The following is a 136361-nucleotide window of genomic DNA, read 5'->3' on the forward strand; positions in this document are numbered from 1 at the left end:
AAAAGCCAAGTGGAAGCCATTAAAACTGTCCTTTCCTAGGAAAAGAGTAAACCAAAAGCAATACCACATTCCTGGAGGGATTGCAGAGATTACAGCCACCATCAACGACTTGAAGGATGCAGGGGTGGTTTTTCTCACCACACCCCCATTCAACTCACCCATCTGGTCGGTAAAAAAAACAGATGGATCTTGGGAATGGCAGTGGATTATCAAACACTTGACCAGGTGGTGACTCCAACTGCAGCTGCTGTTGCAGCTGCTGTTCCAGATGTAGTGTCATTGCTTGAGCAAATTAATCCATCTCCTGGTACCTGGTATGCGGCTATTGATCTGGCTAATGCCTTTTTCTCCATAGCTGTTTCCAAGGACAGAGCAGTTTGCCTTCATCTGGCAAGGCCAGCAATACATCTTCACTTGACTACTTCAGAGTTACATCAGCTCTCCAGTCCCATGTTGTAGTTTAATCTGCAGGGACCTCGATCGCCTTCCCCTTCCAGAAGATGTCACACTGGTCCATTACATTGATAACATTATGCTGATTGGACCCAGTAAGGAAGAAGTGTCAATGACTCCGGACTTATTGGTAAAACATTTGCATGCTAGATGGTGGGAAATTAATCTGACAAAAATTCAGGCACCTTGCACTTCAGTGAAATTTCTAGGGGTTCAGTGGTGTGGGGCATGTTGAGATATTCCTTCTAAAGTGAAGAATAAGTTATTGTATCTGGCCCCTCCCACAACTAAAAAGGAGGCACAACGCCTAGTGGGCTTCTTTGGATTTTGGAGGCAACATATCCCTCATTTGCGTGTGCTTTTCTGGCCTATTTATCAAGTGACTCAAAAAGGTGCTAGGTTTGAGTAGGGCCCAGGCCAAAAGAAGGCTCTGCAACAGGTTCAAGCTGCTGTGCAAGTGGTTCTGCCACCTGGGCCACATGATCCAGCTGATCCCATGGTGCTTGAAGTGTCAGTGGCAGATGGGGACGCTATTTAGAGCCTATCAGGCCCCTACTGATGAACTACAGTGCAGACCTTAGGATTGTGGAGCAAAGCCCTGCCATCCTTTGCAGATAACTACTCTGCTTTTGAGAAACAGCTTTTGGCTTGTTACTGGGCCTTAGTAGAGACTGAGTGCTAAACCATGGGCCACCAAGTCACCATGTGGCCTGAGCTGCCCAACATGAGTTAAGTGTTGTCTGACCCACAGAGCCACAATAAATGGAAGTGGTATATATGATATCAGGCCTGAGCAAGACTGAAGGCACAAGTAAGTTGCATGAGGAAGTGGTCTAAATGCCCGTGGTTTCCACTCCTGTTACATTATCTTCTCCCAGTCTACACCTATGGCCTCATGGGGAGTTCCTTTTGATGAGTTGACTGAGGAAGAAAAAACCCATGCTTGCTTTACAAATGGTTCTGCGTGATATGCAGGTACCGGTCAAAAGTGAACGACGGCAGCACTGCAGCCCCTTTCTGGCACCTCCCTGAAGGGGAGTGGTGAAAGGAACTCCTCCCAATAGGCAGAAATTTGAGCAGTGCATCTGGGTGTTCACTCTGCTTGGAAGGAGACATGGCCAGATGTGTGACTGTATACTGATTCATGGGCTGTGGCCAGTGGTTTGGATGGATGGTCAGTGGCTTGAGAGGAATATGATTGGAAAATCTTAGACAAGGAGGTATGGGGAAGATGTATGTGGATAGACCTCTCTGAATGGGCCAAAGAAGTGAAGATATTTGTGTCTCGTGTAAATGCTCACCAAAGGGTGACCTTGGCAGAATAGGATTTTAACAATCAAATGGATAGGATGACATGTTCTGTGGAAACCAGTCATCCTCTTCTCCCAAGCCACTCCTGTCATTGCCCAATGGGCTCATGAACAAAGTAGCAGCCATGGTGGCAGAGAAGGAAGTTATGCACGGGCTCAGCAACATGCACGTCCACTCACCAAGGCTGACTTGGCTATAGCACTGTCCAATCTGCCAGTGGCAGAGACCAACACTGAGTCCCCCATATGGCACCATTCCTCAAGGTGATCAGCCCGCAGGCTGGTGGCAGATTGATTACATTGGACTGCTCCCATCATGGAAGGTGCAGCATTTTGTTGTTCTGGAATATACACTTACCCTGGATACGAATTTTCCTTCACTGCATGCAATGCTTCTGCCAAAACTACCTTCTGTGAACCTACAGAATGCCTTATCCACCATCATGGTATCTGTGATCACTAAGGTTGTGTTTCAACATGGCTGGGCCGTGATTCTCAGTGGTTTGGCCGTTATGTTGTAGCTTAGCCGTCATATGATGATGTGATCACTTCCATGGTGAGATTTGATATAATTCCACCTCCATGATGGGACCTGCTGTGAGTAGCCTATTAGTCAAAAGGGAGTTTTCTTGGGAATATGGCCTGGATCCAATATAGGTGGACTCTCTGGCAAGGCTGGGTGCTTTTGCTTGCTCTGGATCCTGCAGCTGGCTCCTGTTCATCTGACCTCCAGTTCTTGGGACTTGAGCTAGCAGCTTACCTGCCATGTTGCGTGCTGACGTTGTGATCTATTGATCTTCACAGCCTGTGAGCAAGAGCTCACAGGGTTTGCCAGCCCCTGCAGTTAGGTGAATCAGGAGATGCCTCTATCCTGACCCACAGACTTGGGACATTTCTGCCCCTAAACCACATGAGTCACTTTCTTGACATAAATCTCTCTATACATACTTATTCCCCATGTGTCTGTCTGTTTGTCTTACTGTGGGGGCTTGAGTGTTGCTGTGATGCTTGAAGCTATGCCACCGGTATTCAGATACTAGCAGGGTCACCTATGGAGGACAGGTCTCAGCTGAGCTTCCAGACTAAGGAAGAAGGACCCAGCGGTCTACTTCTGAAAAGAATCGCCCAACGAAAATCTTATGAATAGCAGCAGAACGCTGATATCATGCCAAAAGATAAGCCCCCTGCAGGTTGGAAGGCACTCAAAAGACAACTGGGGAAGAGCTGCCTCCTCAAAGTAGAGTCAACCTTAATGACATGGCTGGAGTCAAGATTTTGGGACCTTCATTTGCTGATGTGGCACAAATCAAAATGAGAAACAGCTGCAAACATCCATTAATAATTGGAACATGGACTATACAAAGTATGAATCTAGTAAAACCGGAAATTGTCAAAAATGAAATGGAAAGCATAAACATCGATATCCTAGGCATTAGTGAGCTGACTTGGACTGGTACTGGCCATTTTGAATCAGATAGTCATATAGTCTGCTATGCCAGGAATGACAACTTGAAGAAGAATGGTGTTGCATTCATCGTCAAAAAGAACATTTCAAGATCTATCCTGATGTACCACATGGTCAGTGATAGGATAATATCCACATACCTACAAGGAAGACCAGTTAATACAACTATTATTCAAATTTACGCACCAACCACTGAGCCCAAAGACAAAGAAATTGAAGATTTTTACCAGTTTCTGCAGTCTGAAATTGATCAAACATGCAATCAGGATGCATTGATGATTACTGGTGATTGGAATGCAAAAGTTGGAAACAAAGAAGAAGGATCAGTAGTTGGAAAATATGGCCTTGGTGATAGAAACAATGCCGGAGACCCCATGATTGAATTTTGCAAGACCAACAACTTCCTCATTGCAAATACCTTTTTCATCAACATAAACGGCAACTATACATGTGGACCGTGCCAGATGGAATACACTGGAATCAAACTGACTACATCTGTGGAAAGAGACAATGGAAAAGCTCAATGCCATCAGTCAGAACGAGGCCAGGGGCCAACTGTGGAATGGGCCATCAATTGCTCATATGCAAGTTAAAGTTTATACTAAAGAAAATAAGAAAGAGTCCATGAGAGCCAAAATACAACCTTGAGTATATCCCACCTGAGTTTAGAGACCATCTCAAGAACATATTTGATGCGTTGAACACTAATGACCAAAGATCAGACAAGTTGTGGAATGGCATCAAGGACATCATACAAGAAGAAGGCAAGAGCCCATTGAAAAGACAGGAAAGAAAGAAAAGACCAAGATGGATGTCAGAGACATGATCTTATACACACAAAACCCTAAGGAATCCTCAGGAAAACTACTGAAACTAAGAGTTCAGCAGAGTATCGGGATACAAGATAAACATACAAAAATCACTTGGATTCCTCTACACCAACAAAAAGAACATTGAAGAGGAAATCACCAAATCAATACCATTTACAGTAGCCCCCAAGAAGATAAAATACTTAGGAATAAATCTTACCAGAGACGTAAAAGACCTATACAAAGAAAACGACAAGACACTACTGCAAGAAACCAAAAGAGACCTACATAAGTGGGAAAACATACCTTGCTCATGGATAGGAAGACTTAACATTATAAAAATGTCTATTCTACCAAAAGCTATCTATACATTTAATGCAATTCCAATCCAAATTCTAATGACATTCTTTAATGGAATGGAGAAACAAATCACCAATTTCATATGGAAGGGAAAGAGGCCCCGGATCAGTAAAACATTACTGAAAAAGAAGAACAAAGTGGGAGAACTCCCTCTACCTGATTTTAGAACCTATTATACTACCACAGTAGTCAGAACAGCCTGGTACTGGTACAACAACAGATACATAGACAAATGGAACAGAATTGAGAATCCAGACATAAATCCATCCACATATGGGCGGCTGATATTTGACAAAGGCCCCAAAACAGTTAAATGGGGAAAAAACAGTCTCTTTAACAAATGGTGCTGGCATAACTGGAAATCCATCTGCAAAAAAATGAAACAAGATCCATAGCTCACTCCATGAACAAAAACGAGCTCAAAATGGATCAAAGACCTAAATATAAAATCTAAAATGATAAATATCATGGAAGAAAAAATAGGGACAAGGTTAGGAGCCCTAATACATGGCATATAAACAGTATACAAAACATTACTAAGAATGCAGAAGAAAAACTAGATAACTGGGAGCTCCTAAAAATCAAACACCTATGCTCATCCAAAGACTTCACCAAGAGTAAAAAGACTATCTACAGACTGGGAAAAAGTTTTTAGCTATGACATTTCCAATCAGCACCTGATCTCTAAAATCTGCACGATACTGCAAACACTTAACTACAAAAAGACAAATCACCCTATTAAAAAATGGGCAAAAGATATGAACAGACACTTCACTAAAGAAGACATCCAGGTAGCTAACAGATACATGAGAAAATGCTCACAATCATTAGCCATTACAGAAATGCAAATCAAAACTACAATGAGATTTCATCTCACTCCAACAAGGCTGGCATTAATCCAAAAAACACAAAAGAATAAATGTTGGAGAGGCTGTGGAGAGTCTGGAACACTTCTACACTGCTGGTGGGAATGTCAAATGCTACAACCACTTTGGAAATTGATTTGGCACTTCCTTAAAAAGCTAGAAATAGAACTACCACACAATCCAGCAATCCCACTCCTCGGAATATATCCTAGAGAAATAAAAGCCTTTACACAAACAGATACATGCACACCTTTGTTTACTGAAGCACTGTTTACAATAGCAAAAAGATGGAAGCAACCAAGGTGCCGATCAACAGATGAATGGATAAATTATGGTATATTCACACAATGGAATACTGCGCATTGATAAAGAACAGTGAGGAATCTGTGAAACATTTCATAACATGGAGGAACCTGGAAGGCATTATGCTGAGTGAAATTAGTCCGTTGCAAAAGGACAAATATCGTATAAGACCACTATCATAAGAACTTGAGAAACTGTTTAAACTGAGGAGAAAACATTCTTTTGTGGTTACGAGAGGGAGGAGGGAGGGAGGGTGGGAGAGGGATATTCACTAATTAGATAGTACATAAGAACTACTTTTCAACCCACCTGGATCAAAGGAGAATGAAGAACATCAAGGACACAAGGTAATTATGAGCCCAAGACACAGAAAGGGGCACATGAACCAGAGACTACATCAGCCTGAGACCAGAAGAGCTAGATGGTACCTGGCTACAACCGATGACTGCCCTGACAGGGGACACAACAGAGAACCCCTGAGGGAGCAGGAGAGCAGTGGGATGCAGACCCCAAATTCTCATAAAAAGACCAGACTTAATGGTCTGACTGAGACTAGAAGGACCCCTGTGGTCATGGCCCCCAGACCTTCTGTTGGCCCAGGACAGGAACCATTCCCGAAGCCAACTCTTCAGGCATGGATTGGACTGGACAGTGGGTTGGAGAGGGATGCTGGCGGGGAGTGACCTTCTTGGATCAGGTGGACGCTACAGACTATGTTGGCATCTCCTGCCTGGAGGAGAGATGAGAGGGTAGAGGGGGTTAGAACCTGGTGAAATGGACACGAAAAGAGTGGAGGGAAGGAGTGGGCTGTCTCATTAGGGGGAGAGTAATTGGGAGTATGTAGCAAGGTGTATATGGGTTTTTGTGTGAGAGGCTGACTTGATTTGTAAACTTTCACTTAAAGCACAATAAAAATTATTTTTAAAAAAAAGATGGATGTCAGAGGAGACTCTGAAAATTGCTCTGGAACGTTGAGCAGCTAAAGCAAAAGGAAGAAATGATGAAGTAAAAGAACTGAACAGAAGATTTCAAAGGGTGGCTCGAGAAGACAAAGTATTATTAAGACGTGCAAAGAGCTGGAAATAGAAAACCAAAATGGAAGAACACGCTCAGCATTTCTCAAGCTGAATGAATTGAAGAAAAAATTCAAACCTTGAGTTGCAGCAGAGAAGGATTCTATGGGAAAAATATTAAACAACACAGGAAGCATCAAAAGAAGACGGAAGGAATACACACAGTCATTATACCAAAAAGAATTGATCGACGTTCATCCATTTCAAGAGGTAGCATATGATCAGGAACCAACCGTACTGAATGGAGAAATCCAAGCTGCACTGAAGGAACTGGCGAAAAAGAAGGCTCCAAGAATTGACGGAATATCAATTGAGATGTTTCAACAAATGGATACAGTGCTGGAAGTGCTCACTGGTCTATGCCAAGAAATTTGGAAGAGAGCTACCTGGCCAACTGACTAGAAGAGATCCATATTTATGGCTATTCCCAAGATAGCTGATCCAACTGAATGTGAAAATCATCAAACAGTATCATTAATATCACAAGCAAGGAAAATTTTCCTGTAGATCATTCAAAAGCAGCTACAGCTGTGTAATCGACAGGGAACTGCTGAAATTGAGACTGGATTCAGGAGAGGATATGGAACCAGGGATATCATTGCTGATGTCAGATGGATCTTGGTTGAAAGCAGAGAATACCAGGAAGATGTTTACCTGTGTTTTATTGACTGTGTGGATAACAAATTATGCATAATATTGTGAAGAATGGGGATTCCAGAACACTTAATTGTGCTCATGAGGAACCTATACACAGATCAAGAGACGGTTTTTCGGACAGATCAAGGGGATACTGAGTGGTTTAAAGTCAGGAAAGGTGTGCGCAAGGGTTGTATTCTTTCACCATACCTATTCAATCTGTATGCTGAGCAAATAATACGAGAAGCTGGACTATATTGTAGAAGAACGGGCACCAGGATTGGAGGAAGACTCATTAACAGCATGCATTATGCAGATAACACAACCTTGCTTACCAAAAGTGAACACGACTTCAAGTACTTACTGATGAAGACCAAAGACCACAGCCTTCAGTATGGATTACACTTCAACATAAAGAAAACAAAAATCCTCACAACTGGACCAATAAGCCACATCATAATAAATGGAGAAAAGACTGAAGTTGTCGAGGATTTCATTTTACTTGGATCCAAAATCAACATCCATGGAAGCAGCAGTCGAGAAATCAAAAGATGCATTGCATTGGGTAAATCTGCAGCAAAGGACCTCTTTAAAGTGTTAAGAAGCAAAGATGTCACCTTGAGGACTGAAGTGTGCCCGACCCAAGCCATGGTATTTTCAGTAGTATCATATGCACATGAAAGCTGGACAATGAATATGGAAGAATGAAGAAGAGCTGACGCCTTTGAATTGTGGTGTTGGCGAAGAATATTGGATATACCGTGGACTGCCAAAAGAACGAACAAATCTGTCTTGGAAAAAGTACAACCAGAATGCTCCTTAGATGCAAGGACGGTGAGACTGGGTCTTATATGCTTTGGACATGTTGTCAGGAGGGATCAGTCCCTGGAGAAGGGCATCATGTTTGGTGAAGTACCGGCTCAGCAGAAAAGACTAAGACCCTCAACAAGATGGATTGACACAGTGGCTGCAACAGTCGGCTCAAGTGTAACAATGACTGTAAGGATGGTACAGGACCAGGGAGTGCTTTGTTGTGTGGCACATAGGGTCGCTATGAGTAGGCAGCTAACAACAACAATACATATTTATACTCTTCACTGATTTTGCTTCTCTAGAAAACCCAACCTATCACGCAGCCCTAGGAATGCCATGGTCCGACAGGTACTGCCCCCGAGTCCTGCGGTTCAAGCCACCTGGCTGGGCGAGTCACGCACTTCCAGCGGGATGCTTCAGGGTAAGCTGAGCGCACGTGAAACCGCAGCAGCAGGCCACGGGGACAGGACGCAGCCCTAGGGAGGTCTTCTGCAGCGTCTGAGTCTTCTCTTCCGGGTTTGATTTTGTAATTTGATCCCTGTAGTGCGCTGGGATCTAACTCTGGCTCTAGGTCTGGAGACAATGAGGGTGGTGCAGGGGGAATGAAGGCAACGTCTTCCAGCCCAAGGGCACGCCACTGCCAGCTGCAGAGCTGCCCACCTACTGCGAAGGGAAGCTCCAGGCGATAAGTCGGAAGCGACTCGAGGGCCCTGGGGAGTCACCCGAACCGTCCCGAGCGCACCCAGCCCATCTCAGACTCGCAACCCTGCATTCACTCATTCAACAAACGTGAGCTGAGCACCGCCCCCCAGATAAGGGACAGGCTGCGCGTACACGCCCTCCTCCCGCACGGGCACACGCACCCAGGCCTCAGCCACACCCCCTTCATGAGAACAGGAAGGGACCACGCACGTCACGCGCCTGCGAGGACCCTCGTCCCCGGACCTCAGCCGCCCGAGGCCGCCCTCCTGGCGCGGGGCAAAGGCATGCGCCCCCCCCCCACACGTCCACGCGCCACGCCGCACGGCCCCGCGGCCAATCGCGCACGACGCTTCCGATTGGCCTACGTCGGTCTCTCATTTCCGCGCTGCCGTCCAAACAGAAGCCTGTCTTTTGCGCAGCCACGCCCCAAGGGCGGGTCCGGGCGCTCCCGTACAGAGAGTGAGGCCATTGGCCTTCGCTCCGAGCGGGGGCGGGGCACGGTGGAGACGCGGGGAACTTGGCCTTCGGGGAGCGCGCCCACATCAGGGTCACGGAGAGAGCCGAGCGGTGCCGGAAAGAGCCGAGCACAGCCGGAGAGATCGGCGTAGGGGTGGAGAAGCCCAAGCTGGCCGGAAGCAGGGCCGAGCGTGGCCGGAAGGAGCCGAGCCCGGCCGAAGGGGGCGGGGCGTAGCCGTTTGGTGGGCGGGGCTGAGCCCGAGCCATGGCGGCGGAGGGGGCAGCTGTGGCCAGAGGCGGGGCCGTCGGGGGCCGCGCCGCCAGCAGCAGCTCGAAGCTGTCGGAGTGCCCGGACGCGGCCCCGATCCGGCGGCGCGCTTCTTCGCTGTCACAGGACGCCGAGCGCCGAGCCTACCAGTGGTGCCGGGAGTACTTGGGCGGGGCCTGGCGCCGGGTGCGCCCCGAGGAGCTGAGGGTGAACCCCGTGAGGTGGGAGGTCAGGGGTCAGCCCTCTGCTGCGCGGGCGGGGGCCAGGGGTTAGATTCGGGCCCCCCATACCCAGTGCGTGTGCCCGATCCCGGGGCGGGGCAGTGGCGGGGCTGCCAGGGGCCTGGCCGGCAGGGGACCGCGAAGGCCCTTGACCCGAGGAGGGGGGCCGTGACCCGTGACCCGAGGAGAGGGGCCGTGACCCGGGACCCGAGGAGGGGGGCCGTGACCCGTGACCCGAGGAGAGGGGCCGTGACCCGTGACCCGAGGAAGGGGGGCCGCACCCATGACCCGAGGGGAGGGGCCGTGACCCGTGACCGGAGGAAGGGGGCCGTGACCCGTGAGCCGAGGAGGGGGGGCCGTGACCCGGGACCCGAGGAGGGGGGCCGCGACCCAAGGAGGAGGGCCGTGAAGGGCAGGAGGAGACGGGGGCACCAGAGGTCCAGAGATAGCGGGGGCGGGCGGAGGAGAATGGAGGGGCTGGGGGAGATGAGGGGCCCAGGGAGCCCGAAGATGACCAAGGAGGACGAGGGACCTGGGGTGGAAGGGTGGGCTGAGCCAACCCAGGCTGAGCACCCCTTGTGGGTCTACAGCGGGGGCCTCAGTAACCTGCTCTTCCGCTGCTCGCTCCCGGACCACCTGCCCAGTCATGGCGAGGAGCCCAGGGAGGTGCTGCTTCGGTTGTACGGGGCCATCCTGCAGGTAAGGAGGGCATGAGGGCCACAGCGGCTAATGGCTCTAGGATCCTTCACTTACGAGTGGCAGGTAGGACCACCCCATTGCACAAATGGGGAAACCGAGGTTCAGACACTAAGTAACTAGTCCATTATTGCCCTGCTGCCCAGTGGCAGAGCCTGGCCTTCTAGACCCCAAGGCGTATGCCCCAGAGCCTCTGGGCAGTAGGACGAGGAACCCAGCTGTGGTAGAGGAAGAAACCATACCCTCCTCGCCCTGTGCCAGTGGCATTCTGCTCTGACTGCTCTCTTGACTCTGCCCTTTGCTGTCTACCTTCTTCCAGGGTGTGGACTCCTTGGTTCTTGAAAGCGTGATGTTTGCCATCCTCGCTGAGCGGTCACTGGGGCCCCAGCTCTATGGCGTCTTCCCAGAGGGCCGGCTGGAGCAGTACATCCCAGTACGAGCACAGCCCTGACTTCCCTGAGGCACCTCCTGCCCCCCAGACCTCTCCCCTCTCCCCCCAAGTCTGCCTTCACCTCCCTAAGCCCCAGGTAGGGAATTTTCCCCAAGACCCTGACCTCCCCCCATTGCCCCAGCCCTTCCCCCACCCGCCCCAGCCCCCTCACCACCCTGATAGGTTCCTGGGTGCAGAGTCGGCCCCTGAAAACTCAAGAGCTTCGAGAGCCAGTGCTGTCAGCAGCCATTGCCACCAAGATGGCCCGGTTCCACGGCATGGAGATGCCTTTCACCAAAGAGCCCCACTGGCTGTTCAGGACCATGGAGCGGTGAGTCCTGCTCCGTGGGGCTCCTGCACACCTAGCTGGCCCTCCTGCTGGCTGTGACTCCTCCCACAGAGCCTTCCACGTGTTTGTCAGACAAGTCAAACACTGACCAAAAAGCGAGCGGGTAGCCTGGCCTGAGGATTAAGTAGGTGAGGAGGGAGCAGGAGAGGCAGCAGAGTGAGGACATCCCATTCTTTGGGCTTCAGGTACCTAAAGCAGATCCAGGACCTGCCCCCTACGGGCCTCCCCCAAATGAACCTGCTGGAGGTGTACAGCCTAAAGGATGAGATGGGCAACCTCAGGTAAGGCCAAAGAGCAGGGGGAGGTGCCTCCTGCCTCACGGGTTCCCCCCAGGATTTGCTTAGGGCTGTGCTCTGGGCCTGGCCTATGAGGGTGCCTCTGGCCCTCTGGTCGCTGCTAGTCAGGACCCTTGCCCCCATTCCCCTTCAGGAAGTTGCTGGCCTCCACCCCATCACCAGTGGTCTTCTGCCACAATGACATCCAGGAAGGTAGGAAAAGGCATCTGACTCTGCCTGACCCTAAGGGGAGGGGCCAGAGGGTCCTGGGTGACCAGAACCCTACCGTGTTCCCACAGGGAACATCTTGTTGCTCTCAGCGCCAGAAAATGCTGACAGTCTCATGCTCGTGGACTTTGAGTACAGCAGTTACAACTACAGGTGAAGGGATATCTATTCCCACGGTCTTTCCCCATTTCTGCGTCCCTGCTGCAGACTGAGTATCCACCTTACTCCCCAGGGGCTTTGACATTGGGAACCATTTCTGTGAATGGGTATATGACTATACTCACGAGGAGTGGCCTTTCTATAAGGCGAGGCCAGCAGACTACCCCACCAGGGAACAGCAGGTATGTGGGCCAGAGCTGAATGTGGTCCAGAGGCAGGGAGCAGGAAGAGGTGAGGAGGGGGAGGGAGGTTAAGTCTGGAAGGAATGACACCAAAGGGAGTTGATAGAAAACGCTGACTCCCACTCTTGATTTCAGCTCCATTTTATTCGCCATTACCTGGCAGAGGTAAAAAAAGATGAGACTCTCTCCCAGGAGGAACAGAGGAAGCTGGAAGAAGACTTGCTGGTGGAGGTTGATCGGTGAGGAGGAGGGCAGGGGCACAGAGGAAATGGGGGCTGAGGAAGAGGGTGGGTGGTCAGACTCACCAGGTGACCCCTCAGGTGCATCACAGAGTGGAGGCAGGGAGTGAGGAGGAGGTCTGGGCAGTGGAGACAGGACAAGGGGGGCTAGGGTGGTAGGGGAGGGGTCAGAGCTGCAGGGGCTTGACCAGCCCAGGGGAGGGGCATGCCAACAGGGCCGCATGTGCTCTTGCCCACCCACCCAGGTATGCCTTGGCTTCTCATTTCTTCTGGGGTCTCTGGTCCATCCTCCAGGCATCTATGTCCACTATAGAATTTGGTTATTTGGTAAGTAAACCACAAAATGGGTGTATTAGGGGTGGTTTTTTAGAAGGCAGCAGGGCTATGCAGACTCCTGGGATGCAGGCCTGAGCCTTCTCACCGCTGGGGGGACGGATTTTCTTCCTAGGAGTATGCACAGTCTCGATTGCAGTTCTACTTCCAGCAGAAGAGGCAGCTGACCACTCTCCACCCCAAGTCCTGATCCCCCCATCCTGCAGTTTCCCCGGAGTCTCCAGGGCAGGACCTTGGAGGGAGGCCCTGGCACTGGGGCTGAGCCCCCCAAGTGAGACATGTTGAGGAGGCAGACATGTTCCCGTGCCTACAGGGGCGGGAGCCCTGGGCTGTGTACCTTCCGACAATAAACCTTTTCAGATAATAAACAGCTTCTTTCTTCCTTCTTTGAGCCGTGGTCTGACTCTGCCCTAAAGCAGCAGGAAGTGTCCAGCAAGGAATGGGAGCAGATTGACAGAGACCCTGCACTGAGCCTGTTTCCCGCCCTCTGTAGAGCCGGGCTGGACAGTGCGCCCTCGGCCAATTGGGGCCCCCACGCCCTGCTGCCTCCCTTCCTCAGCTCCAGGTCAGGAATGATGTGAGGCGGCCTTCGGGCGCAGTGGGGTGGAACAGGGCCCAGTGGGGCTGTCCGGGCAGCTCAGCTGATACATCCGCGACCTTTTCCCTACTTTTGGCTATTTTTAGCTCAAATGCACCACATTCACGTGAGACTCTGGGTACCCCCCCTCCCCGACCTTTGAGGCACCTTCAGCTTGAAGAAGCCCGCCCCCTACTCCCGAACCACACTGCGCTGGGGGAGGGGGTTCTGGTGCCCGTCCGCATCTGTTCTCCGACCCCAATTTGGGAGCGGGTGTCAGGTTCCCGGAGAGGGCGGGGCGGGGGTGGCCCGGACTGAAGGACACAGGGACACGGGCCAGAGCAGCCGGCCTTGCAGACCCAGCGAGCCCGAGCCGTGAGTAAGGGCTGCCCAGCTGGCGCGGGGGCGAGGAGGACGCCAGGGACCCCAGACCCCACCTGGTGCCGGGCCGGCTCCACCTCCCAGGCGTCTCCGGGCCCTGCCCGTTCCCCTCCCTGACGCCCCCGGCCCGAGGCCCCCTTCACTGCCCGAGGAGCTCCTGGAGCTTTCGCGGCCCGACCCCTTCCGGACCGGCCACCCATTGCGGCGGAGCCCGCCCAGAACGCCCGGCGCTTGGGTTCGGCTGCCGTTGGCCCGGGCTGGGGGCGGGCGGAAGGGGAGACGCGGAGGGGCGGGCGGACCCAGGGGCTGGGCCTCGCTCGGTGGGGCGGGGCCAGAGCCGGCCTGAGCCCGCCCACGCACCCCTGCCCCACGCACCCCCTGCCCCACGCACCCCCTGCCCCACGCACCCCCTGCCCCACGCACCCCCTGCCCCACGCACCCCCTGCCCCCGCACCCCCGCCCCCGCACCCCTGCCCCACGCCCACGCACCCCTGCCCCACGCCCACGCACCCCTGCCCCACGCCCAGGTGCCGGCCAAAGCCCAGGATGGCGGAAGCACACCAGGCCGTGGCCTTCCAGTTCACGGTGACCCCTGATGGGGTCGACTTCCGGCTCAGTAGGGAGGCTCTGAAACACATCTACCTGTCTGGCATCAACTCCTGGAAGAAACGCCTGATTCGGATCAAGGTGGGCGCGGTGGTTCTTTGGCCAGGCCTCTTCCTTCCAGCAGGTGCAGAACAATCCTTGGGGAAGAGGCAGCTGCCAGGTGTCCCTCCCCAGACCGTAGCTGGCAGCCAAGCCCAACTCCCTCCCCTCGGAGTTCTGCAGGGTGACAGGCCTGGCGGTGCCGTTCAGGGCAGGTTGAAAGTGGTCATGGTGGGACCCGGCCAGTGATCAGTGCCGAAGGTATGAGTGTATGGACAGGGAAAACCAGACTTGAAGAATGATGAGAACAGCAGGTGTTGGGGGGTGGGTTGTTGCAGGAAGACGAGAGCCTCCTTCACCTCCTAGATGTCTGCTCACCTTGACTCCCCATTCTGCAAGAGACCCAGGAGAGCTATGCCCTGTTTTTGTCCACAGAATGGCATCCTCAGGGGTGTGTATCCTGGTAGCCCCACCAGCTGGCTGGTTGTCGTCATGGCAACCGTGGGGTCATCCTACTGCAACGTGGACATTTCTATGGGGTTGGTCAGTCGTATCCAGAGATGCATCCCTGATGGGTGAGAAGCAGGGCTTGGAGTTGGGCACAGGTGTCATAAGGGGGCAGGGGCAACACTCCTAAGGCCAGGGTTGGGGAGCTGAGACCAGATGCAGGACAGCGGCCCCTCCCCAGGGCCATTGTCATCTCTGTTCTGTCTCTGATGGTTAGTATTTGATGCACTCAGAGGAGTGGGTACCAGGGAGGTTCTGCTCCCTCTGCACCTACCCTGAAACAGGCCACAACCACAAAGTGACGTTCAACTCAGGAGGCATCAGAGGCACAGTCATAATGGCCCCGAGGCTGGCCCCGAGTGGACCCCAGCACCCCTCCCTGCCCCGCACAGGTGCAGCTTCTACCAGACCCCGCAGACCAAGGCACTTCTCAGCATGGCCATTTTCTCCACGGGGGTCTGGGCCACTGGCATCTTCTTTTTCCGCCAAACCCTGAAGCTGCTGCTTTCCTACCATGGCTGGATGTTCGAGATGCATGGCCAGACCAGCCACGTCACCAGGATCTGGGCTGTGAGCAGGGCTGGGCAAGGGTGCAGGGCCCACTGGGGCTTCTGAGCTAGAGGGAGAGGCAGGCGGGGTGCCAGTGCCCGGCCGTGTGGGTGCATCCTGGGGAGGGGGGATGGGACTGGTACACCTAGGCCCCAGCTCCTCAGGCGTCCCCGGTTTGTGTTCACTCTTTCTTCTGGCTTCTACCCCACACGCTGCCTCCTGTACCCCAGATTTGTATTCGCCTTCTGTCCAGCCGGAGGCCCATGCTCTACAGCTTCCAGACATCCCTGCCCACCCTTCCTGTGCCCAGAGTGTCGGCCACAATCCGGAGAGTGAGTCCTCTGGTCAGGGGGCAGGGGGCTGGACTCAGAACTTGCCTAAACCCAAGGGACTGCTCCTGAAAAGAGCAGACTTGAGAGTGATAGGCTGAAGGAGGGGGGAGAAAGGGGGCCAAGAGGGTCTGAGGCAGACTTTGCTATCGGGCTTCTACTGTGATACCTTGGCTGGACAGTACCTGGAATCTGTGCGGCCCTTGTTGGGTGACGAGGAATATTACCGCACGGAGACGTTGGCCAAGGAATTCCAGGACAAGACTGCCCCCCGGCTGCAAAAGTACCTGGTGCTCAAGTCTTGGTGGGCGACAAACTACGTGAGTCCCCTCACCCCAGGCGCTCTCCTCCTCACCTGCTTGTGTGCCCCAGCTGCCCTAGCCCTGCACCCGGCCTGGCCCCTCTGATCGCCCACTCACCCCGGGCGCTCTCCTCCTCACCTGCTCGTGTGCCCCGGCTGCCCAGCCCTGCACCCCGCCTGGCCCCTCTGATCTCCCACTCACCCCGGGTGCTCTCCTCCTCACCTGCTTGTGTGCCCCAGCCGCCCAGCCCTGCACCCCGCCTGGCCCCTCTAATTGCCCACTCACCCACAGGTGAGTGACTGGTGGGAAGAGTACATCTACCTGCGAGGCAGGAGCCCTCTGCCGGTGAACAGCAACTATTACATCACGGTAAGACCTGGAGCTCCAGTGGCTCTGTCTGTCCCCAGCTCTGAGTCTTAGGGCACGGGGCCCCAAGCAGCAGCCCACCATCCTGGTGACATGTGAGGGCTTATGGAGTGAGGCTTGAAGAAAAAGGAAGTAGAGGAGAGACCCTGTCACTGTCTCTCAGACAGGCCACAGGATCCTGTCCATCCTGCACACCATCACCAGGTAAATCCCCTCACTTCACGGATCCAGAACCAGACTGGAGCCCAGGCTGTCCTCTTAGAACTCAGGGTGTTGCCGTTGGACCCTGCTCCATGGGCCCCAACACCATCTGTGCCCACCAGCCTGTTTCCCCCTGCCCTGGAACCTATGTGTCTCTTGTCCTCTGCTGGAGTTCCCTCCTTGGCAAAAGCATCCTCCTCTCTTTTTCCGAAACTCACACACAACTATTCTATACCACAGGCTTTAAGCTGTTTTCTTAGCAGTGGAACCCTTTCTTCAAAATAGTAAAACCTAAGCCAATAAAATGGAATGTGAAAAAGGAGGGACCTTGAGTCACTGGCTGGTGTGGTCTTGGTTGGCTAGAAGCACCCGCCAGGTACCCTGCCACCCGCTGCAGGCTCTGCTCTCTCCCCAGGACTTTGTGCTCATCAGGCCTACGGAGGTGCAGGCTGCCCGCCTGGGGAACATTGTCCATGCCATGATCTTGTATCGCCGTAAGCTGGACCGGGAAGAGATCAAGCCTGTGAGTGGGACAAGCTGGGGTGGGGCTGGTGGAAGGGAGGCCATGTCCAAGCCTCGGGCCTTCCTCACAGGTGATGGCACTGGGGATGGAGGGGCAGCCGTGTTCAAGCCTTGGACCTTCCCCACAGGTAATGGCACTGGGTATCGTGCCCATGTGCTCCTATCAGATGGAGAGGATGTTCAACACCACCCGGATCCCGGGCAAGGAGACAGGTGCCGCCCCACTGCCTGCTGTTACTGCTGGGATCTCCAGGGCTCGCCGGGCCTGGGCCTGGGGTCAAGGGAGTAAATGTAGGAGGTGGTAGAGGAAGGGGTGAGCTCAGGCCCAGGGTCTGGCAGGCCTGCAGCACTCTGTTTATAGGGCTTCATTTCTCAGGGCTTCAGTTCCCTCTACTCTGAAGCACCTGGCAGAATGAGGGGTATGAAGACATCTTGAGTGCCTGGCACGGTCTGTGTGCCAGTGGGTGAAGGAAGGCAGGTGGAGGCCAGGCCAGAGGAGGACCTGAGGGCCACATGGGGAGGGCATCTCCCCCGGGCCCCCCACCCTGCCTCAGCACCCACCCACCTCATCTGCCCTAGACCTGCTGCAGCACTTAGGGGACAGCAGGCACGTGGCTGTCTACCACAAGGGCCGCTTCTTCAAGGTGTGGCTCTATGAGGGCTCACAGCTGCTCAAGCCCCGAGACCTGGAGATGCAGTTCCAAAGGATACTGGACGACCCCTCCCCACCGCAGCCCGGGGAGGAGAAGCTGGCGGCCCTCACGGCCGGCGGGAGGTACGGGTGGAAGAGCACCACGAGGAGAGGCTGCCTGGCCTTGTTTGTCACCCAAACCAGGGCCCTTGGTGGTGAGAGGGCATCCCCTGGGCTGTTCTGCACCCCACACCGATGGGCAGCAGTTAGACCAGCTGCCTCCAGGCCAGCTCCCCGAAGGCACCATCCCCTGCACCCTCCCACCCAGCGCCGCCCCTGTGTCCTCAGGGTTGAGTGGGCTGAGGCTCGCCAGGCCTTCTTTAGCTGCGGCAAGAACAAGACTGCCTTGGAGACCATCGAGCGGGCTGCCTTCTTTGTGGCCCTGGACGAAGAGCCCCACTGCTATGACCCCGAGAATGAGGCCAGCCTCAGCCTCTACGGCAAGGCACTGCTTCATGGCAGCTGCTATGACAGGTGCACCCCCGTCCTTCTGCCCACCCACCCAGTCGTGTTCCCCCCAAGCTCTGCACCCCCATCCCTCTGCCCCCCCCGGCCCTGTAGCCCCCCTACCCGGTCGTGTTCCCCCCCAGGTCTGCTCCCCCGTCCCTCTGCTGCCCCCGGCCCTGTAGCCCCCCCAGCTCTGCACCCCCGTCCCTCTGCCCCCCTGGCCTGTAGCCCCCCACCCAGTTGTGTCCCCCCCAGCTCTGCTCCCCGTCCCTCTAGCCCCCCAACCTGTTCGTGTTCCCCTCAGCTCTGCACCCCCATCCCTCTGCCCTCCCCGGCCCTGTAGCCCCCGCCCCGGTCGTGTTCCCCCCAGCTCAGCTCCCCCAGCCCTGCCACCATTCCGACTTTGTCACTCCCACTTCTCAGCCCCCTCTCAGGCCTCTACATCTTTCTGCAGGTGGTTTGACAAGTCCTTCACTCTCATCTGCTTCAAGAATGGCCAGATGGGCCTCAACGCAGAACACGCGTGGGCAGACGCCCCCATCATAGGGCATCTCTGGGAGGTAGCAGCAGGGCAGGTCCTTGGGGGCAGGCTGGGAGGGGACATGGCCAACCCCTTAGCCTTACCCCTCTCTTTTCAGTTTGTATTGGCTACTGACGCCTTATACTTGGGCTACACGGAGACTGGGCATTGCCTGGGCAAAGTAAACCCCGTGCTGTCACGTCCTCAGCGGCTGCAGTGGGACATTCCAGAGCAGGTGGGTCAGGGCCCCACGCAGGTGCACAGGCCAAGAGGGGCCGGGAGCAGGGAGACCTCTGCTTCCTCCCTTCTGCCCGCTGGTGCTGAGGGGGAGGGCAGGACTCCTCAGGGAGCATGTGGGTCCCAGACTGACCAAAGGGAGGTCAGAGCCCCAGGGCCAGCAGGGGTAGCAAAGGTGTGAGGTCCACCTGCCCTGCCCCAGCCACAGCCGGCCCAGACCATCCTTCAAGTTTGCTTTCATCACCTCTCTGCTGACCTCAGGGTGCCCTGAGAGGCATACCAGCCCCTCCTCTCCCTCACCACACTTTTGGTTTCTTGGCAGTGCCAGGTGGCCATCGAGCGCTCCTACCAGGTGGCCAAGGCCCTGGCAGACGATGTGGAGCTGTACTGCTTCCAGTTCCTGCCCTTTGGCAAAGGTCTCATCAAGAAGTGCCGCACCAGCCCCGACGCCTTTGTGCAGATTGCCCTGCAGCTGGCACACTTCCGGGTGAGCACATGGCCCAGCCAGGCAGGCAGGCGAGGGGCAAGCCAGCCACCTGCTGGAACCACCCCTCTGTGTTCCTCAGGATAGGGGCAAGTTTTGCCTGACCTACGAGGCCTCAATGACCAGAATGTTCCGGGAGGGACGGACCGAGACGGTGCGGTCCTGTACCAGCGAGTCTTCAGCCTTCGTGCAGGCCATGGTGGAGGGCCACCACATGGTGAGGTCCCACCTATACCCACCCAATTCACGGGGTGGGGGCCACGTGGTGAGGACCCCACCTCCACCCACCCACCCAGGGTCAGGGCCATGTGGTGAGACACCCCACCTCCACCTGCACCCTGCAGAGGTCAGGGCCACGTGGTGAGATACTCCACGTATCTCTGGGTAAGGGTCACGTGGTGAGACACCTCACCTATCTTGTGGTAGGGCCATGTGGTAAGGTCCCCCACCACCACCTGTCCCCCACCACCACCTGTCCCCCACAGGGGTCAGGGCCAAGTGGTGAGGTACCCTTATCCCTGCTCGCCTTGGGGTGGGTGCCACATGGTGAAGACACCCACCCCCACCCACTCTGGGGATTAGGCCCACATGCTGAGACACCCCCACTCACTTCAGGGATCAGGACGATGTGGTGAGACACCCCCACCCTCACCCACCTCAGGGGTCAGGCCCTTGGGGTGGGGGCTACCTTCACCCTCCACTTCTCCCCAGAAAGCAGACCTCCAGGATCTCTTTCGGAAAGCATCTGAGAAGCACCAGCACATGTACCGCCTGGCCATGACAGGGGCTGGAATTGACAGGCATCTCTTCTGCCTCTACTTGGTCTCCAAGTATCTGGGGGTCACGTCTCCTTTCCTGGCCGAGGTCAGTGTCCTCTGTCTCTCTGCCCTTCCAGACCAGGGGCCACCCTGGCAGGCTGGTCTGATTCCATCCTAGCTCTCCAGTCGTGGTCTGCACAGAAATCACACGGACAGTCTGATCAGTGAGACAAACAGATAAAAGATGAGATCTGTCGGCAGGGATCCTGTTAGAGAGAATGGGGGGTGTCAGGGAAAGCCTCTTCCTAAGGTTGCCAGAAGTGAGGGGGAGAGCAGGAAATAACCAGTGCCTAGACTTCAAGACCAGGCGAGCTGGTGCTCTTGAGGGACAGGGAGCCTGGGATGCAGCATAATGGGAGGTGTAGGAGAGGGGAGGGCAGAGCAGAGTGGTGGGAGGGCAGAGGGCACAGGAGAGAGGCGGGGAGGGGGTGCAGGGCAGAGCAGGGGGCCATAGGACAGGAGGTGGGGGGAGGAACAGCGGGAGGGGTGCAGGAGGTAGGGCGGAGCAAGAGGGGGTAAGAGAGGAGGCTGGGGGGATGGAGCAGGGGGCTGTGTAGGAGAGGAGGTGGTGAGCAGAAAAGGAGGGAACATAGGCGAGGAGGCTGGTGCGGGGTGGAGGGTAGCATCAGGTGTAGGAGAGGAGGTGGTGGGCAGAAAAGGAGGGAGCACAGGCGAGGAGGCTGGTGCGGGGTGGAGGGTAGCATCAGGAAGCGTCTGCCCTCACATTCACTCAGGTGTGTGCTAAATGCGTGAGATCTGAGTGCTGTGGCCTCCCTGCTCAGGCACCACTTGTCACACAGGTGTTTAAGCAGGAGCTTGCGTGAGGTCTGACTGTGTGGCTTTTCCGTTGCAGGTGCTGGAAGAACCCTGGCGCCTCTCCACCAGCCAGACTGCCCAGTTCCAGATCCGCATGTTTGACCCAGAGCAGTACCCCCGTCACCTTGTCGCTGGAGGTGGCTTTGGCCCCGTGAGTGCACATGGCGGGGCAGGAGGGCAGAATGGGGCAAGGGACGGTGGGAAGCACCAGGATGCGAGGTGAGGTCAGATAGGGCAGGGAGCCCCAATTCCTGTGTGGAGATAGGCAGAAGGTGCCAGAGACCCCACCTGCGCTAACCCCTGCCCACTGAGCCATGCTTATCTGGGAGTCAGCACTCCCTCTAAAATGCCAAGGCTAATGAGATGCCAGAGATCCCCTTGGAGGAAGAAGATAAGACTGATCCTGAGGGAGGGAAGAGAACACGGGAAGTCTGGGTTCTTGGCAGTCAGGATGGCAAGGGAGAGTTCTTGAGTTTCCACCATGTTCCTGGGGGCAGTCCTGAGCTCATCTCAGGGGTGGAGCCCCTCCCTTCCAGTTCCTGTGGACAAAGCATTTATAGTATTATTCTGGCTCTCAAATGGTTTAGATTCAATTGTCACTTCTTCTCCCCATCCCTCCTGCTGCCCTCAGGTAGCGGATGATGGCTATGGGGTTTCTTACATGATCGCAGGGGAGAACACCATCTTCTTCCACGTCTCCAGCAAGTTCTCAAGCTCAGAAACGGTGAGTGTCCCTCTGCACCCAGGGCTGGGTGCGATGCTGCTGGGGGAAGCTAGGGACAAAGGCATGGGGCCAGCCAGCAGGCACACTGAGCTCTCTGCCCCACAGAATGCCCAGCGCTTTGGGAACCATATCCGCCAAGCCCTGATGGACATTGCAGATCTTTTCCAAGTGCCCAAGGCTGCCCGCTGAGGATTGGAGATGTGGCCAGCTGTCCTTTCATCCCCATGCCATGGAAGGAAGGGGCCCATGGCCAGCTCGTGGCATGTGTGAGTGGCCATGCAGGGGTCTCAGGCTCGGAAGAACAGTACTGGCAGCAGGGTCCTCCTGGCCAGATGCTGTTTCCGAGGACCAAGGTGCTGGAGGTGGGATTGGAGTCAGGATGGAATTTGACTTTTCTTGGTAGATGTTAATAAAAATAAGGCTGTAATTCTCTCTTAGCCCTTGGGTACCTGTGTCTGTGTGTTTTTTTTTTTTGGGGGGGGGAATAGGCAGCCCCCCCGCCCAGCTCAGCCCTAGAGGGGCAGGGGACAGGCTGGGACTGGGAGGTGATTGGGAAGGTCTGCGACGGCCTTGAGGTGTGGCTCTGCTGGTGACATGGGCTCCTGAGACAGGTGTCCACGCCCACTCTAAACCCAGTACCAAACCCAGTGCCGTCGTGTTGATGCCGACTCATAGCGACCCTATAGGACAGAGTAGAACTGCCCCATAGAGTTTCCAAGGAGAACCTGGTGGATTTGAACTGCCAACCCTTTGGTTAGCAGCCGTAGCACTTAACCACTACGTCACCAGGGTTTCCACGGCACCAGGGTTTCCACACCCACTCTAGCTGGAATAAATTCCTGCTTCGTAACCTTCACCCTTCCCGAGGCCACTTCTGTTTATTTGCCAGTCCTGCACGGGTCCCCGTGCCTGTCCTGGCCTTTGTTGAACAGAGTTTACAGAGCATCCCATGTGCCTGCGGACTGCCCCCCCCGCCCGCCCCCGCCAGTAGGTGAGGGAGGCACGGGTTGAGGTGGAGACGAGGCTTGGGAAGAATCAGTTTACGAGCATGTACTGAGTGCCTCCGTGCCCACTGGGGGCATCTGTGAACGAAACCAACCAAGGAAACCCCCCTGTCGAGCTGAGTCCAGTGGTGGAGACAGCAGTGACCCGATGAATGGGTGAAGTCTGCGGCGTATGCGCTGGCAGTGGGTGCTGCGGAGGAAAATAAATGGGGGAACACGGGGGGTGAGTGGCGATTTCAGACAGGGTGGCTGAAGGAGATGAGGGAGCAAGCCGTACAGACATCTAAAGGAAGACTATTCCCTTGGTGAGGGCACAGCACGAGCAAGTACCTTGAGGTGCCAGGAGCCTGCTGTAATGGACGGACAGCGAGGGGGCCTTGAAGGTAGGCAAATCCGAGGAGTCCGGAGGTATGGGGGTGAGGAGGGGGTCAGGGAGTCTGGAGATCTGCATTAAAGAAATTCTAGCACCTATAACAGATAAAGCCTGAAATCTCGGTGGTTTCACCAAATAGAAGCTTAATTCTTGCTAAAATCAAATCCAGTCAGGAGCAGTGGGGGACTCCCCATGCCTCCCCCATGCCTCCCCTTCCTGACTCCTCCCCAAGGAGGCAGGCTGACAGCCTCCAACATCCTGCCCTCAAGGGAGAAGACAGAGATGGTGGCTCCTGGAGGCTGTTATGGCCTGGCAGGGAAGTGATATATAGCACTTCCACCCATATTCCACTGGGGAGAACTCAAGTCATATGTGAATGGGATGTACAAGGGCACCCATGGGCAGAACAGACATCTCCAGGATTCCCAGAGAGCCCAGGCATATTGGTTGTCTTAGTTTCCTAGTGCTGCCATAACAAATATCACAAGTGAGTGACTCTGAAGAGAGGAAATTTGTTTTCTCAGTTCAGGAGGCTAGAAATCCAAATTCAGGGCATGTCTCTGTGGGGAGGGGAGGTCCTTCCTTGTCTCTTTCAGCTGCTAGTAGCTGCCAGCAATGCTTAGCATCCTTTTGCTTATACACGGGTCCTCACATGGCATTTGTCTCCCTGCTGTGTGTGTCTCTGTGTCTATTCAGGCCTTTTTATAACTCAGAAGTGATTAGGTTTAGGACACATCCTACACTTGTAAAACATTAACATAATAAAAGAAAACTCTATTTCTAAACAGAATCATCCACAGATGCAAGGGCCAGGGTTTCAGTACATATTGAGGAGGAAACAATTCAATTCATAACATTCCACCCTCTGATCCCCCAAAATTCAGGTCTTTCCCACATGCAAAATCCATTCACCTTATCACAATGGTTGACTGGCCTGCCTCTGCTAGGCGAGGCTGTCACATTGATCTTCTGCCCCTCCCCAAGAGCCCTGTGATCCAGTCACTCTCCCCTCCCCCAAATGAGGCATGCTCACTCCTACTTTTGCCTTTGTACTTGCTGGACCTTCTGCCCGGAATCCTTTGCCTTTTCTTAGCCTGGTAAACACCTACTCTTCCCCGGAGCTGTTCCATTACCCCATCAAAGTTTTCTGTGATTCATGTTTTTCTGGGGTGCTATATCCCCCAGAAATGGAGCCCTGGTGGCACAGTAGTTAAGCGTCTGGCTGCTAACCAAAAGGTCAGCAGTTTGAATCCATCAGCCGCTCCTTGGAAACCCTATTGGGACAGTTCTACTCTGTCCTATAGGGTCCTAATGAGCCGGAATAGACTCGATGGCAATGGTTTGGTTTTTGTTTATATCGGGAATAAATTCTGGGCAACTAAGTGAATGATTGGAAGTATGCAAGGTATCTCACAGGTGGGAAGGGACAGACAAAAACCCAAGCTGGGAAGGGGTAGGAACCTGGGAGCTTGGGGAGGTGATGTGGCCCACCCAGCAGTCTCCTCTATGACAGGTGAGTGCTCTCTCTGTCAGACCAGCTGGCTTGATTCCAGCCATTACTCCTGCTCTGCAACCAGGCTGCTCAGGGGTCAAAATCCCTACAGAGAGAGTCCAGTGTGTTCCAGGTGTGGGGAATCTCAAACATAAGGTGTCCCAGATGTTCAAAACTGAAGTTACCTACCTTCCACACTGGCTTCTCCTCCACTCTTCTCATCTCAGCCAGCGCCCCACCCTCCACCCATTAACCTATCCCTTCCTTCTCCCTCCCCTCCCACATCACCAAGCCCAGTCAAGTCCACCTTCTAAGTGGCCTTTGACTCTAAGCAGTTCCCTCCAGGTGGCCACCACCTCCACCAGCCATGCCTCCATCATCTCCCATGCAACAGCAGCAATAGCTATGGTCCATCTCCACCCTCTGGCCTCAGACCTGACCACACCCTCTGCTGCGTCCCACCCTTCTAAAGTGCCCCATCGCTCTATGAATAAAGGCCCAGCTCCTCGGACTGACCCCTACAGGCCCGGTGATCAGGTTTCTGGATACTGTTCCCTCCAGTTTTGTCTCCACCAGAGCTTCCGGTGCCAATCTCTGTTGGTGGTTTGTGCACCCCCTGCCTGAAGGCCAGGAGGGCTGGACAGACCCTCACCTCCCTTAGCCTCAGCTTTCTCCTCTGTAAGAACACTGTTTTGACCATGCATGGTGGTTGTGAAGATTCAAAATATTTGGGCGTTCAGCCCTCACACCTACTGCACAAATGTTTGCCAGCACCTGCTCTATGTCAACTATGTCCTGGGCACTAGGGACGCTGGGTCAGCAAGACAGACAAGGCCCTGCATTCACGGCCTCTCAAGGAACCCAGGGGAGCCGTGGAGGTGCCAAGTCAGTGGGAGCCTGAGACTCCGCGTCTCATCTCCAGTCTCCCCCAACCCTAAGACCTTCACTCACTTCCGGCACTTGCCTACGTGAAACCACGAGGCCAGCACGCGAGGCCTGCTGGGAGGGCGAGGTCACATGCCTGGAGCCACTCCCCTTCCGCTCGGAGACTTGCCAATAAGGGCCTGCGGCCAACTCCGGGGGTGGGTCAAGTAACGGAAATGCGTGGGACTTCGACGTGTCATTTCCGGGAGCCTCTGCGGAGCTGACGGAGCTCCCGCCAAGCGGGAGGTGAGCAGGGAGGTGGGGTGGGGGCGGGGGTGAGGGTGGGCGGGGGCGGGGGTGAGGCTGGGGGGGTGGGGGGTCGGTGCCTGTCACAGCGTGTCCCTCCCAGGGCTTCGCATCCTGGACCCAAACTCCACACACCGTGACTCCTCTCATAGCAGACCCTCACCCCCCACACCCTGACCCCTTACCCCACACACCTCAGAATCTTACCCCTTAGGCCCCTCACCCCTCAGGCCCTCACGCTTCCGACCCGTCACCCTACACACTTCAGAGCCCTCACCCCCTGACCCCTGACCCCTCACCTCTCTGATCTCTCACTTCTCACCCGCAACCCTTCACATTCTTTCCCCTCATATCCTCATCACTCACTGTGGACCCCTCACCACACATACCCAGACCCCTCACCCCGGGCTGTCACCTCCCCCATACCCTTCACACCATAGACTCATTCTCACCCCCCACACCTCCTGATTTCACCCAGCTCCTCACAGTCCGACCCTTTGCCCCACACACTCTTGATCCCCGATTCCACACACCACCTCACATCCCACACCCCTCCAGCCTGCAAACCACCTCAGGCTTCATAACAGTAGTGGTCCCAGATCCTTCACACCCTTCTAACTTCCAGGACTCCCCCTCCCACACATCACAGTCACATCTATTCGCACTCTACTCACGCTTCGAAACCTCTGCCCCTCACAAAAGAATGAATCTTGGATCCAAACACCACTCATGTCCCTTCAAATTTCTCATTCCAAGAGGAATCTCAAAACCAAAAAACAAACAAAAAAATCTGTTGTCATCAAGTTGATTCTGACTCATAGTGACCCTATAGGACTGGGTAGAATTGCCCCATAGGGTTTCCAAGGAGCAGCTCATGGATTGGAACTGCCAGCTCTTAACCACTGCTGATTTGAGCTGTTTTTGTCTCTCACCTGCATCATTCCAGTGTCCTAACTAGTCTCCCGAACTCCTCCTGAATCATACAGGCTGTTCTCAACCTAGTGATTTATTTGTAAATCAGATGTAATGTAGATGTAAAATAGTGATCTACTTGCAAACCTGATGTAAATCAGATTACAGGCTCCCATCTCACTAGAGAAAAAGCCAAAGTCTGTTCAGTGGCCTACAAGATCCTCCATAATCCCGCCCCAACGTTTTGATCTCATCTCTTATTGCTCTCCCCTTTACTCCCTTGACATCAGCTATACTGGCCTCATGGCTGTTCCTCCATGTTGTCCACAGGCTTCTACCTCAAGGTCCTTGTTCTCACTGTTTCCTCTGCCTGGAGTGCTCTTTTCCTGGATATCTACATGGCTCATTCCTCTACTTCCTCCAGGACCTTAGTCAAAACAACTTCAGCGTGGCCTTCCCTTCTCATTTATTTAGATTGTAGCCACCAACAATCACATACTCCCCTCACGCCACCCTATCTCTGGTTGACTTTTTCCTGAGTATTTATCACCTCCTAATTTTTCACTTGTTCATCTGGTTTACTGTCTGCCCTCCCCCATCACCCAGCTAGGATATAAGCTCCATGAGGCCAGGGTTTTTAATCTGTTTTATCCCTAGAATCTAGCATCCCACCCACTGCCGGCGAGTCGATTCCGATTCATAGCGACCCTATAGGACAGAGTAGAACTGCACTGCACTGTAGAATTTCCAAGGAGCGGCTGGGGGATTCAAACTGCCGACCTTTATGGTTAGCAGCCGTAGCACTTAACCATTACGCCACCAGGGTTTCCGAATCTAGCATAGCGCCCAATAAATATGTGTTGAATGAATGGATAACAAAATATACTTAGAACTTTACAGCTTAAGTGAACAAGTAGCCTGCATGACAGATTTTAATGGGGTCATTACCTAACTGTCTTGCCTTCAGACAGATTTTTGTAACCACTGCCCAGATGACAGAATTATTTTATTGCATTTTGCATTTCTTGGCTCTTACTTAAGAAAACCATAAAGATTTACAGTTAAAGTCTTGAGTTCTATCCCTTGATCTCTTTTCATCTTATCTTTTGGAAATACATAACTCATGCAAATTTTAGGTAATCTAAATTCTGGATCTCTCAAGGCTTTGTTCAGTTGTTTGGTCACAGTTTAGAACTGGATGGGACCGGAGGTAGTCAGGAGCTAAATTATGAAGGTCCTTGCATCAGTAATAAACAGATTGCATTTTATCCTGAAAGAAGTAGGGAGCTATTGAAGAGTTTTAAACAGGTCAGAAAAGATCCCTCTGGGTGTCGCCTGGGAAGTGGATCAGATGCGATCAAACTATAAGCAGGAAAACCACTTAGCAGGCTCTGACAGTAGTCCAGGTGAAAGAAAAACCAGCACCACTAATTCCAAACTTTTGCCTTAACTCCAGTCCCGTATATTCAACTGCCTAGTTGAATCTCCACCTGGAGGCCTTTTGTTGTTAGGCGCCATCGAGTCAGTTCCAACTCAGAGTGACCCCATGTACAACAGATGGAAACACTGCCTGGTCGTGCACCATCCTTACAATTGCTGTTATGCTTGAGCCCATTGTTGTAGCCACTGTGTCAGTCCATCTCATCGAGGGTCTTCCTCTTTTTCACTGACCCTCTATCTACTCCATCAAACCATGATGTCTTTCTCCAGGGACTGGCCCTTCCTTATAACATGTCCAAAGTATGTGAGATGAAGTCTTGCCATCCTTGCTTCTAATGAGCATTCTGACTGTACTTCTTCCAAGACATATTTGTTCATTCTTCTGGCAGTCCATGGTATGTATATTCAATGCTCTTCACCAACACCGTAATTCAAAGACATCAATTCTTCTTCAGTCTCCTTAATTCATTGTCCAACTTTTGCATGCATGTGATGGCTTGGGCCAGGTGCACCTGAGTCCTTAAAGTGACAATTTTGCTTTTTAACACTTTAAAGAGGTCTTTTGCAGCAAATTTGCCCCATTCAGTGCATTATTTGATTTTTTTTATTGTGCTTTAAGTGAAAGTTTACAAATCAAGTCAGTCTCTCAAAATGCAACTTATATACATCTTGTTATATACGCCTAGTTGCTCCCCCCTAATGAGACAGCACACTCCTTCTCTCCACCCTGTATTTTTGTGTCCATTCAGCCAGCTTCTGTCCCCCTTGACCTTCACATCTCCCCTCCAGGCAGGAGCTGCCCACGTAGTCTCATGTGTCTGCTTGATCCAAGAGGCTCACTCCTCACCAGTATCATTTTTCTTACAGTCCAGTCCAATCCCTGTCTGAAGAGTTGGCTTTGGGAATGGTTCCTGTCTTAAGCTAACAGGACCATGAACTCCAGGGTCCTTCTAGTCTTATTCAGACCATTAAGTCTGGTCTTTTTACGAGAATTTGAGGTCTGTATCCCACTGCTGTCCTGCTCCTTCAGGGATTCTCTGTTGTGTCCCTGTCATGGCAGTCATCGGTTGTAGCCGGGCACCATCTAGTGCTTCTGGTCTCAGGCTGATGTGGTCTCTGATTTATGTGGCCTTTTCTGTCTCTCGGGCTCATAACTACCTTATGTATTTGGTATTCTTCATTCTCCTTTCCTCCACATGGGTTGAGACCAATTGATGCATTTCAGATGGACGTTTGCTAGTGTTAAGACCCCAGATGTCACTCACCAAAGGGGGATGCAGAATGTTTTCTTAATACATTTTCTTATGCCAGTTGACCTAGATATCCCCTGAAACCATGGTCCCCAAACCCCTGCCTCTGCTATGCTGGCCTTCGAAGTGTTCGGTTTATTGAGGACACTTCTTTGCTTTTGGTTTACTCCAGTTGTGCCGACCTCTCCTGTATTGTGTGTTGTCTTTCCCTTCACCTAAGTTAGTTCTTGTCTACTATCTAATTAGTGAATACACCTCCTCCACCCTCCCTCCCTTCCCCCTCTCGTAACCATCAAAGAATATTTTCTTCTCTGTTTAAACTATTTCTTGAGTTTTTATAATAGTGGTCTCATACAGTATTTGTCCTTTTGCAACTGATTAATTTCACTTAGCATAATACTTTCCAGATTCCTCCATGTTATGACATGTTTCACGGATTCCTCACTGTTGTTTATTGATGCGTAGTATTCTATTGTGTGAATATACCATAATTTATTTATCCATTCATCCGTTGATGGGCACCTTGGTTGCTTCCATCTTTTTGCTATTGTAAACAGTGCTGCAGTGAACATGGGTGTGCATATATCTGTTGTTTTAAAGGCACTTATTTTTCTAGGATATATTCCAAGGAGTGGGATTGCTGGATCGTATGGTACTTCTATTTCTAGCCTTTAAGGAAGCGCCAAATCAATTTCCAAAGTGGTTGTACCATTTTACATTCCCACCAGCAGCATATAAGTGTTTCAGTCTCTCCATAGCCTCTCCAACATTGATTATTTTGTGTTTTTTGGATTAATGCCAGCCTTGTTGGAGTGAGATGGAATCTCATTGAAGTTTTGATTTGCATTTCTCTAATGGCTAATGATCATGAGCATTTCCTCATGTATCTGTTAGCTACCTGAATGTCTTCTTTAGTGAAGTCCTGTTCATATCCTTTGCCCATTTTTTAACTGGGTTGTCTTTTTGTTATTGAGTTTTTGCAGTAACATGTAGATTTTAGAGATCAGGCACTGACTGGAAATGTCATAGCTAAAAACTTTTTCCCAGTCTGTAGGTAATCTTTTTACTCTTTCAGTGAAGTGTTTGAACGAGCATAGGTGTTTGACTTTTAGGAGCTCCCAGTTATCTAATTTCTCTTCTGGTGTTTGTACATTTCTAGTAATGTTTTATGTACTGTTTATGCCATATATTAGGGCTTCTAGCGTTGTCCCTTTGTTTTCTTCCATGATCTTTATCGTTTTAGATTTTATATTTAGGTCTTTGATCCATTTTGAGTTAGTTTTTGTGCATGGAGTGAGCTATGGGTCCTGTTTCATTTTTTTTGCAGGTGGATATCTGGTTATGCCAGCACCATTTCTTAAAGAGACTGTCTTTTCCCCGTTTAACTGACTCTGAGCCTTTGTCAAATATCAGCCGCTCATTTGTGGATGGATTTATGTCTGGATTCTCAATTCTATTCCGTTGGTCTATCTATCTGTTGTCGTACTAGGACCAGGCTGTTTTGACTACTGTGTCAGTAAAATATGTTCCAAAATCAGTTAGTGTGAGGCCTCCCACTTTGTTCTTCTTTTTCAGTAATGCTTTACTTATCTGGGGCCACTTTCCTTTCCATATGAAGTTGGTGATTTGTTTTTCCATCTCATTAAAAAATGTCACTGGTATTTAGATTGGGATTGCATCGTATCTATAGATTGCTTTGGGCAGAATAGACATTTTTACAATTTTGAGTCTTCCTATCTACAAGCAAGGTATGTTTTTCCACTTATATAGGTCTCTTTTAGTAGTGTCTTACAGTTTTCTTTGTATAGGCCTTTTACATCTCTGGTTAGATTTATTCCTAAGTATTTTATCTTTTTGGGGGCTACTGTAAATGTTATAGATTTGGTGATTTCCTCTTCAATGCTCTCTTTGTTGGTGAAGAGGAATCCGAGTGATTTATGTATGTTTATCTTGTATCCTGATACTCTGCTAAACTCTTCTATTAGTTTCAGTAGTTTTCTTGAAGATTCCTTAGGGTTTTCTATGTATAAACTCATGTTATCTGCAAACAGAGATACTTTTACTGCTTCTTTGTGAATTTGGATGCCCTTTATTTCTTTATCTAGCCTAACAGCTCTGGCTGGGATCTCCAGCACAATGTTGAATAAGAGTAGTAATAAAGGGTATTGTTGTCTGGTTCCTGTCCTCATTTGGAATGCTTTCAGACTCTCTCCATTTAGGATGATGTTGGCTGTTGGCTTTGTATAAATGCCCTTTATAATGTTTAGGAATTTTTCTTGTATTCCTATTTTGCTGAAAGTTTTTATCCTGAATGGGTGTTAAATTTTGTCATATGCCCTTTCTGCATCAATTGATAAGATCATGTGGTTTTTTGTCTTTTGTTTTATTTCTGTGATGGATTGCATTGATTGTTTTTCTAATATTGAGCCATCCCTGCATACCTGGTATGAGCCCCACTTTGACATGGTGAATTACTTTTTTGTTATGTTGTTGAATTCTATTGGCCAGAATTTTGTTCAGGATTTTTGTGTCTAAGTTCATGAGGGATATAGGTCTGTAATTTTCCTTTTTTGTGGAGTCTTTACCAGTTGGTATCAGGGTTATGCTGGCTTCATAGAATGAGTTTAGGAGTATTCCATCCTTTTTTATGCTCTGAAATACCTTTAGTAATAGTGGTGTTAACTCTTCTTTGAAAATTTGGTAGAATTCTCCACAGAAGCTGTCAGGGCCAGGGCTTTTCTTTTTTGGGAGTTTTTAAGTTACTTTTTCAATCTCTTCTTTTGTTATGGGTTTATTTAGTCGTTCTACCTCTGTTTGTGTTAGTTTAGGTAGGTAGTGTGTTTCTAGAAATTTGTCCATTTCCTCTAGGTTTTCAAATTTGTTGGAGTACAACTTTTCATAGTACTCTGTTATGATTCTTTTAATTTTACTTGGGTCTGTTGTGATATTGCTCATCTCATTTCTTATTCAGATTATTTGTTTCATCTCCTGTTTTTCTTTTGTCAGTCTGGCTAATGGTTTATCGATTTTGTTAATCTTTTCAGAGAACCAGCTTTTGGTCTTGTTAACTCTTTCAATTGTTTTTCTATTCTCTATTTCATTTAATTCTCCTCTAATTTTTATTATTTGCTTTATTCTAGTACCCGAAGGTGTCTTTTGTTGCTCTCTATTTGTTCAAGTTGTAGAGATAATTCTTTGATTTTGGCCCTTTCTTCTTTTTGTATGTGTGCATTTATTGATATAAATTGACCTCTGAGCGCTACTTTCACTGTGTCCCAAGGGTTCTGATAGGAAGTGTTTTCATTCTCATTGGAGTCTATGAATTTCTTTATTCTGTCCTTAATTTGTTCTATAATCTGATCTTTTTTGAGCAAAGTGTTGTTTGGTTTCCATGTGTTTGATTTTTTTTCCCTGATTCTTCTGTTATTGACTTCTGGTTTTATGGGTTTATGGTCAGAGAAGATGCTTTGTAATATTTCAGTGTTTTGGATGCTGTTAAGGCTTGCTTTATAACCTAATATATGGTCTATTTGAGAGAATGTTCCCTGTGCATTGGAAAAGAAAGAATACTTGGATGCTTTGGGTGGAGAGTTCTGTATACGTCTATGAATTAAAGTTGGTTAATTGTGGCATTTAGCTCTTCCATGTCTGTGTTGAGCTTCTTTCTGGATGTTCTGCCCTTCACTGAAAGTGGTTTGTTGGTCTCCTACCATTATCGTGGAGTTCTCTATCTCACTTTTCAATGCTGTTAGAGTGTGTTTTACGTATCTTGAAGCCTTGTCGTTGGGCGCATAAATATTTAATATGGTAATACCCTCCTGGTATATTGTCCCTTTAATCGTTATGTAGTGTCCTTTTTTATCCTTTGTGGTATATTTAAGCTTGAAGTCTGCTTTGTCAGAAATTAGTATAGCCACTCCTGCTCTTTTTTTGATTGTTGTTTGCTCAATATATATTTTTCCATCCTTTTAGTTTGTTTGTGTTTCAAGTCTCAGGTGTGTCTCTTGTAGGCAGCATATAGATGGATCGTGTTTTTTTAATCCATTCTGCAACTCTCTGTCTCTTTATTGGTGCATTTAGTCTATTTACATTCAGCGTGATTATAGATAGGTATTTTTTTTTTATGAGTTTAGTGCTGTCATTTTGATGGCTTTTTTTGTGTGTTGTTGCCAGTTTCATTTTTCCACTGATTTTTTTGTTCTGAGTAGTTTTTCTTTGTAAATTGTGTGTCCCGCTTTTTCATTGTAGTTGATTTGGTTTTTGCTGAGTCTTTACGTTTTTCTTGTTTTTTATTTTAATGTGTAGGACTGTTAGTCCTCTTTGTGGTTACCTTAATATTTACCCCTATTTTTGTAAGTTTAAACTTAACTTTTATTTCTTTATATTGCCTTGTCTTCCTTTCCATATGAAAGATCTCTGACTACATTTATTAGTCCCTCTTTATTGTTTTAATGTTGTCTTACATAATAACATTGCTCTTTCCCTGATTTGAGCATTTTTTTTTAACCTTGATTAATTTTTGTGATTTCCCTGTCTAGATTGATATCTGGTTGCGCTGTCCTGTGTTCTAGTGTTGGGTTAATATCTGGTATTATTGATTTTCTAACCAGAGAATTCCCTTAAGTATTTCTTGTAGTTTTGGTTTGTTTTTTGCAAATTCCCTAAGGCTCCGTTTTTCTGGAAATGTCTTAATTTCACCTTCACAGTTGAGAGACAGTTTTGCTGGATATATGATTCTTGGCTGGCAATTTTTCTCCTTCAGTGCTTTATATATGTCATCCTGTTGCCTTCTTGTGTGCATGGTTTCTGCCGAGTAGTCTGAACTTATTGATTCTCTTTTGTAGATGACCTTTTTGTGTATCCCTGGCTGCTCTTAAAATTTTTTCTTTATCTTTGGTTTTGGCAAGTTTGATTATAATATGTCTTGGTGACTTTCGTTTGGGATCTACCTTGTATGGGGTTCAATGAACATCTTCAATAGATATCCTTTCATCTTTCACGATCTCAAGGAAGTTTTCTGCCAACAAATCTTCAACAATTCTCTCTGTATTTTCTGTTATCCCTCCCTATTCTGGAATTCTAATCACTCGTAAGTTATTGTTCTTGATAGAGTCCCACATGATTCTTAGGGTTTCTTCATTTTTTTTAATTCTTTTGTCTGATTTTTTTCCAAATATATTGTTGCCAAGTGTTTTCTCTTCCATCTCACTAATTCTGCCTTCCACTTCCTCAGTTCTGCTCCTCGGACTTTCTATTGAGTTGTCTAATTCTGTAATTTTATTGTTAGTCTTCTGAATTTCTGATTGCTATCTCTCTTTGGATTCTTGCAGCTTATTAAATTTTCCATTATGTTCTTGAACAATCTTTTTAATTTCTTCAGCTGCTTTATCTGTGTGTTCCTTGGCGTGTTCTGCGTTTTCCCTGATCTCGTTCCCGATGTCTTGAAGAGTTCTGTATATTAATCTTATGTATTCTACATCTGGTGATTCCAGGAATACATCTTCACCTGGAGAGTCCTTGCTTCTTTGTTTTGGGAGTTTGTTGAAGCAATCGTGGTCTGCTTTTTTATGTGATTTGTTATCGACTGTTATCTGAGCCATCTATAAGTTATTAATTTATTTTATGTTTGCTCACTCTGTCCTATTTTCTTGCTCTGTTTTGTTTTCATATACCCAAATAGGCTACTAGAGTGAGCTAACTTGAATTATTGGAGCCTTTGAAGCACTAATGCCCTGTTACAAGATGGCTAGAGCTGTTTCCAGGTATATGAGCCTAGGAGTCCATTCACTATTCTTGTATAGATTCTGCTCAGGTGTCCTGATAGTTGGTCACCTAATGTATGGTATAGACTCTAACCTACGATCTTAGAGGAGCAGTGGTGATTGGTGTATGCACAGGTTTCTCGTAACAGCAGGGGGTCACACTCTGAGGAAGGGAGGGGACTGACAACCTTCCCCTGAGTGTCTGTGAGGAAGGCACGTCCCTGTTCTCTAGATCGCTTTGGCGGGTGGGCCTTGCAGCCGTACCATAGGCACCCAGTGCTTGTACCTGTAAGGACTGGTAGGCACCACTTAGCCTTGGAGCCCTTTCATGGGCGGCTAGGTGGTGTGGTTGGAGCCTCCAGTGCTCAGGCCCCTGCTGTGGGTAGGTGAAGTCCCTGTTTAGTAGGCAGAGTGGTATCAAACGTCCAAAACCTGCCCCTCCGCTGCACAGCTGAAATAGTTACAGTCAGGCCTCAAACAGATTGGCCCTTGCTGTGTAATAGCCAGATCCCATCTGGTGTAGTAGAGCCACCTGGATCCGTGCAGGGGTGAAAGACAAAGTCTGTGGATCACTTGTGCCTGGACTGGAGCTGCTTCTGCTTTGAGTTTCCAGATTAGCGGAGTCGGCAGAGTATTTTTCTGCTGTTTGTTAATTTGTTTCTTCTCCAAGGCCATGAGAGTGGCTCAGGAAGTGCAGCAGGACCTATCTCAGGCCCAGGGAAATCAACTGTTAATGAAGCCACCTGGGGCAGAGAGAGAAGGGATCAGATAGAGAGTTCTTTCAAAAGAAGGAGCTATTAGATCCGCATCGGTAAGTTAGACAGAATCACTTACCTTGTGTCAAGAGCACTGTTTTATCTAGATTCCAGAGGTGTGTGTAGCCTGTGTGCGCTGGCTGGGTCTCTGCTGAGATCGCCCCAGGGAGTTAGGGCTGCCTCCCATGCTTGCCTGCTTTCTCTGAAGCTGCCACATCTTAAACGCCACAGCCAGCTCCACTGCTGACACACCACAGGGTGAAGGGTGTGCCACTTTGCTTGCCTTCTTTCACTGAAATGGCTGTAACCCTGAAAACTACCATCAGCCCCGCCATAGTTGTGCTGAGGAATCAGGGCTGAGGCCCTGCCATGGGCTTAGCAACCCCTCGCTGCTTCTGTACCATCTCTCCCTCCCCTGTCACTCAGTCCGATTTCTTAACTTTGCCTTTGATGCTCAGGGTTCCTAGCCTGTCGTATATATAATCAATTCACTTGTTTTTTGGGGTCTTCGTTGTAAGAGGGATCACCACAAGGGTCTGACTACTCCACCATCTCGGCCCCACCTCTCATTTGATTTCTTGACTCCTGCTTCCATGGGCGTTGATTGTGGATCCAAGTAAAATGAAATCCTTGACAACCTTAATCTTTTCTCTGTTTATCATGATGTTGTTTATCTGTCCAGTTGTGAGGATTTTTGTTTTATGTTGAGGTGTAATCCGTACTGAAGGCTGTAGTCGTTTACCTTCATCAATAAGTGCTTCAAGTCCTCCTCACTTTCAACAAGCAAGGTTGTGTCATCTGCATTCCTGGGTTATTAATGAGTTTTCCTCCAATCCTGTTGCCCTGTTCTTCATACAGTCCAGCTTCTCTGATTACTTGCTCAGCATACAGGTTGAATAAGTACGGTGAAATGATACAACCCTGTCACACACACTTCCTGACTTTAAACTTTGAGGTATTCCTTTATTCTGTTGGAGTGACTGCCTCTTGGTCTATGTATAGGTTCCGCATGAGCATGATTAAGTGTTCTGGAATTCCCATTCTTTCGAGTGTTATCCATATTTTTTAGGATCCACACAGTCGAATGGCTTTACATAGTCAATAAAACACAGGTAAACATCTTTCTGGTATTTTCTGCTTTCAGCTAGGATTCATCTGACATCAGCAGTGATATCCCTCATTCTACATCCTCTTCTGAATCAGCTTGAATTTCTGGCAGTTCCCTGTGGATGTACTGCTGCAACTGCTTTTGAATGATCTTCAGCAAAATTTTACTTGCATTTGAAATTAATGATGCTTTTCAATAATTTCTGCATTCAATTGGATCACTTTTCTTGGAAATAGGCACAACTATGGGTCTCTTCTAGTCAGTTGGCCAGATATCTGTCTTCCAAATTTCCTGGCATAGATGAGTGAGCACTTCCACTGCTGCATCCCTTTGTTGAAACATCTCAGCTGGTATTCTGTCAATCCCTGAAGCCTTGTTTTTCTGCCAGTGCCTTCAGTGCAGCTTGGACCTCTTCCTTCAGTATCATTGGTTGTTGATCATATGCTACCTCCTGAAATGGTTGAATGTCAACCAATTCTTTTTGGTATAGTGACTCTGTGTATTCCTTCTATCTTCTGTGGTTGCGTCCTGCGTTGTTTGTATTTTTCCTGTAGAATCCTTTAATAGTGCAACTTGAGGCTTGAATTTTTTCTTCCATTCTTTCAGCTTGAGAAATGCCGAGCATATTCTCCCCTTTTGGTTTTCTAACTCTAAGTCTTTGCACACTTCATTAAAATACCTTGTCTTTTCAAGCCGCCCTTTGAAATCTTCTGTTTAGCTCTTTTACTTCATTTCTTCCTTTCACTTCAGCTACTCTACATTCAAGAGCAAGTTTCAGAGTCTCTTCTGACATCCACTTTGGTCGTTTCTTTCTTTCTTGTCTTTTTAGTGACTTTTTGTTTCTTCAGGAGCCCTTGTGGTGCACAGTGGTTGAGAGCTTGTTACTAACCAAAAGGTCAGCAGTTCAAATCCATCAGCTGTTCCCTGGAAATCCTATGGGGCAGTTCTACTCTGTCCTATAGGGTAGCAGTGAGTCAGAATCAACTCAAAGGCAGCAGGTTTGGCTTGGTTTTACTTTCTTCATGTGTGATGTTCTTGATGTCATTCACAGCTCATCTGGTCTTCAGTCGTTAGTGTTTTAATGAGTCAAGTCTATGCGTGCAGTGGTCTCTAAATTCAGTTGGAATATACTCAAGGTCATATTTTGGCTCTCCTTGACTTGTTCTAATTTTCTTCAGTTTCAAGTTGAATTTGTATATGAGCAGTTGATGGTCTGTTCCACACTCGGCCCCTGGCCTTGTTCTGACTGATAATATTGAACTTTCCCATCATCTCTTTCCATAGATATAGTTGATTTGATTCCTGTGTATTCCATCTGACGAGGTCCACATTTATAGTTGCCATTTATGTTGGTGAAAAAAGGTATTTGCAACAAAGTAGTCATTGGTCTTGCAAAATTCTATCATACGATATTTGGTGTTGTTTCTGTCATCAAGATCATATTTTCCAACTACTGTTCCTTCTTCGTTTCCAACTTTTGCATTCCAGTCACAAGTAATTATCAACACATCTTGATTGCATGTTTTATCAATTTCAGACTCTAGAAGTTGGTAAAAATCTTCAATTTCCTCATCTTTGGCATTAGTGGCTGGTGTGTAAATTTGAATAGTAGCTGTATTAACTGGTCTTCCTTGTAGGCTTATGAATATTTTCCTATCACTGACAGTGCTGTACTTGGGGATAGATCTTGAAATGTTCTTTTTGACCATAAATGCAATGCCATTCCTCTTCAAGTTATCATTCCTTGCATAGTAGACCATATGATTATCTGGTTCAAAATGGCCAATACCAGTCCATTTCAGCTCACTAATGCTTAGAATAGTGATGTTTATGCATTCCACTTCATTTTTGACAACTTCCAATTTTCCTAGATCATTCCATGTTCCTATTTTTAACGGATGTTTGCAGTTATTTCTTCTCATTTTGATTCATGCTACATCGACAAATGAAGGTCCTGAAAGCTTGACTCTGTTGACAACATTAAGGTTGACTCCACTTTGAGGAGGCAACTCTTCCCCAGTCGTATTTTGAGTACCTTCCAACCTGTGAGGCTCATCTCCTGACACAATATCAGACAGTGTTCTGCTGTTTTTCATGGTTTCCATTGGTTAAATTTTTTGCAAGTAGAGTGCCAGGTCCTTCTTCTTAGTCTGTCTTAGTCTGGAAGCTCAGCTGAAACTTGTCCACCATTGGTGACCCAGCTGGTATTTGAAATACCAGTGGTATATCTTCCAGCATCACAGCAACTCGAAAGCCACCACAGTACAACACATTGACAGACATGTGGGCTGGAGACCTATTAGTCATCTCACATTAAAGTGTCCAAAATAGAGCTCTTGATTTTCCTTCTAATTCTGCCCTTCTCCCAGTCTTCCCCTTTTTAGTTCATATTACTAGCACCCAACAAGTTGTTCTCACCAGAATTGTTGTTGTGTGCCGTCAAGTCAATTCTGACTTGTAGCAGCCCTATACGACAGAATAGAACAGCCCGGGGACTTCCTTGGCTGTGATCTTTACAGGAGCCGATAGCTGGGTCTTTTCCCCTGTGGACTGGCTGGTGGGTTGAAGCGCTGACCTTTGGTAGAGCAGCTAACCATTTTAACCACTAGACCACCAGGGCTCCTTCCTCAAAATTAGGAGTCATCTTTAATTTCTTTCTTTCTGTTACTTGCCCCTGCAAGCCCATACACATCAAGTCCTCTACTAAGTTCTCATGGCTCAGCTTTCAAAATATATCCTAAATCCTTTTACATCTCACCATTTATATCATTAACACCCTAGTCCAAGCCACCATCAGCTCTCACCACTGTACGGGTCTCCTTACTAACTGGCCTTCCCTCTCTTGCCTCCCCTCAACCTGCAACAGTCTATGTTCCAAACAAGATTGTCATTTTAAAACAAAAATTAAATAGCATAATTCCCCTCCCGTCAGCCTCCAGTGGCTTCCTGTCACACTGAAAGTAAAACCAGAGCCCCTGCCCACTTAGCTGCTCTCGTGTCGTGCCTCTCTTATCCTCAGCCCCACCCTGCACGTTCTTTCTGTTCCTCAAGATAACCAGGGCCACTTGGGGTCTGTGTTTGAGCCATCCACCTGCCTGCCTGGAGTTCTTCCCCAGACCCTCACGTGGCCAGCTCAAGTGTCAGGAGTCAGGCCAGATGTCACTTCCTTGGAGAGGACTTCTCTGCCTTCCCAACATAAAGTGCCTCTTCCCCATGAAAGAGCCTCTTTACCCCACCAGCCTTTTTTATTTTCTTTGTAGAAAAATTACCAGAAACTGAAGGTATCTTGTTTATGTGTTTACTAGTGTATTATTTGTTTCTCCCCGCTGGAAGGGAAGCTCAGGCTTCGGCTGGCTGGTTGGCTGCAGCACCCTAGATCTCTGGCCCGTAGTGCGTGCTCAGTCAGCAATCCGGTGCTGAGAGTTGGGTGGAGGAGTGGGCCTCGATAAACGCAGAGGCACTGACGGGGCATTGACGAGCTGGGACAGACGGTGAGCTCCACAGGGAAAGGCTCAGCTCACAGTGTCTCCACGCACCAGCCCTTTCTGACCCAGAAGTGATGAGATACTTATTCCATGAACAAATAAAAGTGATGTGTCTTAGTGACCCACTGGGTCTTGGAGAAAAGAGAGACGGAGAAATTAAAGGCGGCTCCTGGTTTCTGCCTCAGGCTGCAGGACCACCTCTAGGGTCCAAGAGAGTTCTTCTGTAAAGTTGCTTAAGTTGATAATAATTAAAAAAAAAAAAAAAAGATAACCCTGCACAGGCTCTCTAAATTTTTTTTTTTAAATTGGCACGTTTGTGAATCATTTCATACTTTAAAGTTAAACTTACTCTCCTTCAGGCTCCGTTAGCTTCACATTTGTATTTGTTGTAATAGCTGGTATTTATATGTCCACTGTGGCATTTGTCACATGGGGGTGTGTGGCTTACTCCCATCATACACTCTGCATTCCTTAAGGACAGGGATCATGTCTTTTCGTGATGTGTCAGCATGGCAGCTGCACTTAGTGGGGATGCAGTACATTTTTGCCACAGTGAATTCTACTCTGTGTCACCATTCATGGCAAAGACTTTTTCCTTTGTGACCAGTGAAAATGCCTTCCGCTTTCATTGTCCCATCCTTCAGCCGTGTTTGAAGACATGTTTGTACTCAAGAGGAAAGGTGAGGGGAGGGGCTGCTACTGTGGGCCAGTCTCTTTGCTGGGCCCTTTACACACACACACACACACACACACAGTACACACACACACAAACATACACAAGTACACACATACACAAACATACATACACATGCATATGTGCACGCATACATGTGCGCATACACCTGCATGTACATATGTACGCATGTGCAGGCATACATACACATATACGTGCACACACACATCGTCATATTAGCCCCACAGCACCCCTGTGGGGTGAGTGGTATTGTTCCAACTTTAAGGGACAGCGGAAGAATGCATTAGAGGAACCACAGCCGTGCATGGTAGCACCAGAGTTGAGACCCATGTCTGTCTCATTGAAGTTTCTTTGTGTGCACTGCCAGATGGCTGATTCTGACCCTGGGGACAGAAACTATGACAACATGTTGAAAATGCTGTCAGACCTGAATAAGGACTTGGAAAAGCTACTGGAAGAGATGGAGAAAATCTCAGGTAGGATATTTTACCAGCCAGCTGCCTTCCCCCTTCTTTCCAATAGCCCAAGCCCTCCCCACCCTTCTAAGCTCAAATCAATTGCCTTCCTGACACCCTTGCAACCCCTATGGCATGCAACTGCTCTTTCACAAAATTTGACACCGATAACAGAATGTTACCTTGGATTTTTTTCTGATAATTTTATGTGTGTTTGCACCTTATTTCTGCAACCGACTGGTATTTTCTTCAGGGCAGAAATAGTGACTCCTTTAGTAACTGGAGAAACCCTGGTGGCGCAGTGGTTAAGTGCTGCAGCTGCTAACCAAAAGATCAGCAGTTCGAATCCACAAGGTGCTCCTTGGAAACTCTATGGGGCAGTTCTACTCTGTCCTATAGGGTCACTATGAGCCGGAATCGACTTGACGGCAACGGGTTTGGTTTTTTTGGTTAGTAACTGGAACATTACCAGCCACAGCTCAAATGCTAAGCAAGTGGCCAATTACATTACTGTGACACCTGTAGACAGAATTGGAACATTTCTTACTGGGAGTCTTTTAAATAGAAAGGGTTCAGAGTAATAGTGCCAAGACTGGTTGGGTACTGAAATGGGAGGTACAGCTCAGTGGATTACAGCAGCAGTAGGCTTCAACAAATTTCTCCATTTTTGGAAAGGAATGTTAGTTTTTTACGTTACTCAACATATTTCCACTAAGTGGTAAACAGTAGTGGTAGCAATACCGTCAACATTTCTTTAATCTGTTCTTTGTGAATTCAGAGTGTGTATTAATTCTCGAAAATTGTGAGCCTGATTTTTGCTAGAGAAAATCATAATGTGAAACAAATGTTAGAAAGCATGCATACTCTGTTGTTGTTGTTGTTAGGTGCCTTCGAATCAGTTCTGACTCATAGTGACCCTTTGTACAACAGAATGAAACACTGCCCGTCCTGCACCATCCTCACAATCGTTGTTAGGCTTGAGCCCATCATTGCGGTCACTGTGTCAGTTCATCTAGTTGAGGGTCTTCCTCTTTTTTGCTGACCTCCTACCAAGCATGATGTCCTTCTTTCAGGGACTGATCCCTCCTGATAACTTGTCCATAGTATGTGAGACATAGTCTTGACATCCTTGCTTCTAAGGAGCACTTCAGTTGTACACCTTCTAAGACAGATTTGTTCGTTCTTTTGGCAGTCCGTTGTGTGTTCAATATCCTTTGCCAAAACCACAATTCAAAGGAATCAATTCTTCGGTCTTCCTTATTCATCGTCCAGCTTTCACATGCATATGAGAAGATTTAAAACACCAGAGCTTGGGTTAGGTGCACCTTAGTCTTCAAGGTGACATCTTTTCTTTTCAACACTTTAAAGAGATCTTGTGCAGCAGATTTGCCCAGGGCAATGCATCTTGATTTCTTGACTGCTGCTTCCATGGGCATTGATTGTGGATCAAAGTAAAATGAAATCCTTGATGACTTCAGTCTTTTCTCCATTTATCGTGATGTTGCTTATTGGTCCAGTTGTGAGGATTTTTGTTTTATGTTGAGGTGTAATCCATACTGAAGGCTGTGGTCTTTGATCTTCATCAGTAAGTGTTTCAAGTCTTCTTTGCTTTCAAAGTTATATAATTCCTTCAATCTAATTACACATTCTCCTGTTAACATTTATTGATTGCCTACTGTGTGCTGTGCTAGGAATATAAAGTTGAATAGAGATATTCCTTCACTAGAAGAGGTGGGTGTGAGCCTGGAACAGACATCAGCACGATTAAGTATAATTTCAATATATAAATTAAAATTAAAGTAGATTTTCAAAAGCTGATTCTTTGAAAAAATTAACAAAATTGATAAACCATTGGCCAGACAGACTAAAGAAATACAGGAAAGGAAACAAATAACCCGAATAAGAAACGAGATGGGCCACATCACAATAGACCCAACTGAAATTAAAAGAATCATATCGGATTATTACGAAAAATTGTACTCTAACAAATTTGCAAACCTAGAAGAAATGAATTCCTTGAAAAACACTACCTACCTAAACTAACACAATCAGAAGTAGAACAACTAAATACATCCATAACAAAAAAAGAGATTGAAATGGTAATCAAAAAACTCCCAACAAAAAAAGCCCTGGCCCAGACGGCTTTACTGCAGAGTTCTACCAAACTTTCAGAGAAGAGTTAACACCACTACTACTAAAGGTATTTCAAAGCATAGAAAATGACGGAATACTGCCTAACTCATTCTCTGAAGCCACCATTTCCCTGATACCAAAACCAGGTGAAGACATCACACAAAAAAAAAAAAAAGAAAATTACACACCTATATCCCTCATGAACATAGATGCAAAAATCCTCAACAAAATTCTAGCCAATAGAATTCAACAACATATCAAAAAAACAATCCACCACGACCAAGTGGAATTTATACCAGGTATGCAAGGCTGGTTTAATATTAGAAAAACCATTAATGTAATCCACCATATAAATAAAACAAAAGACAAAAACCACATGATCTTGTCAACTGATGCAGAAAAGGCATTTGACAAAGTCTAACACCCATTTATGATAAAAACTCTCAGTAAAATAGGAATTGAAGGAAAATTCCTAAACATAATAAAGGGCATCTATACAAAGCCAACAGCCAGCATCACTCTACATGGAGAGAGCCTGAAAGCATTTCTCTTGAGAACGGGAACCAGACAAGGATGCCCTTTATCATCTCTCTTATTCAACATTGTGCTAGAGGTCCTAGCCAGAGCAATTAGGCTAGACAAAGAAATAAAGGGCATCCGGATTGGCAAGGAGGTAGTAAAATTATCTGTATTTGCAGATGACATGATCTTATACACAGAAAACCCTAAGGAATCCTCCAGAAAACTACTGAAACTAATAGAAGAGTTTGGCAGAGTCTCAGGTTATAAGATAAACATACAAAAATCACTTGGATTCCTCTACATCGACAAAAAGAACATCGAAGAGGAAATCACCAAAATCAATACCATTCACGGTAGCCACCAAGAAGATAAAATACTTAGGAATAATTCTTACCAAAGATGTAAAAGACCTGTATAAAGAAAACTACAAAGTACTACTACAAGAAACTAAAAAGGACTTACTTAAGTGGAAAAACATACCTTGCTCGTGGATAGGAAGACTTAACATAGTAAAAATGTCTATTCTACCAAAAGCCATCTATACATACAATGCACTTCCGATCCAAATTCCAATGACATTTTTTAATGTGATGGAGAAACAAATCACCAACTTCATATGGAAGGGAAGGAAGCCTCGGATAAGTAAAGCACTACTGAAAAAGAAGAAGAAAGTGGGAGGCCTCACTCTACCTGATTTTAGAACCTATTATACAGCCACAGTAGTCAAAACAGCCTGGTACTGGTACAACAACAGACACATAGATCAATGGAACAGAATTGAGAACCCAGATATAAATCCATCCATATATGAGCAGCTGATATTTGACAAAGGCCCAGTGTCAGTTAATTGGGGAAAAGATAGTCTTTTTAACAAATGGTGCTGGCATAACTGGATATCGATTTGCAAAAAAATGAAACAGGATCCATACCTCACACCATGCACAAAAACTAATTCCAAGTGGATCAAAGACCTAAACATAAAGACTAAAACGATAAAGATCATGGAAGAAAAAATAGGGACAACCTTAGGAGCCCTAATACAAGGCATAAACAGAATACAAAACATTACCAAAAATGACGAAGAGAAACCAGATAACTGGGAGCTCCTAAAAATCAAACACCTATGCTCATCTAAAGACTTCACCAAAGGAGTAAAAAGACCACCTACAGACTGGGAAAGAATTTTCAGCTATGACATCTCTGACCAGCGCCTGATCTCTAAAATCTATATGATTCTGTTAAAACTCAACCACAAAAAGACAAACAACCCAATCAAAATGTGCGCAAAGGATATGAACACGCACTTCACTAAAGAAGATATTCAGGCAGCTAACAGATACATGAGAAAATGCTCTCGGTCATTAGCCATTAGAGAAATGCAAATTAAAACTATGATGAGATTCCATCTCACTCCAACAAGGCTGGCATTAATCCAAAAAACACAAAATAATCAATGTTGGAGAGGCTGTGGAGAGATTGGAACTCTTATACACTGCCGGTGGGAATGTAAAATGGTACAACCACTTTGGAAATCTATCTGGCGTTTTTTTAAAAAGTTAGAAATAGAACTACCATACAACCCAGAAATCCCACTCCTCGGGATATACCCTAGAGAAATAAGAGCCTTCACACGAGCAGATATATGCACACCCATGTTTATTGCAGCTCTGTTTACAATAGCAAAAAGCTGGAAGCAACCAAGGTGTCCATCAACGGATGAATGGGTAAGTAAATTGTGGTATATTCACACAATGGAATACTACGCATCGATAAAGAACAGTGATGAATCTGTGAAACATTTCATAACATGGAGGAACCTGGAAGGCATTATGCTGAGCGAAATCAGTCAGAGGCAAAAGGACAAATATTGTATAAGACCACTATTATAAGATCTTGAGAAACAGTATAAACTGAGAAGAACACATACTTTTGTGGTTACGAGGAGGGGAGGGAGGGAGGGAGGGAGAGGGTTTTTTACTGATTAATTAGTAGATAAGAACTGCTTTAGGTGAAGGGAAGGACAACACTCAATACATGGAAGGTCAACCCAATTGGACTGGACCAAAAGCAAAGAAGTTTCCGGGATAAAATGAATGCTTCAAAGGTCAGCAGAGCAAGGGCAGGGGTTTGGGAACCATGCTCTAAGGGGACTTCTAAGTCAACTGGCAAAATAATTCTGTTATGAAAACATTCTGCATCCCACTTTGAAATGTGGCGTCTGGGGTCTTAAAAGCTAACAAGCGGCCATCTAAGATGCATCAATTGGTCTCAACCCACCTGGAGCAAAGGAGAATGAAGAACACCAAGGTCACACGACAGCCAAGAGCCCAAGACACAGAAAGGGCCACATGAAGCAGAGACTTACATCATCCTGAAACCAGAAGAACTAGTTGGTGCCCGGCCACAATCAATGACTGCCCTAACAGGGAGCACAATAGAGAACCCCTGAGGGAGCAGGAGATCAGTGGGATGCAGACCCCAAATTCTCATAAAAATACCATACTTAATGGTCTGACTGTGACTAGAGGAATCCCAGCGGGCATGGTCCCCAAACCTTCTGTTGGCACAGGACAGGAACCATCCCGAAGACAACTCATCAGACATGAAAGGGACTGGACAGTGGGTAGGAGAGGGATGCTGAAGGAGAGTGAGCTAATTATATCAGGTGGACACTTGAGACTATGTTGGCATCTCCTGTCTGGAGGGGGGATGGGAGGATAGAGAGAGTTGGAAGCTGGCAAAATTGTCACGAAAGGAGAGACTGGAAGGGCTGACTCATTAGGGGGAGAGCAAGTGGGAGTAAGGAGTAAGATATATATAAACTTATATGTGAGAGACTGACTTGATTTGTAAACGTTCACTTGAAGCTCAATAAAAGTTAATAAAAAAAAAAAAAAGAAATGGTGCTGGCATAACTGGATATCCATCTGCAGAAAAATGAAACAAGACCCATACCTCACACCATGCACAAAAGCTAACTCAAAAAGGGTCAAAGACCTAAATATAAAATCTAAAATGTTAAAGATCATGGAAGAAAAAATAGGGACAATGTTAGGAGACCTAATATATGGCATAAACAGTATACGAAACATTACTAACAATGCACAAACACCAGAAGAGAAACTAGATAACTGGGAGCTCCTAAAAGTCAAACACCTATTATGCTCATCCAAAGACTTCACCGAAAGAGTAAAAAGATTACCTACAGACTGTGAAAAAGTTTTTAGCTTTGACATTTCCAATCAGCAGATGATCTCTAAAATCTACACGATACTACAAAAACTCAACAACAAAAAGACAGCCCAGTTAAAAAATGGGCAAAGGATATGAACAGAACTTCACTAAATAAGACATTCAAGTAGCTAACATATGCAAGAGGAAATGCTCACAATCATTAGCCATTAGAGAAATGCCAATCAAAACTACAATGAGATATCATCTGACTCCAACAACTGGCATTAATCCAAAAAACACAAAATAATAAATGTTGGTGAGGCTGTGGAGAGACTGGAACACTTATACACTGCTGGTGGGAATGTAAAATGGTACAACCACTTTGGAAATTGATTTGGCTCTTCCTTAAAAAGCTAAAAATAGAACTACTGTACGATCCAGCAGTCCCACGCCTTGGAATATATCCTAGAGAAATGAGTCTTTACATGAACAGATATGTGCACAACCATGTTTATTGCATTCCAATCGCCAGTAACTATCAATGCATCTTGATTGCATGTTCCATCAAGTTCAGACTGCAGCAGCTGATAAAAATCTTCTATTTCTTCATCTCTGGCCTTAGTGGTTAGTGCGTAAATTTGAATAATAGTCGTATTAACTGGTCTCCCTTGTAGGCATATGGATATTATCCTATCACTGACAGTGTTGTAGTTCAAAATAGATCTTGAAACGTTCTTTTTGACGATGAATGCAACACCATCCCTCTTCAAGTTGTCATTCTCAGCATAGTACACTACATAATTGTCTGATTCAAAATGGCCAATACCAATCCATTTCAGCTCACTAATGCCTAGGATATCAATGTTTATGCATTCCAAATCATTTTTGACGATTTCCAATTTTCCTAGATTCATACTTCGTACAGTCCAGATTCCAATTATTAATGGATGTTTTCAGCTGTTTCTTCTCATTTTGAGTTGCGCCACATCAGCAAATGAAGGTCCTGAAAGCTTTAGTCCATCCATGTCATTAAGGTCGACTCTAATTTGAGGAGGCAACTCTTCCCAAGTCATCTTTTGAGTGCCTTCCAACCTGGGGGGCTCATCTTCCAGCACTATATCAGACAATGTTCCACTGCTAGTAGTTGGAAAATATGGCCTTGGAGATAGAAACAATGCCGGAGATCAAATGACAGAATTTTGCAAGACCAACAACTTCTTCATTGCAAATACCTTCTTCCACCAACATAAAATGGAGACTATACACATGGACTTCGCCAAATGGAACACACAGAAATCAAATTGACTACATCTGTGGAAAGAGATGATGGAAAGCTCAATATAATCAGTCAGAAAAAGGCCAGGGGCCGACTGTGGAACAGACCATCAATTGCCCATATGCAAGTTCAAGCTGAAACTGAAGAAAATCAGAGCAAGTCCACGAGAGCCAAAATATGACCTTGAATATATCACACCTGAATTTAGAAACCATCTGAAGAATAGATTTGATGCATTGAACACTGGTGACCGAAGACCAGACAAGTTGTGAAATGACATCAAGGACATCATACGTGAAGAAAACAAGAGGTCATTGAAAAGATGGGAAAAAAAAGACCAAGATGGATGTCAGGAGACTCTGAAACTTGCTCTTGAATGTCAGGCAGCTAAAGCAAAAGGAAGAATTGATGAAGTAAAAGAATTGAACAGAAGATTTCAAAGGGCCTCTCGAGAAGACAAAGTAAAGAATTATAATGACGTGCGAAGAGCTGGAAATGGAAAACCAAAAGGGAAGAATGTGCTCGGCATTTCTCAAGCTGAAAGAACTGAAGAAAAAATTCAAGCCTAGAGTCGCAATAGTGAAGGATTCTGTGGGGAAAATATTAAATGACGCAGGAACCATCCAAAGTAGTTGGAAGGAATACATAGTCATTACACCAAAAAGAATTAGTCAATGTTCAACCATTTCAAGAGGCAGCATATGATCAGAAACCGATGGTACTGAAGGAAGAAGTCCAAGCTGCTCTGAAGGCATTGGTGAAAAACAAGGCTGTAGGAATTGATGGAATATCAATTGAGATGTTCCAGCAAACGGATGCAGCACTGGAGGTGCTCACTCGTCTATGCCAAGAAATATGGAATACAGCTTCCTGGTCAACTGACTGGAAGAGATCCATATTTATGCCTATTCCCAAGAAAGGCGATCCAACTGAATGTAGAAATTATAGAACAATATCATTAATATCACACACAAGTAAAATTTTGCTGAAGATCATTCAAAAATGGCTGCAGCAGTGTATCGACAGGGAACTGCCAGAAATTCAGGCCGGTTTCAGAAGAGACGTGGAACCAGGGATACCATTGCTGATGTCAGATGGATCCTGGCTGAAAGCAGAGAATACCAGACTATGTTGGCATCTCCTGCCTGAAGGGGAGATGAGAAGGTAGAGGGGGTTAAAAGCTGGAGAAATGGACACGTAAAGAGAGTGGAGGGAGGGAGCAGGCAGTCTCATTAGGGGGAGAGCAACTGGGAGTATGTAGCAAGGTGTTCATAAGTTTTTGTGTGAGAGACTGACTTGATTTGTAAACTTTGATTTAAAGCACAATTTTAAAAAAAGATGATATCAAAAAGATGGAAGCAACCAAGGTGCCCATTAAAGGATGAATGTTTAAATAAATTATGGTATATTCACACAATGGAATACTATCCATGGATAAAGATCAATGATGAATCTGTGAAACATGTCATAACATGGAGAAATCTGGAAGGCATTATGCTGAGTGAAATTAGTTGCAAAAGGACAAATAGTGTATGTGACCACTATTATAAGAACTCAAGAAATAGTTTAAACAGAGAAGAAAATTTTATGGGTGGCAGTGGAAGAAGAGAGAGGGTATTCACTAATTAGATAGTAGACAAGAACTATTCTAGGTGAAGGGAAAGTCAACACACAATACAGAAAAGGTCAGCACAACTCGACTAAACCAAAAGCAAAGGAGTTTCCTGAATACAGCCGAACACTTCAAAGGCCAGCAGAGCAGGGGCGGGGGTTTGGGGACCATGGTTTCAGGGGACATCTAGGTCAATTGGCATAATAAAATCTATTAAGAAAACATTCTCACTTTGGTGAGTGGTGTCTGGGGTCTTAAACACTAGCAAGCGGCCATCTCAGATGCATCAATTGGTTTCAACTCACCTGGACCAAAGGAGAATGAAGAACACCAAAGACAAGGTAATTATGAGCCCAAGAGACAGAAAGACCCACATAAATCAAAGACTACATCAGCCTGCGACCAGAAGAACTAGATAGTTCCCGGCTACAACCGATTACTCCCTCGACAGGGAACACACCAGAGAATCCCTGATGGAGCAGGAGAACAGTGGGATGCAGACCTCAAATTCTCATAAAAAAAGACCAGACTTAATGGTCTGACTGAGACCAGAAGGACACTGGAGGTCATGTTAGCCTCTTAGCCGAGGACTGGAACCATTCCCAAAGCTAACTCTTCAGATAGGGATTGGACTGCACTATAAGATAGAAAATGACACTGGTGATGAGTGACCTTCTTGGGTCAAGTAGACACATTAGACTATGTAGGCAGCTCCTGTCTGGAGGGGAGATGAGAAGGCAGAGGGGGACAGACACTGGCTGGATGCACATGGGAATACAGGGTGGAGAGAAGGAATGTGTTGTCTCATTAGGAGGACAGCAACTAGGAGTACATAGCAAGGCGTATATAAATTTTTGTATGAGAGGTTGACTTGATTTGTAAACTTTCACTTAAAGCACAATTAAAAAAAAAGTGCACACTTGCCCTCAGACCCCGTGCTAGCACAGAGCCACTGCCCTCAGGAAATTCATGAAGGAACAGGCAGGTGAGTAAACAGGCCAAAGCTGTGGTGAGTGCCAGGGGGCACACTTGGTGGGGACAGCCAAAAGATATCTGGCGGCCATAGCAGAAACCTCCCACAAGGAGGTACCTCTGACCTGGGCCTTCTCGAAAGCACAGAGGCGGCCATATAGAGGTGGGTGGGTGACCAGTCACTGAACATGCGGTCACATGAAACTTGGAACTTTGCAGGACTATGAGTGGTAACCTATCTGAGCGTGATCAAACTTGCCTAAGCATGGTCAACCCACCTGAGTGTGGTTGGACCTGCCTGAGACTTACCTCAGCATGGTCAGACCTACTTGAGCATGGTCAGCCTTCCTGAGCATGGTCAGATCTACCTGAGCATAGTCAGACCTACTTGAGCATGGTCAGACCTACCTGAACGTGGTCAGGCTGCCTGAGCATGGTCAGACCTAGCTGAGCATGGTCAGACCTAGCTGAGCATGGTCAGACCTAGCTGAGCATGATCAGACCTACCTGAATGTGGTCAGGCTGCCTGAGCATGGTCAGCCTTCTGGAGCATCGTCAGACCTACCTGAGCATGGTCAGACCCACCTGAGCATGGTCATACCTACCTCAGCATGGTCAACCTGCCTGAGCAGGGTCAGACCTATCTGAGCATGGTCAGACCTACGTCAGTATGGTCAGATCTATCTAAGCATGTTCAACCTATCTTAGCATAGTCAACCTGCCTGAGCATGGTCAGATGTACCTGAGCATGGTCAGACCTACCTGAGCATGGTCAACTGCCTGAGTGTAGTCAGACCTACCTGAACATGGTGAGACCTACCTGAGCATGGTCATACCTACCTCAGCATGGTCAACCTGCCTGAGCAGGGTCAGACCTATCTGAGCATGGTCAGACCTACGTCAGTATGGTCAGATCTATCTAAGCATGTTCAACCTATCTGAGCATAGTCAACCTGCCTGAGCATGGTCAGATGTACCTGAGCATGGTCAGACCTACCTGAGCATGGTCAAACCTACGTGAGCATGGTCAAACCTACCTGAGCATGGTCAACCTACCTGAGCATGCTCAAACCTACCTGAACATGCTTAAACCTACCTGAGCATGCTAAAACCTACCTGAGCATGGTCAAACCTACCTGAGCATGGTCAACCTACCTGAGCATGGTCAGATCTGTCTGAATTGGGTCATACCTGCCTGAGCAGGGTCAGACATACCTGAGACTTACCTGAGCATGGCCAGACCTGCCTGAGCATGTGCTTGGGTGGCTGTATGATTCCCTGGGATCCCCTGCAACCACTGGTTGTGAACTGAGAGTTAGTCAGGGTCTGTGGTTTTCTCTACTTTTCCTACATTTCATATTGGACTGGCCTCCAGCCTCTTGGCACTGCGGGCTGACATTTCCGCAGTTGAGGCGTGTGGCTTAGGAAGTTTCCCCACTGCACTATGTAGGGGGCCATGTTTGCAGGGTTTTATGAGCCCTCTGACATGCAACCTACCAACTCCCTCTCCTTGGTGTCTTGTGTACCCACCCTTAAAGAGGGATATGGGGTCTTTGTGGGCCCACTGGGTATCCAGTGCCCTGCGGCTCTGACCAGACCCGTCGGTGTCACAGTGCAGGCAACCTGGATGGCCTACGACATGGTGGTGATACGCACCAACCCCACGCTGGCCGATTCCATGCGGCGGCTAGAGGATGCCTTCCTCAACTGCAAGGAGGAGATGGAGAAGAACTGGCAGGAGCTGCTCAATGAGACCAAGCAGAAGCAGTAGGGCCTGCCTACCCTGCCGCCTGGCCACGGAGAGGGGCAGTGACCCGCGCACACGGCTCTGCGTCCGGCACCCTTCTCAATAAAGTTATTTTCAAGCACAAGCTGAGAAACACCTTCATCCCTGCGCCGTGTCTGCCTGCCATGTAGCAAACGTCGTGTGCAAAGCATGAAAAGTGTAAGAGGCAGACGCTGTCAGTGATTCACTCATTTATTTCATGCCCATGGTGCTACGCAGAGGGTAAAAAGCAAAAGAAGGCCCAGACCACAACAAGCCAGGCAGAGGCTGAGGCAGTGCAGTGCTCAGTGGAGATTTATCCACCTTGCTGAGAGTGCACAGAGCAGATTATGCTCACATTCTCCACAGCTGCCCTGATGATGGAGACCAGGACCCCGCTTCACAGGAGTGGAAGGAGAAGTTGGGTGTCCAAGTCCACATAACTGACAGGTGCAGAACTAGGACTAAACCAGCCTTCGTGACTCTCCAACACAACTTTATCGCAAGGCCTGGTTTAGCGGGGGTGGATGGTGGGGATGTAGGGTGGGGAGAGAGCCCCCTGGAGGTGTGGTCAGGGCTGGGAGACCAAGCAGAGGCAGAGAGGACAAGGGTCCATGGCGCCAGTCAGATGGGAGAGCTGCAGGGTGGACCCCAGCTGGTCTCCACCAGGGCTCGAAGGGCAGAAAGCTGGAGAAGGAGGTTGCTCCCCAGGATATCCTGGCCCGAGGTTCTCCCTTCCCCATCACCTTCATGGATCTTTGCTACCTGGAGCCCTGGGGATAGAATGGTCCAGCCAGTGCCCTTCCTTGGCTCAGCACTGACCTTTGGGGCCTCATTGGTCATAGGCTGCTGGTGTCCAGGGGCCTATTGACAGGTTGCATCATGGGTGTGGCACAGATAAGTCCTGGACCCGGGAGCCCAGAGGAGAACTCTGCCTTGAGGAGGGGACATTTGAGCAGAGTAGGAGTTTTTAACCAGGTAGAGGCTTGGGGCAGGTTATGTTCCTGGCATTACAGCAACAGGAACAATGTCATAAGGACGCTAACATCAGAGGGACTGCAGGGAGGGGGAAACAAGGCAGAGGGTGCCTGGTCAGCTCACAGAGGACAGGGCCTGGGCTCCCCCGCAAGCGGGGCTGTTCTCAGTACAAGGGAGGGAAGGGGTGGGGGCCGGAATCTCCAGAAACCATGGGAAATCTCTGAAGCACAAGGTTTATTAGAACAGGACATGAGCAGAAAGTTCTAGATCCCTGCCCTGTCCCAGAGCCCTGCGTCTGGCAGATCCACCCCAATGCAGGGTTTCCTTTAAGGCCCCGGAGCCCAGCTGCTGCACCCGCGTCCTCCAGAGGGGCTCAGAGCGCGGTCTGCAGCGGGGCCGCAGGGGGCAGGGTCAGGACAAACGGGCAGAGAACGCCCTTACTCCCCCCCGGACAGGGCTGCAGTTCCTGGGCCTGGAACTGAGCGGTAGCATCAGAGACAGTGAAGGTGGCGGTGACCTGGTGGTTTAGGCAGTAGATGGTGTTCCCCAGCACAGTGCAGCGCAGGGGCACTGGGTCCGGCAGGGGCAGGGAGGCAGCACGGCTCCAGGAGCCGGTCACGGTGTTGTAGCGCATCACCGCAGCGCCCACGCCCCGGAGGAGGTCAAAGCGGTAGAGGAAGCCGCCCAGCGCCACTATGTCGCTGCAGCGCCGGTGGCTGGCACTGTAGGGACACTCATCCCATGCGTCCTTGGCGGGGCTGTACCTGAGCAAGCGGTAGAACAGGTGGCCCCCTGTGACATAGATGTCCCCACGGCAGGCCACAGCCTCGTGTGCCACAGGGAAGGTGCCTGCAGGGAGGGGCGCGCGAGAGGTCCAGGAGTCCGTGCGGGGGTCGTAGCGCTCCATGCTGTAGAGGCACTCACCCCCGATGGCGTAGAGCAGCCCATCCAGGGCCACCAGCTTGAGCTGGGCTCGGGCCTGCCGCATGGGCTGCACCTGAGTCCAGATGTCGGTCAGAGGGTTGTAGCAAAAGACCTCATTGGAGCAGATGGCCTTGGCCCCTGAGCCGCGGATGCCTCCCGCCAGGAACAGGTAGTTGTGCATCGTACAGAGGCCGCAGCCCCGGAGAGGGGCCTCCGCGGGAACTTGGGTCAGGGGCCGCCAGGTGTTCTCTTGAAGGTTGAACACGTGCAGATGCGCGGGAGGCAGGGGCACAGACCCGGCCGTAGAAGCCTCCTCGCCTTTCGGGGCGCCAGAGAGCCCAGGGCGGGTCAGCTGGTAGAGACTGGGCAGCATGAGGACCCCGAGGACAGCCTGGCCACGGCCAGTCCGAAGGCTCAAAATGCGCTCACGGTCTGCTCCGCTCAGCTGCCGGTACAGGTGGGGGTCCCCAAGCACGTGCAGCAGGTTGTCGCTCATCACGGCGTAGGTGTCCTGGGCCAGGCCGTGCGCGCCGTGCTGCTGGGCGAAGGCCAGCACCTCGAGGCAGCTGCCCAAGTCCAGCCGCCGCCGCAGCGCTGCCACCATGGCCGGCAGCGCCGGGGGCTGGGTGCTAGGCTTCCGTGGCACTTCGGCCACGCCCCAACCCCCGGGTCTCTGCAGAAAAACCATGAGTTTGCGGGCCTCCTCCTGCTTCTCCTTGAGGGTTCCCCCGCGGCCCGCAGGCCCGGCCTCCTGCCCCTGCACAGCTTCCTGGCGCTGCCCAGGGGCAGCTGGGCGGATCACAAGCCCAGAGCTCTCTGTCACCTCAGATAGGCTGTGCTTCCTGGTCCGAGGGGTTGGCAGGGGATCTGTGGCGCAGGGCAGCATTGAGCCATGGCTTTTCTCCTCAACTCCAGTTCCTCCTGGACTCAGCGTTCGACCTGGGGCGGGAGCCCTGTCGATCTGGGAGCCTCTCGGCTGCAGCTGGAATGGGTCTTCAGCCAGATGCCTGATTACTGCCCCTGCAGCCTGCCCCACTGGAGGCCTGCCCTTTTCCCCCATGCTGGAGACTGAGCCTTCAGAAGGACCTGATACACTGTTCCTGGAGTCTGCAAGGTCATTGGGATCTGCCCTTGAGGCTCCCTCTTGGGGCCTCTCTTGCCTGGGAAAGGGGTGACTTTTAAGAACCATTGCGACGAGGTTTCCCCAGCTGCCTGAGACCTGCTCCTCCAGACAGTCCCTGGAGAGAGCCATCCTGGGCTCCTGAGAAGCCGGAGTCCGCACAGAACTGGTTGGGGTTGGGGCTGGAATTGGAGTTGGGACTAGGATTGGGACTGGGACTGGAGTTAGGGTTGGGGCTGGAGTTGGAGTGAGGGCCGGGGTTGGGGCTGGGGCTGGAGTTGGAGTGAGGGCCGGGGTTGGGGCTGGGGCTAGAGTTGGGGTCAGGGCTAGGGTTGGAATGGGGGCTGGAGTTGTGATTGGAGCTGGGGTTGAAGTTGGGGCTGGGGTAGGGGCTAGAGTTGTGGTCAACGCTGGGGTTGGAGGTGGGGTTGAAGTTGGGACTGGGGTAGGGGCTAGAGTTGTGGTCAACGCTGGGGTTGGAGGTGGGGTTGAAGTTGGGGCTGGGGTAGGGGCTAGGGTTGTGGTCATGGCTGGGGTTGGAGGTGGGGTTGAAGTTGGGGCTGGGGTAGGGGCTAGGGTTGTGGTCATGGCTGGGGTTGGAGGTGGGGTTGAAGTTGGGGCTGGGGTAGGGGCTAGGGTTGTGGTCATGGCTGGGGTTGGAGGTCGGGTTGAAGTTGGGGCTTGGGTAGGGGCTAGAGTTGTCACGGCTGGGGTTGGAGGTGGGGTTGAAGTTGGGGCTGGGGTAAGGGCTAGGGTTGTGGTCAGGGCTGGAGTTGGAGGTGGGGTTGAAGTTGGGGCTGGGGTTGGGGCTAGGGTTGTGGTCAGGGCTGGAGTTGGAGGTGGGGTTGAAGTTGGGGCTGGGGCTGGGACTAGAGTTGGGGGTGGGGCTGCTCTGAAATGTTCATTCTCAAAAGGACCCTGACTAACTTCGGAGGGAGCCACTTCTGAAGAAGGAGAGGAGGTTGGAAGAGTGGAGGCTACATGTGGGCAACCCCCAAGGGGATGAGCTGCAGGCAAGGACGTAGAGGGGGGTTGCTCAGAAGGCGCGCCTGTGGGTGGGGTGGCCAGGGGACTTGGGGAGGGACTGCAGCTCGGTATACTTCTTGAGAGGCCTGGGGTTGGCTTCTCTCTGTCCAGGAGCTGCCTGGGCTCCGGATCAGCAGCCTGGCTGCCAGTTGCCTGCCCACAGCTCTGCTCCCCCTCAACCTGCCAGGAACCTCTCCCTTCTCCAAGGCTGTGGCCCCCTTGCTTTTCTGTCCTGCTCAACCCTGGGCTCAAGAAGGAGTGGGCATCTCTGGAGCCACCCACCCCAGTCTTGGCCATGTTGCAGGCCTCTGGGGTCTCCCACCCTTGGGACGAATGTGGGCATCCCCCACGTGGCCCACCTGGTAATGATGGGTCCATGGAGCCCGGACCCTGGCTGAAGCTTCTGGTGATCAGGACCTCCCTCCTTGCCCAAGGCCAGCCTTCCTCGGGGGCACTACCTGGGCCCCCTAGAGTGTCTCCATTCCCACTAGTCATGGCCCCTGAGCCCAGAGCCAGGATTTGGACTGGTTGGGGGCTGCTCTTCCTGTGACCCTTCTCTGAGACATCGGCCAGGGGCCCAGCCTGCATGTTGTGTGACACAGGCCTCTCCTGGGGGACAGATCCCTGAGGGGAAGGGGAAGGCTGGGAAACTGCCAGGAGCCTGCAGGCAGGGGTGTCCACAGCAGCAGTGGCCACAGTGGCGTCTACAGCATCCCACACACTCACCACAGCACCCAGCCTCAGCGGGTCCAGCCTGGGCAAGCGGCAGGGTCTGTCTCTTGAGCAGGTGTCTGCTGGCTGCCGCCGGCTGCCCCAGCCTCTGCCCCGTGGATGAGGCAGCCCCATCTTTGGCTGCCAGGCGCTGGTGTCCTGTTCAGCTGCATGACCAGGGGTCTGGTGTGCTGGCTCCTTCGGACAGATTGCCCCTGCCCCCTCCTCTGCTTCTCTGCCAGGATCCCGAGGTGTGAAATGGATCAGGATGGAGCTGGCCGTCCCCCCTGCTTTGCTCCTTCCCAGGGGGGCAGTGCCTGGCCTGAGAGGCTGCCTTTCTGTGCCTTGAGCGGCTTCTGAGGTGTTGTTGCCATGCTTCTGTCCACGGGCTGTGCTGCTGACCACCTTTCCAGGCATCTGGGGTGTAGGCCCTACTGTGGCACCCAGGCCTTCCCTGCCGGAGAGCTCCTGGCCCTGGGCCTCTGTGGCAACAGGACTCCCCTGGTAGCATCCGGGAGGGCCTGACTTCCCCTGTTGTGGTCCCTCGACTCCACCACTGACCTTGATCTTTGGGTGCAGGGCTGACCCGGATCCTCTCGCCTGAGGAGGCTGGGGGTGGGAGGTTGCAGACTCTGGTCCCATCATCTCCTGGTCCTGCCCGGAGCCGAACCAGTGCAAGGCCAGCGCTGTGGCAGCCACCACAGCCAGCGCCAGCAGGGTCAGCACCACATTGTCCCAGTCCTCGTCCCCATCCATGTCCCAGCCCCAGCGATGGGCGTCTGGCTCAGAGGCACCCTGGGTCATGATGCTGGATGCAGACCCCAAGGGGGAGCCTAATTGGCCAGTTGCCTGGGCTGCTGTCTTGCAGTTGGTCCCGCGTTGCCCCCTCTGTGAGCTGCCTGCAGTGAGGGTGGATTGTGGAATCCAGGTGTCACTCTGCCTGGCCTTGGAGGGGTGGCTCTTGTGCTTGTGTGGGTGGGGGTTTGTTGGCAGAGCCAATTGACGGTGTCGGCAGGCCAGTCTGCACAGGCAGCAGAAGGTAGGGGCCTCTCCTGGTTCCTCGCCCAGCTCCTACTCCCTCTCCTTTTCTGTCAGTCCCCAGTGGCAGGTGGTGTGTTCCGGATCCCTATGCCAGCATCCCAGCAAGCTGCCCTAGCCCCAGGACCCTCATGCCCCTAGCTCACCCCTCCTCAGTGTCCCCCCTCTGAGCTGGGCTGGCTGCAGGGAGCTCTGCAGGGAAGGGTTACCATGGGAAGATGCTATCTCAGCTCCAGCAATGTGATGCAGCCCCGATGAAATTACCAGAAACCTGAGCGGCTTATTCCACTTGGGGGTGGGGGGAAGGTGGGGCCGGCAGGCAAGCACTTCACAGGCTGGACCCTGCAGGGCGTGGTGTCCTAACTAGGAGAACTCATCAAAGGTGAACAGAGGTGACGACAGCCTCGTCTTCCAAGATCAAGTGTGGGCATGAAGCCAGCGGCCCTGGCCCACCCCGCCTTGGCAGCCTAGGACTTCCTACCCTAAGCTCAGCAGAGATGAAAGGGGGTTTTCAAAAAGACTTTCTAAGTCTCCAGGAGAGAGAAAAACAAAATGATGAACACCCAAAAGTTTTCTTTTTGGGGGGGCCAGTCTTATTGTCACCCACCTGGCCCCCCAGAGCCTCCTGGACCCTCCCCTCCATTCCCTCCAGGACCTTTTGACCTCCCAGGTGCTGCCTCACTGACAGCCCAAGCCCAGCCTGCTTCTGCTCCTTCACAGTGCCAGCACGCTTGGAGCCCCCTGGTACCCATGTCCCGGACCTTGCCAGGCTGGCTCCTGGGCCACATCTCCAGTCCCCCTCCCATGGGAGAGCCTGGTTTCATCTGGGGACCACACTCTGTGCCCACGTCTTGCCTGGGCTCAGGCCCTCACAGATGCCTCCCTGGGTGTGACCATGCTTCCCCTCAGTGTTTGGTTTCTTGGGGGACGAGGGGAGGGGAGCACCCATGTTTCTGCCATCTGCTTTTCACTTGAGCCAGCCTCAGGAATAAGTCTTGGGACAGGTACCAGGTGGGCCAAGATAAAAAAGAGTCTGAGGTCCCTGGGACAGAGGCAGGGCCCCCACAGCATGTGAGTGTGTTTTCCTCCCTCTGGGACACAGGGCCCAGGGCTTCTCCTTGACTCAAGCACAAGAAGGTGGCCAGGAGCGTCCCTGGCACCCAGCCTGGGCCCTGGTGAGCCTCAGGTATCTCACTCCATCTGGTCCCTTCCCAGCTCCCTCCCTGGGGCCTATTAGATGACAGTAAGAAGGTAGAAGGCTGGGCCCCCCCAGACCTTAAGATGGACCTTGAGTTGGGGGAGGGGTTTCTAGACACACGCCTTATTCTGTATCCTGTCCCAGACTCTGCCTCTGTTGGTTAAGTATGGTGCCTAAAGGCCTTGGGAGAAGGGAGGTGGCGTTCCCCAACTTGCTTCTCCTCTTATGCTGTAGAGTGGCACATCCACCGTCTACCACAGCTCCTGAAGACCCCTGTCTGTCTGAGACCCCAGCCTGTAGGGAGAACAGGAGGAGTGCCCACCCAGTGATGCCTTTAGGACACCATGGCGGGAGGACTAAGCACAGGAAATCATTCCACGCCAATGCCACCAGGTGCCAAGGACTGTGACAGGTACTGGAGACACACAGGTGAACAAGAAAGTGTCCAGTCCAGCCTGTGTGAGAAGAACCACCTCCCTTTGTTAAAATCCAGACCCGAGGGCAAAGCTTTGCTCTGCAGGGACAGAGTCTCTGCTGGGAAGGTGGCCGAGCACTGCTGCCTCCCCAAGGTGTGGGCATTTTGCCCTCCGAGGCTCGAGGCTCGCCGAGAGTAAAACAGTGGTACATACTTCCAAAGCCATGTGGTCACCTACATGTGCTGTGACATAAACATGGTCTCAGTATCATGAATTACCATCAAGCAAAAAATAAAAATCACAAAAATGGGTCCTGGGAGGAAATCACTTTAGTGTTTTCCTTTGAAGCATCTTTTCTGGATTGCCTGCTGAGGCAACTCGGCCACTGGAGAAAGGAAATCCTGTCCCAATCCATGGAGGAAAAGAGGGAGGGAGCTCAGAAACAATACAAGCCAAACAGAAAGGAGGGCAGCCTCCCTGCCTTCCAATGTTGCCACCCACATATGGGGGAGGGTACCTGCCAGCTGTTCCACAAGAGGGGAACCCACCTCACCTGGTAACTGAGCCGGGGAGAGCTGGACAGCACCCAGCCACCGCTGTGCCTCTGAATCCCTTAGTGGAGGAGGAGCAGAGTGAAATGAAGACATCATTCCAGCAGAGCTCAAGAAAAGGGACAGCTAATCTACATGAAATGGTGGAAAACAGCTGACCCAGCCAAATGTCAGATTTCTCTGTTACTGGAATTTTTTTAAAGCAGGAAATATTCTATAATAAGAAAATGATATGAAACCAAGAATGTAATATTATTATGGTATAATCCTGTTTATGTTCAAAAGTATGTATTTTATATATGCCTAAATAAATCTAGAATAATTTTAAAGCCTAGAAAATGTTAATAATCCCATACTTAACAATCATATCCCAGAGAATACCCTTTAAGGAATTCATATGATGCAGGAAAAGCTCTATGCAAAAACAAAAATTATAAGAAAAGCAACACAATGTGATTTATAATAGAAAAAAAAATGTGTTTGACAACATGAGAAACATGAAGAAAACTTGCTCATGACTTTAAAGTGTGGTCTTGAAAAAACTTATTTAAATAATTATTGATAATATGGTTATAAAGTTTAATACAAGTTTAATAGTCTTAATACAGAGTCATAAAATAAAAATTTTAAATAAAAACAAACTATGGGGAGGCAGAGGGAAGGGAAGAGGGAAAGCATAGTGAAAGTCTCCTCTTATTCCAAGAAAAAAAAAAAAATTCCAAGAGAGAGACTATATTTGTTTAATTCTTGAAATCAATTGCTACATTTAGTTCAAATGCAAGTTTAAAGTTTAAAAATAATTTTAAGTTGATATAGACATTTATCACATTCATGGATTGGAAAACTTAATGTCATAAAGATGTCAGTTGTCCCCTAAGTTGTTCTAAATTGAGTCAATATAATTTCAATCAGAATTCCAGCATGAGAGGTATATGTGTGTGTGTGTGTGTAAAAGAGAGGCTTAACATGATCCTACAATGAATATGGGTTCCAACAATGGTATTAGCATCAATCTTCCTGCTGAAGAAAACTAAAGCTGAGCTCAAATATTAATTACAAAATTTCATAAAAGCATCAGAGAGTTTCAGAAAGTGAGAAATTTCTGAGCCAAAATCTAGGACAAGGTTTGAGAACTCAAAGAAGGCCCATCCCTCAGAGCTGCTTTTGTCTGGAGGCATTTGCAAATCCAGAAAAAACAGTTTTGAAACTGTGCTGTAGTTTGGTGGCCTTACAGGGCAAAAGGGACATAGGTCAGGGCATACCTAGGTGGGGGTCTGACAAGCCATCCTGTTATGCATTGAATTGTGTTCCCCAAAAATATGTGTTGCAATTCTGTTTGTAAATACGGTTTTCTTTGTTATGTTAATGAGGCCATATCAGTGAAGGGCGTGTCCTAAACCTGATCGCTTTCGAGTTATAAGGAGCAGCACAGACACAGAGATGAGCAAGCACAAACGGGAAGACAGATGGCACATGGAGGTCACCAAGACACCAAAGAATGCAGGGGCAACAGAAGCTGAAAGAGCTGATGAAGAGCCTTCCCCTATATACCCGGTACTCTGAATTCAGACTTCTAGCCTCCCAAACTATGAGAAATAAATGCCTGTTCTTCAAAGCCACCCACTCGTGGTATTTGTGTTGCAGCAGTACTAGGAAACTAAGACACACCCTTTTCTTTGAGCTGCAACCACAAAGGGAGCTCTCACAGTAAGAGAAAATGATAAATCAGTCGGTGCCCACATAGGTTTAAGGCCTGGGTTCATGTGACTTGGGTGATCCAGGGAACCTCAGGCCTAGAATTTGAACTGGAGTGGTCCAGACTAGTCCTGACCCCATGCTCCTGTAAGAAGCAAACTAAAATCTTAAGGACTGTACCCAATACTGGGGAAGTGAGCATAACTTGACCAAGGCAAGATCATGGAAGCTTCATAGACACATCCAAACTCCCTGAGGGATTGAATTACTGGGCTGAGGGCTGTGGAAACCATGGTATCAGGCAACATCTACCTCAACTGGCATACATAGTTTATAAAGAAAATATTCTACATCCTACTATGGTAAATAGCATCTGGGGTCTTAAAAGCTTGTGAGTGGCCATCCAAGATATTCTACTGGTCCCACCCTGTCTGGAGCAAGGGAGAATGAAGAAAACCAAAGACAAGAAAAAGATTAGTTCAAAGGATGAATGGCCCCCAACTACCACAGCCTCCTCCAGACTGAGTCGAGCTCAACTAGATGGTGCCCAGCTACCACCACCAACTGCTCTGAAAGAGATCACAGTAGAGGGTCCCGGACAGAGCTGGAGGACATGCAATCAGGATGTACTGATAATCACTGGTGACTGGAACGCAAAAGTTGGAAACATAGCAAGGGTCAGTAGCTGGAAAATATGACCTTGGTGATAGAAACAATGCCAGAGATCACGTGATGGAATTTTTGCAAGACCAACGACTTCTTCATTGCAAATACCTTTTTCACCAGCATAAACAGTGACTATACACTTGGACCTTGCCAGATGGAATACACAGGAATCAAATCGACTACATCTGTGGAAAGAGATGATGGAAAAGTTCAATATCATCAGTCAGAACAAGGCCAGGGGCCAAGTGTGGATCAGACGATCAATTGCTCATATGCAAGTTCAAGTTGAAACTGAAGAAAATTGGAACAAGACCATGAGAACCAAAGTGTGACCTTGAGTATATCCCACCCCAATTTAGAGACCATCTCAAGAATAGATTTGGTGCGTTGAACACTGATTACTGAAGACCAGACGAGTTGTGGAATGACATCAAGGACATCATCCATGGAGAAAGCAAGAGGTCATTAAAAAGGCGGAGAGAAAGAAAAGACCAAAATGGATGTCAGAAGACTCTGAAACTTGCTCTTGAAAACAGACTAGCAAAAGCAAAAGTAAAAAATGATGAAATAAAAGAACCGAACAGAAGATTTCAAAGAGTGGCTGGAGAAGACAAAGTAAAGTATTACAATGACACGTGCAAAGAGCTGGAGATAGAAAACCAAAAGGGACGAACACACTCAGCATTTATCAAGCTGAAAGAACTGAAGAAAAAATTCAAGCCTCGAGTTGCAATAGTGAAGGATTCCATGGGCAAAATACTAAATGACGCAGGAAGCATCAAAAGAAGATGGAAGGAATACACAGAGTCATTATACCAAAAAGAATTGGTCGACATTCAACCATTTCCAGAGGTAGCATATGATCAGGAACCAATTACACTGAAGGAAGAAGTTCAGGCTGCTCTGAAGGCATTGGCAAAAAACAAGGCTCCAGGAATTGATGGGATATCAATTGTTTCAGCAAACGGATACTGGACTGAAAGTGTTCACTCATCTATGCCAAGAAATTTGGAAGACAGCTATCTGGCCGTCGCTGATGTCAGATGGATCCTGGCTGAAAGCAGAGAATACCAGGAAGATGTTTACCTGTGTTTTATTGACTATGCCAAGGCATTCGACTGTATGGATCGTAACAAATTATTGATAACATTGCAAAGAATGGGAATTTCAGAATACTTAATTGTGCTCATGAGGAACCTGTACATAGATCAAGAGGCAGTTGTTAGAACTGAACAAGAGGATACTGCATGATTTAAAGTCAAGAAAGGTGTGTGTCAGGGTCGTATCCTATTCAATCTGTACACTGAGCAAATAATCTGAGGAGCTGGATTGTATGAAGAAGAATGGGGCATCAGGATTGGAGAAAGACTCATTAACAACCCACATTATGCAGATGACACAAACTTGCTTGCTGAAAGTGAAAAGGACTTGAAGCACATACTGATGAAAATCAAAGACCACAGCCTTCAGTATGGATTACACCCCCACATAAAGAAAATATAACTCCTCACAACCAGGCCGATAAGCAACATATAATAAATGGGGAAAAGATTGAAGTTGTCAAGGATTTCATTTTACTTGGATCCACAATCAACAGCCATGGAAGCAGCAGTCAAGAAATCAAAAGACGCATTGCATTGGGCACTACCAAAGACCTCTTTAAAGTGTTGAAAAGTAAAGATGTCACCTTGAAGGCTAAGGTGTGCCTGACCCAAGCCACGGTATTTTCAATCACATGATATGCATGCAAAAGCTGGACGATGAATAAGGAAGACCGAAGAATTGACGCCTTTGAATTGTGGTGTTGGCAAAGAATATCAAATAGATGATGGACTACCAAAGGAATGAACAAATCTGTCTTGGAAGAAGTACAGCCATAATGCTCCTTAGAAGCAAGGATGGTGACACTACGTCTTACATACTTTGGATGTGTTATCAGGAGGGATCAGTCCCTGGAGAAGGACATCATGCTTGGTAAAGTACAGGGTCAGCAAAAAAGAGGAAGGCCCTCAACAAGACGGATTGACACAGTGGCTGCAACAATGGGCCCAAGCGTAATGATTGTGAGGATGGCGCAGGACCGGGCAGTGTTTTGTTCTGTAGTACATAGGGTCGCTATGAGTTGCAACCGACTCGAAGGCACCTAACAACAACAACCATGCCTAAAAAGAGTCCTGGTGGCACAGTGGTTAAGTGCTTGGCTGCTAACCAAAAAGTTGGTGGTTCAAACATAGCCAGTGACTCCATGAGAGAAAGACCTGCCAATCTGATTCTGTAAAGCTTACAACCAAAAGGACAAATACTGTATGATCTCACTTACATAAAAAGTCAAGAAAAGGCAAATGTATAGAGGCCAAGGTTTATTAGTGGTTTCCAGGGGCAGCAGGCAGGAGGAGAGGGAGGGTCAATGACGATGAAAAAATTGCATTGATTAAGGGTGGCGTTGCACAGCCAATTATTGTAATGCTTGTCAAGAAGTACAGCTGTAAAAAGTTGAATTGCAACAGTTGTGTGATAGATATATTTACAACAATTTAAAAAAATGTAGCTGCTGAGGCTGCTTATGTACAACCAAACACCTCATGGTATTTGGTTCCTTGATTTGGAGGTTTAGGAACATAGTTTCATGGACATCCCAGTTAATTGGCCTAATAATGTGTTTAGCGCTTCTATTCTACTTCCTAGTTTGTGGCATAGTGCCTGGGGTCTTAAAAGCTTGCAAGCAGCCATCCAAGGCACAACAATTGTTCTCTATTTGCCTAGAGCAACAAGAGAATAGAGAGAGTCAGGAATAGAAGGAGCATACAGAAGGTGTGGCTAACTGCCTCCATGAACAACTGCCTCCTTTGCCATGAGACCAGAAGAACTGGATGGTGCCCGGCTACCATTACTGAATATTTTGATAAAGGATTCTATGAAGGAACCCTGACCAAAAAAGGGGAAAATGCAGAACAGAATTTCTAATTCTCATGAACTCTTGACTTTCTGGAGCCATGGAGGGTGGATGAACCCCTGAAACTATTGCCCTGTGATACTCTTTAAATCTTATACCAAAAATATCTCTTGAGGTTTTCTTAAAACAATAGTTTAACTTAATTAGTTAAAAAAAGTCTGCCTTGTGCATTATGTTCCTTTAAATACATATATATGTATGATCAAATTGACAACAGCAACTCAAAAGGATTAGATAGGAACCTTAGGGGACAATGAGTTTATGTTAATGGAGAGGAACAACTCAGAAAAGGAGAGTGAGAATGGTTGCACAACTCAAAGAATGTAATCAATGTCACTGAATCATACATGTAGAAACTGTTGAATTGGTGTATGTTTTGCTGTGTATATTCTCAAAAACAACAGCAAAATAAAGAAAACTAAAAACAAAGACTACAGCCAAGGAAATCTTATGGGGCAATTCTACTGTCATATGGGGTTGCTAGGAGTTGGAACCGACTCGACAGCACCCAACAACATCTATACTTAAGTAAAAACCAAGCCTGACACAACAGATTTGAAAATAAATGTAACTTCCAGAACTGGGGAAAAAAAAAAAAAATACAGTAAGTGAATTAAGAAACCAGTGGATGGGCTTCATAACACATACAGTGGAAGATAGAATTAGAAGAATGGAAGATAGGTTAGATGAAATTATGCAAAATGCAGCAAAAAGAGTCATAAAGACAGAAAATAAGGAAGAGAGAATAAGAGATATAGAGGATATGTTAAAAAGGTTAACATATTTTAATTGAAGTCCCAAAATCAGAGAAAGATTGCACAGATGTCATATCATATACAAGTAAAATTTTGTTGAAGATAATTAAAATATGTTTGCAGCAATACTTTTACAGGGAACTGCCAGAAATTCAAGCCAGATTCAGAAGAAGATGTGGAATGAGGGGTGTCATTGCTGGTGTTAGATAGATCTTGGCTAAGAGCAAAGAATACCAGGAGGATGTTTGCCTGTGCTTTATTGACTGTGCAAAGGCATTCAACAATGTAGATCATAACAAATTATGAATAATGTTGCAAAGAATGGAAATTCTAGAACAGTTAATTGTGCTCATGTAGAACCAAGAGGCAGTCATTCAAACAAACAAAGGAATACTTTGTAATTTAAAATCAGGAAAGGTGTGCATCAGGGTTGTATCATTTACCATACTTCTTCAATCTGTATGCTGAGCAAGTAATCCAAGAAGTTGGACTACATGATGAAGAACGGGGCATTGGGACTGGAGGAAGACTCATTAACAGCCTGCGTTATGCAGATAGCACAACCTTGCTTGCTGAAAGTGAAGAGGACTTGAAGCACTTACTAATGAAGATCAAAGACCACAGCCTTCAGTATGGGTTGCACCTCAACATAAAGAAAAGAAAAATCCTCACAACTGGACCAATAAGCAACATCATGATAAACGGAGAAAAGACTGAAGTTGTCTAGGATTTTATTTTACTTGGAGCCACAATCAACACCCATGGAAGCAGCAGTCGAGAAATCAAAAGATATATTGGGCAAATCTGCTGCAAAAGACCCCTTTAAAGCATTAAAAGCAACGATGTCACTTTAAGGACTAAGGTGCACCTGACCCAAGCCATGGTATTTTCAGTCACCTCACATGCATGTGAAAGCTGGACACTGAATACGGAAGACCAAAGAATTGATGTCTTTGAATTATGGTGTTGACAAAGAATACTGAATATACCATGGACTGCCAGAAGAATGAACAAATCTGTCCTGGAAGAAGTACTAACCACAATAATCCTTAGAAGCAAGGATGGCAAGAATTCATCTCACTTACTTTGGACAAGTTATCAGAAAGGACCAGCCCCTGGAGAAGGACATCATGCTTGGTAAGGTAGAGGGTCAGCGAAAAAGAGGAAGACTTACAACGAGATGAATTGACACAGTGGCTGCAACAATGGACTCAAACAGCAATGATTGTGAGGATTGTGCAGGACCAGGTAATGTTGCATTCTGTTGTACATAGGGTAGCTATGAGTTGAAACCAATTCAACAACACCTAACAACAACAACAATAGCTGAAGGGAAGACAACTAAGAATATTTAGAACTGATGAAAGACAATTCAGAGATTCTAAAAATCCAGTGCATCTCAAACAGGAGAAATAAAAGGAAATCAATACCAAGACGTATCAGAGAAAACTGCAGCAAACACTAAAGATAAAAAATCTTAAAAGCTACCAGGGAAAAAAGGCAGATTACCTACAAAGCAGTGACAGGTTTACAGCTGACTTCTCAATGGCAACAATGGAGGTCAGAACGCAATGAAATGAAATCAGTGTGCTGAAAAAAAGTACCAACTAAAAATCCTATACTTAAATAGAAATATCTTTCAAGAATGAAAGTAAGACAGACTGGTACCATCACACAAGATGGCTGAGTAGGAAGTTATTGAGATCAGTCCCCCCACCAAAACAATTGAACTAGAATAGAACAATTGGAGTTTGCTCTTTTGGAACTCTGAATTGATCTGACACATATCAACCAGGGGAGTGCTTAATGAAAGGAAAGGCTGCTCATCTTTCATAAATGAGCCATGTGGCCCAACTGGCTAACATCCCCCACTCTGCAGCCCTGCTGTGGTGGTGGTAGGGATGGCTGTCACATTCCTAGAACATCCAGCTGGTGCCTCGGCAAGCAGTGGAAATCTTGTCCAACAATTTGAGGTTGCACAGTTTGCACAGTTGTTTTGGTCTGGCAGTTGCCCTGAGGGACCAGTGCAGACAATTGCTATGGTTTTGGCCCTCTCACAGTAGTGGCTTCTCCCAGCTACAGCAGCTCATTGGAATACACACAACTGGAATACACACTCTGCAAATATAGTTTGGAAAAGTCACTGAGCAAACAGATGACTGCACTCTTCATGAAGTAGCAACAGCAATCCCTGAAGAGTAGGAGAGCCAGATTTCCAGAGCTACCACATTATAATACCCAGAATGTCCTGCTATCAACAAAAAGTTACAAAACATACAAAGAAACAGAAAAGTATGGCCCATGCACAGGAGAAAAAAAAATGTACAAAAACTAATGCTGAGGAAGCCCAGATATTGGAATTACAGTCAAAGACATTAAATCAACTGTCTTAAATATGCTGAATGAGCTAAAGAAAATTATAAGAAAGGAATGAACGGAAATTAGGAAAATTATGCATCAAGAAAATGAGACTATCAATAAAGAGATAGAAATTATAAAAAGAAACCAAACAGAAATTCTGGAGTTCAAAAGTACAAAAACTGGAGGCAGTGTAAGGAGATGGAGTAGCTAGATGCTTCATAACATCTCTCTTGCAACAAAGACCCTATGTACCAACACTGCCCGGTCCTGCACCATCCTCGTGATCATTGTTATGCTTGAGCCCATTGTTGCAGCCACTGTGTCAATTTATCTCCTCTTTTTCCATGACCCTCCACCTTACCAAGCATGATGTCCTTCTCCAGTGACTGGTCCTTCTTGATAACATCCAAAGTATGTGAGACAAAGTCTCCTCGTCATCGCTTCTAAGGAGCATTCTGGCTGTACTTCTTCCAAGATGGATTTATTCCTTCTTTTGGCAGTCCATAGTATATTCAATATTCTTTGCCAACACCACAATTCAAAGGCGTCAATTCTTCTTCGGTCTTCCTTATTCATTGTCCAGTTTTCATATGCATATGAGGCAATTGAAAACACCATGGCTTGGGTCAGTGCACCTTAGTCCTCAAAGTGACTGCTTTTTAACATTTCTTTTGCAGCAGATTTGCCCAATGCAATGAGTCTTTGATTTCTTGACTGCTGCTTGCATGGGCGTTGATTGTGGATCCAAGTAAAATGAAATCCTTGACAACCTCAATCCTTTCTCCATTTACCACGATGTTGCTTATTGGCCCAATTGTGAGGATTTTTGTTTTCTTTATGTTGAGGTGTAATCCATACTGAAGGCTGTGGTCTTTGATCTTCATCAGTAAGTGCTTCAAGTCCTCTTCATTTTCAGCAAACAAGATTGTTCATCTGCATAACGCAGGCTGTTAATGAGTCTTCCTTCAATTCTGATGCCCCATTCTTCTTCATACAGTCCAGCCTCCCGGATTGTCTGGTCAGCATACAGATTGAATAAGTACAGTGAAAGAATACAACCCTGACACACACCTTTCCTGACTTTAAACCATGCAGTATCTCCTTGTTCAGTTCTAACAATTGCCTCTTGATCTATGTACAGGTTCCTCATGAGCACAATTAAGTGTTCTGGAATTCCCATTCTTTGGAATGTTATCCGTAATTTGTTATGATCCACACAGTTGAATGCCTTTGCATAGTCAAAAAAACACAGGTAAACCTCTTTCTGGTGTTCTCTGCTTTCAGCCAGGATCCATCTGACATCAGCAGTGATATCCCTGGTTCCACATCCTCTTTTGAATATGACTTAAATTTCTGGTAGTTTCCTGTTGGTGTACTGCTGCATCCGCTTTTGAATGATCTTCAGTAAAATTTTGCTTGCGTGTGATATTAATGATATTGTTCGATAATTTCCACATTCAGTTGAATCACCTTTCTTGGGGAAAGGCATAAATATGGAACTCTTCCAGTCAATTGGCCAGGAAGTGTTCTTCCAAATTTCTTGGCACAGACGAGTGAATGCTTTCAGTGCTGCATCCGTTTGTTGAAACATCTCAGCTGGTATTACATCAATTCCCTGGAGCCTTGTTTTTCACCAGTGTCTTCAGTGCAGCTTGAACTTCTTCCTGCAGTACCATTCATTCCGGATCATATGCTGCCTTCTGAAGTGGCTGAATGTCAACAATTCTTTTTGGTATAGCGACTCTGTATTCCTTACGTCTTCTCTAGATGCTTCTTGCGTCATTCAATATTTTGCCCACAGAATCCTTCAGTATTGCACCTTAAGGCTTGAATTTTTTCTTCAGTTCTTTCAGCTTGAGAAATGCCAGGCATCTTCCTCTCCTTTGGTTTTCTATCTCCAGGTCTTTGCATATTGCATTATAATACTTTATCTTCTCGAGCTACCCTTTGAAATCTTCTGTTCAGCTCTTTTACTTCATCATTTCTTCCTTTTGCTTTAGTTACTCTGTGTTCAAGAACAAGTTTCAGAGTCTTTTCTGACATCGACTTTGGTCTTTCCTTTTTCTCCTGTCTTTTGAATGACCTCTTGCTTTCTTTATGTATGATGTCCTTGATGTCATTCAACAACTCACTTGGTCTTCAGTCATGAGTGTTCAATGCGTCAAATCTATTCTTGAGATGGTCTCTAAATTCAAGTGAGATATACTCAAGATCATACTTTGGCTCTCATGGACTTGTTCTAATTTTCTTCAGTTTCATCTTGAACTTGCATATAAGCAATTGATGGTCTGTTCCACAGCCTGCCCCTGGCCTTGTTTTGACTGATGATATTGAGTTTTTCCTTCATCTCTTTTCACAGATGTAGTTGATTTGATTCCTTGTATTCCATCTGGTGAAATCCATGTGTATAGTTGCTGTTTAGAGAGACCCAAATCAAAACCACAATGAGATATCACCTCACCGCCATTAGAATGGCAATGATCAGAAAAATGGAAAACAAGCGTTGGCAAGGTGGTTGGTGAGAATGTAAAACGTGAAAAACCGTTTGGTGGTTCCTCGAAATGTTGAACGTAAGAATTACCATATGACCCAGCAATTCCAATCCTAGGTGTAAACCCTGAAAAAGTGAAGGCACAAAAGCAAACAGAAATCTGTACACCAGTATTCACTGCAGTGTGTTTCACAATAGCCAACTGGTGGAAAAAACCTAAATGTCCATCAACAGATGAATGGAAAAATAAAATGTAGTGTAGACATGCAACGGAATATTACTTAGCCATAAAAAGAAATGAAGTCATGATGCATACTACAACGTGGACAAACCTTGAAAACATGTTGAGCAAAATAAGTCAGTCTTAGAAGGACAATTACTGTATGATTTCACTTACATGAAACAAGGAAATATATAGAAACCAAAGATTATGAATGGTTACTAGGAATGGGGGGAGGGAAGTTTTCATTGGGGGGCTTTGAGTTTATGTTAATGGTGGTGGAATGATTTAGAAAAGAATAGAGAGAAGGTGGCACAACATGAAAAATGTCATCGATGTCATTGAATTGTACACGTGGAAATTGTGCTGGTGGGTGTTTTGGTGGACGCTTTTTAAAAAAATTACGCATTCAACAAAGAAGTAACAGTTGAGAAAACAAACTCAATTCTATTTTTTTAGCAACATTTGGAACCAAAGTGGGGGCGAGGAGGAGGGATGCGTCCAGAGATGTTGATAATGTCGATGTCATACACACCATATATATTTAAGATTTGCAAAAAATAGAAAGTAAATTCAAAGAAAAACTAAATCTATTCCTTACCAATAAAACAAAAAATTTCACTGCTGATGAGCGAATTCTGACAAGTAATTAGACAAAAAGCGACCATCAGGAAAGACGAGAAGGCGCCAAGGGGTGCAGCATGTAGAGTGCGTCCTCTGGCGGTAGGTACTATGCATAAAGTCACCAAAAAAAAAAAAAGCATAAAGTCGCCAAAATACAACAACTATATTCAGAAAGTTTACAGAGGGAGCCGCAGAAATACTGTTCAAACTTAATCTCAACTATTGAACGTTTTTAAGTGGCTATTTTAAAGCTGGATTAAAATTAATCTCTGTGGAAAACATACCCATGAATAATTCAAGGCACACCTGTCGATCAGCTGTGACACTCCAGTATGCCCCACCTCCCTGGTAATTTCCGCCATCAACAGGGAAAATGAATTAATTACAGCTGTATTTGGTTTGGTATCAAAAGTGGACAAATCTCGGGAAACATAATTCTGATTTTAAAAAACAAGTTGCACGAAGGAAATGCAAAGTGGCACAGCCACTCTGGAAATTATTTTGACAGTTTCTAACAATAAACAAATAAATACACCCTTACCATACAACCCCACAACCGCATTCCTGGCCATTTGTCACAGAGAAATGAAAACTTAGATCTACACAAAAACCTGTACGCAATATTTATAGCAGCTTTATGTTTAATAACCAAGCTATTTTTAGATTAACAATAGGAGTATTACGCATCAAAAATTATCAGCTATAACTAAAACCGTATTTGGAGAAAAATTATGCCCATAGCTTTTAGTGTTCTTATAATTAAACAAGGAGTCCCTGGGTGGATTAAGTGTTCGACTACTAACTGAAAGTTTGGTGGCACCTCACGGGAGAGTCCTGGCGATCTGCTTCCAAAAGGTAGCAGCCTTGAAAACCCTGTGGAGCACAACTCATGGGATCCTCCTCCCGTTCAATCAAAGGCTTTTCTGTGGTCACTGCTGGAGGCAGGTGAGGCCAAACCAGTGGTCCAAAGCCGCAGAGGTGGGTAAGGCCAAGAAAATCTAAGATGATCTAAATTCTAAAAGATCTAAAATGGCACATAAGAGGTGTCTGGTGCAACAGCAAAAGTTTTTGTTTTTTTTTTAACTAACAGAAAGCAAATAAAAGAGTAATCAAAAGCAAGAATTAAATAGAAAGCAAAAATAAATGTTTTTGTATTTCAAAATATACAGGTTTTGAAAACAATAAATTAGGCAGTCGCTCTTTTTCCGGAAATCATGTGGTTAACGTGAAATGAATTCAGATAACTCACTTGAAAAGCATTTTTCACAGGGGAAAAAAATACTTTTTTAAAAATATTTTAAATAACTTGAAAAATGTATATTCCCACAGATGTACAAAATGTCATATAGATGCATAAATGCCACCGTCCCCCGTGTGATTTCTGAGTTCTCTTTTTCTTCTTTTCCCTTTTACTGGCTTCTGGCCCACCCTCCAGCCCCCACCCCAGCACCTGAGTCCAGGTGATGGTTAGTGTAAGGAGTCGTTGACTTTATTCCTTTAAATTTACTTTGTTTCTAATTTTACAGTATTTTCCCTCTCCTCACCCCCAGTTTTTTGGGGATTTTTGGTTTGCTTGTTTGTTTTTGCTGTTCTCTGGGCTTTCTTGCTTTTTAACAGGAAACTCTTCTGTACTTTCCCATTTCATTTGTCCTTGCTTTCTTAAATCAGACACTTAGGACTCTGCCATGGCTTATAAACAAGACCTTATTTTCATCTGTCAGACTTGGAGGCAGCATGATTCATTAGGGCTCAGGCATGAGAACCAGACAGTCTGGATTCAAATCTCAGTTCGACCACTTCCTGAACATGTAACCCTTTGTGCCTCAGTTTCTCTATCTATAAAGTTGGAAAAAATAATAGTGCTTAATTCAGAGGTTTGTTGTGAGGATTCAATACGAGAACTTAGGTAAATCAGTATTCAGAGTAGTGCCTGGCACCTCATGAAGGCTCTGTAAACATCATTTGGCTGCACTGCTTAAAGGATTGACCCTAACTCTCATTAGCAAGAGTGTGCAGAAATGGGAACGCTCACAATCCAGTGACAAAAGTATAAATTCAAATATTCTTTGAATACATGACCCCAATGGGATAAGAGGAGCCCTGGTGGCACCGTGTTTACAGTGCTACTAACCAAAAGGTCAGCAGTTTGAACCCACCAGCTACCCCATGGGAGAAAGATATGGTAGTCTGCTTCCTTAAAGATTTACAGCCTTGGAAACCCTTTGGGGCAGTTCCCTGTCCTGTAGGGTTGCTATGAGTCAGAATCGACTCCATAGCAGTGGGTTTGGTTTTTTGGTTTAATGGGATAAGGAGCCTTGGTGGTGCAGGGAGCAAAGGACACCCAGCTCCTGCCCTGCGGGGCAGCATTCAAGACAGGAGCTTGGACTTTTGTGGAGGCGATCAAGTACAATATGCCAAATTTTAGAATATGTGTCCCATTTGACCCTGAAGTCCTACATTTGGAAACGTATCCTACATAAGTTCTGGGGTAAATGCATGAAGATATATTTAGTTTTATTCACAATACCTGGGATTATGTTGTTGGTAGGTGCCATTGAGTCGGTTCCGACCCATAGGGACCCTATGTGCAACAAAATGATAGCTGTTATGCTTGAGCCCATTGTTGCAGCCACTGTGTCAATCTGTCTCATTGAATGTCTTCCTCTTTTTCACTGACGCTGTACTTTACCAAGCATGATGTCCTTCTCCAGGGGCTGGTCCCTCCCAATAACATGTGCAAAGTATGTGAGACATACTCTCGCCATCCTTGCTTCTAAGGAGCACTCTGGTTGTACTTCTTCCAAGGCAGATTTGTTCATTCTTTTGTCAGTCCATGGTATATTCAATATTCTTTGCCAACACCATAATTGGAAGGCATCAATTCTTCTTCTGTCCTCCTTATTCATTCTCCAGTTTTCACATGCATATGAGGCAAATGAAAACACCCTGGCTTGGGTCAGGTGCACCTTAGTCTTCAAGGTGACATCTTTGTTTTTTACACTTTAAAGACGTCTTTTGCAGCAGATTTGCCCAATGCAATGCATCTGTTGATTTCCTGACTGCTGCTTCCACAGGTGTTGATTGTTGATCGAAGTAAAATGAAATCCTTGACAACTTCATTGTTTTCTCTGTTTATCATGACGTTGCTTATTGGTCCAGTTGTGAGGATTTTTGTTTTCTTTATGTTGAGGTATAATCCATACCGAAGGCTGTGGTCTTTGAACTTCATGAGTAAGTGCTTCAAGTCCTCTTCACTTTCAGCAAGCAAGGTTGTGTCATCTGCATAACACAGGTTGTTACCTGGGATTATAATTGTAAAAATTTGGAACAACCTAAAATAATAAAGATTGGCTAAGAAAGCACATACGTCAGTACAGTGGAAGTCCAGGCAGTGGGAAGGGTGTCCAGAAGCTCCTCTTCTTCCTGCCGTGTGCCTTTGTGTGGTCTGGCCTTGCGTGCAGCAGGATGCATGGCTTTTATAAGCTCTAGGGAAAATTAAGCTGTTTCCATGGGAGAAATAAAGGAATAGTTGGCTGAATTCAGTCCTTTAAAAAAAAAGGCAGATAGAAAAACTGCATGCTGTCTCCATCCACAGAAGCACCATGTCCTATCCCTCCACCCTCAATCTCTGCACCACACCCACACCACTTCCCTGTGTCAGGTTCCCACCCTCCCTCAATGATGGAGCCGCCTCTCTGTCCTCTTCCTTCCCACAGCCGCTCTCCTGCACCTGGTGACTGTGAGTCAAGCAGAGTCCCAGGCAGGTCGGGGGGGTTTTGGGTCAAAGGATAGCGGCCTGATCTGGACTTCTGCTGAGACCCTGACGCCACCTTCACAGGCCCTAGGTAGCCAATACCAGAGACCCCGGGACCCTACAACCCATCAACAGCCCTGCCAACTCGCAGACACCTCAGCCTGGGGGAGTCGTTTGTTAACGCCTCCTCCTACAAGTCAACATGATTTTCCTAATCATCGTGTCATAATCAGTTGTTGTTAGTTGCCATTGAGTCGGTCCTGACTCACAGCGACCCAATGTACAAAAGAATGAAACAACACCCAGTCCTGCACCATCCCCACAATCGTTGTTATGCTTGAGCCCATTGTTGCAGCCACTAAGTCAATCCATCTTGTTGAGGGTTTGATTTCTTGACTGCTGCTTCCAGGGCTGTTCATTGTGGATCCAAGTAAAACGAAATCCTTGACAACTTCAATCTTTTCAATCTGTTTATCATGATGTTGCTTATTGGTCCAGTTGTGAGGAGTTATGTTTTCTGGTATTCTCTGCTTTCAACCAGGATCCATCTGACATCAGCAGTGTATCCATGGTTTCATGTCCTCTTCTGAATCTGGCTTGAATTTCTGGCAGTTCCCTGTCGACATACTGCTGTAGACACTTTTGAATGATCTTCAGCAAAATTTTACTTGCATGTAATATTAATGATATTATTTGATAATTTGCACATTCATTTGTATCACTTTTTTGGGAATAGGCATAATATGGATCTCTTCCAGTCAGTTAGCCAGGTAGCTGTCTTCCAAATTTCTTGGCATTCCAGTGCTGCATCTGTTTGTTGAAACATCTCAATTGATATTCCATCAATTCCAGAAGCCTTTTTGTTTGCCAATGCCTTCAGTGAAGCTTGGACTTCTTCCTTCAGTACCATTGGTTCCTGATCATATGCCACCTCCTGCAATGGTTGAACATCGACCAGCTCTTTTTGGTATAATGACTCTGTGTATTCCTTCCCTCTTCTTTGAATGCCTCCTGCATCTTTAATATTTTCCCTATAGAATCCTTCAGTACTGCTACTCGAGTCTGGAATTTTCTCTTCAGTTCTTTCAGCTTGAGAAATGTTGAGCACATTCTTCCTTCTAGTTTTCTATCTCCGGGTCTTTGCACATGTCATTATAATAGTTTATTTTGCCTTCTCGAGCCATCCTTTGAAATCTTCTGTTCAACTTTTTTACTTTGTCATTTCTTCCTTTTGTTTAGCTACTCAACATTCAAGAGCAAGTTTCAGAGTCTCTTCTGACATCATCTTGGTCTTTTCTTTCTCCCCTGTCTTTTTAATGACCTCTTGCTTTCTTCATGGATGATGTCCTTGATGTCATTTCACAACTCATCTGGTCTTCGGTCACTAGTGTTCAATGCATCAAATCTATTCTTGAGATGGTCTCTAAATTCAGGTGGGATATCCTCAAAGTTGTACTTTGGCCCTCATGGACTTGTTTTTTTTTCTTCAGTTTCAACTTGAACTTGCATATGAGCACTTGATGGTCTGTCCCACAGTCAGCCCGTGGCCTTGTTCTGACTGATGATATTGAGCTTTTCCATCGTCTCTTTCCACAGATGTAGTCGATTTGATTCCTGTGTATTCCATTTGGCAAGGTCCATGTGTATAGTCGCCATTTATGTTGGTGAAAAAAAGTATTTGCAATGAAGAAGCCGTTAGTCTTGCAAAATTCTGTCATGTGATCGCTGGCATTGTTTCTATCACCAAGGCCATATTTTCCAACTACCAATCTTTCTTTGTCTCCACCTTTCACATTCCAATCACCAGTCATTATCAATGCATCCTGATTGCATTTTTGATCAACATCAGACTCCAGAAGTTGGTAAAAATCTTCAATTTCTTCATCTTTGGCCTTGGTGGTTGGTGCGTAAATTTGAAAAATAATCATATTAATTGGTGTTCGTTGTAGGCATATGGATATTATCCTATCACTGACAGCGTTGTACTTTGGGATAGATCTAGAAATGCTCTTTTTGACGGTGAATGCAACACCATTCCTCTTCATGTTGTCATTCCCTGCATAGTAGACTATATGATTGTCCAATTCAAAATGAGCAATACCAATCCCATTTCAGCTCACTAATGCTGAGGATAGTGATGTTTACATGTTTCATTTCATTTTTTGATGATTTCCAATTTTCCTAGATTCATACTTCGTACAGTCCAGGTTCTGGTTATTAATGGATGTTTGCAGCTGTTTCTTCTCATTTCGAGTCGTGCCATGTCAGCAAATGAAGGTCCAGAAAGCTTGATTCCATCCACATTATTAAGGTCGACTCTACTTTAAGGAGGCAGCTCTTCCCCAGTCAGATTTTGAGTGCCTTCTAACCTAACGGGCTCATTTTCTGGCACTGTATCAGATAATGTTGGCTGCTATTCATAAAGTTTTCACTGGCTAATGCTTTTCAGAAATAGACCGGCAGGCCCTTCTTCCCAGTCTGTCAGTTTGTCGTACTGTGGAGGCTTGTGTGTTGCTGTGATGCTGGAAGCTATGCCACCAGTATTCAAATACCAGCAGGGTCGCCCACGAAGGACAGGTTTCAGCGGAGCTTCCCGACTAAGACAGACTAGGAAGAAGGGCCCAGCGGTCTACTTCTGAGAAGAATTAGTCATAATCAGCAGTAATCATTATTCTTTTGACCCACTCTTTAGTTTTAATACATTGGCAATTTACAAAGAATAGTTTACCATTTTTAAAATATTCAAATTTAGTAAAATATTTCACACATGAAGTAAAGTTTACACTAACCAAACACAAATGTCACACCCTGAAGTTTGTTCTGCTCGACTATTTCAGTTTTAATCACAAAAACTCCAACACAGAGTTACAGAGGTAAGTTCTGTTTCTTCCTGTTATAATCCCTGTGCTATTGGCGTCCATTTCAAATCCATGGTTTCCCCCAAACTAGTCTGCCCAGGCCCAAGTTCCGATCCTTTGGCAGGGCAAGGGTCCTACCTGCATCCCTCCTGCAGGAAGAGCCTAGAGGAAGGACCACAGCCCCAAGGGGCCGGGAGGAAGGGGGGGTGTCAGGAAGTGCCTGTGGTGGGGTCGGGAGGTGCCCCTCACGAGGTCAGGACTTGCACCCACCTGGCAGCAAGCCTACCTGTCAACACAGGCCTCCCGGCCACCTTCCCCTCCAAGGCCTTTGCCATGATCTTCCTCCTCAGCATGGCACCATGGCTCTGCTCCTGGTGCCAGAACCTCTGTTCAGTGGGAGCCCAGGCCGCAGCCTTGTAGGCTTTACGCATGGCTACAACTTTAAGGCTAAAAACTCAGAACCCACACCCCACACCACAACTCTGCTCAGCCTTACACCTGCATTCCCAGGAAACCCGGTCCTCCGAAGTGTTGTCGTCCTTGAGTTCCCTGTCTCTGTGTCGGCTTCTTTTCCATCCCCTGGGCCAACCCACCCTGTGAAGGACCAGCCTTCTCCACCCCTACTTCTGCCCCCAACTCATCCTACTCAGAAGTGTTGCTGTGAAGGTGGCATCCCCTCTGTGTGGCCAGGGTGTTCTTCCGATGTCCCCTCTCAGCTTCCAGGCCATCCTCACACCATGCCAGAAATAGCATCAGGTCACACATGAAGCTAAATTCCTTATGTGGTAAAATCTCGGGGGTTCCCTGTTGTCCACAGAATAAATTCCAGGCTTTTTTCCAAACTGAAAATAGATTTAATATTTTTTCTGATTATACAAATAAGACAGGTTCATTGAAAAGTGTTTAAACAATCAAAAAGAGTAACGGGGAAAAGCAAAAACCATTTGAAAGTGGCCCCATATGGAGACAGCCACCATGAACACTTCACTTGCCTACCTCATAAGGAGTCTAGAGGGGGTGCAAATGGTTGACGTGCTTGGCTACTGACTAAAAGATTGGAGGTGTGAGTCCATCCAGAGGCACCTGGGAGAAAGGCCTGGCAATCTGCTTCTGAAAAATCAGCCACTGAAAACCCTAGGGGGCACAGTTCAACTCGGACACACAGGGGGTCACCATGAATTGGAGTTCACTCCACAGCAACTGGCCTGGTTTTTTGGTTTATGTGTCACATATAAGGTGCCTGGTAGACACCCTGGTGGCGCAGTGGTTAAGAGCTACGGCTGCTAACCAAAAGGTCGGCAGCTCGAATCCACCAGGTGCTCCTTGGAAACTCCATGGCGCAGTTCTACTCTGTCCTTTAGGGTCGCTAGGAGTCGGAATCGACTCGACAGCAACGGATTTGGGTTTGGTGGAGCTACGGTTAGGCATTCAGCTGCTAAGTGAAAGGTCAGCGGTTCGAACCCACCAGCACTTCCGAAAGAGAAAAGACTTGGTGATCTGCTCCCATAGAGACGGTCACAGCGTAGGAAACCGTATGGGGCAGTTCTGCTCTGTCCTATAGGGTCGCTATGTGTCGGAATCGACTCAACGGCACACAACAACAGCATGTTATATATCCGTAAGTATTATATATATGATATACAAATAGATAAATATCTGATTTCAGTACACACATACGGGGGGACATATTCTACCTCCTGTATTTTCATAAACATTCTTTGCTACTATGTTTTTTCTTTTACTTTTTCTTACCTTCCTGCCCCCTTTCCTATACCCCATCCCTGACACACACACACAAGGTAACCACTGTGAGCATCTTCCTCCGTAATCACACACAAACAGGGTATTTTATCACTGTTTGATTTTCCCAAACTGGAATCAGATTGTTTTCTTCAGTTAACGATACATCATGAAACTCTCTGAGACGTTTGGTAAAAATCTTACTCTTTTTAAGCGCTACATGGTATTTCGTGGCACGGACAGGTCACAGTTTATTTACTAAAAAAAAAAAACAAAAAACACCATTGCTGTCGAACCACGTTCCCACTCATAGTGACCCTACAGGGCAGAGTAGAACTTCCCTGTGGGGTTTCCAAGGCTGTAAACCTTTTCAGGAGGAAGCTGATGCATCTTTCTCTCAAGGAGTGGCTGGTGGGTTCAAACCGCTGACCTTTCGGTTAGCAGCCAAGCGCCTAGCCACTGTGTCACCAGGGCTCCTGTTATTTAGATGGTCTCTCCTTTTTTTGAGCAGCCAGCTTGGGAATTTATTTTGCCGTAAAAAGCATTTTGTAATAAACGCCCTATGCACACATCCTTACTTAATCACGCTTCTCTTTCTAAGGGACAGAGTCCTAAAACAGAATTTGGGGCCAAAAAAGCAGTGTTTTAATTTTCAATCAATATTGCCGGTCTGAGTTCCACAAGTGTCCTCCTTTGGAACTGCACCAGCCCTGGGTGCCTTTGCTTCTTAATCCTCATCCATTTGATGGGTGAGAAGTGACACCTCACTGTCACCCTGACAGATACAGCTTGTGGCCCCCCCAATTTCCTACAATAGAAGCCCAAAATTTTAGCTTGACCCCTAGAATTCCACAAGAAAGACCACATCCCCAGCTGTTCTTGAAGCTGTAAGGCCAGTGACGAAGGTCTGCTCTTGGAGCAGGGTAGGTATCCCCGTTCAGTGGCTGGGCCGCCCTCCTCGCCCACTCCCCTGCCCTGGCTGAAATGTGGATGAGACAGGGAGAGCTGACGGAGCTGTCCTTCACCCTGAGAATGGCAGAGCACGAGGGGGCAGAAGCCGAGCCCTGGTGACAATGGGAGCAACTGTCACCAGCTCTGGGCAGTCAGCCAGATTGCTACATGAAAGATTAAAAGCGACTTTTGTTTTGTTTAAGCCGGTGTCCCTTTGGTTTCTCAATTTCAGTAGCCAGGCTTGTATCCCGACTGACATATCTGACCACTCCTGTGGCTGTTTTTTCAAGCGTGTTTCTCCATCTGGCTTCCCTCTTTGTAAAATTCCTTCTCTTACTCGATGCCCATTTTTATTTGTTTGTCTCTTGCTTATCAATATGCCAGCACATTTATATAATATAGATATTAACAGTTATATGGATTTCAGGTATTTTTCTCAAATTACATTTCTTTAATTTATGGTATCTTCTGCCACATCAAAATACTAAAATTTTACGTAGTCAAATACGACTGTGTTTTCCGGTGCAGTTTCCGAGCTTCCTGTTTTGTTTAAAAATGTTTCTCTATATAGAAGATGGACAGAGATAGATGGGCAGGCAGGCAGGCAGGCAGACAGATATAGATGATGTATACATTCAAGTAATATTTTATCTAAATATTTTTATTATATTTTACATTTAAACCAGTAAATAATTCATCTGGAATTCATTTTTGTGAATACATGAATAGAGACTCAGTTGTGACATCCTTCCCGTTAAACTGAATGACACCCTCTCCTTCTTGTGTGTTAATTCCAAATACACAGGGTCTCAGTGAATATCTGCTCTACCAAAGCCAGACAATTCTGATTTAAATGCCTTTATACGATTTGTTGTTGTTGTTGGGTTGCCGTCCAGTCAATTCCAGCTCATACTGATACCGTGTGCAGAGCGGAACTGCGCTCCACAGGGCTTTCAAGGGTGTGAGCTTTCAGAATCACATCACCAGGCCTTTATTCCAAGGTACCTCTGGTGGGGTCAAACCGCCAACCTTTCAGCTAGTAGTCGAGCACTTAACCATTTGTGCCGTCTAGGGACTACATTTATATGATTTAAAAAAAAATTACCATGGAGTCAATTCTGACTCATAGCCACCCTATAGGACAGAGGAGACCTGTCCCACAGGATTTCCAAGAAGCAGCTGGTGGATTAGAACTGCTGACCTTTTCGTTAGCAGCCGTAACTCTTAACGACTGCTCCACCAAGGCTCCTCATATGATTTTGTATCTGTTAAATAATGCCCCTTTTATTAGTTTTATGTTTTAGAATTTTCTGACTACCGTAATAGAATAACAAAATAGACTTTAAAGTAAAATCCACCCCAAAGGATAAGGAAGGACACAATATAATGATTAAAGGGACAATATACAAGGAGGATATAACCATATTAAATATTTACACACCCAATGACAGGGCTTCAAGATACATAAAACAAACTCTAACAGCATTGAGAAGTGAGATAGACAGCTCCACAATAATAGTAGGAGACTTCCACACACCACTTTCAGTGAAGAACAGACCATCCAGAATGAAGCTGAATAAAGACACAGAAGATCTAAATGCCACAATCAACCAACTTAACCTCATAGACATATACAGAACACTCCACCCAACAGCAATCAAGTATACTTTCTTTTCCAATGCACATCGAACGTTCTGTAGAATAGACCACATGTTAGGTTATAAAGCAAGCCTTAGCAGGATCCAAAACATCGAAATACTACAAAGCATCTTCTCTGACCATAAAGCCATAAAAGTAGAAATCAATAATAGAAAAAGAAATTGAACACTTGGAAACTGAACAACACCCTGCTCAAAAACAACTGGGTTATAGGAGAAATTAAGGATGGAATAAAGAAATTCATAGACTCCAATGAGAATGAAAATACTTGCTATCAGGGTCTTTGGGACACAGCTAAAGCGGTGCTCAGAGGTCAATTTATATCAATAAATGCACACATACAAAAAGAAGAAAGGGCCAAAATCCAAGAGTTATGCCTACAACTTGAACAAGTAGAAAGAGAGCAACAAAAGAAACCCTCAGGCACCAGAACAAAGCACATAATAAAAATTAGAGCAGAATTAAATGAAGCAGAGAACAGAAAAACAATTCAAAGAGTCAACAAGATCAACAGCTGTTTTTTGAAAAAATTAACAAAATCAATAAAACATTGGCCAAACTGACAAAAGAAAAACAGGAGAGGAAGCAAATTACCCAAATAAGGAATGAAATGGGTGATATCATAACAGACCCAACAGACCCAACTGAAATTAAAAGAATCATATCAGATTACTAAGAAAAATTGTACTCTAACAAATTTGAAAACCTAGAAGAAATGGATGAATTTCTAGAAACACACTACCTACCTAAACTAACACAAATACAGGTAGAAAAACTAAATAAACCCATAACAAAAGAAGAGATTGAAAAGGTAAGTAAAAAAACTCCCAACAGAGGCCTCATTCTATCTGATTTTAGAACATATTATACAGCCACGGAAACCCTGGTGGCATAGTGGTTAAGTGCTATGGCTGCTAACCAAGAGGTCAGCAGTTCGAATCTGTCAGGCGCTCCTTGGAAACTCTACGGGGCAGTTCTACTCTGTCCTATAGGGTCGCTATGAGTCAGAATCAACTTGATGGCAGTGGGTTTGGTTTTTGGTTTGGTTTATACAGCCACAGTAGTGAAAACAGCCTGATACTGCTACAACAACAGGCACATAGACCAATGGAACAGAATCGAGAACCCAGATATAAATCCATCCACGTATGAGCAGTTGATATTTGATAAAGGCCCAGTGTCAGTTAATTGGGGAAAAGATAGTCTTTTTAACAAATGGTGCTGGCATAACTGGATATCCATTTGCAAACAAATGAAACAGGACCCATACCTCACACCATGCACAAAAACTAACTCCAAGTGGATCAAAGACCTAAACATAAAGACTAAAATGATAAAGATCATGGAAGAAAAAATAGGGACAACGTTAGGAACCCTAATACAAGGCATAAACAGAATACAAAACATTACTAAAAATGACGAAGAGAAACCAGATAACTGGGAGCTCCTAAAAATCAAATACCTATGCTCATCTAAAGATTTCGCCAAAAGAGTAAAAAGACCACCTACAGATTGGGAAGAAATTTTCAGCTATGACATCTCCGACCAGCGCATGATCTCTAAAATCTATATAATTCTGATAAAACTCAACCACAAAAAGACAACCCAATTAAAAATTGGGCAAAGGATATGAACACACACTTCACTAAAGAAGATATTCAGGTGGCTAACAGATACATGAGAAAACGCTCAAGATCATTAGCCATTAGAGAAATACAAATTAAAACAACGATGAGATTCCATCTCACACCAACAAGGCTGGCATTAATCCAAAAAACACAAAATAATCAATGTTGGAGAGGCTGCGGAGAGATTGGAACTCTTATACACTGCTGGTGGGAACGTAAAATGGTACAACCACTTTGGAAATCGATTTGGTGCTTCCTTAAAAAGCTAGAAATAGAGCTACCATACGATCCAGCAGTCCCACTCTTTGGAATATATCCTAGAGAAATAAAAGCCTTTACAAGAGCAGATATATACACATCCATGTTCACTGCAGCACTGTTTACAAGAGCAAAAAGATGGAAGCAACCAAGATGCCCATCAAAGGATGAATGGATAAATAAATTATGGTATATTCACACAATGGAATACTACGCATCAATAAAGAACAGTGATCAATCTGTGAAACATTTCATAACATGGAGGAACCTGGAAGGCAATATGCTGAGCGAAATCAGTCAGAGGCAAAAGGACAAATATTGTATAAGACCACTATTATAAGATCTTGAGAAACAGTTTAAACTGAGAAGAACACATTCTTTTGTGGTTACGAGAGTGGGGAGGGAGGGAGGGTGGGAGAGGGTTATTTACTGATTAGATAGTAGATAAGAACAACTTTAGGTGAAGGGAAGGACGATACCCAATATAGGGAAGGTCAGCTCAACTGGACCGGACCAAAAGCAAAGAAGTTTCCTGGATGAACTGAATGCTTCGAAGGTCAGTGGAGCAAGGGCGGGGGTTGGAGGACTATGGCTTCAGGGGACATCTAAGTCAATTGGCAAAATAAATTCTATTAAGAAAACATTCTGCATCCCACTTTGAAGTGTGGCGTCTGGGGTCTTAAATGCTAACAAGCGGCCATCTAAGATGCATGAATTGGTCTCAACCCGCCTGGATCAAAGGAGAATGAAGAACACCAAGGACACAAGGTGATTACGAGCCCAAGAGACAGAAAGGGCCACATGAACCAGTGACTACATCATCCTGAGACCAGAAGAACTAGATGGTGCCCGGCTACAACCGATGACTGCCCTGACAGGGAACACAACAGAGAACCCCTGAGGGAGCAGGAGAACAGTGGGATAAAACAGACCCCAAATTCTCATAAAAAGACCAGACTTAATGGTCTGACTGAGACTAGAAGAATCCCGGCGGTCATGGTCCCCAAATCTTCTGTTGGCCCAGGATAGGAACCATTCCCGAAGACAACTCATCAGACGTGGAATGGACTGGACAGTGGGTTGGAGAGAGATGCTGATGAGGAGTGAACTACTTGTATCAGGTGGACACTTGAGACTATGTTGGCATCTCCTGTCTGGAGGGGAGATGGGAGGGTAGAGAGGGTTAGAAACTGGCAAAATTGTCACGAAAGGAGAGACTGGAAGGAGGTAGCGGCTGACTCATTAGCGGGAGAGTAAATGGGAATATGTAGTGAGGTGTATATAAGTTTATATGTGAGATACTGACTTGATTTGTAAACTTTCACTTAAAGTACAATAAAAATTATTTAAAAAAAAAACAAACTGCCAACAACAGCAACAACAAAAAAAGCCCTGGCCCTGACAGCTTCACAGGAGATTTCTACCAAATTTTTGGAGAAGAGTTAACACCACTACTACCAAGCGTGTTTCAGAACATAGGAAAGGATGGAACACTCCCAAACTCATTCTATGAAGCCAGCATATCCCTGATACCAAAACCAGGTAAAGACATCACAAAAATAAGAAAATTACAGACTTATATCCCTCATGAACTTAGACACAAAAAGCCTCAATGAAATTTTAGCCAATAGAATTCAACAACATATCAAAAAATTAATTCACCTTGACCAAGGGGGATTCATACCAGGTATGCAGGGATGGTTCAACATTACAAAAACAACTAATGTAATCCATCATATAAATAAAACAGAAGGCAAGAAACCACATGATCTTATCAATTGATGCGGAAAAGCTTTTGACAATGTCCAACACCCATTCATGATAAAAACTCTCAGCAAAATAGGAATAGAAGGGAAATTCCTCAACATAATAAAGGGCATTTATACAAAGCCCACAGCCAACATCATCTTAAATGGAGAGAGTCTGAAAGCATTTCCCTTGAGAATGAGAACCAGACAAGTACGCCCTTAATCACCACTTTTGTTCAACATTGTGCTGGAGGTCCTAGCCAGGGCAATTAGGTTAGATAAAGAAATAAAGGGCATCCAAATTGCTAAGGAAGAAGTAAAAGTATCTCCGTTTGCAGATGACATGATCTTATAAACAGAAAACCCTAAAAAATTCTCAAGAAAACTACTGAAACTAATAGAAGAGCTCAGCAGAATATCAGGATACAAGATAAACATACAAAAATCAGTTGGATTCCTCTACACCAACAGAGAGAACATGGAAGAGGATATCACCAAATCAATACCATTTACAATAGCCCCCAAGAAGATAAAATACCTAGGAATAAATCTAACCAGAGACATAAAAGGCCTATACAAAAAAAATTACAAGACACTACTGCAAGAAACCAAAAGAGACCTGCATAAGTGGAAAAACATACCTTGCTCATGGAAGGAAGATTAACATTGTAAAAATGTCTATTCTACCAAAAGCGATCTATGTATACAATGAAATCCAATCCAAATTCCAACAATATTTTTTAATGAGATGGAGAAACAAATCACCAACTTCATATGGAAGGGAAAGAGGCCCTGGATAAGTAAAGCATTACTGAAAAAGAAGAACAAAGTGGGAGGCCTCACTCTACCTGATTTTAGAACATATTTTACCGACAGAGTAGTCAAAACAGCCTGGTTCTGGTACAAGAACAGATACATAGACCAATGGAACAGAATTGAGAATCCAGACATAAATCCATCTACATATGAGCAGCTGATATTTGACAAAGGCCCAAAGTCAGTTAAATGGGGTAAAGACCATCTCTTTAATAAATGGTGCCTGCATAGCTGGATATCCATCTGCAAAAAAATGAAACAAGATCCATACCCCACGCCATGCACAAAAACCAACGCAAAATGCATCAAAGACCTAAATATAAAATCTAAAATGATAAAGATCATGGAAGAAAAAATAGGGACAATGCCAGGGGCCCTAATACATGGAATAAACAGTATACAAAACATTACTAACAATGCACAAGCACCAGAAGAGAAACCAGATAACTGGGAGCTCCTAAAAATCAAACACCTATGCTCATCCAAAGACTTCACCAAAAGAGTAAATAGATTACCTACAGACTGGGAAAAAGGTTTTAGCTATGACATTTCTGATCAGCGTCTGATCTCTAAAATCTATATGATGCTGCAAAAGCTCAACAACAAAAAGATAAATAATCCAATTAAAAAATGGGCAAAAAATATGAACAGGCACTTCACCATGGAAGACTTTCAGGCAGCTAACAGATACATGAGGAAATGCTCACGATTGTTAGCCATCAGAGAAATGCAAATCAAAACTGCAATGAGATACTATCTCACTCCAACAAGGCTGGCATTAATCCAAAACACACAAGATAATAAATGTTGGAGAGGTTATGGAGAGATCGGAAAAGAACACTTATACACTGCTGGTGGAAATGTAAAATGGTACAACCACTTTGGAAATCGATTTGGTGCTTCCTTAAAAAGCTAGAAATAGAGCTACCATACGATCCAGCAGTCCCACTCTTTGGAATATATCCTAGAGAAATAAAAGCCTTTACAAGAACAGATATATACACATCCATGTTCACTGCAGCACTGTTTACAATAGCAAAAAGATGGAAGCAACCAAGGTGCCCATCAAAGGATGAATGGATAAATAAATTATGGTATATTCATATAATGGAATACTACGCAACGATAAAGAACAATGATGAATCCATGAAACATCTCATAACATGGAGGAATCTGTAAGGCATTATGCTGAGTGAAATTAGTCAGTTGCAAAAGGACAAATACTGTATGAGACCACTATTATAAGAACTCAAGAAATAGTTTAAACAGAGAAGAGAATATTCTTTGATGGTTACCAGGGTGAGGAGGGAGGGAGAGAGGGGGTATTCACTAATTAGATAGTAGACAAGAACTGTTCTAGGTGAAGGGAAAGACAACACACAATACAGGAGAATTCAGCACAATTGGACTAAACCAAAAGCAGTTTCCTGAATACAACCAAACACTTTGAAGGCCAGAGTAGCAGGAGCAGGGGTCTGGGAACCCTGGTTTCAGGGGATATCTAGGTCAATTGGCATAACAAAATGCATTAAGAAAACATTCTGCATCTCACTTTGGTGAGTGGTGTCTGGGTTCTTAAATGCTAGCAAGCAACTATCTAAAATGCATCAATTGGTCTCAAACCACATGGAGCAAAGGAGAATGAAGAACACCAAAGACATAAGATAGTTATGAGCCCAAGAGACAGGAAGGGCCACATAAATCAGAGACCACAACAGCCTGAGACCAGAAGAACTAGATGGTGCCTGGCTATAACCGGTGACTGCCCTGACAGGGAACACAACAGAAAATCCCTGGAGGAGCAGGAGAACAGTGGGAGGCAGGCCTCAAATTCTCATAAAAAGACCAGACTTAATGGTCTGACTGAGACCTTCTGTTAGCCCAAGGTTAGAACCATTCCCGAAGCCAACTCCTCAGACAAGGATTGGATTGGACTATAAAACAGAAAATTATACTGATGAGGAGTGAGCTTCTTGGCTCAAGTAGACACATGAGACTATGTGGGGAGCTCCTGTCTGGAGGGGAGATGAGAAGGCAGAGGGGGACAAGAGCTGGCTGAATGGACACGGGGATACAGGGTGGAGAGGAGGAGTGTGCTGTTTCATTAGGGGGAGAGCAACTAGGAGTACATTGCAAGGTATATATAAATTTTTGTATGAGAGACTGACTTGATTTGTAAACTTTCACTTATAGCACACTAAAGAAAAAGAAAAAAGATCTATCCTGAAGTATAACAATGTCAATGATAGGCTAATACCCATAAGCCTACAAGTAAGACCAGTTAATATGACTATTATTCAAATTTATGCACCAACCACTAAGCCCAAAGATGAAGAAATGGAAGATTTTTTTTTTTTTACCAACTTCAGCAGTCTGAAATTGATCAAACATGTAGTCAGGATGCACTGATAATAACTAGTGATTGGAATGTGAAAGCTGGAAATAAAGAAGAAGGATTGGTAGTTGGAAAATATGCCCTTGGTGACAGAAATGATGCCAGACATGGCATGACTGAATTTTGCAAGACCAACGACTTCTTCATTGCAAATACCATTTTTCACCAACATAAATGGCGACTATACACATGGACCTCGCCAGATGGAATACACAGGAATCAAATCGATTACATCTGTAGAAAGACACGATGGAAAAGGTCAATATCATCAGACAGAAGAAGGCCAGGGGCCGACTGTGGATCAGACCATTAATTACTCATATGCAAGTTCAAATTGAAACTGAAGAAAATTAGAACAAGTCCATGAGAGCCAAAGTATGACCTTGAGTATATCCCACCTGAATTTAGAGACCATTTCAGGAATAGATTTGAGGCGTTGAACACTAATGACCAAAGACCAGACAAGTTGTGGAATGACATCAAGGACATCATACATACGGAAAGCCAAGAGTTCATTAAAAAGACAGGAGAAAAATAAAAGACCTAAATGGATGTCAGAAGAGACTCTGAAACTTGCTTTTGAATGTCAGGTAGCTAAAACAAAAGGAAAAAATGATGAGGTAAAAGAGCTGAACAGAAGATTTTAAAGGGTGGCTCGAGAAGACAAAGTAAAGTATTATGATGACATGTGCAGAGACCTGGAGATAGAAAGCCAAAAGGAAAGAAGACGCTCAGCATTTCTCAAGCTGAAAGAACTGAAGAAAAAATTCAAGTCTCTAGTTGCAATAGTGAAAGATTCTACAGGGAATATATTAAACGATGCAGGAAGCATCGAAAGAAGATGGAAGGAATACAGAGTCACCATACCAAAAAGAATTGGTTGACATTCAACCATTTCAGAAGGTAACATAGGAAGAAGTCCAAGCTGCACTGAAGGCATTGGTGAAAAACAAGGCTCCAGGATTGACGGAATATCAATTGAGATGTTTCAACAAACAGATGCAGCACTGGAAGTGCTCACTCGTCTATGCCAAGAAATATGGAAAACAGCTACCTGGGCAACCAACTGGAAGAGATCCATATTTATGCCTATTCCCAAGAAAGGTGATCCAAATGAATGTGGAAATTATTGAACAATATCATTAGTATCACAGGCAAGTAAAATTTTCCTGAAGATCATTCAAAAGCAGCTACAGCAATATATTGACAGGGAACTGCCAGAAGTTCAAGCCAGATTCAGAAGAGGTCATGGAACCAGGAATATCATTGCTTATGTCAGACCGATCCTGGCTGAAAGCAGAGAATACCAAAAAGATGTTTACCTGTGTTTTATTGACTATGCTAAGGCATTCAACTGTGTGGATCATAACAAATTATGGATAGCATTGTGAAGAATGGGAATTCCAGAACACTTTAATTGTGCTCATGAGGAAACTTCACATAGATCAAGAGGCAGTTGTTCAAACAGAGCAAGGGGATACCGCATGGTTTAAAGACAGGAAAGGTGTGCATCAAGGCTGTATCCTTTCACCATACCTATTCAATCTGTATGCTGAGCAAATAATCCAAGAAGCTGGACTATATGAAGAATAATGGGGCATCAGGATTGGAGGAAGACTCATTAACAACCTGTGTTATGCAGATGACACAACCTTTCTTGCTCAAAGTGAAGAAGGCTTGAAGCACTTACTGATGAGGATCAAAAGCCACAGCCTTCAGTATGGCTTACACTCAACATAAAGAAAACAAAAATCCTCACAACTGGACCAGTAAACAACATCATGATAAGCGGAGAAAAGATTGAGGCTGTCATGGATTTCATTTTACTTGGATCCACAATCAACACACACAGAAGCAGCAATTAAGTAATCAAAAAAGTACTGCATTGGGTAAATCGGCTGCAAGAGAGCTCTTTGAAGTGTTAAAAAGCAAAGATGTCACCTTGAGGACTAAGGTGCGCCTGATCCAAGCCATGGTGTTTTCAATCACCTCGTATGCAAGCAAAAGCTGGACAACAAATAATGAAGACAAAAGAATTGACACCTTTGAATTGTGGTGTTGGCGAAGAATATTGAATATACCATGGACTGCCAAAAGAATGAACAAATCTGTCTTGGAGGAAGTACAAGTGGATTGCTCCTTGGAAGCAAGGATGGCAAGGCTTCATCCCACATACTTTGGACGTGTTTTCAGGAGGGATCAGTCCCTGGAGAAGGACATCAGGCTTGGTAAATACCGGGTCAGTGAAAAAGAGGAAGACCCTTATCAAGATGGATTGACACAGTGGATACAACAATGGGCTCAAGCATTGCAACTATTTTGAGAATGGCGCAGGACCGGGCAGTGTTTTGTTCTGTTGTACATAGGGTCACTATGTGTTGGAACTGAGTCGGCACCTAACAACAACGTTAGTATGTCATTTTCTCATTCTTAATTTTGTATAATTTTGCATTTCCCCCTTGATGAAGCTCACTGGCGCACTTATCTACTTATTTGTCTTCTTTTAAAAATAACTATTGCGTTTATTTATCGTTTCTATTATTTGTGTTAGTTCCTGCTTCAGTCTTTTAGTTTATATGATGATTCTTTTTCATAATGTTTGTAAGATAAGTACTATATTCCTTTATTTTCAATTTTTCTTCATTAATAGTAAAGTCATTTGAGGCTATACATTTTCCTCTGAACACAGCTTTAGCTGCATCCTGTAGAGTTGGGTATGAAGGTATTCACCTTTGCAATGCTGTATAGATAATTTGTAACTTCAGATTTTAGTTTCTCTTTGATCCAGGGCTTTATATATATACAAATACACAGAGGGAGAGGACTTGTCGTTTTCTAAACATATATGTGATGGAAGCATGTGTTCTATTATATCTTTTGTATTCAACTTGTATGACTTTTTTGCAGCCAGAGAATTTTGCAAATATTCTATGGGCTTAAAGAGATGCAAAGTTCTCCCTCAACAAATATCAATTTAACTGAGCTTGCTGGCTGAATTTTTCAGTTCCTTTATTCTCAAACTTATACTTTATCTACCATACCAAACCTGTTGTGGCTGAATGGATTCCGACTCATAGTGACTCTATAGGACTGAGTAGAACTGCCCCATAGAGTTTCGAAGGAGCGTCTGGTGGATTCTAACTGTCGACCTTTTGGTTAGCAGCCATAGCACTTAACCAAAACGCCACCAGGTTATCCTTTTTATCTACATATCTGTTCAATTCTGGAATGGGTGAACTGAAGCCTAAGGAAAGTTGAGACTGAACCTTCTGCTCTGCGGCCCAGCCTGAAGGACGCCAAGCAGCGCCATGGAACCAGGGTAGAGTCCCCGCCAAAGATGGTGCAGGAAGTGGGGGCGGAGCCAGGTTAGGGCGCAAAGCGGGTCAGTCCCGTTGCCAGGAAGCGGACGGGGACACAATGGGGTCTGGGAGTAGGGTTGGGCGGCGGCGGAAATCCAGCTTAGAGTCACCACCCCACCTTGCCTGTCAGCACCACCACCCCACCTTGCCTGCCAGCACCGGGAGCCATCCGAGCAGGTCAGTCCATCCATTCGGACGTCAGGGCTTTCTCTCCGGGGCTCCGAGTACCCCAAGCGGCCCCTCCCCAGGCTATCTTCGCCCGACGCCCTAGATCTCCCGGCCTCCGGAAACTCGGGGCATTCTCTTCCCGAAATCCACCCTACTGAACTCGTTTTGGAGACAGGAGACAGGGGATGGCCTTGAAGCTCTGTTCCCGCCCCGTGCCCCGTCACCAAGCCTGGAAAGCTGCCGTTTGTTTTCCTGGCGCCTGGGATACCGGGTGGGCCCCGCCCCCGTAGTCGGGCTAAGCGGGAGGGAACTGGAGAGGGTGAGCTCCGCGGCGTATGCGGGGTGGAGGGCCGGGGCTCTCAACCCTCCGTCCACAGGTGCCGCGGGCCGCAGGTGCCAGCCCTTCGAGCTATGGGTTCGGACGTCTGGGTCGGCCCTTGGCGGCCACACCGACCCCGCGGGCCCATCGCGGCGCTCTACAAAGGCCCGGGGCCCAAGTACAAGCTGCCTCCGAACACCGGTACCTGGGCGGGGGTTACCGGGGGAGGGGGCCTTGCAGGAGGTCTGTGCCAGAGGTGGGAGGGGTCTATGCATCCAGAGGTGCGGGGTCTGCGGGCTGGGGCCTAGGGAAGGACCTGTGCGGGCGACTTGAGTCTGTACTGTGGGGGTTGTTAGGGATGCAGGACCCGGACTATGCCCGGGGGAGGGGGAGGAGGAGGGGTGTCTGTGTCCCGGGGGCGGGGAAGTCTGGCAAGGGGGAGACGGGTGGGGACCCTGTGCCCCGGAGGGGGTGGAGGGAGGCGCACCCGGCGCTGACGCTGGGACACTCCTGCAGGTTACATCCTCCACGACCCGTCACGGCCCCGCGCCCCCGCCTACACCTTCGGTGCGCGCCTCCCCACGCAACAGCAGTCCTGCAGCCCCGGGCCTGGCCACCTAGTGCCCGCCCGCATGACCGTGCGCGGCCCCGACGGTTCCCCCTCCTACTCCATCTACGGTCGCCCACGCGACGGGGCGCGCTTCCTCACTCCTGGACCGGGTCAGGCTCCCTGCGACCCCGGCCTCCCCAACTCCGAGCCGCCTCCCGGGAGCCCCGCCCAAGAACCCCCGCTGAACCCCTAACCCCTTTCAGGGACCGTAACCTCCCAGATTTGGGACCCCCTTTTCTGAAATGTCAAAATCCAGTACCCCGACTCCCACGTGGCTTTGAGAAATCCTGAGTCCAATCTCCCCCAGTCCGGGTCCCCACCAGGCCCTCCCACGCGGTTCCGGCCCACACCCTCTGTCTGCCCCGCAGGCAGATACTTCCCCGAGAGAGCCGGGAACTTGGCATACCCCAGCGCGCCTCGGCACACCATCGCTCCTCGAAACTGGGGCGTCCAACCTGAGCAGCAAACCCCAGGTGAGGCCAGAAGGTCCCAGCGCCGTGGAAATGCCCCTTTCCTCTCTACAGTCCTGAACCCGCACCGGGTCCACCCTTCAGAGTGCGCACTGCAGGCGCTGGGATCACCCGGCCCTCGGACGGCTGTGGGGACCCTGGGCCTATTCGCAAGAATTCATCCCCAGCTCGGCCCCACGACTGCCCCACCCTAGGCCCCGGGACCTACACGGTGCCCTCACTCTTGGGCTCCCGCGTCATCGGCAAAGTCTCGGCTCCAACTTACTCAATCTATGGCCGCAGCGCAGTGGGCACCTTCTTCGAGGACCTCAGCAAGGTGGGAAAGGTGCCACGAGGGCTCATTGTAGTAAGGGGTCAACAGAGGGGTTAGAGGGCAAGGGCAGAGTTAGTGGTCTGCGCAGAATGAAGCCAGGCCCAGTGGCTCTCCTGCCCTCCCGTAGACCCCGGGCCCCTGCGCCTACCACGTGGTGAACCCCGGTGTCTACAAGTCCCGGGCCCCCCAGTTCACGATGCTGGCCCGGACTTCGCTCCCCGAAGACAACACCTTGAAGCCCGGGCCCGCGGCCTACAACGTAGACAAGGTGGCCTGGAGTTCAGGGGCAGGGGGCAGAGGCGGGAGCTCAGGGTTTGGCTCCTGGACCGAGGGTCTGAGGTCCGGAGCACGCAGAGCCAGATGGCGGTTCTGCGCGGTCAGCGGCCTCTCCCGCCCACAGCACCGGAAGCCCCGTGGCTGGAGCTTCGGAATCCGGCACTCCGACTACCTGGCTCCGCTGGTGACCGACGTGGATGGCTGACCCGCCGGGCGGGCGCGGCCCCACAAATGTTTGCTTAAAGTGTCACATGCAGCCGCGTGTCCGCCTCTGTGTGCGCGCCTGCGCAGTCGGCATCCGAGGGGGGTAGGGGAGGTATCCCACCCACCGAGAGCTCCGCTCCGCCCCGGATCCTCCCGCGTGACCCTCAGAGCGGCCTCGAGCCATTGGCCACACGTCGACCTGCCCCCTGCCGCGGTCGGTGCAAGAGTCTGCTGACCCCGCGGTCCAGATCCCGTGGCCAGGCGCGCGGCGGGAGACACTGGGCTGGAATCCGGAGCAGGACAGGCGCGGGCCGCTACTGCGGGACAGGTATGGGGTGGGGGTCAGGTTGTGAGACAGAAAAGTGGAGACAGACACCAAGAGAGACAAGAACAGGGGTCAGAGGGTCTGACAGAGGTGAACGCAAGAGACACTCGTGAGCAGGATCGGGATGGGGCACGTGGCCGCGGAGACACCGACACAAGGCGGTGGCAGGTTCCAGGTGTGTCTCGAACCCCTGCAGGCCTAGAGCGATGGAAGCTCCAGGGACCCCACGACCTCCTGGTCTCCTCGCGGGCGGAGGGAGTCAGGGCCCTGCTAACCCCGCTCCCGAGCCGAAGCAGGTCCCCGAGCTGATCCGCCTGAAGCGAGACGGAAGCCGCCTGAGCGAGGCGGACATTAGGGGATTCGTGCGCGCCGTGGTGGACGGGAGTGCGCAGGCCGTGCAGATCGGTGCGTGAGGAGGGCTGGGCAACCTCACTCCGACCTTGACTCTGACCCCCAGGTTGGCAGAGACTGCCCACCCTGGGGACTCCACAGCATCCCACCACAGTCACTGCCCCGGGATCACTGGCTTTATGCGGGCCCCAGGGGCCTCCCCACCCTGCTGCCCACACACCACCCTACACCTAGGGGCCATGCTCATGGCCATCCGACTTCGGGGCATGGACCTGGAGGAGACCACAGCGCTGACCCGGGCCCTGGCCGAATCGGGGCAGCGGCTGGAGTGGCCAGAGGCCTGGCAGGGGCAGCTCGTGGACAAACATTCCACAGGGGGCGTGGGTGACAAGGTCAGCCTGGTCCTGGCACCTGCCCTGGCTGCCTGTGGCTGCAAGGTTAGAAGCCACCTCCTCCCCAGACCAAAATCTCTGGTCCCAGAAAGCCAGCAACCCAACCCACCCACCCACCGGCAGCTCCCAACCCCCAGCCTGGCCCAGACTCCCAAGGGCAGGACCCAGGCCTCTCCCCCCTTTAGTACCCAGCCTGGCCCCAGAACCTGGCTCCCTCACCCCCTCTGTCCCCCAGGCTAGACCCCATAGGACAGGACCAAGAACCCCTCTTCTTAGTACGCTAGATAGGATGGGGCCTGAAAAGGGCTGGATTCTCTCCATCAGTCCACCAGGTTTGTGCCCCCTAAGGACAGGTACCAGCCTCCTACCCCAATGACCACCCACCCCACCCCCGACCCAGGACAATCTCTTTTCCATTCCTTGGGCACCTAGCACAACTGCTTAATAAATTCGTCCTAACTCCCGCTGAAGTCCTAACCAGGGGCACGCTAGAGGTGGGGCACTGTGCAGGTGTGCTCAGCATCCCTGCCCACCAGGTGCCAATGATCAGCGGACGTGGTCTTGGGCACACGGGGGGCACCCTGGATAAGCTGGAGTCTATTCCTGGATTCACTGTCATCCAAAGCCCAGAGCAGGTAGGGGGAAGGGAGGAACAGTTGTTGATTGAGGTTATAGGTGGAACGTTACCCTGAGTGACTGCTGGGCCGATGATGCGCCATTAATCAGGGCCACTAATGAGTATATTGATCTAAATTCGTGAGCCATGGATGGTAATCAGTGGATCTCGATCAGGGTCGTTAATGGAGAATTGGTCAAAATCGCCAATTGGCCGTTTTTCAATCTATGAGCCATAGGACATTGATCAGAGTCATTGATGAGAATTTATCACAATTGCTTATGGGTCACTGATGGTCACTGGTCATGGTTTTGGACATATGTCAAGGTTGCTGATGAACAGTTGGTCAGGGTCAGTGATGGAGTCATCAGAGTCCTAATGTTGGGGGGGGGGCTGACCAGATGCAAGAGCTCCTGGAGCAAGTGGGCTGCTGTATCGTGAGCCAGAGTGAGAAGCTGGTTCCTGCAGACGGAATCCTGTATGCAGCCAGGGATGTGACCGCCACTGTGGATAGCCTGCCCCTTGTCACAGGTGACCTGACCTCAGACCCCAGGGTTGGCCTCCTGCAGATTGTAGATCTCTGACCTCCGACCTCCAGAGTCAGGGTCCTCTCACCACAGGTGGCAATCAAAATTAGGGTCCCTTCATCACAGGCAACCTGATTCCAGAGCCTGCCTCCCCCAAACCAGGTGACCTACACTCAACCCCTGGGGTCAGCCACCTTCCCATCACAAGTGCTCTGACCTTCATAATGTGCCTAGACCCCTACCAGGGCCCGGACCAGGGCCCCTGCATCACAGAATGCTTGACCCTCAATTCACCGAGGGTGATCTACGGTTTGGCCCACTGGGGACCCCCAATGCCCAGGGCCCCTGACTGACCCCTGACCTGAGTCATCATCCCTACATCCTGGGGGCAATGACCCCCTCCCAAGCTCTCCATCCCCCCAGCCTCCATCCTCAGTAAGAAGGCAGTGGAAGGACTCATGGCTCTGGTGGTGGATGTGAAGTTCGGGGGTGCTGCAATCTTCCCCAGTGAGGTCCAGGCCCGGGAGCTGGCAAAGACTCTGGTGAGCACCTGTGCCCACCGGAGACTGTGAGGTGTTGCCTCACTTTGGGGGGTTCGGTGTAGTGCAGCCCTTCTGTGGGGTCTCCATGTGTGGTGTGGAGACTATCTGTGGGGTTAGTCTCCTCATGTAGGCCCACCATCCACTCAAACCTGTGCTCTGCGGCCCGGTCAGCCTGTCCACTCACAGCCATGTCTGGCCCAGGCCTCCCCTATACCCTCTGCCACTCCCTTCTGCCGCCCCAGGCCAGGACCCTGCCAGGTTAGGCAGATGCTGCTCGAGGTGTCTCCCTCTCAGCGTTCCCTGACCCCTCAGCTCCTGAGGGCCAGGACCAAGGAGCAGCCCGTTGTCGGAGCACACTTTTCAGAGTTTGGTGAGCTGGGTCCTTGCCAGACGGAGTCCACCTTCAACGTGTCTCCACAGGTGGAAGTGGGGGCAGGCCTGGGGCTTCGGGTTGCGGCCGCCCTGACCTCCATGGACACCCCTCTGGGCCGAAGCGTGGGCCACACGCTGGAGGTAGAGGAGGCGCTGCTTTGCATGGACGGCGCCGGGCCCCCAGACCTGCGGGACCTGGTCACCCGACTAGGTGAGCTGCGCGGCCTCCAGGGTCAGAGCCGCCCCGACCCGAGCCCTGGGCCCCGCCGCACCTAACCCTGCCGTCCGCAGGGGGCGCCCTGCTCTGGCTCAGCGGACGCGCGCAAAGCCAGGAGGAGGGCGCAGCCCGGGTGGCCGCGGTACTGGACGACGGCTCCGCCCGGGACCGCTTCCAGCGGATGCTCGCGGCGCAGGGCGTGGACGAGGACCTGGCTCGAGGCCTGTGCTCCGGGACCCCAGCGCGGCGCCGAAAGCTTCTGCCCCGCGCCCGGGAGCAGGAGGAGCTGCGCGCGGCCGCCGACGGTGAGCGCGGGAGGGGCCGGGGACCCCCGCCCGCCCGGCCCTCCCGGGGCCCAGCCCGTCTCGGGGACCCCCGACGTCTCCCCAAAGACCCCAACCTACCTTGCCCCCACCTCCCCGAGCCTAGCCGCTCTCCGGGGATTCCTGCGCGCTGCGGGGACCCCGTCCCTCTCCGAGCCCAGCTCCCCGCCGCGGCGCCCCGGCCCGCCCAGCGCCCTCTCCCCGCAGGCACCGTGGAGCTCATCCGGGCGCTGCCGCTGGCGCTTGTACTGCACGAGCTCGGGGCCGGACGCAGCCACGCTGGGGAGCCCCTCCGGCCCGCCGTGGGCGCCGAGCTGCTGGTGGGCGTGGGCCAGAGGCTGCGCCGCGGTGAGCTTGCCCCGGCCCCCGTCCGCCCGCCGCCGGCCCCGGCCGCCTCCCCGCGCGCCCCGCCGCTAACCCCGCCGGCGCGCCCACCCGCAGGGACGCCCTGGCTCCGCGTGCACCGGGACGGGCCCGCGCTCAGCGACGGCCAGCGCCGCGCCCTGCAGGGGGCGCTCGTGCTCTCGGGCCGCGCGCCCTTCGCCGCGCCATCGCCGTTCGCGGAGTTAGTCCTGCCGCCGCCCGCGCGCGCTCCCGGGGAGCCGCAGCAATAAAGTTCGAGAGCCGCGACCCCGTGACCGCGTCCCTTGTCGCGGTCGATGCCCGGCGCGCGGGGGGAGGGGCGGGGACGTGAGGGGCGGGGCGAGGGGAGGATGGGGTCCAAGCGAGGCCGTCACGACCCGACACGTGCCCTGCGGCGGCCCCTCCTCCCGCCGGCGACCGTTTTGCACATGCGCAATGCTGAGCCTGCCAGCCGCCGCGCCCGCCTGCGCCTGCGCGGCGCCGTTGACGCATGCGCTTGGGCGTCGAGCGTGGCACCCGTAGGAGCCCGGCGACCCCCGCCGAGCCGCGTGGGGGCTTCGGGGACGGCGAGACGGCCGCGCGGTGCTGGGTCCTCCCGAGGCCTCGTCCTGCTGACGCGGCCGCGACCGGCTGCCCACAGCCCCTTCCTGCTGCGAGGTCTGCGCGCGGCCGCCGGGGAAGGGGCGCGGGGCTGGCTCCGGGCCGGGGCTCTTGGCCTGTGCGCGCGGCGAGGGCGCCCCAGTCCTCGGACGTGGCCGGCCGACCGCGCGCGCCGTCCCCGGGGCGGGAGCCGGGGGAGGGGCTGCAGGCGCGGGGTCTGCAGGCGCGGGGCCTGGCCCCCCCGAGGCCTGCTTTCCCGAGAGCAGCCCCGACTTAGGTCCAGCGCGCACTGCTGCTCGGGGTCCCGGCTCCGCTTCGGGAACGGGGCGCGCAAGGGCGGGGCCGCCCGGTCGGCGAGGCGCCTGCGGACGCGGGTGCCGTCGGGAAACCTCGGCGGCAGAGGGCGGGCTTGGTCGCCAGCGGAAGCCGGTGAGGCAGGACCCGACTACCGGGACAGGAGAGGTGGCCGTGGAGGGCGTCAGCCGGGCTGGGCCGACTCACACTACTCAGGCGGGTTGGAGGGGCCGCTGCCGGGCTGCATCAAGGCTGAGAGCTGGGTTAGTCTTTGGGGTTGCAGGCTAGAGACTCATTCACTTCCTTCCAAGAAGTGGGGTTTATTACAGGTAGATAAGCATACTCGGAAACCCAGGAGATGATCGTACTGGGATGCCTTCCATTCTCAGGCGACAGGATGCTCGGCTCTGAGGTGCAGGCAGAAGGCAAGCGGCTGGCTAGGCTGTGCCAGGGGGCGGGCACAGGACAGCAGCAGGACCAGACGGTGGGCAGGTGGAACGAGGCCAACAGAGGCTATCAGGTTAGAGCAGGTCAGATGCAGAGGTTTCAGAGGTGAGCACTGTAAGTGTGGGACAATACCTGGGGCACATTCTCGGGCGGTGGCTAACCTTGACTGTTGGGTAGGTCCTTCACGTTGAGTGGCGAGGCCTCTCTAGACGGGCAGTTGTGGACCAAAGCAACTTCTTGTTCTCTTTCAGGTTCCTGACACCCTTGTTCTTTTACAGGTGTGTCAGATCCATGCTGCTGCCAGCTCGGGCACCCAAGGCTTGGCATGGGCTTTCCCGGCTCAAGCTGCTGGCCCCAGCCCCTCCTGGAGCTCCTGGAGGCAAGGCCCTGCATCTGAGGCCCTGGCTCTTGTCAGGGCAGGGCCCTGCAGGAACAGGAGGGCACAGCCGGACCCAGGGCCCTGGGCTGCGGACAAGGCTGCTTATCACGGCCCTATTTGGGGCAGGGCTCGGAGGGGCCTGGCTGGCTGCTCGGGCCGAGAAGGAGCGGTGGCGGCAGCAACAGCGGACAGAGGCCCTGCGCCAGGCGGCCGTGGGCCAGGGTGACTTTAGCCTGTTGGACCACAGGGGCCAGGCCCGCTGCAAAGCCGATTTCCGGGGTCAGTGGGTCCTGATGTACTTTGGTTTCACCCACTGCCCTGACATCTGCCCCGATGAGCTGGAGAAGTTGGTACAGGTGGTGCAGCAGCTGGAGGCCGACCCCAGCCTGCCACCCATGCAGCCCATCTTCGTCACTGTGGACCCAGAGCGGGACGATGTGCCAGCCATGGCCCGCTATGTGCAGGACTTCCATCCACGGCTGCTGGGTCTGACTGGCTCCACCGAGCAGGTAGCCCAGGCTAGTCGCAACTACCGTGTATACTATAGTCCTGGTCCCAAGGATGAGGACCAGGACTACATCGTGGACCACTCCATTGCCATCTACCTGCTCAACCCTGATGGTCTCTTCACCGACTACTATGGCCGGGGCAGGTCGGCCGAGCAGATCGCAGACAGTGTGCGACGCCACATGGCTGTATTCCGTAGCGTTCTCAACTGAGCTGCATCTCCTGTGTGTCATTAAACGGGAGCCAGGGAGCAGTGTGTGTGTGGTCTGGAAAAGAGCAGCTAGTGGAGGCAGGACAGGAAGGGCCCGAGCTGGTCACCTGTCAGGGGGCAGCACTGGGCAGTCTTTCTCTCTGCACAAGGGTTTTAAGATTGTTGTGGTGGGTAGATGGGATGGTAATGTTACTTTATTATGCCGGGCCAGCCAAGAAGCAGGTGCTCTGTGTCCCAGCACACATGGGGCAAGGAAGCTGGCAGCCCCACCCACCCCGGCTGAGTGTCTCATCAGGGCTGGGCCATCGAGGGGGCTTCGTAGGTCTGGAAGCGCTTGTAGGCCCGCTGGTGTGTGAGCAGGCGCAGGGACATGGTGTCCACGGCAGCCTCCAGCCCTGGCTGCTGGGCAATCTCCACCGTGTAGTCATTGGCCTGAGAGGAAGAGGTGTCAGGCAGGGTCCTGGGATCACCACCCCTTACCCCCACCCCACCCCAGGGCTACTCACCAGCTGCAGGGAGGCCAGCATGGAGCGACACACCTCGAAGGCAGGCTGGCCAGCCACTAGCTTGGCAAAGGGACACCACTCGTTGAGCTGGCTGAACTGTGAGACTAGCTGATCCCCGTAAGTGTGGATGTCAAAGGGCGTGTGCTGCTCCTGTGTCAGGGAGAGGGTCATGCTGTCCACAGGGCAGGGCCAGCCCTGGGACAGGCACCCCCAGAGCCCAAGTGGGCAGGAGGCTCCAGGCCTTAACCAGGAGCTGCCTCTGGGGAGGGGACATGCTCCTATAGACCCACAGCGCCCACTGACCTGCTCCTGGAGCAGGGGCTGGATGGTGTCCTCCCAGTCTCGGATGCGCTGGCTCAGCTCCGTCTCCTGGACAAACTTCTGGGAGGTGGCTATGAAGAGTTCCTGGGGAAACAGATGGAGATTACGGCCTTCTGTGCAGGGTCCTGGGCACTCTGTTCCTACTAGCTCTGACCCAGACCTACCACGTTCCTTTGAACCAGCTCCTCGTAGCTCAGAGACGGGGGCCTGGCTGCTGCATCTGGGAGAAGGACAACTGTGAGCTGGGGTGAACTCCAGAGCCCCTCACTGCCCTCCTGGCTAGCTGCCCACTCCCAGACCGACCTAGGTCATCAGCTTCCCCAGGCCTTGTCCCCTCAGGCTCCAAGTAGTCCTCAGGCTCCAGAAAATCACCTGGGAAACAGGAAGGCTGTGAGCAGGAGGCCCCACCAGCCAGGCAGGGGAGCTGCGCCCCATCCCACCCAGCAAGCAGGCACCCACCTGCTTCCCCAAGGTGCTCTAGGGAGTCTTCCAGCCGCTCCTCCTCCTCAGGCCACAGCCCCTCCTCAGCCCTTGGCAGCCACTGCTCACCCGTCTGTCCAGAGGAGGCATCTGTGAGGGGTGCCACAATCTCCCACCCAGGGCCCACTGGGCATGCGGGGCTGTGTGGGCTGACCACGGCCAGAGTGGATGGTACTCGCCTCCCTCCTCTGCAGCTTCCGGAGGGTCTCCAGCTGCTCCTTCACGTGTCTCCAGTACAGAACTTCCATGTCTGTGGACAGAGGCCTCGGGCAGAGGGGCTCCTGTGTCTTTCAGGCCAACCCTGTCCACCCCAGCCAGGCAAGCAGCAGAGGGAATGGCTGTCACCCCTCAGGACTGCCTGCCTGCTGGACCCCAGCCTCACCTGTGAAGGATGGGCCCTTCCTCCGCAGCCTCCTGCTGTCAGCATGGTCGGCATCTGGGAAAGCACAGTCAGCAGGACTCTGGCCAAGGCCCTGCTGCCTCCCTCCCCTCAGCAATGGCCTCACCCACCTCCCCGGCCCCTCAGAACCACTGCACCTACTCACAAGCGGCTAGGTACCACTGGTGGAAGTCTTGCAGCTTGGTGGCACGCTTCCTCTTGCGCTTCTGTCCTGGAGCTTCCTCCACGCAGGGGGGCACAGAGAAGGGCCTACCTGGGGGAAAACAGGGACACTGTCCTGGAGCTGAACTGCAGGGCCCTGGCAACCTCAGGAGGTGACCTTGGGCAGTGACTGCGAAGCCTAAGATTACATGATCCTTGCTCCCACCCCTCCTCCCCTAGAAGCGAGTGAGGGAAGGCAGTCCCCACCAGATACCAGCTGGGACACAGCTCACCTCCACCCCTATTACCTTTCTTGAAGGGCTTAGAGTCCAGGGAGTCGAAGGGGTCCAGGCTCTGCCAGGGGTCCAGGGCCTTTTGAGCACAGAGCACAAGCAGACGCTGGGGGGCATGTGGGAGAAGGTACCCCACACTGTGCAGGAGGGGGCTCTAATCTGAGGGAAGAGCACTCCTTGGAGGAGGAGGAGGAGAAGACAAGTGCGAAGGACCTGAGGTGCTGAGAGGCTGGCCAGCAGGGGGGGAGGCAAGCCAGGTGAGCACAGCAACAGCACGTGAAGGGAGGGCGGGGGTCCTCACACACCTTCAGCCGGGACATGGGCACAGGGGCCTCCGCTCGCTCACGCAGCATGTACTTCCGGGGCAGGTCGACACTCTGCAGAGACACCCACATAGCCTGCCTCACTCCTCCACCCCAGGCCCTGAGCCCTTGGCCTGCTGGCATCCAGCAGCTTTATTCTGGGGCAGGAAATCCAAGTAGTTCAAGGACTAAAGTGTAAAAAGTAAAACAAAAAATCTAAGAAACCCTTAAAAAAAACAAACCCATTGCCGTCGAGTCCGTCGAGTCCATTTTGACTCATTGTGACCCCATAGGACAGAAAAGAACTCCATAAGGTTTCCAAGGAGCGGCTAGTGGGTTGGAACTGCCAACCTTTTGGTTCGCAGCTGTAGCTCGCGGTAGCTCTTAACCACGGTGCCGCCAGAGCTCCAGAAAACTCTAGGAGGCCCGTTTATACACTAGTGGACTCGTGGTAGTACAGTACTTATGGAAACATGAAACGTGTCTACCAACCATAACTAGCAAACGTTCACATTTTTCTCCTTTACACTTCAGCATTTTCAGTAAGAGAGCAGAAGGGCTTTCCTCAGCCATGTCTCAAGCACAGCCAACCCTGGGGGAGTTGAGGAGGCACAGGCCTCCAAGGCCTGTCCCTTTCTGGCCAGCCTGATCATAGGGGAGCTGGCCAGGGGTACCAGCTGCCCTCCAAGGAGGCTGTGAGCTCTGCAAAGCTCAAAACCTCAAACACCAACCACCCTCCAGGGGAGTAAATGCTGTGCCCAGGGAGGGTGTGAGGTGTGGGGTCGCAGCAGAGGGCTGGTACAGGACCACGTCTGGGCCAGTGGAGAAGACTGGGCTTCCGGGCAAAGCCCCCCCACTCCCTGCAGTTGAGGGGCCAAGAAGGGCAGAGGCTACCCAGCTGGGGAGCACAGCCACTCCCCATATGAACTCAGGGCAGCTCCACCTGCCTCATCCTGTCTCAGGGTGCACTCACCTGGGCTCTCGGGCCTCAGTGGGGTCCTACCTGCTGTGGGCTCGGCTCCAGAGGGATCTCGGGGACCACGGCCTCTGGGAGCTCTGCCGCTGCCTGGTCCTCCTCGTCGTCATCCCTGTCATCCCCCCCACCTCCAGGCATCAGGCCTTCTGGAGAGTGCAGGGCAGGAGAGCAAGACCCTCAGCCCCAAGGAACCTAAAGACCCAAACTGTGAAGGAAGGGGCTGCCCCTGGGGAGAGGTGGGGGTGCCCAGCTGCCCTTGGCCAGACACCAGGAGACCAGACTCTCAGGTCCTCTAATTAGAGCCTAGAGATCATTAAGTCTGCATTATAAATACTGGTCTTCACACTTGTATGGTTTGTCTGTTTCTTGGCAAGTGTTCCTCTATTAAACTGGGGGTGCAGCCCCCACTGAGCACCACGGCCCTGCCCCACTGGGATGTTCTCACCTGGCTCCGGGGAGAAGCAGGGCGCCGGGGCAGGACTCCTGCACACAGAGACTTCCAGTGGCTGCTCCTCAGCCCTCCCGGTGTCTGCAGAGATGGGGCGCAGGGCAGGGTCAGCCCAGCCCCTCCCACAGATGTTCACCCTGCTGTCACAGAACTAAGCAGGTCCCATGTGTCAGGTACCCCAACTGAGGCCAGTTCTGACCCTGCCAGCTTACAGTCAAGGTCAGGGGGACATGGGACAAGGCCCAACAACCCATCCAGAGTAGAGCAGAAGGCCTGGGGAGGGAGTGAGGTCACCTGTCCCAGGTGATAGCTGGGATCGATGCCTCAGGGGCTCCCTCCCTGGGGAAGGCAGGCATGGGGAAACGGACAGTGCAGTCCACTCCAAGACCCCATGTCCAGCCCCTCACCTTTCTGGGTCCTCTGCAGCAGTGTCTCCTGGGGGCACATGCCCACAGGTTCCAGCATGAAGGCCCCTCTGGGGTGGGGGGTGCATGTGTTCATCCTAAAATCCTTCCGGCTGGCCAAGACCTCCCCCTGACAGCTGTGCTAGCAAAAACACACCTGCTGTAGAGACCTTCTCAGGCAGCCCGCCCAACCGCCTGGCTTGGGCCCATACCTGTACAGAGGGTGGCTGTTCTTCTCCACCTCGTCCGGGGCCACCAGGGCCATAGGCATGAGGGGCACAATGACCACTTCCTGCGCGGAGACCAGGGGCTGGTGTGAGCAATGTGTCTGTCCCTCAGGCCCTGAGGCAGGGAGCCCACACTGTCCAGCACCCCTCCCAACAGCAAGACACCCCAGGAGAGCCCTGAGGGGCTGCTTACACTGGAAGCCTGGCTGTTCTTCAGGTCCACACAGGCCCGGGCATCAGGCAGCTCATCCAGGGACAGGAACTATGAGAAAAATGAGTCATGGACGCACCCAGAGCCAGGAGCTGCAGCGTCAGGCAGGGCCACCCGCCAAGATGCCTCACCTCATCCTCTGGCTCTTGGGGGGCCCCAGAGCCAGCAGCCCCAGCAGCCCCGTCCTCCTGCACCGAGGAGAGCTGCTTCGCCTGTCTGGGAAAGAGGGTCCTTGTGTGGGCTTCAGAGGAGGCATGGGGCCTCCCCAGTCACCACCTCCAGTATCACCCACAGTACTCACTTCTTGCCAGAGATGAAGTCGAGGGCCTGGTAGACCAGCGAGTAGAGGTACTCCACCTGCCGCCAGAGCACAAGTGAGGAGGCAGAAGAGCGGGCCCACTCCAGCCACCCCACCCTAGTCCCTGGGGCCTCCTATACCAGGACTGTGCGCACCCAGAGGCCTGGCCTTATCTCCAAGACCCTGAGCACAAGTCCTACCAATTCTACTGCCGAAACTACATCTGAAATCGAACCAGCATCTCCAGCTAATTACTGATGGCTGGAGGCCCCCGCCCCTCCCACCACCACTGCACACAGCAACCAGTGAGGCCTTCTGAAGGCAGACTCAGTCCAGCCCTGGCTCCCCCAGTGCACTCCCTCACTGGCAGCGCCCCTCACAGCCACGCCCACCCTCCTTGCCCCTCCCACCAGGAGCCCGAGGTCAGCTCCTGCTGTTCTCCTGCCCCCTCAGGCCTCATGCCACCTCCACAGCAGCCCCTGTGAGTCTCTGCTGGCACCGAGGCAGCTCCAGCCACAACCTTGTTTCCTGTCTAGAATAGGAGGACCCACTGAGTAGGGGGAAGGGGCTCGGGCCTTTGAGATGCCACGACGAGACTGCCGGATGACAGAGCAGGGCGCACAGGTGCCACCCTATGTGCTGTATACCCTTGCCTTAGGTGTTACTCGTACAGGCAGTAACGGCGCCAACAACACACGCACCCTCTCTTCTTGGCCACATGAAGCCATTTTAAATCCAAGCTTGCTCTTTAGTGTTACAAGGACTCGGGAGTGGAGGCTGGGATGCTGGGAGGTCAGGTCAGAGGAGGACAAGCCCCTGGCCTGCCGCACATCCCAGCCCATCCCAGCGCAGGCTCACCTTCTTACTGTAGACACAGGCAGAGCCCTGGATCAGCAGCGCTGCCTCAATGAAGTTCATCGTAGTCTTGCCTTCATCAAAAGAAATGCAGATCTGGTCCAGCTGCAAGACATCCGCAGGGGTGGGCAGGAGCCCCATGCTAGTGTGGCTTCCCCTGCAGTGCCCCCCTCTCCTCCCCCCTCTTCCCCTCGGCAGCCCCCCTCACCCCCTCCTCTCTGCAGCCCCCCCATCTGCAGGCCCCTGCTCCCTCTGCAGCCCCCTGCTCCCTCTGCAGCCTTCCCTCTCCCCCTCTGCAGCACCCCCTCCATCTGCAGCCCCTGCCTCTCTGCAGCCCCCTGCTCCCTCTGCAGCCTTTCCTCTCCCCCTCTGCAGCACCCCATCCTCTTCTGCAGCACCCCCTAGTGATTCTGACAGCGCTGGATGGAGAGCAGACCACCCCTCCCCTGACAGATCTGACTCCACTGTGTGTTCACCTTTTTTGTCATTCACCTACTTCCTGTAATCTCTGGGACCTAGCGTATTTAAAAGGGAGGCTCCCAGAGTTGACTGTCTACCAAATGGCCAGAGCCACTCACATTCCTGTGAGGCACGGGGAGGGCGTTCTATGACACTCCCCCAAGTCAGAGCCCCACCCTAACAGTCTCCAGCACACAGACCCCCCACCCTAAGAAAAGAGAAACCCCGGGGGTAGGGAACACAGACGTAGAACAACAGGGTCTCCATCCTTGGAGCAGAGAACCCAGGAGACACTTCTGGTAGGTTATCTTCCTTCCCCTTCCACCACGCCGGCCTTCTCTAAGCCCTTGTTCCCCTGCTCACCCAGAAACATTAGCGCCCAGGGCTTGCCTTGGCCCTCCTCTCTTCATGACTCATCTGCTCACCTGTGAATCCACCACCCATCTACCAGACTGCCAGGCTTGCACTCATGATTCTCAGACCTCACCTCCAGGACCCTCTCCTGCTGCTTACTGGATGGCTCCACCAAGATGTGTTCCTGACCCTCCATCTCCAGGCCTGACTCACTGTCCCCCCAAGCTGGCCCTCCACTGTGCACCTCTCTGTGATGGGCACTCTGAAGGCTCCCTGGTATTTCCTCAAGCCTTTCTGCCCTTGCTTTGCCATAGGGCACCTTCCCCCAGCTATCCCCCAGACACAGGTACCCCCAACTCTGCTCTAATGTGAAAGATTCTGCAGCCCCCCCCCCCACTTGCTCCCGCAGACGCAGACCCAGCTCTGGGCACCCTTGCACGGCTCCATCACTCCACCAGGGTAGGCTCACACACTGGAGCCGTCCCCTGCCTCTTGTCCCCTCACTGGGCTGGGAGCTGCTTTAAATTCCAGCCCCAGGTTTGGAGCCTGACACTGGTATCAATAAATATCTGATGAACATGTCAAGTAGTGATGTCAGAGCTCAGCCTAAAAAATGGACATTTGCCAAACAAACGAAGGGAGACAGCCCGGCAGGAAGAGTGGCCACCATGCAAGGGCAGTGAGCCAAGAAGGGTACAGCTGCTTAGGAGAACAAATACTATTCAAACACAGCATCACAAAGAAGGGGGAAAGCCTGGGAAGATGCCACCAAAGGGAAGACGCTTCTACTGACTCTTGAGGGGAGAGAGGAGTGTGTAGGGTCAGGGGGAAGGAGGACAGAGGAGCGCCATTGTGGGGGAAGCACAGCATCAGGACACGGGGAAGGGCCCGCAGGGTGGCAGGCTGGAGCACCTACACCACCTGTCTACGCTTCCGATGGCTCCCAAATACAGCTCCAGTTTGGACTTCCCTTCTGCGCTAAACCCACAAGTCCAGCGCCCACTTCAGATGTCCATTGGATGTCTTAATGGGAATTCATACTAAACAAGTCCACGCTGAAGTCCAGATAACCTCTGACACAAACCACCTGCCCAGAAACCCTGGAGTCTAACTCCTTCTCACCTCCTGATCCCACCTGTCCCAGTTCCTTGTCAATGTCCTGCTGTGCCTGTACCCTGACCATGGCACTCTGCTCTGGGTGACAGCCCTGCTCTTGCCCAGCCAGCTCTACTCTGGCCTGGACCACAGAATCCAACAGGGCTCTCCTACCCTCTCTTCCCTTGCCTATGCTCAGCACTCTAGCCAGCACTTGTCCTAAAGTGGACCACAACGTGCCCTCAGAACCCTAATGGAAAACCCCAAATTCTAAACAGAGCCATGTGACCACGCAGGCCTGCTTAGAACCTTCCCACACCTGTCCCTCTGCCTGGAATCTTCTTCAGCTCACTTAACTAGGCAGCTGGTTTCATCATAAAAGAGAGAGATCCCCAGTCAAACTCTTCATGGAACCTCAAACGTTTCTTTCAGAACGTGTAGCCTGTGACTATACGAAGGTGCTGTGCAGTGGCTGGGAACACAGACTCTGCTCTGCCCCTTGCCAGTCGTGACTGGGCATGGCTAACTTTCCCATGCCTCGTCTTCCTCATCTGTGAGAAGGGGAAGAACCACCTACACCAGTAGGGGTTTCGTGAGGATTAAATGAGCTCATATGCACAGAGCACAAACAAGCACTAACTACAACACCGTGTGGCTACTTCTTTAAGACTCATCTTCCCCACCGACTGGGGGTCCTATTAAAGCAGGAGCTGTTGTCTGGTCTGCTTCCCACTATTCCCTAGGGTCTAACACAGCTAGACACTGAACAACGCCACACTACAGCGGATCAGTTTTACATGGCCTTTCTCATCATGGTCTTGTAACTCCCACCAAATGGCTGAATGGGGCTGTGCAAATAAGGTGCTTGTGTCCCACCAAGAGGACTGGATAGCTTGATAATAATGCAATAATAGGGCATGGCACCCTTGGCAGGGGGTATGGGACCATGCAAAGAAGGTGTATGGAACCCTAATGAGGGAGTTGGTCAGTTTTGCCATCCCGCTAGGCTTAAAATGAGCCATCCCATAAGCAGAAAGAGGGGACCTGACTACCACCAAGAATGACAGGATGGGAGCACATCCTTTGGACCTGGAGTCCCTCTGCTGAGAACCCCCTAGACCCAAGACAGAGAGAGAGAGAGCTGTAACACCAGAGATGGTGCAAGACAGTGAGAGGCAGCAGCAGAGAAACGGCCGCAGCAGTAGCAGGAGACCAGCAAGAGACGGTGTGGTGGGCTTCCTGGCCCACAGAGCAAGGCGGTTACAGCGGGTGTGCCGACCCATGGAGCAAGAGAGCTGAGCGCCTTCACACAGAAAGGTTCCTGATGGAGTGGGATGCCCCAGGCACTTATTGGCGGAGCTAGGCTTGCTGACCCACGGAGTGAGAGAGCTGAACACCTTCAGGGTGAAGCTTGCTGGCGGAGTAGGGTGCCCCCCGGTACTTATTGGCAGAGCTAAGAGGGCTTTGTAACACTTGCCTGAGCAGGGCAGAGGCTAAGGCAAGGGTCCGAGAGGCCAAGGACCAAAGAGAGGCCTGCCAGTGGGTACAGGTGAGAAGAGGTTGTCCTGATCTTGAAGAGCTGTATCTTGAGTCATTCCTGACCCTGAATTGAAACCTGTTACTTCCCTAATAAACCCTAATAATGGTCTCTGAGTTCTGCGTGACCCTTGCAGCGAATCATCAAACCCAGCAGAGAAGCAGAGAGTGCCGCAAGGAGAGAGGTGGCATGTCTGACCTCCACCTCGTAACAATCAGCCTCGGGGCACTGAGGCTGATAATGATTCACCTCCTGCCTTATGAAGCTGGTGGTTACAGGCACCGAATAAATAAATGGATGAAACAGGACAGCAACATGGCATGTCAAAAAAGAACATTCTGTTAACTATGTGGAAGGTAAAAAGAAGGAAAAAGGCAAAACTAGAGGCTGGAGATCATGACATCAGGGCCAGAGGTTTGTGAGCACAGAAACAGGCAGGAGGGCAGCAGGAGGAAGCAGATTTACCAGGTGTCACCAAGGCCTTGCTCAGTGTGGAAACCTGAATCCACAGTAGCTCCACCTGGCACAGTTCTCCACATTTTCTCAGCAGGCTGAATGTCAGGGCAGAGAAGATCACTCACCAGATCAGTGTTCACACAACAAATATTTATTCCACTCCTACTGTGAGCCAGGCATTCAATAAGGCAGAGAGAAGAGGGCAAAGACGTGGCCCCTGCCCTCACAGAACTTACACACCAGGATAGATACAGACCACAAACAAGTAAATAAGTTAAAGAGCAGATCACAAAAAGTACTCTAAAATGCATAAGGTACATGCATAAGGTACCCTGGGAGACTGAACTTTATTAGATAGTTGTCAGCTGGCACTGAAGCTGAAATCTAAAGATGAGAAAAAATTAGTCATACAAAGAACTGGGGAAAGATTGTTCCTTAGTTAGAGCACAACATATGAAGGCCCTCAGGCAGGAAGAAGCTAGAAGGTGTCAGGTTGACTGACATGAAAGAGTAAGGCAGAGAATGGCCTAAGATGAGGCTAGAAAGGTAGCAGGGCCAGACCCAGAGGGGCCTGGAAGCCACAGGGAGGAATTTGGGTTATATTCCAAGTGCAGCGGAAAGCAGGGATGGGCTTTAAGCAGCAAGGTGATGTAGCTGGATTTTATTTTCTAAGAGCCACACTTGCTGCTGGATGGAACATGGATTGCGGGGGGTCAAAGGCAGAGGTAAGGAGCTGCTGGGAAGATTTCACATGATTCAGAGATGCTGGTGGCCTGGACCAGTGAAAATGGAGAGCAGGTGAATTCAAGCAATACTCTGGTGGTATAGGAGACAGAATCCATGGATAAACGGGGTGCACTGCATGGGGTTTCACCTGAACAGCTCTTACCTTTCACTTTCAGTAGCTGGTTGAACAGTGGTGCCATTTACTGAAATCAATGACTGAGGTTTGAGCAGAAAAATGAAGAATTGCACTTTAAATACCTTAAATATTTATGTGACAAATCAGCGGAATGTCATATGAGCAGCTAGAAACACAAAAATAGATTCAGAAGAAAGATCTGGGTGGAGATATAAATTTCGGAGTTAAAATGATGCAGATGTTTTTTAAAATCGTGGAAATAAATGAGATTGTTTAAGGGCGGAAGTGCCAAAATATGGCTGGCCCTTGCCCTGAGGAGCGATTAGACAGGAGAAAAAAGGAGCCAGTGGCATAAGAAGGAAATCAGAATGCCCTGTCAAGGAACCCAAAAAAAGACACCCTTTCAAGTAAAAGGGAGCCATCAACTCCAAAAAAGGCTGCCGCTGGAGTAAGCTAACACTTTTAGCGTCCCTTGGATTTGGTACAATGAAAGTCGTTGTTGATCAAGAAAAGAGCTGTTTAAGTGTAGGGGAAGCCAGGCTGGGTGGGCTGAGGAGAGGGAGGTGCAAAAGTGGAGCCGGCGGCTCCTTAGTGGAGGTGGCACTGCTAACTGAAAGGTCGGTCATTCTAACCCACCAGCCTCTCCGCAGGAGACGTGGCAGTCTGCTTCCGTAAAGATTAAAAAAAAAAAAGATTACAGCCTTGGAAACCCTATGGGGCAGCTCTACTCTGTCCTATAGGGTCGCTATGGATCCGAATTGACTTGATGTTAAAGGGTAGGCACGGCTGTCAAACACGGAAGAACGATTAATGCTGGCAGGATGAACATGGCAGTGGCTGGAAAGCGGTCTGGAAACCCACTGCAAGAAACCCTTTTGCACAGTGATCCAAGTTTCTCTCTCACATACACATACACAAATATGCACACAATAACTAAAACAAAATGAACTTTAATAGTTTCTAGTCTGCTCTATTTCATCTGAGAAAACTGCTTGTCACAACTCACGAAATCGACTTCACGGCTCACTAAAGACCAGCGACCTGCAATTACGACTCCTGGCGAACCTCACGAGAAGGTGACTTCGGGAGGCAATGATGCGGTTGGGAAAAGGAAGCAGTAAGGAGCCTGGGGACGAGCGAAGCCGGGGCGCCGGAGGGCCGCCGACCTGGAGGCTCACGCCGCGCCACTCCCCCGCCGCCCTTACCTCCTCCAGATACTCGCCCAGCTGGGCCGCCACGTCCACCTCCCAGTTCTTGGTGAGGTCCCGGATGGGCTGCAGGAGATGGGCAAAGCGCGCCTCTACGTCCTCCATGTCCGGGAGGGGCCGGGCGCGCGGCAAGAGCGGGCCGGGACCGCAGGATCGGCTTCCGAAGGGGACCGACCAGTGCCCTCAGCCCGCCACCAGTTCTGGCGCCATTTTGCTGTTCCCGCCCAGGAGAATACGTCGCACGCGTCGCCGCGCGCAGACCTATGACGTCACGCGAGGCAAGGCGGGGGAGGGAGGAAAGCCGCGGCGCGCGCTGGAGGTGGGGCAGGCGTCGAGGCGGGGCGGGGCGGAACCAGCAAAGGGACGGGGCTTGCAGTTTCCCTCCGCGTGCTGGGGCGGGGCGGAGCCTGGAGGCTCGGGGCGGGGCCCGGTGGGCGGGACGGGGCCTGGCGGGTGGGGCGGGGCCTGCCGGGCGGGGCGGGGCCTGCCGGGCGGGGCGGGGCCTGTCGGGCGGGGCGGGGCCTGTCGGGCGGGGCGGGGCCTGGCGGCCTAGCGGCCTTGGCTGGCTCGTCTCCAGCGGGCCGCGTAGCGGACATGGCGGCCTCCAGGCTCCCGCGGCAGCTCTTCCTCCAGGGCGTGGCCGCCGTCTTCATGTTCGCCTTTGCTTCCTTCTACAAGCAGATCCCGGGTGAGGGTGCCGAGGGCGGGACACCCCCCGATCCGCGCTCGGGGCCTCGCGTCCGCTCCTCGCCTGGCCTGACCCTCTGCTGTCTGGGGGCGGGGGACAGGAGTGAGGTTCGGGCCTTAGTGCGTGGGGTGGGGGCGGCGGTCCGTATCCTGCGGGCCGCGGGGATGCTGGGGGCGGACGTGAGAGCAATGGTCTGCTTTCCACGTGGTTCCGGGTTCTGATTTGAGGCGGGGGGGGGGGGGGGGGGGCAGAACTGACGTGGGCGGGAGAAGCCTCTGCCCAGACGTGGTAGGGCAGGTAGAAGGGGAGGGCTCTGACCAGGAGGGGAGGGGAGCTGGGCTCTGCAGGGTGGGACTTCCCGACCTAGGATGTCAGGTAGGCGCTCTGGGTCCTGGGGGGTGGGATCTGCAGGTTTGAGTGGAGGGTTCTGCAGACCCTGACCTGGGGTGGGGGACCTAGCCTGCAAAGACGGTGCCCCGGCCCTGATGTGCCCTCTCACAGGCCTATATGGTGCTGAGGGCATCCTGCCGGCTCGGAGGATGCTGCGGCCACAGGGCAAGGGGCGCTGGCAGCAGCTGTGGGAGATGCCGACGCTCCTGTGGGAGGTGCCAAGGCTGGGGCTGGACACTGCCCAGGGCCTGGAGCTGCTGAGCCTGCTGGGCACGCTGCTGGCTGTGGGCGCTGTGCTGCTCCGCCCACTGCGCCACCGCCTCACCTACCTGCTGCTCTGGGCTGCCTATCTGTCGGCCTGCCAGGCAAGTGGGGCCACCCCCTGTTCCCCGCCCCCACATCTCTGCCCTGCCCGGTGCCCAGACACACCCCTTTGCCCCCTGACAGCCCCTCTCCCTGCAGGTGGGCCAGGTGTTCCTCTATTTCCAGTGGTGAGTGGCTCCGGGCTCGGGCTGCAGGAGGGCTGGGCAAGTGTGTCTCACTCTGCAGGAGGCCCCTTTGAGGGCAGCGACTGGTGAGGGGGGCCCTTTGTACTCTTTTCTCTCCAATAGGGATTCCCTGCTTCTGGAGACTGGCTTCCTGGCTGTGCTGGTGGCCCCGCTGAGGCAGCCCCCGGTTCGCAAGCAGGACTCCCAGGGCAGGCTGACGGGAGCTGCGCCCCACGAAGACCTCCCCTTCTGGCTAGTGCGCTGGCTGCTGTTCCGGCTCATGTTCGCTTCGGGTGTGGTCAAGCTGACCAGCCGCTGCCCCGCGTGGTGGGGGCTCACCGGTGAGGATCCTGGCCTGGAACCGGGGTGATCTGGGAGCTCCAGCTGGCCCTGATTGTCTGCCCCCCCACCCTGCAGCCCTCACATACCACTACGAGACACAGTGCCTGCCCACACCCGCTGCCTGGTTCGCCCACCACCTGCCTGTCTGGCTGCACAGGCTCAGCGTGGCAGCTACCTTCCTCATCGAGATTGCGGTGCCACCTCTGTTCTTCTCCCCACTCCGCCGCCTGCGCTTGGCAGCCTTCTACTCCCAGGTGGGTGGGGCTCAGCTTTGGAGACCCAAGCAGGGCTCAGCTCTGCTCAGCACTTCCAGGCAGGAAGCAGCAATGGCAAAGAATAGGGGTGTGGAGGGGTAGGCCCGCAATGGGAGGATTACAGCCATGTTGAGGATATCGGTGTCTAGGTCAGCAGGAGCCAGGTGGGGAAGGACCACTTGCCATGTGCTGAGGTCACGAGAACTGTGGAAGAGTCAAGCACTGGCTGAGGGCAGATGAGGCGGAAACGAGCTGGGGGATGGTGAGGGGTGTGCTCCCAAGCCACAACAGGGAGGGCTGTCTGCAGTGGAGACCAAGACAGATGTGGTCAGGGTGCTTGTGGTGGGGCCAGGCGCAGCAGGCTTTGAAGGGCTCCAGGGACGGCTTTCAGAAACTCTGAGTGCAGACCCCCCTAGGTCCTGCTGCAAGTCTTGATCATCATCACAGGCAACTACAACTTCTTCAACCTGCTCACCCTGGTGCTCTGCACTGCCTTGCTGGATGACAAGCATCTAGGTGTTGAGCGGGACCGCAGCCGCCGCAAAAAGATGCCTGCCTGTAAGTTCCCCCCTGTGGCCCCGGCTCTAGCTCCCCCATGGCCCGCCCACCCCCATCCCCAGTCAACCATGACTGTCCTCCCCATAGCCTGGCCCAGGGCCCTTCTGACCATGCTGGCCCTGCTGCTGGAGCTGGCTGTCTACGGGCTGCTGGCCTATGGCACTGCTCACTACTTCAGCCTGGAAGTGGACTGGGAACAACGTACCATCCACTCTAGAACCAGTGAGCACTGGCTGGGAGGGAGGGTGGGCTGCTCCCCTCACACCCGTCCTCACACCTGCCCCCGACTCCCCCTTCCCCACAGACTTCACTTTTCACCAGTTCTCCCAGTGGCTGAAGACAGTGACCCTGCCCACCATGTGGCTTGGTGGGGCCTCCCTTGCCTGGGAGCTGCTGGCTGCACTCTGGAGGTACATGGGCCAGAGTCAGGGAGGTAGAGGTGACAGCGGTATGCCCATAGGCCTGACCACCCTTAGTTCCCCCCAGGTGGACACAGGTGCGCGGGTGGCTGTGGAAGCTCTGGTCTGCGGTCCAGCTGTCCGTCTTTGGCACGGCCACAGTGGCCTTATTCACTGTCAGCCTGGTGGGTAGCTAGGGGAGGAGGGCGTGGGGAAGCTGGGGTGCACTGCGGGTGCTCAGAGCCGCACTGAGTCTCTGTTCATCTGTCTTCAGGTACCCTACTCCTACATGGAGCCGGGCACCCATGGGCGCCTCTGGACCGGGGCCCATCGCCTCTTTGGCGCCGTGGAGCACCTACAGCTGGCCAACTCCTATGGCCTCTTCCGCCAGATGACCGGTCTGGGTGGGCGGCCCGAGGTAGTACTGGAGGGCAGCTACGATGGAAACCACTGGACAGTAAGCCCCTGCAGGTGGGCCTCACGGTGGGTGGCCGAGTGGGCATGGACCCAGCTGGCCACTGACTGTGGCACCATCTGGCAGGAAATTGAGTTTATGTACAAGCCTGGGAACATGAGCCGGCCTCCGCCCATCGTGGCACCTCACCAGCCACGCCTCGACTGGCAGATGTGGTTTGCGGCACTGGGGCCACACACACACAGCCCCTGGTTCACTGGCCTGGTCCTCCGACTGCTGCAGGGCCAGGACCCTGGTGAGGGGGGGCCGGGCCAGGGTGAGGGAAGGTTGGAGGGAGGGGTGGGATGGGATGGAGAGGGGGTGGTGCTAGATGGGGGTGATGTGCAGGTGGGGCCGGCATGGAAAGAGCGCAGGGATGTGAAGGAGGACAGCCAGTCGGCCAGTCACTGGTGGGGATACGGGGCGGCCAAGGCTGAGCCAGGCTCTCCATCCCACAGTGATCCGCCTGATACAGGATGATCTCACCAGGTACCCCTTCCACAAACAGCCGCCCACCTACATTCGCGCCCAGCGCTACAAGTATTGGTTCTCACAGCCTGGGGAACAGGGGTAGGTTGGTGCACCAGGCGGGTGGGGGGGCCTGGGTCTAGACATGCACTGACCGCCAGACCTGCTGCAGCCGGTGGTGGCGCCGCCAGTGGGTAGAGCAGTTCTTCCCGCCCGTGGCGCTGGGGGACCCCACGCTGGACACACTCCTCACACAGTTTGGGCTTCAGGTAGGAGGTGTCAGTTGGCTGGGGGGGCTCAGGTGACTGCCCTCCCTGGACCACCCTCACTGTGTTCCCCCCCATGACAGGATAGGAGCCCACCGCGACCCCGCAGCACCAGCAGCTCTCTGCCCCAGGCCCTGCACTGGGTGCGGACCCAGCTATCTTCCGTGGGGGCCCCCGCCCTGCTCTGGGGCCTCCTTGTGGCCATAGGGGCCATCAGGGTGGTCCAGGGCCTGCTATCTGCCCACTCCCCACCCACCGGCAGGGAGGAGAAACACAGGACAGCCTCCAAGAAGGAGCCAGGAGCTGCCAGTGAACAGGCCAACCCCACCCCTGACAGCTGCAGCAGCGGGGCACGGACCCCCCGGCGAAAGAAGTAGCTGTGCTTCGTTGAGATGGGTGTCCCCAAGGGGGCAGGGAGGGTCCCCCAGCAGCGCAGGCCTCCCCTCAGCAGCACACGGCTAGCCACGAGTGCCTTAACCAACACTGCTGGGGCAGACGCAGATTGGCGTGCTGCCCCCCACCCATGAGGCTCTCCTGGGTGACCCTGGCTCCCTGTGGCTTCAAGGATCACTTGTCACCCCCATGCCTCCCATATATTCCTTAGTCTCAGCAATGAGCCCAGGGAGCGGCCCATGGCCCAGCAGCCCCATCACAGCCCTTCCCTGGACAAACCTTGCAGCTGGCAGGCAGGAGCCCCTTCTCCTCTGGTCCCCTCATGAGGGTCTGGGTCTGGAGTCCCCAAGAGGCAAGGAATGAGGCTGACTTGCTGAAAAAAGAGGCGGAATAGGTATTTGGATCTGTAAACCAATAAAGGTGTCTTTTGTGCCAAACCATGTGTCTAGTGGTCAAAGTAGCCCCTTCCCTGCTATGGAGTGGCCAGCCAGAGCTCTGTCCAGCTGGGCAGTGGCCTCAAGTCAGGTAGCTCTGCATCCCAGCCTAGCATTCTCCGCACAGACTGATGGATGCCCTCAGGCCTCCCAGCTCCATCCTGCAGGGCGCAGAGCCAGGCGGTGGGATGTGGGACCAGACTCGTCCAAGGGAACACAAGGGCTGGGGGACCTGCCAAAGCCCAGCCCTTTTCTTCCACTCCAGCAGAGCCACGGCACTGGATCGACTTAGGCAAGGCATAAAGGGAGGTTGGGGGCAGCCACCATGGGGCATGTGGTCCAGGTGGATGGGGGGGCCCAAGGAAGGTGCCCACCCTGGATGCTCCGGCGGATGGGGGGAGGGAGCAGGAAGGTGGATGGAAAGAGAGAATATGTCTAGCAACCTCTGCCCTCCAGTTCGGAGACCTAGGCAGGCAGAGGCACTGATTCCTGGGAAGAGGATGCAGGGAGCCTGGGGTGGGGGCTAGGTCCAGACTTCTGCTGGGTCCTGAGGTCTGTGGCTCTCGCCGGGGGTCACCCCTCTGTGGGAAACTCACAGCCCAGCTGCCCTGCTCCTACTCTGTCCTCGGCTCCCAGGCCCCCTGCTTTCCCTCACAGACCCCTGGAGTGTCCCGTATGCCCAGCTTCTCCTACCCCACTCCCTGCTTCCTCCAATGGACCCTGTGCCCCCACAAGGCATGGTTTCAGGGGGCCTGAGCCTAGAGCTTTTGGATGCCTTCAGGGGTTCTCGTTGGCTGCCTTAGACTTGACGCCCAACTAAGGGCAATCCCATGCACAAGGGAACAAAAGGCTGCCTGGTCCCGTGCCATCTGTATGATTGGGCTCTTGAACACTGAAAATACGACCTACAGGTCTGGCTTTACTTTAAAACAGTTGTTGTGTGCCATCAGGTAATTCTGACTCATAGCAACCCCAACACATCTGTGAGTTTGTCCCACTGCAGGGGCTTGTGTGTTGCTGTGATGCTGGAAGCTATGCCACCAGTACTCAAATACCAGCAGGGTTACCCACGGAGGACAGGTTTTAGCAGAGCTTCCAGACTAAGAGACTAGGAAGAAGGACCTGGCAAACCACTTCTGAAAAGAATTAGTTAAAACCTTATGAATAGCAGTGAACGTTTTCTGATACTGTGCCGGAAGATGAGCCCCCCCAGGTTAGAAGGCACTCAAAAGACTACTGGGGAAAAGCTGCCTCCTCAAAGTAGAGTCGACCTTAATGACATGGATGGAGTAAAGCTTTGGGACCTTCATTTACTGACGTGGCATGACTCAAAATGAGAAGAAACAGCTCCAGACATCCATTAATAATCAGAATGTGGAATGTAAAAAGTATGAATCTAGGAAAATTGGAAATTCTGAACAATGAAATGGAAAGCATAAAGACCTGTATCCTTGGCCTTAGTGAGCTGAAATGGACCGGTATTGGTCATTTTCAACTGAACAATCATATGGTCTACTATGGAAACCCTGGTGGCGTAGTGGTTAAGTGCTACGGCTGCTAACCAAGAGGGTGGCAGTTCGAATCCACCAGGCACTCCTGGGAAACTCTATGGTGCAGTTTTATTCTGAAAAAAAAAAAAAAAAAAAAATTTTTTTTTTTTATGGGGTCGCTATGAGTTTTATGAGTAGGAATCGACTCAACGGCAGCGGTTTAGTGGGTTATGGTCTCCTATGCCAGGAATGACAACTAGAAGAGGAATGGTGTTGCAGTCATCATCAAAAAGAACATTTCAAGATCTATCCTGAAGTACAACACTGTCAGCGATAGGATAATATCCACACGGCTACAAGGAAGACCAGTTAAAATGACTATTATTAAAATTTACGCACCAACCACTAAGGCCAAAGATGAAGAAATTGAAGATTTTTATCAACTTCTGCAGTCTGAAACTGATCAAACATGCAATCAGGATACCTTGATAATTACTGGAGATTGGAATGTGAAAGCCGGAAGCAAAGAAGGATGAGTAGTTGGAAAATACGGCCTTGGTGAGAGAAACAATGCCGGAGATCACAAGATTGAATTTTGCAAGGCCAATGACTTCTTCATCGCAAGTAACTTTTTCTACCAACATAAACAGCAACTATACACATGGACTTCACCAGATGGACTACACGCTAATCAAATCAACTATATCCGTGGAAAGAGATAATGACGAAGCTCAATATCATCAGGCAGAACAAGGCCAGGGGCCGACTGCGGGTCAGACCATCAATCACTCATATGCAAGTTCAAGTTGAAACTGGAGAAAATTAGAATAAGTCCATGAGACCCAAAGCACAGCCTTGAGTATAAACACCTGAATTTAGAGACCATCTCAAGAATAGATTTGATGCGTTGAACACTAATGACCGAATACCAAACGAATTGTGGAATGACATCAAGGACATCATACATGAAGAAAGGAAGAGGTCATTAAAAAGACAGGAGACAAAGAAAGACCTAAATGGATGTCAGAAGAGACTCTGAAACTTATTCTTGAACCTTGAGTAGCTAAAGCAAAAGAAAAATGATGAAGTAAAAGAGCTGAACAGAAGATTTCAAAAGGCAGCTCTAGAAGACAAAGCAAAGTATTATAATGACATGTGCAAAGACCGGAGGTAGAAAACCAAAAGGGAAGAACACACTCAGCATTTCTCAAGCTGAAAGAACTAAAGAAAAATTCAAGCCTCAAGTTGCAATAGTGAAGGATTCTATGGGGAAAATATTAAATGACACAGGAAGCATCAAAAGAAGATGGAAAGAGGAGGTGGAGCCAAGATGGCGGAATAGACAGACTCTTCCCTCGAGCCCTCTTTACAACAAAGACCTGAAAAAACAAGTGAAACGAGTATATTTGTGACAAGCTGAGAGCCCTGAGCATCAAAGGCAAGCTTAGACAACGAACTGAGGGGCGGGGGAGGGAGAAGCCGTTCAGAAGTGGAGAGGAGTTACCGGACCTGAATTGCGGGGAGCCCTCAGGCACCATTCCCGGGGCAGCGGTGGCAGGCTGGTACTAGCATGTGGCTGAGGTTTCCTCAGGGAGAAGCAGCAGCCACACAGCCCACTCATACCTCCCGAACCTGAGGAGAAGGGCGCTCTAGGCAAAAGCTAAGTACTTGTGGATATTTTACCGCACCACACCCCCACCCCCAAGCCGGCTTCAGCGGCTGAATCCCTAGGCCTGAGATAGACCCTGGTGAGCACCTAGAGTCGTCTGTCCGGCCTTGGGGAAGGAAAAAGTTTGCAACTTGGGGGCGAAAGATAATTTGCTAGCTCCATTAACCAGGGAAGCTCAGGACAGAAGCAGCTCCTGTCCAGGCATAAACCATCCATGGACCTTGAGCACCTTTCCCTTCTGCATGGACCTGTGTGGGCCTATTTCAGGAGAATAAGCCCTTGTTGGCAAACTCCAACCATTTCAGCTGTGCAGTGGGGAGGTGGGTGTTTGACGTTTGACATTGCTTTGCCTATTAAACAAGGTCCTCACCTACCCACAATAGGGACCTAAGGACTGGTAGCTCCACTCAGATCACCCAGCCAGGGGTCAAAAGATAACTGGTACCTCCCAGTCCTTACTTTGGGTGCCCATGGCCCCTGTGCAGAACCCACCGACCAGCACGCTGTAGGGAACAGAGATGCGTTTTCCTCAGAGACACTTGGGGGTCGGTTCTCAGCCCCCTGCCTTGTTCAGAGCGTGACCCCCTGCTGCAATCAGATACTGGTATACACGCCAATCACCTCTGCCCCTCTAAGACTGTAGGACACAGCCTGTACCACACACTTGATATCAGCTACCTAGAAACCTGAGCTGAATTCATACAAGAAAACTGAATGGACTCCTAGACTGATATACCTGATAACAGTTCTAGCCAGCCGGGGACAGGACACCAGAGCTCCAAAGGTGAAAATAATCAAGCTAGCTCACTCAAGCAACCCATAGGGGTATACCAAAACAAAACAAAGCAAGCAGCTACAACACAGTAAACAAGCATAAACTAATACGATAACTTATAGATGGCTTGGAGACAACAGTCAATATCAAGTCACATAAAGAAACAGGCCATGATCACCTCAACAGACTCTCAAAACAAAGAATCCAGGGATCTTCTAGATGAAAGTGCATTCCTGGAACTACCAGATGCAGAATACAAAAGTTTAATATACAGAACCCTTCAAGACATCAGGAAGGAAATGAGACAATATGCAGAACAAGCCAAGGAACACACAGATAAAGCAACAGAAGAAATTAGAAAGATTATTCAGGAACATAATGAAAAGTTTAATAAGCTGGAAAAATCCATAGACAGCAATCAGAAATTCAGAAGATTAACAATAAAATTACAGAATTAGATAACTCAGTAGAAAGTCAGAGGAGCAGAATTGAGCAAGTAGAAGCTAGAATTTCTGAACTTGAAGATAAATCACTTGGCACTAATATATTTGAAGAAAAATCACATAAAAGAATTTAAAAAATGAAGAAACCTTAAGAATCATGTGGGACTCCATCAAGAGAAATAACCTACGAGTGATTGAAGTACCAGAACAGGGAGGGATAACAGAAAATACAGAGAAAATTGTTGAAGATTTGTTGGCAGAAAACTTCCCTGATATTGTGAAAGATGACAAGATATCTATCCAAGATGCTCATCAAACTCCATATAAGGTAGATCTTAAAAGAAAGTCACAAAGACATATTATAATCAAGCTTGCCAAAATCAAAGATAAAGAGACAATTATAAGAGCACAAAACAAAAGCAGCGAGGGATAAAAGAAAAGTCACCTACAAAGGAGAACAATTAGAATAAGCTCGGACTACTGGGCAGAAACCATGCAGGCAAGAAGGCAATGGGATGACATATTTAAAAAATTGAAGGAAAAAAATAGCCAGCCAAGAATCATATATTCATCAAAACTGTCTCCTAAATATGAAGGTGAAATTAAGACATTTCCAGATAAACTCAAGTTGAGGGAATTCGTAAAAACCAAACCAAAACTGCAAGAAATACTAAAGGGAGTTCTTTGGTTAGAAAATCAATAATATCAGGTATCAACCCAAGACTAGAACACTGGGCAGAGCAACCAGAAGTCAACTCAGACAGAGAAATCCAAAAAAACAAAGCAAGATTAAAAAAAAAAAAAAAAAAAAAAGCCCAACACAGGGTAACGGCGATGTTACTATGTAAAAGAAAAAAAAAATGTAAAAGAAGACAACACTAAAATAATAAAGAGGGACTAAGAAATGTAATCACACACCTTCCATATAGAGAGGGAGATATGGCAGTACAAGGAAATAAAAGTTAGTTTTAAATTTAGAAAAATAAGGGTAAATAATAAGGTAATCACAAAGAAGACAAACTATCCTACTCAACAAACTAAAATACAATGGAAAAATACAGACTCAGCAGGAACAAAATCAATAACAACAAATAGGAGGAAAGGACAATATGTAAAGATAATCCACTCAGCACATAAAATCAAGTGGGAAAAAGAAACGGTCAACAGACAAAAGACATCAAAATGTTAGCACTAAATTCATACCTATCCATAATGACCCTGAATGTAAATGGACTAAACGCACCAATAAAGAGACAGAGAGTGGCAGAATGGATTAAAAAACAAGATCCGCCTATATGCTGCCTACAAGAGACACGCCTTAGACTTAGAGACGCAAACAAACTAAAACTCGAAGGATGGAAAAAAAATATATCAAGCAAACAACAATCAAAAAAGAGCAGGAGTGACAATATTAATTTCTGACAAAATAGACTTTAAAGTTAAATCCATCAGAAAGAATAAGGAAGTGCACTATATAATGATTAAAGGGACAATACACCAAGAAGATATAACCATATGAAATATTTATGCACTCAGTGAGAGGGCTGCAAGGTATATAAAACAAACTCTATCAGTATTGAAAAGTGAGATAGACAGCTCCACAATAATAGTAGGAGACTTCAACACACCACTTTCGGTGAAGGACGGGACATCCAGAAAGAAGCTCAATAAAGACACGGAAGATCTAAATACCACAATCAACCAACTTGACCTTGTAGACATATACAGAACACTACACCCAACAGCAACCAAGTATACTTTCTTTTCTAGTGCACATGGAACATTCTCTAGAATAGACCACATATTAGGTCATAAAGCAAGCCTTACCAGAATCCAAAACATTGAAATATTACAAAGCATCTTCTCTGACTATAAGGCCATAAAAGTGGAAATCAATAACAGGAAAAGCAGGAAAAAGAAATCAAACACTTGGAAACTGAACAATATCCTGCTCAAAAAAGACTGGATTATAGAACACATGAAGGATGGAATAAAGCAATTCATAGAATCCAATGAGAATGAAAACACTTCCTATTAGAACCTTTGGGACACAGCAAAAGTGGTGCTCAGAGGCCAATTTATATCAATAAATGCCCACATCCAAAAAGAGGAAAGGGCCAAAATCAAAGAACTATCCCTACAACTTGAACAAATAGAAAGAGAACAACAAAAGAAACCCACAGGCACCAGAAGAAAACAAATAACAAAAGTTAGAGCTGAACCAAATGGAACAGAAAACAGAAAAACAATTGAAAGAATTAACAAGACCAAAAGCTGGTTTTTTGAAAAACTCAACAAAATTGATAAACCATTGGCCAAACTGACAAGAGAAAAACAGGAAAGGAAGCAAATAACCCGAATAAGAAATGGGATGGACGATGTTACAACAGACCCAACTGAAATTAAAAGAATCGTATCAGATTACTATGAAAAACTATACTTAAACAAATTCGAAAACCTAGAAGAAAAGGATGAATTCCTACAAACACGCTACCTACCTAAACTAACACAAACAGAGGTAGAACAACTAAATAGACCCATAACAAAAGAAGAGATTGAAAAGGTAATCAAAAACTCCCAACAAAAAAAAGCCCTGGTCTGGAAGACTTCACTGCAGAGTTCTACCAAACTTTCAGAGAAGAGTTAACACCACTACTACTAAAGGTATTTCAGAGCATAGAAAAGGATGGAATACTACCAAACTCATTCTATGAAGCCACCATATCCCTGATACCAAAACCAGGTAAAGACACCACAAGAAAAGAAAATTATAGACCTATATCCCTCATGAATGTAGGTGCAAAAATCCTCAACAAAATTCTAGCCAATAGAATTCAAAAAAATATCAAAAAAAAAATTCACCATGACGAAGTGGGATTCAAACCAGGTATGCAGGGATGGTTCAACATTAGAAAAATGATTAATGTAATCCACCACATAAATAAAACAAAAGACAAGAATCACATGATTTTACCAATTGATGCAGAAAAGGCATTTGACAAAGTTCAACACTCGTTCGTGATAAAAACTCTCAGCAAAATAGGAATAGAAGGAAAATTTCTCAACTTAATAAAGGGCACTTATACAAAGTCAACAGCCAATATCACCCTAAATGGAGAGAGCCTGAAAACATTCCTACTGAGATCGGGAACCAGAGACGGATGCCCTTTATCACCACTCTTATTCAACATTGTGCTGGAAGGCCTAGCCAGAGCAATTAGAAAAGAAATAAAGGGCATCCAGATCGGCAAGGTTGAAGTAAAAGTATCTCTATTTGCAGATAACATGACCTTATACACAGAAAACCCTCCAGAAAATCCTTCAGAAAACTACTGAAACTAATAGAAGAGTTCAGCAGAGTATACGGATACAAGATAAACATACAAAAATCAGTTGGATTCCTCTGCACCAACAAAAAGAACATTGAAGAGAAAATCACCAAATCAATGCCATTTACAGTACCCCCAAGAAGATAAAATACTTAGGAATAAATCTTACCAGAAATGTAAAAGACTTATACAAAGAAAACTACAGTATACTTCTGCAAGAAACCCAAAGAGACCTAAATAAGTGGAAGAACATACCTTGCTTATGGATAGGAAGACTTAACATTATAAAAATGTCTATTCTACCAAAAGCAATCTATACATTTAATGCAATTCTAATTTAAATCCCAACGACATTCTTTAATGAGATGGAGAAACAAATCACCAATTTCATATGGAAGGGAGAAAGGCCCCAGATAAATGAGGCATTACTGAAAAAGAAGAACAAAGTGGGAGGCCTTACTTTACCTGATTAAAAAACCCCAGTGCCGTCGATACCTGATTTTAGAACCTATTATACCGCCACAGTAGTCAAAACAGCCTAGTACTGGTACAACAACAGATACATGGACCAATGGAACAGAATTGAGAGTCCAGACATAAATCCATCCACATATGAGCAGTTGATATTTGACAAAGGCCCCAAAACAGTTAAATGGGGAAAAGAGAGTCTTTTTAACAAATGGTGCTGGCATAACTGGATATCCACCTGCAAAAAAATGAAATAAGACCCATACCTCACTCCATGCACAAAAACTAACTCAAAATGGATCAAAGACCTAAATATAAAATCTAAAACGATAAAGATCATGGAAGAAAAAGTAGGGACAAGGTTAGGAGCCCTAATACATGGCATAAACAGTATACAAAACATGAAGAATGTAGAAGAAAGACCAGATAACTGGGAGCTCCTAAAAATCGAACACCTATACTCATCCAAAGTCTTCACCAAAAGAGTAAAAAGACTACCTACAGACTGGGAAAAAGTTTTTAGCTATGAAATTTCTGATCAGTGCCTGATCTCTAAAATCTACATGATACTGCAAAAACTCAACTGCAAAAAGACAAGTAACCCTATTAAAAAATGGGCAAAAGATATGAATAGACACTTCACTAAAGAAGACATTCTGGTAGCTAACAGATATATGAAATAAGAGCCTTTACACGAACAGGTATATGCACACCCATGTTTATTGCAGCACTGTTTACAATAGCAAAAACACGGAAGCAACCAAGGTGCTTCCATGAATGAATGGATAAATAAATTGTGGTATATTCACACAATGGAATACTACACATTGATAAAGAACAGTGAGGAATCCGTGAAATATTTCATAACATGGAGGAATCTGGAAGGCATTATGCTGAGTGAACTTAGTCAGTTGCAAAAGGACAAATATTGTATAAGACCACTGTTATAAGAACTTGAGAAATAGTTTAAACTGAGAAGAAAACATTCTTTTGTGGTTACGAGAGGGGGAGGGAGAGGGGGTGGGAAAAGAGTATTCACTAAATAGATAGTAGATAAAAACTACTTTAGGTAAAGGGAAAGACAACACACAATACAGGGGAGGTCAGCACAACTGGACTAAACCAAAAGCAAAGAAGTTCCCTGAATAAACTGAATGCTTCGAAGGCCAGCGTAGCAGGGGCAGGGATCTGTGGACCATGGTTTCAGGAGACGTCTAAGTCAATTGGCATAATAAAATCTATTAAGAAAACATTGTACATCCCACTTTGAAGAGTGGCGTCTGGGGTCTTAAACACTAGCAAGCAGCCATTTAAGATACATCAATTGGTCTCAACCCACTTGAATCAAAGGAGAATGAAAAACACCAAGGACACGAGGTAATAATGAGGCCAAGACACAGAAACGGCCACATGAACCAGAGACTACATCATCCTGAGACCAGAAGAACTAGATGGTGCCCTGCTACAACCGATGACCCCCCTGACAGGGGACACAACAGAGAACCCCTGAGGGAGCAGGAGAGCAGTGGGATGCAGACTGAGACTAGAAGGACCCCTGTAGTCATGGCCCCCAGACCTTCTGTTGGGTCAGAACAGGAACCATTCCTGAAGCCAACTCTTCAGACATGGATTGGACCGGACAATGGGTCGGAGAGGGATGCTGGTGAGGAGTGAGCTTCTTGGATCAGGTGGACACTTGAGGCTATGTTGGCATCTCCTGCCTGGAGGGGAGATGAGAGGGTGGAGGAGGTTAGAAGCTGGCAAAAAGGACACGAAAAGAGAGAGTGAAGGGAGAGAGCGGGCTGTCTCATTAGGGAGAGAGTAATTGGGAGTGTGTAGCAAGGTGTATATGGGTTTTTGTGTGAGAGACTGACTTGATTTGTAAACTTTCACTTAATGCACAATAAAAATTATTTAAAAAAAAAAGATGGAAGGAATACAGAGTCATTATACCAAAAAAAAAAAAATTGTCAATATTCAACTATTTCAGGAGGTAACATATGATCAGGAACCGATGGTACTGAAGCCAGAAGTTCAAGTTGCACTGAAGGCATTGGTGAAAAACAGGGCTCCAGGAATGGATGGAATACCAACTGAGCAACAAACAGATGCAGAGGTAGAAGTGCTCACTCGTCTATGCCAAGAAATATGGAAGACAGCCACCTGGCCAACTGACTGGAAGAGATCCGTATTTATGCCTATTCCTAAGAAAGGTGATCTAACCGAATGTGGAAATTATCAAATAATATCATCAATATCACGCACAAGTAAAATTTTGCTGAAGATCATTCAAAAGCAGCTGCAGCAGTTTATCGACAGGGAACTGCAGAAATTCAAGCTGGATTTAGAAGAGAATGTGGAACGAGGGATATCATTGCTGATGTCAGATGGATCCTGGCTGAAAGCAGAGAATACCAGAAAGATATTTGCCTGTGTTTTATTGACTATGTTAAGGCATTCGACTGTGTTGATCATGACAAACTACGGATAACATTGTAGAGAATGAGAATTCTGGAACACTTAATCATGCTCACGAGGTTTCTCTACATAGATCAAGAGGCAGTTGTTCAAACAGAACAAGGGAATACTGCATGGTTTAAAGTCAGGAAGGATGTGTTTCAGGGCTGTATCCTTTCACCATACCCATTCAATCTGTATGCTGACCAAATAATCCAAGAAGCTGAACTCTACGAAGAAGGGCAGGGCATCAGGATTGGAGGAAGACTCATTAACCCGTGCGATATGCAGATGACACAATCTTGCTTGCTGAAAGTGAAGAGGACTTGAAGCACTTATTGAAAAAGATCAAAGACCACAGACTTCAGAAAGGATTACAGCTCAACATAAAGAAAACAAAAATCCTCACAACTGGACCAGCAAACATCATGATAAACGGAGAAAAGATTGAGGTTGTTGAGGATTTCACTTTAATTGGATCCACAATCAACACCCACGGAAGCAGCAGTCAAGAAATCAAAAGATGCATCGCGTTGGGCAAATCAGCTGCAAGAGATCTCTTTAAAGTGTTAAAAATCAAAGATATCACCTTGAGGACTAAGGTGCGCCTGACCCAAGCCATGGTGTTTTCAATTGCATCATATGCATGTGAAAGCTAGACAATGAATAAGGAAGACCCAAGAAGAATTGACGTCTTTCAATTGTGGTATTGTCAAAGAATATTGAATAGACCATGGACCACCAAAAGGACGAACAAATCTGTCTTGGAAGAGGTACAAGCAGAATGCTCCTTAGAAGCAAGCATGGCGAAGCTACATCTCACATATTTTGGACATGTTGTCAGGAGGGATCAGTCCCTGGAGAAGGACATCATACTTGGTAAAGGAGAGGGTCAGTGAAAAAGTGGAAGGCTCTCAGCAAGATGGATTTACATAGTAGCTGCAACAATGGGCTCAAGCATAGAAACAATTGTGAGGCTGGTGCAGGACCAGGCAGTGTTTCATTCTGTCGTACATAGGGTCGCTATGAATCGAAATCGACTCCACAGCACCTAACAACAACAACAGCATAGCAACCCCGTGTAGAACTGCCTCACAGGGTTTCCTAGACTATAATCCTTATGGTCACTCATCTGTCAGTTTGTAGCACTGTGGTGGCTTGCATGTTGCTGTGATGGTGGAAGCTATGCCACCGGTATTTCAAATACCAGCAGGGTCACCTAGGGTGGACAGGTTTCAGCGGAGCTTCCAGACTAAGCAATACTAGGAAGAAGGATCTGGCAGTCTACTTCTAAAAAAATTGGCCAGTGAAAACCTTATAAATAGAAGTGGAACATTGGTACAGTGTGGGGAGATGAGACTTTCAGTTTGGAAGATGCTCAAAATACAGCTGGGGAAGAGCTGCCTCCTCAAAGTAGAGTTGACCTCAATGACTTGGATGGAGTCAAGCTTTAGGGACCTTCATTTGCTGATGTGGCCTGACTCAAAATGAGAAGAAACAACTGCAAACATTCATTAATAACCTGAACATGGAATACACAAACTATGAATCTAGGAAAATCAGAAGTTGTCAAAAATTATGTGCAACAATTAAAGATAGATATCCTAGGCATTAGCAAGCTGAAATGGACTGGTATTGAACGTTTTGAATCAGTCATGTGGTCTACTATGCCGAAAATGACAAAATGAAGAGGAATGGCATCACATTCATTGTCAAAAAGAGCATTTCAAGATCTACCCTGAAGTACAACGCTGTCAGTGATAGGATAATATCCATACGCCTACAAGGAAGACCAGTTAATACGACTATTACTCAAATTCATGCATCAACCACTAAGGCCAAAGATAAAGAAATTGAAGATTTTCACCAACTTCTGCAGTTTGAAATTAATCAAACATGCAATCCGGATGCACTGATAATTACTAGTGATTGGAATGGAAAAGTTGGGAGAAAAGAAGGATTGGTAGTTGGAAAATATGGTCTTGGTGATAGAAATAAAGCTGGAGATCACATGATTGAATTTTGTAAGACCAACATAAACAACAACTGAGTATACAAGTGGACCTCACTGGGTGAATTACACAGGAATCGAATCAACTACATCTGTGGAAAGAGACAATGGAGGAGCTCATATATCACCAGTCAGAACAAGGCCAGGAGCCAACTGCGGAACAGACCATCAATTTCTCATACGCAAGTTCAAGTTGAAGCTGAAGAAAATGAAAACAAGTCCACGAGAGCCAAAATACAACCTCGAGTGTATCCCACCTGAATTTAGAGATCATCTCATGAATAGATTTGATACATTGACCACTAATGACCGAAGTCCAGACAAGTTGTGGGATAAACATTGGGACATTATACGTGAACAAAGCGAAAGGTCATTAAAAAGGCAGGAAAGAAAGAGAAGACCAAAATGGATGTCAGAAGAGACTCTGAAGCTTGCTCTTGAACATAAATCTTGTGTTATTCCTAAAACCAAATTCTGTCTTAGTTAAGATAACTAAGAAAGACTACGAAGAGGGACATGGCAGTCTACTTCTAAAAAATTGGCCAGTGAAAACCTTATGAATAGGAGTAGAACATTGTTATAGTGTTTTATAGATTTCTATAACAGAAATACCACAAGTCAATGGCTTTAGCAAACAGAAATTTATTCTCTCACAGCCTAGAACGCTAGAAGTCTGTATTCAGTGTGCCAGCTCCAGGGAAAGGCTTACTGTCTCTGTTAACTCTGGGGGGAAGGTCCTTGTCATCAGACTTGCCCTGGTCTAGAAGCTTCTCACCACAGGACCCAAGGTTCAAAGGACGCGCTCCTCTCCTGGTTCTTAATTCTTGGTGGCATGAGCTCTCCCTCCTCTCTGCAGGCTCTCTTTTATATCTCAAAAGAAATTGACTCAAGATACTACCTAATCCTATAGATTAGGTCCCCCTTCATTGACATAACTGCCTCTAATCCCGCCTCATTAACATCATAGAGGTAGGATTTACAACACATAGGAAAATCACATCAGATGACAAAATGGTGGACAATCACACAATACTGGGAATCATGGTCTAGACAAACTGACCCAGATTTTGGGTGGACGCAATTCAATCCCTAATATTCCACACTTCGCCCCCCAAAATTCACATCCTTGCCGCATGCAAAACACATTCACCCCATCATAGCATAATAAAAGTCTTAAATCAACTCCATGTCCAAAATCCAAAAATTCCTCCTCATCTGTGAAATCTAGAATACAAGTTACCTGCTTCCACAGTGCAACAAGCTAGACGTTTCCATTACAAATGGGAGAAAGTGGAGGGAAAGAAGGGATAACAGGTGGTTTAAACCACTGTGTGGTGTAAAATCAGGAAAGGTGTAGGTCAGGGTCGTATCCATTCATCACACCTATCCAATCTGCATGCTGACCAAATAATCCAAGAAGCTGGACTCTCTGAAGAAGGACGGGGCATCAGAATTGGAGGAGGACTCACTAATAACCTGTGTTATGCAGATGACACAATCTTGCTTACCAAAAGCAAAGAGGGCCCCAAGCACTTACTGATGAAGATCAAAGGCCACAGTCTTTAGTATGGGTTACACCTCAACACACAGAAAACAAAAATCTTCACAACTGGACCAATATGCAACATCATGATAAATGGAGAAAAGACTGAAGTTGTCAAGGATTTCATTTTCCTTGGATCCACAATCAATCCCCACGGAAGCAGCAATCAAAAAGTCAAATGACACATTGCATTGGGCAAAACTGCTGCAAAGGACCTCCTTAAAGTGTTAAAAAGCAAAAATGTCCCCTTGAAGACTAGGGTGCACCTGACTCAGGCCGTGGTGTTTTCAATTGCCTCATACGCATGTGAAAGCTGGACAATGAATAAGGAAGACCCAAGAACTGATGCCTTTGAATTATGGTGTTGGCGAAGAATATTGAGTATACCGTGAACTGCCAGAAGAACAAAGAAATTTGTCTTGGAAGAAGTGCAGCCAGAATGATCCTTAGAAGCAAGGACGATGAGACTTTGTCCCATATACTTTGGACATGTCAGGTAGGGATCATTTCCTGGAGAAGGACATCATACTTGGTAGAGGATCAGCGAAAAAAAGGAAGACCCTCAATGAGATGGATGGACACAGTAGCGGCAATGATGGGCTCAAGCATAACGACGATGGTGAGGATGGCACAGGACTGGGCAGTTGTTTCGTTCTGTTATACACAGGGTCACATGAGTCGGAACCGACTTGACAGCACCTGACGAAAACAATAATCTTTTTTTTTATAATTTTTATTGTGCTTTAAGTGAAAGTTTACAAATCAAGTCAGTCTCTCACACAAAAACTTATATACACCTTGCTATACTCCCAATTACTCTCCCCCTAATGATACAGCCCGCTCTCTCCCTCCACTCTCTCTTTTCATGTCCATTTTGGCAGCTTCTAACCCCCTCTTCCCTCTCCTCTCCCCTCCAGGCAGGAGATGCCAATATAGTCTCAAGCGTCCACCTGATCCAAGAAGCTCACTCCTCACCAGCATCCCTCTCCAACCCATTGTCCGGTCCAATCCATGTCTGAAGAGTTGGCTTCGGGAATGGTTCCTGTTCTGGGCCAACATAAGATCTGGGGGCCATGACCACCGGGGTCCTTCTAGTCTCAGTCAGACCATTAAGTCTGGTCTTAGGAGAATTTGGGGTCATCCCACTGCTCTCCTGCTCCCTCAGGGGTTCTCTGTTGTGTTCCCTGTCAGGGGGGTCATCGGTTGTAGCAGGGCACCATCTAGTTCTTCTGGTCTCAGGATGATGTAGTCTCTGGTTCATGTGGCCCCTTCTGTCTCTTAACTTCATTATTACCTCGTGTCCTTGGTGTTTTTCATTCTCCTTTGATTCAAGTGGGTTGAGACCAATTGATGTATCTTAAATGGCTGCTTGCTAGTGTTTAAGACCCCAGACGCCACTCTTCAAAGTGGGATGTACAATGTTTTCTTAATAGATTTTATTATGCCAATTGACTTAGACGTCTCCTGAAACCATGGTCCACAGATCCCTGCCCCTGCTACGCTGGCCTTCGAAGCATTCAGTTTATTCAGGGAACTTCTTTGCTTTTGGTTTAGTCCAGTTGTGCTGACCTCCCCTGTATTGTGTGTTGTCTTTCCCTTTACCTAAAGTAGTTTTTATCTACTATCTATTTAGTGAATTCCCCTTTCCCACTCTTTCTCCCTCCCCCTCTCGTAACCACAAAAGAATGTTTTCTTCTCAGTTTAAACTATTTCTCAAGTTCTTATAATAGTGATCTTATACAATAGTTGTCCTTTTGCAACTAAGTTCACTCAGCATAATGCCTTCCAGGTTCCTCCATGTTATGAAATATTTCACGGATTCCTCACTGTTCTTTATCGATGTGTAGTATTCCATTGTGTGAATATACCATAATTTATTTATCCATTCATTCATGGAAGCACCTTGGTTGCTTCCATGTTTTTGCTATTGTAAACAGTGCTGCCACGAACATGGGTGTGCATAGATCTGAAAAACAACAATCTTTACAGGAGCCAATTGTCAGGTCTTTTCTCCCACAGAGGTGCTGGTGGGTTTGAACCAACAACCTTTCCGTTAGCAGCTGAGTGCTTAACCATGGCACCACCTGGGCCTAAAAACATTAGTAATGCATTTAAAATTCAAAAACCATTTTTTTAGGTTTTCAAGCTCAGTCCATGAATCTCTCTCCTTTTTTTTTTTTTTATAACAGCTTTATTGAGATATAATTTGTATACTGCACAATTCATCCATTTAAAGTGTGCAATGCAGTGGTTTCTAGTATATTCACAGGGTCTTTCAACCAGCACCACAATCGATTTTAAAACTTTTCGCACCAAAAAGAAACCCTTTGGCCATCACCCCAACCACCCAGTCCTAAGCAGACACTCATCCACTTTCTGTCCCTATACATTTCCC

The 136361-nt window shown here is 48.8% G+C and overlaps 9 protein-coding genes across 12 annotated transcripts; 7 read left to right on the forward strand and 2 right to left on the reverse strand.

Annotated features, from left to right (window-relative positions):
* Positions 1–9496: 9496 nt before the first annotated feature.
* On the forward strand, positions 9497–12994 carry CHKB (choline kinase beta). The gene is made up of 11 exons (XM_064283240.1): positions 9497–9735; positions 10326–10434; positions 10751–10864; positions 11059–11192; positions 11396–11491; positions 11640–11698; positions 11785–11866; positions 11946–12054; positions 12190–12293; positions 12539–12620; positions 12742–12994. Exons 1-11 carry the CDS (start codon positions 9512–9514, stop codon positions 12814–12816), a joined length of 1188 nt encoding a protein of 395 aa, XP_064139310.1. The 5' UTR covers positions 9497–9511; the 3' UTR covers positions 12817–12994.
* A 1123-nt stretch (positions 12995–14117) lies between these two features.
* CPT1B (carnitine palmitoyltransferase 1B) lies at positions 14118–22193 on the forward strand. Of its 2 annotated transcripts, XM_064283242.1 has the most exons (18): positions 14118–14271; positions 14665–14804; positions 15129–15306; positions 15516–15617; positions 15797–15934; positions 16208–16285; positions 16899–17006; positions 17134–17218; positions 17585–17780; positions 17985–18170; positions 18598–18703; positions 18782–18898; positions 19223–19387; positions 19467–19601; positions 20096–20248; positions 21056–21169; positions 21650–21742; positions 21848–22193. In XM_064283242.1, exons 1-18 carry the CDS (start codon positions 14131–14133, stop codon positions 21929–21931), a joined length of 2319 nt encoding a protein of 772 aa, XP_064139312.1. In that variant the 5' UTR covers positions 14118–14130; the 3' UTR covers positions 21932–22193. The 2 variants fall into 2 exon arrangements, with proteins under 2 accessions (XP_064139312.1, XP_064139311.1); XM_064283241.1 differs by having other exon boundaries at positions 17585–18170.
* Positions 22194–41392: 19199 nt separating this feature from the next.
* Positions 41393–53180, forward strand: SYCE3 (synaptonemal complex central element protein 3). Its single transcript, XM_023542315.2, has 2 exons — positions 41393–41663; positions 52945–53180. Exons 1-2 carry the CDS (start codon positions 41492–41494, stop codon positions 53100–53102), a joined length of 330 nt encoding a protein of 109 aa, XP_023398083.2. The 5' UTR covers positions 41393–41491; the 3' UTR covers positions 53103–53180.
* Positions 53181–54447: 1267 nt separating this feature from the next.
* Positions 54448–59526, reverse strand: KLHDC7B (kelch domain containing 7B). The gene has a single exon (XM_064283220.1). It carries the CDS (start codon positions 58657–58659, stop codon positions 54448–54450), a length of 4212 nt encoding a protein of 1403 aa, XP_064139290.1. The 5' UTR covers positions 58660–59526.
* Positions 59527–60435: 909 nt separating this feature from the next.
* On the forward strand, positions 60436–96876 carry CIMAP1B (ciliary microtubule associated protein 1B). Its single transcript, XM_064283221.1, has 11 exons — positions 60436–60503; positions 93916–93995; positions 94120–94285; positions 94535–94677; positions 94993–95196; positions 95455–95559; positions 95751–95872; positions 95997–96156; positions 96265–96345; positions 96518–96677; positions 96792–96876. Exons 1-11 carry the CDS (start codon positions 60436–60438, stop codon positions 96874–96876), a joined length of 1374 nt encoding a protein of 457 aa, XP_064139291.1.
* On the forward strand, positions 96495–100628 carry TYMP (thymidine phosphorylase). Its single transcript, XM_064283222.1, has 7 exons — positions 96495–97079; positions 97260–97462; positions 97954–98052; positions 98435–98564; positions 98984–99102; positions 99523–99685; positions 99766–100628. The coding sequence occupies exons 1-7, from the start codon at positions 96881–96883 to the stop codon at positions 100626–100628; spliced, it is 1776 nt and encodes a 591-aa protein (XP_064139292.1). The 5' UTR covers positions 96495–96880.
* Positions 100629–100905: 277 nt separating this feature from the next.
* LOC100654386 (protein SCO2 homolog, mitochondrial) lies at positions 100906–102857 on the forward strand. 2 transcript variants are annotated; one of them, XM_064283244.1, is made up of 2 exons: positions 100906–101034; positions 101997–102857. In XM_064283244.1, exon 2 carries the CDS (start codon positions 102010–102012, stop codon positions 102814–102816), a length of 807 nt encoding a protein of 268 aa, XP_064139314.1. In that variant the 5' UTR covers positions 100906–101034; positions 101997–102009; the 3' UTR covers positions 102817–102857. The 2 variants fall into 2 exon arrangements, with proteins under 2 accessions (XP_064139314.1, XP_064139315.1); XM_064283245.1 differs by lacking the exon at positions 100906–101034 and adding an exon at positions 101351–101534.
* A 50-nt stretch (positions 102858–102907) lies between these two features.
* On the reverse strand, positions 102908–114878 carry NCAPH2 (non-SMC condensin II complex subunit H2). The gene is made up of 20 exons (XM_010602324.3): positions 114646–114878; positions 108681–108782; positions 107826–107881; positions 107656–107740; positions 107507–107575; positions 107299–107378; positions 107090–107223; positions 106680–106763; positions 106262–106380; positions 105262–105333; positions 104972–105035; positions 104668–104775; positions 104505–104558; positions 104302–104372; positions 104102–104195; positions 103946–104014; positions 103807–103862; positions 103625–103726; positions 103322–103471; positions 102908–103247 (listed from the first exon to the last, which is right to left on the reverse strand). Exons 1-20 carry the CDS (start codon positions 114751–114753, stop codon positions 103107–103109), a joined length of 1818 nt encoding a protein of 605 aa, XP_010600626.2. The 5' UTR covers positions 114754–114878; the 3' UTR covers positions 102908–103106.
* Positions 114879–115206: 328 nt separating this feature from the next.
* LMF2 (lipase maturation factor 2) lies at positions 115207–119784 on the forward strand. 2 transcript variants are annotated; one of them, XM_064283246.1, is made up of 14 exons: positions 115207–115336; positions 115838–116091; positions 116189–116217; positions 116338–116555; positions 116632–116810; positions 117227–117368; positions 117456–117590; positions 117673–117778; positions 117855–117951; positions 118041–118223; positions 118308–118476; positions 118679–118790; positions 118861–118957; positions 119038–119784. In XM_064283246.1, the coding sequence occupies exons 1-14, from the start codon at positions 115243–115245 to the stop codon at positions 119329–119331; spliced, it is 2109 nt and encodes a 702-aa protein (XP_064139316.1). In that variant the 5' UTR covers positions 115207–115242; the 3' UTR covers positions 119332–119784. The 2 variants fall into 2 exon arrangements, with proteins under 2 accessions (XP_064139316.1, XP_064139317.1); XM_064283247.1 differs by having other exon boundaries at positions 119043–119784.
* Positions 119785–136361: the final 16577 nt, after the last annotated feature.

This window comes from Loxodonta africana, chromosome 4 (genome assembly GCF_030014295.1).
Source record: "Loxodonta africana isolate mLoxAfr1 chromosome 4, mLoxAfr1.hap2, whole genome shotgun sequence".
Lineage (NCBI taxonomy): Eukaryota > Metazoa > Chordata > Mammalia > Proboscidea > Elephantidae > Loxodonta > Loxodonta africana.

Excerpts from the sequence above, each read along its gene's own strand:
- TYMP (XM_064283222.1), top strand. The coding sequence starts at position 96,881 with ATGGAAGCTCCAGGGACCCCACGACCTCCTGGTCTCCTCGCGGGCGGA. Across the intron at positions 97,080-97,259 it reads TGCGCAGGCCGTGCAGATCG|GGGCCATGCTCATGGCCATC; the intron begins GTGCGTGAGGAG and ends CCCTACACCTAG. Across the intron at positions 99,686-99,765 it reads GGACCTGGTCACCCGACTAG|GGGGCGCCCTGCTCTGGCTC; the intron begins GTGAGCTGCGCG and ends TGCCGTCCGCAG.
- SYCE3 (XM_023542315.2), top strand. The coding sequence starts at position 41,492 with ATGGTAGCACCAGAGTTGAGACCCATGTCTGTCTCATTGAAGTTTCTT. Across the intron at positions 41,664-52,944 it reads AGAGATGGAGAAAATCTCAG|TGCAGGCAACCTGGATGGCC; the intron begins GTAGGATATTTT and ends TCGGTGTCACAG.
- LMF2 (XM_064283246.1), top strand. The coding sequence starts at position 115,243 with ATGGCGGCCTCCAGGCTCCCGCGGCAGCTCTTCCTCCAGGGCGTGGCC. Across the intron at positions 117,369-117,455 it reads CCGCAAAAAGATGCCTGCCT|CCTGGCCCAGGGCCCTTCTG; the intron begins GTAAGTTCCCCC and ends TCCTCCCCATAG. Across the intron at positions 118,791-118,860 it reads TCACAGCCTGGGGAACAGGG|CCGGTGGTGGCGCCGCCAGT; the intron begins GTAGGTTGGTGC and ends GACCTGCTGCAG.
- CHKB (XM_064283240.1), top strand. The coding sequence starts at position 9,512 with ATGGCGGCGGAGGGGGCAGCTGTGGCCAGAGGCGGGGCCGTCGGGGGC. Across the intron at positions 11,193-11,395 it reads CTGTTCAGGACCATGGAGCG|GTACCTAAAGCAGATCCAGG; the intron begins GTGAGTCCTGCT and ends TTTGGGCTTCAG. Across the intron at positions 12,294-12,538 it reads TTGCTGGTGGAGGTTGATCG|GTATGCCTTGGCTTCTCATT; the intron begins GTGAGGAGGAGG and ends CCACCCACCCAG.
- KLHDC7B (XM_064283220.1), bottom strand. The coding sequence starts at position 58,659 with ATGACCCAGGGTGCCTCTGAGCCAGACGCCCATCGCTGGGGCTGGGAC.
- CIMAP1B (XM_064283221.1), top strand. The coding sequence starts at position 60,436 with ATGGCGGGAGGACTAAGCACAGGAAATCATTCCACGCCAATGCCACCA. Across the intron at positions 96,346-96,517 it reads GCTGGTGACCGACGTGGATG|AGCGGCCTCGAGCCATTGGC; the intron begins GCTGACCCGCCG and ends CGTGACCCTCAG. Across the intron at positions 96,678-96,791 it reads GGGCCGCTACTGCGGGACAG|GATCGGGATGGGGCACGTGG; the intron begins GTATGGGGTGGG and ends ACTCGTGAGCAG.
- CPT1B (XM_064283241.1), top strand. The coding sequence starts at position 14,131 with ATGGCGGAAGCACACCAGGCCGTGGCCTTCCAGTTCACGGTGACCCCT. Across the intron at positions 19,388-19,466 it reads TGCAGCTGGCACACTTCCGG|GATAGGGGCAAGTTTTGCCT; the intron begins GTGAGCACATGG and ends TGTGTTCCTCAG. Across the intron at positions 20,249-21,055 it reads CGTCTCCTTTCCTGGCCGAG|GTGCTGGAAGAACCCTGGCG; the intron begins GTCAGTGTCCTC and ends TTTCCGTTGCAG.
- NCAPH2 (XM_010602324.3), bottom strand. The coding sequence starts at position 114,753 with ATGGAGGACGTAGAGGCGCGCTTTGCCCATCTCCTGCAGCCCATCCGG. Across the intron at positions 105,334-106,261 it reads TGGAGCCGAGCCCACAGCAG|AGTGTCGACCTGCCCCGGAA; the intron begins GTAGGACCCCAC and ends GTGTCTCTGCAG. Across the intron at positions 103,472-103,624 it reads AGCCCCTGCTCCAGGAGCAG|GAGCAGCACACGCCCTTTGA; the intron begins GTCAGTGGGCGC and ends TCCCTGACACAG.
- LOC100654386 (XM_064283244.1), top strand. The coding sequence starts at position 102,010 with ATGCTGCTGCCAGCTCGGGCACCCAAGGCTTGGCATGGGCTTTCCCGG.